Source organism: Tachyglossus aculeatus, chromosome 16 (genome assembly GCF_015852505.1).
Source record: "Tachyglossus aculeatus isolate mTacAcu1 chromosome 16, mTacAcu1.pri, whole genome shotgun sequence".
NCBI lineage: Eukaryota > Metazoa > Chordata > Mammalia > Monotremata > Tachyglossidae > Tachyglossus > Tachyglossus aculeatus.
The window spans coordinates 47,856,130-47,995,082 of NC_052081.1; the positions used below are offsets into that span (position 1 = coordinate 47,856,130).

The 138,953-nt window shown below is 54.0% G+C and overlaps 6 protein-coding genes and 1 long non-coding RNA gene across 8 annotated transcripts; 4 read left to right on the forward strand and 3 right to left on the reverse strand.

Annotated features, from left to right (window-relative positions):
- The first annotated feature begins 1,356 nt into the window (after positions 1-1,356).
- LOC119938006 lies at positions 1,357-3,964 on the forward strand. Its single transcript, XR_005454324.1, has 3 exons — positions 1,357-1,441; positions 3,083-3,109; positions 3,818-3,964. It is a non-coding gene; the product is annotated as an uncharacterized LOC119938006 (long non-coding RNA).
- Positions 3,965-7,666: 3,702 nt separating this feature from the next.
- On the forward strand, positions 7,667-31,719 carry CEP85 (centrosomal protein 85). Of its 2 annotated transcripts, XR_005454343.1 has the most exons (15): positions 7,667-7,739; positions 12,348-12,422; positions 14,291-14,443; positions 17,212-17,903; positions 19,172-19,305; positions 23,825-23,942; positions 24,425-24,610; positions 25,846-25,998; positions 26,101-26,255; positions 26,348-26,495; positions 26,757-26,807; positions 26,998-27,105; positions 28,089-28,314; positions 28,540-30,068; positions 31,549-31,719. XR_005454343.1 is itself a non-coding variant. In XM_038757771.1 (14 exons), the coding sequence occupies exons 2-14, from the start codon at positions 12,365-12,367 to the stop codon at positions 28,698-28,700; spliced, it is 2,343 nt and encodes a 780-aa protein (XP_038613699.1). In that variant the 5' UTR covers positions 7,667-7,739; positions 12,348-12,364; the 3' UTR covers positions 28,701-30,185. The 2 variants fall into 2 exon arrangements, 1 of the variants encoding a protein (XP_038613699.1); XM_038757771.1 differs by lacking the exon at positions 31,549-31,719 and having other exon boundaries at positions 28,540-30,185.
- Positions 31,720-32,059: 340 nt separating this feature from the next.
- On the forward strand, positions 32,060-33,334 carry SH3BGRL3 (SH3 domain binding glutamate rich protein like 3). The gene is made up of 3 exons (XM_038757772.1): positions 32,060-32,196; positions 32,381-32,548; positions 32,803-33,334. The coding sequence occupies exons 1-3, from the start codon at positions 32,149-32,151 to the stop codon at positions 32,866-32,868; spliced, it is 282 nt and encodes a 93-aa protein (XP_038613700.1). The 5' UTR covers positions 32,060-32,148; the 3' UTR covers positions 32,869-33,334.
- Positions 33,335-34,249: 915 nt separating this feature from the next.
- UBXN11 (UBX domain protein 11) lies at positions 34,250-59,410 on the reverse strand. The gene is made up of 16 exons (XM_038758151.1): positions 59,393-59,410; positions 55,766-55,853; positions 52,164-52,201; positions 45,643-45,759; positions 44,566-45,503; positions 43,769-43,933; positions 43,151-43,199; positions 42,415-42,506; positions 41,465-41,558; positions 38,850-39,064; positions 37,997-38,074; positions 37,663-37,777; positions 36,184-36,287; positions 35,029-35,084; positions 34,789-34,935; positions 34,250-34,427 (listed from the first exon to the last, which is right to left on the reverse strand). The coding sequence occupies exons 2-16, from the start codon at positions 55,834-55,836 to the stop codon at positions 34,280-34,282; spliced, it is 2,427 nt and encodes an 808-aa protein (XP_038614079.1). The 5' UTR covers positions 55,837-55,853; positions 59,393-59,410; the 3' UTR covers positions 34,250-34,279.
- A 1,324-nt stretch (positions 59,411-60,734) lies between these two features.
- Positions 60,735-65,624, forward strand: LOC119938621 (acrosin-like). Its single transcript, XM_038758513.1, has 3 exons — positions 60,735-60,766; positions 63,116-63,256; positions 65,230-65,624. Exons 1-3 carry the CDS (start codon positions 60,736-60,738, stop codon positions 65,397-65,399), a joined length of 342 nt encoding a protein of 113 aa, XP_038614441.1. The 5' UTR covers position 60,735; the 3' UTR covers positions 65,400-65,624.
- Positions 65,625-67,769: 2,145 nt separating this feature from the next.
- On the reverse strand, positions 67,770-82,410 carry CRYBG2 (crystallin beta-gamma domain containing 2). Its single transcript, XM_038758314.1, has 19 exons — positions 79,837-82,410; positions 79,448-79,495; positions 79,178-79,296; positions 78,752-78,881; positions 76,353-76,492; positions 76,095-76,221; positions 75,688-75,723; positions 75,327-75,463; positions 74,725-74,851; positions 73,701-73,843; positions 73,025-73,151; positions 72,120-72,152; positions 71,761-71,873; positions 71,279-71,408; positions 70,428-70,567; positions 70,061-70,184; positions 68,957-69,115; positions 68,698-68,857; positions 67,770-68,062 (listed from the first exon to the last, which is right to left on the reverse strand). The coding sequence occupies exons 1-19, from the start codon at positions 82,408-82,410 to the stop codon at positions 67,974-67,976; spliced, it is 4,656 nt and encodes a 1,551-aa protein (XP_038614242.1). The 3' UTR covers positions 67,770-67,973.
- A 22,275-nt stretch (positions 82,411-104,685) lies between these two features.
- Positions 104,686-111,316, reverse strand: ZNF683 (zinc finger protein 683). Its single transcript, XM_038758702.1, has 6 exons — positions 111,152-111,316; positions 108,984-109,221; positions 107,869-108,566; positions 105,975-106,103; positions 104,882-105,078; positions 104,686-104,812 (listed from the first exon to the last, which is right to left on the reverse strand). Exons 1-6 carry the CDS (start codon positions 111,314-111,316, stop codon positions 104,686-104,688), a joined length of 1,554 nt encoding a protein of 517 aa, XP_038614630.1.
- Positions 111,317-138,953: the final 27,637 nt, after the last annotated feature.

A 138,953-nucleotide genomic window follows, 5' to 3' on the forward strand; every position in this document is an offset into this window, starting at 1 on the left:
GTGACCATGGGCAGTTCACTTCACTTCTCCGAGCCTCAGTTACCTCATCTGGAAAAGGGGGGTTAAGACCGGGAGCCCCACGTAGGACAGGGACTGCGTCCAACCCGATTCACTTATATATACCCCAGCAGGATGCAAGGTCGAAGTACAGTGAGGAGGTTGGCGTTAGAGAAGTGACACAATATGACCACAGCCCCCTCCAAGCAGACTTATTAAAGCCACATCTGCTCTGAGAGTCCTCCCCCTGACCAAACCCTCATTTCCTCTTCTCCCACTCCCTTCTGCCCTGCTCTGATGTGCTCCCTTTATTCACCCCTCCCTCTGCCCTCATAGCACTTATGTCCGTATCTGTAATTTATTGATTTCTATTGATGTTTGTCTACCCCTCTAGACAGTGAGCTCGTTGTGGGCAGCGAATGTGTCTACCATCTGTTTAGCATTATACTTTCCCAAGTGCCTAATACAGTTCTCTGCACTAAATGTGTTCAATAAATTGATTGATTGATAGTAGGAAATCAGGATATTCTCCTGTTTGTCCATCTTTCCCACTAAATGATAAATTCTTTACAGGCAGGGATGAAGTCCAAACACTTAGGAGTGCTCTACACACAGTCCTCTTTTTCTTTTCTTTCACTCCCTTTTGTGTCCCCCTGACTTGCTCCCTTTATACATCCTCCCACCCAACCCTACAGCACTTACATCCGTAGCCATAATTCATTTATGTATATTAATGTCTGTCTCCCCCTCTAGACTGTAAGCTCATTGTGGGCAGAAAAAATGAGTTATATTATTGTATTGTCCTCTCCCAATAATAATAATAATAATGATAGCTTTTGTTAAGCGTTTACTATGGGCCAAGCACTGTTCTAAGCGCTGAGATAGATAACAAGGTTAGCAGATTGTCCCACGTGGGGCTCACATTCTTAATCCCCATTTTACAGACGAGGTAACTGAGGCACAGAGAAGTTAAGTGATTTACCCAAGAGCTTAGTACAGTGCTCTGCACACAGTAAGTGCTCAATAAATAGGGTTGACTGACATTGAAATCCCTCTAGACTGTAAGCTCGTTGTGGGCAGGGAACACGTCTACTGTTGTATTGTGGTATTTTACTCTCCCAAGCACTTAACACAGAACTCTGCACACTGTAAGTGCTCAGAAATATGACTGACTGACCGGTACGGTAACATGCTCGAAAAATGATTTTGATTGGTAATGAACAGTTCGGCTGACACTCTGGCTTGGCGAGAGGTTGACAGACTTCTGTCCCAGGGTAGGGACACCCGGTAGGGACTGCCGGTCCCAGGGCCGGCCGGGAGGAGTAGCCCCGCTGACTCCATGTCTGGATGTCTCCCCAGTCCTGCCACAGGTCCAGTGACCCTGTCAGAAGCGGGCTGAAAGGCCCTGGCCCTACTCTGTCGTATGGACCGCTCAGGATCCAAGGTAACTGCGCCCTTTGGCGAGGAGGGGAGGGAGTCCTGCACTTCTTCCCCACATCGTCCCTCCCGGCTCCTCCACCTGTCTGCTGTGTGACCTTGGGCAAGTCACTTCACTGATCTCCCATCCTCATGTCTCTCCTCACTCCAATCCATATTTCATGCTGCTGCCCGGATTGTCTTTGTCCAGAAATGCTCTGGGCATGTTACTACCCTCCTCAAAAATCTCCAGTGGCTACCAATCAATCTGCACATCAGGCAGAAACTCCTCACCCTCGGTTTCAAGGCTGTCCATCACCTCGCCCCCTCCTACCTCACCTCCCTTCTCTCCTTCTCCAGCCCAGCCCACACCCTCCGCTCCTCTGCTGTTAATCTTCTCACCGTGCCTCGTTCTCACCTGTCCCGCCATCGACCCCCAGCCCACGTCATCCCCGGAGCCTGGAATGCCCTCCCTCTGCCCATCTGCCAAGCAAGTTCTCTTCGTCCCTTCAAGGCCCTACTGAGAGCTCACCTCCTCCAGGAGGCCTTCCCAGATTGAGCCCCTTCCTTCCTCTCCCCCTCATCCCCCTCTCCATCCCCCTCATCTTACCTCCTTCCCTTCCCCACAGCACCTGTACATATGTATATATGTTTGTACATATTTATTACTCTATGTATTTATTTATTTTACTTGTACAAATCTATTCTATTTATTTTATTTTGTTAGTATGTTTGGTTTTGTTCTCTGTCTCCACCTTTTAGACTGTGAGCCCACTGTTGGGTAGGGACTGTCTCTATATGTTGCCAACTTGTACTTCCCAAGTGCTTAGTACAGTGCTCTGCACACAGTAAGCGCTCAATAAATACGATTGATTGATTGATTCTCTGGGCCTCAGTTCCCTCATCTGGAAAATGGGAATTAAGACTGGGAGCCCCATGTGGGACAGGGACTGCGTCCATTCTGATTAGCTTGGATCACGCCAGCGCTTAGTACAGTGCCTGGCATATACTAAGCGCTTAACAAATTCCATTTTAAAAAAGAAACACAAAAAACCTTTCAGAAACACTGTTGAAAAGCCTATCAGACCGTGGCTGTTTGGTGTCTGGACCAAAGCCCAGCTGGGGCTGCTGGGGGCGGGGGGGAATCTAATTTCTTACCCCTCCCCTCCCACCTCATTTAAGGTTTTGATGTGAGGACACCTTCTCCAGGAAGCCCTCTCTGATTGCAGGGGTGCTGGGGGGGCTTGGACTGTTCCCCTGAGCCGGCCTCCACTGTTAAAATGACAAATAAAGGTTTGTTCTATTCTTCCCTGGGCAATTAATACATAAGCTCTGCAAGGGTGGGAACCATATTGCCTGGGTGTGCTAGGGAGGGTGTTAACAGTAATAATAATAATGGCATTTGTTAAGCGCTTACTATGTGCCAAGCACTGTTCTAAGCTCTGGGGAGGATACGAGGTGATCAGGTTGTCCCACATGGGGCTCACAGTCTTCATCCCCATTTTACAGAGGAGGTAACTGAGGCCCAGAGAAGTGAAGTGACTTGCCCAAAGTCACGCAGCTGACAAGTGGCGGAGCCGGGGTTAGAACCCATGACCTCTGACTCCCAAGCCATGCTGCCACAGTGCAGTCTCGGTCCCCATTAAATGCTTCATTCTTATCATTTCAGAACCCAGGAATAAAGGCACCCTGGCAGGTCTGTAGAGATTTTCATCTCTGGTTATGACGTTTCAGTGAGGGGACTCTTGGGCCTGAGGGGGTGAAACCAATGGTCTGGGGGCACTGGAGGGGCACGTGGGGAGTCTGGAGAGGAACAGGCGGGGAATGCAGGAGGTCTAGGTTTTAGCTCCAAATCTACCACCCTCTTGCTGTGTGATCTTCCATTTCTGTCCTTCCCCGCGCCTACCGGCTGTCCTCAGAAAAACCCACTCCATGCCAGTCTTTTAGACTGCGAGCCCACTGTTGGATAGGGACTGTCTCTATATGTTGCCAATTTGTACTTCCCAAGCGCTTAGTACAGTGCTCTGCACATAGTAAGCGCTCAATAAATACGATTGATGATGATAAAATGCTGTCTCGGAATGACCTCATGGATGCAAACTGGGAACGACGATCCTTTCTGCTGTTTTGCTACAAAGCACGGTCCTGACTGGTTACAGCCCCCTTTCCCCTACCCCAATTTTAGGATGGGGCGTGGGGAAGGGACTTTGCTCAACCCTACCTCCGTAGCCCCTTCCCCTCCCTTCTCCAGGCATTTCTGTCCTTTCCCATCCCTACCGGCTCCCCTCAGAAAAGCCCACTCCATGCCATAGAATCCTGTCTTGGAATGACCTCACGGATGTTACTTGGTCCATCCTGCTGCCTCCAAATCGGTTACTCTTCTTTTATTGTTTTCCCATTCCAGGTTCCTTGCCACTGTGGGCATTCATCCTCATGGGAACATTCATGGTGAACTGGAGATAAATGTCTTTCCCCCAAGAGGGTAAACAACACCCATCCTTTTCTCGCCTTTAGAAGCCGGAGTGATCCTGGGTAACACAGAAGAGTTGGTGAGGGGTGAGCTCCAGGGTGGAGGCAGGTGTCTGTGAGTCCCGGGGGTTCAAAGCAGAAAACACTGGCCTTGGGGCTATCAGTTTGCTCAGTCAATTCCCCACGGCCTCCTGGTCACCCCCAAATCCACCTGGCACCTGCAACCTGGCAGTTCGTCCAATAAAGTCCTCGAGCCTGACGACTGCTGTTTGGGACTGGTATTTTAATGCCAACGGTAGGATTGCCATCACCTGCCCACATGTTTTGTTTTGTTCTCTGTCTCCCCCTTCTAGACTGTGAGCCTGTTGTTGGGTAGGGACCGTCTCTATATGTTGCCAACGTGTACTTCCCAAGCGCTTAGTACAGTGCTCTGCACACAGTAAGCGCTCAATAAATAGGATTGAATGAGTGAATGAATGAATCCGCCACACACACACCCCGCCGCTCTGGACTCCAGCCCCGAGGGTCTATCCTGGGGTTGCTACCACATCTTGCCACAGATCCAGAACCTGAGCAGAGGAATTGAGTCCACTGGTTTGTGGAGTGACTCCAGTGCAATCTCAATCCTCCCCGTCTTCTCCAGCAGGCTCAACTAGAACCCAGGTCCTGTGAATCCCAGGCCGGTGCCCTTTTCCTTTAGGCCATGCCACTCGTCACGGCTTAGTGGCTAGAGAAGCTGTGTGGCTCAGTGGAAAGAGCACAGGCTTGGGAGCCAGAGGTCATGGGTTCTAATCCCGGCTCCGCCACTTGTCAGCTGCGTGACTTTGGGCCAGTCACTTCACTTCTCTGGGCCTCAGTTACCTCATCTGGAAAATGGGGATGAAGACTGTGAGCCCCAAGTGGGACAACCTGATTACCTTGTATCCTCCCCAGTGCTTAGAACAGTGCTCTGCACGTAGTAAGCACTTAACAAATGCCATTATTATTATTATTATTATTATTATTATTATTATTATTACACCCTCCCTAGCATACCCAGGCAATATGGTTCCCGCCCTTGTGGAGCTTCCGTATTAACTGCCCAGGGAAGAATAGAACGAACTTTTATTTGTCATTTTAACAGTGGAGGCCGGCTCAGGGGAATAGTGCAAGACCCCACAACACCCCTGCAATCATAGAGAGCTTCCTGGAGAAGGTGTCCTCACATCAAAACCTTATTAAATGAGGTGGGAGGGGAGGGGTAAGAAATTAGATTACCCCCCCCCCCCCCCAGCAGCCCCAACTGGGCTCTGAACCGGACACCAAACAGCCTCCGTCTGATCAACTTGTACCCGCCCCCAGTGCTTAGAACAGTGCTTCGCACATAGTAAGCGCTTAACAAATGCCATCATCATTATTATTATTATTTTTAGAGCATGGGCCTGGGAATCAGAAGGACCTGGGTTTTACTCCTGCTCTGCCACGTGTCTGCTCTGTGACCTTGGTCGAGTCACTCCACTTCCCTGGATCTCAGTTCCCTCATCTGTAAAATGGCGAGTAAGCTCGTGAGCCCCATGTGGGACAGGAACCGTGTCCAACTTGATTAGCTTGTATCCACCCCATCGCTTAGAACAGTGCTTGGCACGTAGTAAGCCCTTAACAGATACCATCATTATTATTAGCTTTTCCCCGACCAGAGGCTGGGAGCTGGAACAGATGAGAAGCAGCGTGGCTCAGTGGAAAGAGCCCAGGCTTGGGAGTCAGAAGTCATGGGTTCGAATTCCGCTCCCCCACGTCAGCTGGGTGACCTTGGGCAAGTCACTTCTCTGAGCCTCAGTTCCCTCATTTGTAAAATGGGGATTAAGACTGTGAGCCCCACGTGGGACAACCTGATCACCTCGTATCCCCGCAGCGTTTAGGACAGTGCTTGGCACATAGTAAGCGCTTAACAAATACTATCATTATTATTATGAGGGGGACTTCCTTCCCTCCTCCCTCCTCCTCTTTCCTCCTCCTCCCCTACGGACAGCGATTAGAACCAAATTTAATAAAAAGACGTTTGTTTCCAGGAGTGGGAACAAGGGAGGATGAAGCGGGAAAAGAGGAGGCCGCCCCAAGGGGCGGGGCCTGGGGTTGTGGGGGCTGCAGGGGCGGCCTCGGACTTCATTCATTCAGTCGTATTTATTGAGCGTTTACTGTGTGCAGAGCACTGGACTAAGCGCTTGGGAGTACAAGTTGGCAACATCTAGAGACGGTCAAACAATCAATTAATCGTATTTATTGAGCGCTTACTGTGTGCAGAGGACTGTACTAAGCGCTTGGGAAGTCCAAGTTGGCAACATATAGAGACAGTCCCTACCCAACAGTGGGCTCACAGTCTATAAGGGGGAGGCAGACAACAAAACAAAACATATTCACAAAATGAAATGAATAGAATAAATATGTACAAGTAAAATAAATAGAGCAATAAATATGTACAAACATATATTCATATATACAGTGCTGTGGGGAGGGGAAGGAGGTAAGGCGATGGGGATGGGGAGAGATTGGCAAAGCGCGGAGAGGGGCGGGGCCTGGGGCTGGGGGCGGCCTCGGATTGGCTAGGCGCGGAGAGGGGCGGAGCCTGGGGCTGGGAGGGGGGGCGGCCCCGGATTGGTTCCTTCCCATTCCTTCTCCCCCTCCCCATCCCCCCCGCCTTACCTCCTTCCCCTTCCCACAGCACCTGTATATATGTATATATGTTTGTACGTATTTATTACTCTATTTATTTATTTTATTTGTACAGATTTATTCTATTTATTTTATTTGGTTACTATGTTTTGTTTTGTTGTCTGTCACCCCCTTCTAGACTGTGAGCCCGCTGTTGGGTAGGGACCGTCTCTAGATGTCGCCAACTTGGACTTCCCAAGCGCTTAGTACAGTGCTCTGCACACAGTAGGCGCTCAGTAAATACGATTGAATGAATGAATGAATGAATTGGTTAGGCGTGGGAAGGGGCGGGGCCGGTGTGGGGGGGGAGGGGGCTGCAGGAGAGGCTTCGGATTGGCGAGACGAGGAGAGGGGCGGGCCTGAGGTTGCGGGAGCGGCCTTGGATTGGTTAGGCGCGGATAGGGGCGGGGCCTGGAGCTGCGGGGGACGGCCTCGGATTGGTTGGGCGTGTTGAGGGGCGGGGCCTAGGCGGTGCTGAGGAGGCTGTCTGTGATTGGCTAGGTGCTGGGAGGGGCGTGGCTTGAGGCTGCTGGGACGGCCTCGGATTGGTTAGGTGCGGAGAGGGGCGGGGCCTGTAGCTGCGGAGAGGCCTCGGATTGGTTGGGCGTGGTGATGGGCGGGGCCTGGAAGGGGCTGAGGGAGCGGCCTCGGATTGGCTAGGCGCGGGGGGGCGTGGCCTGAGGCTGCAGGAGCGGCTTCGGATTGGCTAGGCGCGGGGAGAGGCGGGGCCTGGGTGGGGCTGAGGGGGCTGCCTGTGATTGGCTAGGTGCGGGGAGGGGCGTGGCTTGAGGCTGCAGGGACGGCCTCGGATTGGTTAGGCGCGGAGAGGGGCGGGGCCTGTAGCTGCGGGGGAGGCCTCGGATTGTTTGGGTGTGATGATGGGCGGGGCCTGGGAAGGGGCTGAGGGAGCGGCCTCGGATTGGCTAGGCGCGGGGAGGGGCGTGGCCTGAGGCTGCAGGAGCGTTTTCGGATTGGCTAGGCGCGGGGAGGGGCGGGGCCTGGGGTGGCGCGCGCTCTCCGCCGGCGCGGCCTCGCGGGGCTGTAACGGCCGTTGGGGGCGCGAGCGGGGAAGAGGAGGAGGAGGAGGAGGAGGAAGAAGAAGAAGAGCAACCGGCTGAGGAGGCGCCGGCCTCGGCCCCGGGCCCGGCCAGGCCCGGCCCGTCCCGCCCGTGAGTGTCCCCCGGGGGCCCCCACCTCACTTCCTATTTATTGAGCGCTTACTGGCTGCAGAGCACTGGACTAAGCACTCCTTCCCCCCCCCCCCCCCCCCACCGACTTGGGTCCCCGCGGCCTCCTCCGTAATAATCATAATAATGACGGCATTTGTGAAGCGCTTACTACGTGCGAAGCACCGTTTAAGCGCTGAGGAGGTTACAAGGTGATCAGGTTGTCCCCATTTTACAGACGAGGTAACTGAGGCCCAGAGAAGTGAAGCGACTTGCCCAAAGTCACACTGCTGACAATTGGTGGAGCCGGGATTTGAACCCATGACCTCTGACTCCAAATTTTATAAATGAGGGAGCCGAGGCCCAGTGAAGTGACTTCCCCAAAGTCACACAGCTAACACTAATGGCATTTATTAAGCGCTTACTATGTGTATGTTTGTACGTATGTATTACTCTATTTATTTCTAGACTGTGAGCCCACTGTTGGGTAGGGACCGTCTCTAGATGTTGCCAACTTGTGCTTCCCAAGCGCTTAGCACAGTGCTCTGCACATAGTAAGCGCTCAATAAATACGATTGAATGAATGAATTTATTTATTTTATTTGTACATATTTATTCTATTTTATTTTGTTAATATGTTTTGTTCTCTGTCTCCCCCTTCTAGACTGTGAGCCCACTGTTGGGTAGGGACCGTCTCTAGATTCATTCAATCGTATTTATTGAGCGCTTACTGTGTGCAGAGCACTGTACTAAGCGCTTGGGAAGTCCAAGTTGGCAACATCTAGAGACGGTCCCTACCCAGCAGTGGGCTCACAGTCTAGAAGGGGGAGACAGAGAACAAAACATATTAACAAAATAAAATAAATAGAATAAATATGTACAAATAAAATAAATAAATTCATTCATTCAATGTTGCCAACTTGTACTTCCCAAGCGCTTAGTACAGTGCGCTGCACACAGTAAGCGCTCAATAAATACGATTGAATGAATGAATGAATGCAAGGTGATCAGGCTGTCTCATCTGGGGCTCACAGTTTTCATCCCCATTTTACAGATGAGGGAACTGAGGCACAGAGAAGTGAAGTTGCCCAAAGTCACACAGCTGACAAATAGAGTCGGGATTAGAACCCATGACCTGTGGCTCCCCAGCCCGGGCTCTTTCCACTCAGCCACTCACTCCATTCATTCATTCAGTCGTAGTTATTGAGCACTTACTGTGTGCGGAGCACTGTACTAAGCGTGTGGGAGAGGACATTACAGTAAGAATAATGCCGGTATTTGTTCAGTACTTACTATGGGCCAAGCACTGTTCTAAACGCTGGGGAGATACGGGTCATCAGGTTGTCCCCCGTAGGGCTCACAGTCTTCATCCCCATTTTCCAGATGAGGGAACTGAGGCCCAGAGAAGTGAAGTGATTTGCCCAAAGTCACACAGCTGACAAGTGGTGGAGCCGGGATTAGAACCCACGACCTCTGACTCCCGAGCCCGGGCTCTTGCCTCTAAGCCACGCTGCAGTAATAACCGACAGTAGTAACTAATTATAATAATAATAATATCAGTAATAGACCGACAACCCTTGCACTCAATGAGCTCACGGTCTCCGGTGGGGAGGAAGACAGACAGACAGACACCTTACCCCATCCTCCTCCTCCTCCTCTCTTCCCCTCCCACCCCAACCTCCTCCTCATTCACTCATTCAATCATATTTATTGAGCGCTTACTGTATGCTGAGCACTGTACTAAGCGCTTGGGAAGTAAAAGTCCACAACATATAGAGACAGTCCCCACCCAACAACGGGCTCACAGTTTAGAAGGGGGAGACAGACAACAAAACAAGTAGACAGGCGTCCCCCTTTCTTCCCTCCACCCCCCCAATTCATTCAGTCAGTTGGAGAAGCAGCGTGGCTCAGTGGAAAGAGCCCGGGCTTGGGAGTCAGAGGTCATGGGTTCAAATCCCGGCTCCGCCAATTGTCAGCTGTGTGACCTTGGGCAAGTCATTTTGCTTCTCTGGGCCTCAGTTCCCTCGTCTGTAAAATGGGGATGAAGACTGTGAGCCCCCCGTGGGACAACCTGATCACCTTGTATCCTCCCCAGCGCTTAGAACAGTGCTTTGCACAAAGTAAGTGCTTAACAAATGCCATCATTATTATTATCTTTATTATTCTCCTTCCTCCCCCACCCGTCAGCCACCCCATCCTCTTTCCCCTCACCCCCCTGGCATCCCATTGCCCTGGCCCCCGAAAGCTACATATCTCCCCCCACCCCATCACTGGTTGCCCCCCGACTTCCCAGTTCTCCACTCCCTCCCCCATAGCTTTCCCATCCTGTCGTTCACCCTCTCCCCACTTCACCCTTACACCCCGCAATCCCAATGCAGCCCCAGTTAGCAGCCTAACCTCCCTTGCAGCTATTAAATACACCCTCCTCCCCCTTGCCCCTCAACCCTCCCTAAATTGGCAGTGCCCAGTGGAATGCCCTGACACTGCACTCGTGCTGGGTTAATTCCATTTCCGCTGCTTTGGCTTCGAAGGTGCTGCTCCTTTCCTCCCAGGTAGAACTGTGCAGTCGGGCAAATTAGTAATTCATGAGTGTCAGCTGCCTGCGTTCCCTCTTTAAATCCTGCCTTGCCTGTTGTGGGTTGTTGTCTCAACAGCTGCGAGACTGGAGTTCCGCACTATGCATTCTTACAGGGAGAAATAAGGCAGAAAGAGTTAGGGTGCCTTCTGGATATCCAGTCTGCGGTGACTGCCGGGAATAAAGCCAGTTGAAAATAGCGGTGATAGTCGCACAGATTTTCCCCCCTCCTGAGGATTAGAACTCTCTCCCCAGGCCTCGGAGTTTTGCAAGGTGGGATTATCTCTTATCTACCCCAGTGTGTAACTCATAAGCACTTAACAGATATAGCTATCATTATCATTCTAACAAGCAGAAAAGTGAATCCGCTTGTCGACCACCTACTGGACTGTAAATTGTCTACAGACAGCTTACTGTCTCGTGGAGAGTAATAATGATAATAATAGTGGTATTTGTTAAGCGCTTACTATGTTCCAAGCACTGTTCTAAGCACTGGAGTAGATACAAGTTAATCAGATTGGACACAGTCCCTGTCCCACATGGGCTCACAGTCTTAATCCCCATTTTCCAGATGAGGCAACTGAAGCACAGAGAAGTGAAATGACTTGCCCAAGGTCACACAGCAGGCAAGTGGCGGAGTCCGGAATTAGAACCCAGGTCCTTCTGACTCTCAGCCCGCGCTCCATCCACGAGACCATCTTTCTAGACTGTAAGCTCCTTGTGGGCAGGGGACGTGACTACCAACTCTGTCATGTGGTCATCTCCTCAGTGCTTACAGTACGGCTCTCTGCACACAGCAAGCGCTCAATAAATACTATTGATTGACTGGCTATCCTGTACGCACCCAGTCCTTAGTACAGTGTTATGCCTGTAGTCGATGCTCAGTAAATTCCCCAACTAGCCTTCGCCCTTCAAGCCCTTAGCACAGTGCTTTGCACACAAGAAGCGCTCAGTGAATTCGATGGATGCATTGATCGATTTCCCTTCTGGGCTTCACAGATATTTCTCACCCGCCTTTCTGAGTTTTCACATCGTCGTTCAGATCCCTTCAAACCTCTCTTAAAGCCTTCTACTTCCTGGCCCGTCTCCTGACTTCCCCGGGCGGTTTTGAAAGGGGAGCAAGGAGCGACATCTTCTGTTAGCGCAGGCCCCCGGGGGCGTTTATTAATATCATCAGTTCCGACTGTCTCCTTTTCAACTCTAGAATTTGGAGAGGCCCTCGGCTGCTCGCGGAGGGGCCGCTGTTTCAGAACCGTTTTCCTTCAGATGTGAGAGGGAAAAGACGCAAGAACCCTTGAAGTGACAGGAGAGGAAGGCAGTAGTCTGGTTCGCGTCGGCCTTGCACGGAAAACATGCAGAGTTTCTCTAGGCGTGAGGGCTAAAAGAAGTTGGAAATGGCCGACAGTGTATGGGCTGGTGAGGATTTAGGGCTGTACATCCCAAGCGCTTAGTACAGTGCTCTGCACACAGTAAGCGCTCAATAAATACGATTGAATGAATAGGGACCTCAGAGCAAACGGCAGCGGGCAGCAAATTATTGAGAAAAGAGGGGTTGGGTCTGTTTTATACTATTTAAGCGCTTACTATTTGCCAGGCACTGTACTAAGCGCTGGGGTAGATATAAGCTAATCAGGTTGGGCACAGTCCATGTCCCACATGGGGCTCACAGTCTTAATCCCCATTTTGCAAAAGAACTGCAAGGGAACTGAGGCCCAGAGAATTATTATTAATCAGTATTATTACTAATCACTAGAATTATTATTAATTACTAATGGCATTTATTAAGCGCTCACAATGTGTCAAGCACTGTTCTGAGAAGTGAAGCGACTTGCCCAAGATCACACAGCAGACAAGCGTTGGAACTGACTCCCAGGGCCGGGCTCTTTCCACTAGGCCACACTGCTACTCGACCAGGAGAAGCACAAAAAACCCCCTTCCCTGCCCACGGGGGGCTTCCACTGGTAACCGTGGGTTGCCAGGGTTACGTTGAATCGAGCCACCAGGCGGTCTCATTGGCTGTTTGTTTGTCCCCGCAGTTGACGGGATCCCTGAGATGACCACACTGGACAGATACCGAGGCGGGAGGCTCCCCCACACCACTCCTCCAACAGGTAAAACTCCAGCGGTAAAACGCTCGACTCCCCCAAAAAGGAATAAGCCAGGTCTTCCAGAGCGGAAAAACCTGGGTGCCCTCGGGGCTGCAGTGGTGGAGGGGAGGGGGAGAGAGAGGAACCATTAATTCATTCAATCGTATTTAAGCGCTTAGTGTAATAAGCACCTGGGAGAGTACAATGCAACAGTAAACACACGTTCCTTCCCCACAATGAGCTTATAGTCTACAGGTGGGACGACATTAATAGGAATAAATAAATGACAGATATGTACATAAGTGCTGTGGGACTGCAGTGGGGTGAAGAATAAAGGAAGCAAATCAGGCCGACGCAGAAGGGAGCGGGAGAAGAGGAAAGGGGGGGTTTAGAGAAGTCCTCTTGGTGGAGGTGTGCTTTCAAAGTGGGGAGAGTCATTGTCGGATTTGTGGAGGGAGGGCATTCCAGGCCAGAGGCAGGACGTGGGCCAGGAGGCGGTTCATTCTTGTCTTTAATCAACTTGGGCGAGGAGAGACGTTGGATCAGATGGGATGATCCAGCAGGTGTGGCCTTGTCCCATGGTATATTCAGAATTCTCTGGCAGGTATCTGCCTTTGGGCTCCATCCCCCATCCTCCCCACCCCCCGTAGCTGAGTCCCTGGGGTCTGGCCTTGGCAGTGTGGCAGGGGTCTCTCCCTAGGAAGCAGGGTGGCCTAGTGGATAGAGCCCAGGCCTGGAAATCAGAAGGACCTGACTTCTAATCCCGGCTCCACCTCTTGTCTGCTGTGTGCCCTTGGGCAATTCCCTTAACTTCTCTGTTCCTCGCTCGCCTCATCTTTAAAATGAGGATTAAGACTGTGAGGCCCAAGTGACTATGTCCAACCTGATTAGCTTGTATCTACCCCAGCACTTGGTACAGTGCCTGGACCATAGGAAGTACTTAACAAATACCATTAAAATAAATAATAAGGAACGGTCTCCATCTTGGTTGCTGAGTTTTTTCCCCCCATTGGGCGGAAGTGACTTTTGGCCCAAATGCGTGTCAACGACATGATTTAGCCTGTCCCTTCATTTTGGAGTTTGAGTTGGAACGGGGAAGATAATCCGGCAGGGTAAGGAGCATCAGGGGATTTAAAAAGATTGGGAGAAATTGGCGGAGGGGCGGGCAGCAGGAGGAGTTGGATGATGATGATGGTATTTGTTAAGCACTGACTATGTGTCGAGCACTGTTCTAAGCTGACCAGGTTGGAGACTGTCCCTTTGCATGGGGCTCACAGTCTTAATCCTCATTTTATAGATGAGGTCACTGAGGCCCATAGAAATGAAGCCACTTGCCCAAGGTCACGAGCAGGCATGTGGCAGAGCTAGGATTAGAATCCACGTCCTTCGCCCGTGCTATGTCCACTAAGCTTCGCTGCTCCATGCTGCCGGAAACAGGAAGCGGGGAGAGGCTGGGGTTGGCATGGCAGGAAATTGACCCAGGGCTGGGCAGAAACACCCCACTGCTGATCTAGCCAACGCCAAGGCCCTTGCCATCCACCGGCCACTTGTTTCTCCTCTGGAGCCCCCAGGGTGGTGAGGAGGGGCAGGTGTGGGGCAGGAGGACTTTGGCTCCCTCTGAGCTTTCCGTTTGCTTCCTTGTGAAAGCTACATCGCAGACTCCACCCCAGGATTTATTTCTAACTGTGGCTCAGCAGCCCCCTGGAATCCGGGGAGGACATACCGTGCCCTGACGTCCTAGCCAGGCTGGCTCGGAGAGGGAGGGGTCGGGGGGCGGCACTTTTCATGGGGAGGGACGGGGGCTGGCCAGCGGGTCCTCTCCGGGCCCGTCCCCCAGGGATCGGTAGTGGCCAGCCCCACGGGAGAGGGCCACTGTTTACCTCTTGTTCCAGAGTCCAGCGCGGCTCATAAGGGCAGCTCCCCGGACACCAACTGGCAGACTCCAACCGTCTCCGACAAGTTCCGGGGCCGTCTCGCCCGCTGCCCGGGGGCCCCAGATGGCAGGGACGTGGACATTGGTGCCCCGTGCCTGGACATCGTCGAAGGCGAGTTTGGGTTGGCGATGGGGTGACTGGGAAGATTGCACTGTGGCCCCAAAAGTGTAAGAGAGAGTCCCGTAAGCAGGGTGTCTGCAGCAGGGGCCAGCCCAGGCCACAGGTCGTCCGGCTGCCCGACCGCCTGACAGGCCATATCGGGGGCTGGAAAATGCCTGAAGCTGCTGTTGGTCCCCATATCCTGGGGTCACAGTGCAATGGAGAGGTGTTTAGTGGGTCAAGATTGTCCTGTGCTGAGACTTGAGGTGTGGGGGTGGGGGTTAGGGATGGATCCTGGGGCAGGTGGGAGGGGATGCTGGCAGTGTAGGGGAGGGGGCCTAGAGGACAGGTCAGAACCCCAGGAAAAGAGTAATAATTATCAGGCTTGGACGGCACCAGGTCCATCCCCAGAGAGGTTGGTGGGGGCGGGGCAGGGGAGCATGAATCAGTTCCCCGCTTTATAGCCGGAGACCAGATTTACAGCTCTAGACTGTCAGTTCTTTATTGACAGGGAGTGTGCCTATTAACTCTGCTGTATTGTCCTCTCCTGAGCGCTTCAAACAGGGCTCGGCACCCAGTAAGCGCTCAGTAAATACCACTGATTGATTAAAAGTGCCCTTATGGAGGGCTTGGGTCTCTGGGAAAAGAAAGGAGCCCAGCCAGGTAGGACAGGCGAGAGAGGAAAGGGCAGAGGCGTGAGGGCCTCCCGGCTGGGGTTGTTGAGGTTTCATTGAGGTTTGGGGGGACTGGATTGTGAGCAGGCCCCGTTCTGACGCCATCGGGCCGGCTCTAGTCAGCGTGATCCAGGCCTTCCCTTCCTTACTGGGACGGACTGCTTCGGGCTCGCGCTGGCTGGGAGGTCCGGGGTCAACCTTGCCCTGTAGCAGGCCTGGGCCGGTGCCAGGATTCAGGCCCCTGGCAGGAAACGTTTTGAGGTCGCTACTCAGGAGGGATGGTGTCAGCCCACTGAGGGAGCTGGTTGTTTTTCATGGGCTGGTTGGCACCAAACACTCCAGGCTAGGGCAGACTTACTCATCCCTCCAAGAGAGTGGCATCTTTGGCACTACCATCTGGGGCTGGAGCTCTTTGTTGGCCACTTCTCCAGTCCTTGGGCTTCCTGGACGGCTCCAACGTCCCACCCGTTTGAGCAGTGCCCCTTAGAATCGCACCGGGCATGCCCTCAGGCAACCCCCTGTGCCACCTGTCCTGGGAGTTAATAATAATAATAATAATAATAATTGGGGTAGTTGGTAAGCGCTTACTATTGCCAGGCACTCTATTAAGCGCTGGGGTGGATGCAAGCAAATCGGGGTAGACACAGTCCCCGTCCCACAGGGGGCTCACGGTCTTAATCCCCATTTTCCAGATGAGGTAACTGAGGCACAGAGTAGTGAAGGTCACACAGCAGCTCGGTTGCGGAGCCAGGATTAGAACCCAGGTCCTTCTGACTCCCAGGCCCAAGCTCTTTCTATTAGGCCACACTGCTGGTCCCGGAGAGAGTGTGGTGAGCCCAAGGGTTCCCGCCCTGGATAGCTCTGATTACGGCACGTTGGTGGCCATAAGCAAAAAAGTCGTCCCTGGCTCCATCTAACCGGTTTTGGGGCAGAGCCACCTACCTAGGTGCTCTACCTCGTTCCACCTCTTTCCTCAAACAGATCCCTTCAGGATGCCCCTGGGGACCTCAGTGGCCCTGATGGGAATCCGGAGCTCCGGGGAGACCTCGGTGTTGAGCAGCCCCGGGATTTGCATTTGGCTCATCCCTCTCTCTGGGTACCTATGCCCTCCGGGTGGCTGCCGGAGGGGCGGGCATCAGCCATGCCCTTCTTCCCCGTGCGAGACGCCCTGGGCTGCCACCACCGGGCAGATGTCATCCCCTGAAACCCGGGGCAGCCAACTTCCGTCCCCGACTCCAGGCTCCCATTCTTTCCGCTGACCTTCCTCCATCCTCCTCCCTCCGGTTGCGTTAGATCTGGGCCCCGGTCATCCTGTCCCAAGCCCTTGGGGGGCTGCCGGCACGGGAACGTGAGCCTGCCGCTCTGGGGGCCGGTGGGAAAGGCTGCCCAGAGCCAACGAGGAGCCGTTGTCCACCCCTAGGGAAAATGGGAATCCCTGGTTGTGGGCATGCAAGGCAGCGGGTACAAAACAAAGCAAAAGAGCCCACTCTCCCTCGCCCACGAATACCAGCTTGAGTGGTGGCTACTGGCGCTACTCTGAAACCTGAGAGCCGCTATAAATAGTGTCCCTTTTCCCCGTCGCCAGGGCACGGGGGACAGGACAGAGTCAACTCGGGGGCACCTTCTCCTTCCCTTGACGCTCTGGGGGTGGGCAGGACCCTGCCACCTCATTGATTTCGGGGGAAGTCAGAGTCATCCGCCCACATGCCCCCCCAGTGAGCAGTGAGGCTCAGATCCCGGGGGCTCTCGCGTAGCCCTGGCTCGGCTCCCAGCTCCCATCCCGGGCATCCGGGCATTTCCTGTCAGGGCTCCCGTCCAGCTCAGGGGCGGCGGGCAGTGGGAGGAGCAGAGCTGGACAGGGTGAGGGTTGGTGGCTGCGGCCCATTTCAAAGTGTCTGTCCGAGGCCGGCGGGTGGGCCGCAGGGTATCAGATTCGGGCAGGCTCTGCCTGGCGGAGAGGGGCCGGTCTTACCTTGGCGAGCAAAGACCCTGCGTCCGGAACTCTGTGGCAAGGCAAGTGGGCCGCCGCTCCTGGAGGGCTGTGCACCCCAGTACGGCCTGGGGCAAGCTTGGGTCCTAGCTCTCAGCCCGCTCTTCTCTCCCTAGGTTTCTGCCGGATGAGCGGCAGCCCATCATTCCAGCCCATCAAAAGCCAAGTGACCATCCCCACGGCCCATGTGATGCCCTCTACCCTGGGCGCCTCCCCCACCAAGCCGTGCCCACCGGTTGAGGCCGGCTGCCCCCACCCCACGTCGCCCTCCCCCTCGCCGGCTGAGATCAGCGGGCCGCCGAGGGACGGAGACGGCGGTGGCGTGAAGCCGGCCCCGGGGCTGGCCCCCGGATTCCTGTCCTACTGCGGCCCGGCGGGGGCCAACGGCGGCGGCCAGCCCTGGTTCCCCGGCCCCGACCCGGCCGGACCCGACGAGGGGAGAGCGTTCGACACACCGAGCATCGAGCCCACCTTGAACCAGTCGGCGATGATGGAGGCGGCATCCGCCGACCCCCGCTACCGCTTCCTCCTCTGCCCGCCGGCCGCCGAGCCGGAGCCGTATAAGACGCTACCCGAGGCTCGGCCGGCCCCCGGGGGCGGCCCGGTTGGCGGGGAGCGGAGCCGGCCCGGCGGCGGCCCGGGCCCGGTGGGGCTGCAGCCCGCTCCCGGCTTCCCCAGGCCGCTGACGCTGCAGCCTCCGGCGTGGATCGCGGACCCCTACACCCCTCATCCCCCCGAAAGGGTCTATGAACCCGGCGCTTGCCGGCCACAGCTCGAGTCCATCCAGGTGCAAGTGGAACAGATGCAGGTATTGGGGCCCTCTCTCTCTTTTTTTTTTTAAAAAAAAATGGTGTTTATTAAGTACTTTATTATATGTCGAATACTGTTGTAAGCACTGGGTTAGGTCCAAGTTAATGAGGCAGGATACGGTCCCTGTCCCACCTGGGGCTCACCAAGTAGGAGGGAAAGCAGGTATTGAATCCCCATTTTGCAGTTGAGGAAACTGAGGCACAGAGAAGGGAAGGGACTGGCCCCAGGTGTCTCAGCAGGCAAGTTCATTCATTCATTCAATCATATTTATTGAGCGCTTACTGTGTGCAGAGCCCTGTACTAAGCAATTGGGAAGTACAAGTTGGCAGCGTATAGAGACGGTCCCTACCCAACAGTGGGCTCATAGTCTAGAAGTGGCAGATCTGGGATTCGAACCCAGGGCCCCTGGCTGTCAGGCCCAGGCGCCATCCACTAGACCCTGGGGCTTCCCCCTCCTCAGACGGAGGTGGGTGAGGTTCCCGCAGAACCTGGAATCTGTGGGTTGGGCACCAGGGCCTTTTACCCCTGAAGGCAGAGATGGAGGGGCACTGAGGGATGGGTGAGACAGTCTGTGAGGTGCCCAGAGTGGGGTATTTGGCTGAGGAGGAAGGGAACAAAAAGATAAACCCGCTCTGGAACGCAGGGAAGAGTGGTTTCCCCCTGGGATCCTCAGCTCAGCTGAAAGGAGCCAGGGTGGAAGCGCGCTGACTGTCTCTCCGAGGCCCAGTTCTGCCCAGATAAAGTGGGAATGACCTTTTCCTAGAACTGGGAGCTCACTGGGGGTGGGGGTGGGTGGCCGGCTGGCAGCACTGCCGCAGCGGAGGGCTCATGTTTTTCGTAAACACTGGGCCCCATTGGGCCCCAGCTTGGCCACGTGCCCTTCTGGGAAGCGGCTGGCCGCTCTGGATCCTGGCTGAAACATCCCCCCATCACCAGAGCACCGTACTAAGCGCTTCGGAGAGTGCAGTGAAACCGAGTTGGTAGTTATGTTCCCTGCCCACAACAAGCTTACAGTCTAGAGGGGGAGACGGACGTTAATAGAAGTAAATGATGGATAAGGACAGAAGTGCTTTGGGGCCAGGAGCGGGGATGAATAAAGGGAGCAAGTCAGGGCGACGCAGAAGGGAGGGGGAGAAGGGGTTTTAGTCGGGGAAGGCCTCTTGGAGATGTGCCTTCACTGAGGCTTTGGCGAGGGGGAGAGCGGCGGTCTCCGGGGAAGCCAATCCGCCCGGTCAGGCCGCCGACTCGAACACATTGCCCCTCCAGCTCCAGAACGGACCGGCCCGGCCCCACCCGCCGGCCTGCCTCCCTGCCCTGTCCCCGCTGGAGCCGGCGCAGTGGCTCAGCGTCCTCAGCAGCAACGAGATGCTCCTGAAAGAGAAGGAGTTCCTCATAGACAAGTAAGGAGGTGCCGGCCAGCGGGCTGCTCATCCCCACGACCTCCGTCCCCCAGGAGCCCAGGCTCCAAAAGGACTGAGGCCGGGGGTCCGGTGGGAGGGGGCTGGTCGGGGGGACAACCAGCCTATTCCTGGGAGTGACGGATGGGACGTGTGACAGCTCTGTGCAGGCAGGTGGGAGGGAGTTGCCTAAAGTAGACAACCGGCTTACGGCGGCTCAGCTTTCCTTCATTCCTCTCCCTCCTCCATCTCCCCTCCCCGAGCACCCCCAGAACCGGGGCGGCCCAGCGTGCCCTAGTAGACTGTGAACCCACTGTTGGGTAGGGACCGTCTCTATATGTTGCCAACTTGTACTTCCCAAGCGCTTAGTACAGTACTCTGCACACAGTAAGTGCTCAGTGAATACGATTGATTGATAATAGAAAGACCATGGGCCTGGGAACTCATTGTGGGCAGGGAATGTGTCTGTTTATTGTTGTATTGTACTCTCCCAAGCGCTCAGTACAATGCTGTGCACACAGTAAGCGCTCAATAAATACGATTGAATGAATCAGTCAAAGGACCTGGGTTCAAATACTGGGCTCAATCAATCAATCATATTTATTGAGCGCTTACTGTGTGCAGAGCACTGTACTAAGCGCTTGGAAAGTACAAGTTGGCAACATATAGAGATAGTCCCTACCCAACAGTGGGCTCACAGTCTAAAAGGGGGAGACGGAGAACAAAACCAAACATATTAACAAAATAAAATAAATAGAATAGATATGTACAAGTAAGGCTCCTCCACTTGTCTGCTGTGTGACCTTGGGCTAGTCACTTCACTTCTCTGTGCCTCCGTGAAAATGGAGGTTAAGACTGTGAGCTCCGTGTGGTCCAGAGTCTGGATCCAATCTGATTACTTTGCATCTAACCCAGTGCTTAGAACGGTGCTTGGCACATAATAAGTGCTAAACAAGTAGCACTGTACTGAGCGCTTGAGAGAACAATACACCAGAGTTGGTAGACAGTTCCCTGCCCATAAGGAGTCTAGAAAGGGAAGGGGACATTAAAATAAAACGTAGAGAAATGCACAAGTGTTGTGGGGAGAGGGCGGGATGAATAAAGGGTACAGCAGCCTGGCTCAGTGGAAAGAGCACGCGTTTGGGAGTCAGAGGTCATGGGTTCAAATCCCTGCTCCACCGATTGTCAGCTGTGAGGCTTTGGGCAAATCACTTAGCTTCTCTGGGCCTCAATTACCTCATCTGTAAAATGGTGATTAAGACTGAGCCCCACATGGGACAACCTGATCACCCTGTATCCTCCCCAGCGCTTAGAACAGTGCTTTGCACATAGTGCTTAACAAATGCCATCATTATCAGCGCTTAGAACAGTGCTCGGCACATAGTAAGCGCTTAACAGATACCATAATTATTATTACAAATCCTAGTGCAGGACAACGCAGAAGGGAGTAGAAGTAGGGGAAATGAGAGCTTAACTGGGGAAAGCCTCCTGGAGGAGAAGTGATTTTAATAAAGCTTCGAAGGTGGGGAGAGAGAGATGATCTGTTGGATAAATAACAATGGCATTTATTAAGCGCTTACTATGTGCAAAGCACTGTTCTAAGCGCTGGGAAGGTTACAGGGTGATCAGGTTGTCCCACGGGGGGCTCACAGTCTTCATCCCCATTTTACAGATGAGGTCACTGGGACCCAGAGAAGTGACTTGTCCAAAATCACACAGTTGACAGTTGGCGGAGCCGGGATTTGAACCCATGACTTCTGACTCCAAAGCCCGGGCTCTTTCCACTGAACCATGCTGCTTCTCTGTAAAGAGGGAGTTCCAGGCCAGAGGCAGGATGTGGGCAAGTGGTTGGCGGTGAGATAGGTGAGATCGAGATACAGTGAGTAGATTGATGTTAGAGGAACAAAGTGAACATGTGGGGTTATACTAGGAAATAAGCGAGGGAAGTTAGGGGACAAGATGATTGAGTGCTTTAAAGCCAATGGTAAGGTGTTTCTGTTTGATGGAGAGGTGGGTGGACAGCCACTGGAGTTTATTGAGGAGTGAACTGAGCATTTGTTTTTTAGGAAAATGACCAGGCAGCAGAGTGAAGTGTGGACTGGAGCGGGGAGCAATAGAAGGCAGGGGGATCAGCGAGGAGGCGGATTCAGTCATCTAGACGGTGAGCCCATTGTTGGGTAGGGACCGTCTCTATATGTCGCCAACTTGTACTTCCCAAGCGCTTAGTACAGTGCTCTGCACACAGTGCTCAAAACATACGACTGAATGAATGAATGGTTCAGCATAGTAGTAGTTTAGGTGGAGAGGAAAGGGCAGATTTTAGCAGTGTGATCCGATAGATAAAATATGCGAGATGACCGAGAGAGATAAGTTGTGGATAATGCCCTGGTTACGGGCTGTGAGATGGAGAATGGTGGTGATGTCTACAGTGATGGGGAAGTCATGGGGAGGACAGGGTTTGGGTGGGAAGATGAGTTCTATTTTGGACATGTTTAATCTGAGCTGTCGGCAGGGCATCCAAGTAGAGATGTCTCGAAGGCAGGAGGAAATACGAGATTACAGCGGAGACGGATCAGGTGATAATTTGGGAGTCACCCGCATAGAGACGGTAGTTGAAGCCACGGGAGTGATTCATTCAGTCGTATTTACTGAGCGCTTATTGCGTGCAGAGCACTGTACTAAGCGCTTGGGAAGTACAAGTTGGCGACATACAGAGACGGTCCCTATCCAACAACGGGCTCACAGTCTAGAAGGGGGAGACGGACAACAAAACAAAACATGTGGACAGGTGTCAAGTCGTCAGAATAAATGGAATTAAAGCTAAATGCACATCATTAACAAAATAAAAAGAATAGTAAATATGCACAAGTAAAATAAATGGAGTAATAGATCTGTACAAACATACAGGTGCGGTGGGGAGGGGAAGGAGGTAGGGCTGGGGGAGATGGGGAGGGTTAATGTAGATGGAGAATAGAATGGGGACCCAGAAGTGAGCCTAGAGGGACTCGCGCAGTTAGGGGTTGGGAGGTATAGGAAGAACCCACGAAGGTGAGTGAGAATAAGCTTCCAGAGAGATAGGAGGAGAACCTGAAGAGGACTGTGCCATGAATCCGAGGTTAAATACTGTGTCCAGGAGAAAGGGGGTGTCCATGGTGTCGAAGGAAGCTGGGGGGCCACAGAGGATTAGGATGGAGTAGAGGCTGTTGGACTTGGCAAGAAGATCATTGAGAGGGCAGTTTCTGTGGAGTGGAGGGGGCGGAAGTCAAATTGGAAGACAGTTGGAGGAGAGGAAGTAGAGGAAGCAGGTGTAGACCACTTGCTCAAGGATTTTTTTTTTTAAATGGCATTTATTAAGCGCTTACTATGTGCAAAGCACCGTTCTAAGTGCTGGGGAGGTTACAAGGTGATCAGGTTTGTTCCCCGGGGGACTCACTGTCTTCATCCGCATTTTACAGATGAGGTAACTGAGGCAAAGAGAAGCTAAGTGACTTGCCCAAGGTCATACAGCTGACAATTGGTGGAGCCGGGATTTGAACCCATGACCTCTGACTCCACAGCCCGGGCTCTTTCCATTGAATAGCAGTCATCCAGAACAGATAGCCTAACCAGTATGAACTGAACCTCTGGGAATAATAATAATAACAATAATGATGGCATTTATTAAGCGCTTACTATGTGCAAAGCACTCTTCTAAGCGCTGGGGAGGTTACAAGGTGATCAGGTTGTCCCATGGGGGGTTCGCAGTCTTTATCCCCATTTTACAGACGAGGTAACTGAGGCACAGAGAAGTGAAGTGACTTTCCCAAAGTCACACTGCTGACAATTGGTGGAGCTGGGATTTGAACCCATGACCTCTGACTCCAAATCCCGTGCTCTTTCCGCTGAGTCCCACTGCTTCTCTAAGAGAAATAAGGCTTGTGGCTCTTAATAATAAGAATTGTGGTATTGGTTAAGCGCTTACTATGTGCCAAGTGCTGTTCTAAGCACTGGTGTAGATAGAAGGTGATCAGGTTGGACACAGTCCCTGTCCCACGTGGGGCTCCCAGTCTTGATCCCCATTTTACAGATGAGGTAACTGAGGCCCAGAGAAGTGAAGTGAGTTGCCCAAGATCACACAGCAGACGTGGGGCTGAGCTGGGATTAAAGCCCACATCCTCTGACTCCCAGGACCGTGCTGTAATAATAATAATAATAATGGTGTTTGTTAAGCACTTACTATGTGCAGCACACTATTCTGAGCGCTGGGGAGGTTACAAGGTGATCAGGTTACTCACAGTCTTAATTCCCATTTTACAGATGAGGGAACTGAGGCCCAGAGAAGTGAAGTGACTTGCCCAAAGTCACACAGCTGACAGTTGGCGGAGCTGGGATTTGAACTAATGACCTCTGACTCCAAAGCCCGGGCTCTTTCCACTGAGCCACGCTGTATCCACTAGGCCACCCAGCTCCTGTCTGCTTGGGGAGGTGGGTCCCGGCAGGCCGCGCGGACCCCTCACCCGGCGCTCCCTCTGGTTTCTCGCAGGCAGAGGCAGCACATCTGCCAGCTGGAGCAGAAATTGCGGGAGAGCGAGCTGCGGGTGCAAGGGGCTCTGATGGGCCGAGCGGCCCCCTACGGGGACCTCTGGATGCTAAGACTGCAGGCAAGCGGGGGTTCGCAGCTCCCGGCTCGGCCCGGGTGGCCAGCGCTGTCTCCCGGACCCTCTCGGCACCTCACAGAGGTGGTGGGAGGGTCAGGGGCCAAGGTTGGGCAGCTCCTGGCAACCCTTACTCTCCAATACCCGGCGGGTGCCAGCCGGGGCAGAGGGATGGGTGGGAGCCCCGTGCCCTCCGGCTTTGAGTACCGCCTCCTCCTCTCCCCAAGTTCCAGGCCGTCAGAGCGCTTGGTTGTGGGAAGTGGCGACTGCCCCAACCCCGGGTGGCGTGGCCCGGCGATTCGGGGCCGAGAGGCCCGCCGGGCCCTTGAGCCTTGCTCCGGGATGACGGGAATCCGGGGGCGAGGGCAGGTGAAGTCCAGGGGCCAGCCTGCGGAGCCCCCACCGAGTCCCAAGCCACCGGGGAAGCCCAAGAGCACAACGGCAGCCCCGGGCCATTTCCTACCGCTCTGACTGGATGTCTCCGGCAGGAGCTGCAGCGGGACAACACTTTCCTGCGAGCGCAGTTCGCCCAGAAGACTGAATCTCTGAGCAGGGAGAAGGTGGACCTGGAAAGAAAACTGGCCGCTTCCGAGGTGGAAGGGCAGCGGTCCCGAGAGATGCTCAAGGGAGCTCTGCAGAAGCACATGGAGGAGGGGAAGAAACAGGAAGAGAGGGTAGGAGGGGTCTCCCGGGACCATCCTTGGCCCTTGGTCAAGCCCCCACCCCTTTCCCCCTTGTCCGTGTTTGACAATTTCCCCCTACTTCCCACACCAAGAATGTCATTCCTGACTAGTGGTTCGTAGCATTGGTCTAGCCAGGGAAAACTACTTGCTTACGTCCTTCTTCCTTCGTCAAGCTGCCTGTATACTGATGACCTCCTAGTTGGCCCGGGCTGCTGGGTATCGATCCATCAATCAATCGTTGGTATTTATTGAGTGCTTATTATGTGCAGAGCACTGGACTGTGCATTTGGTAGAGTACAGTGCAACAATTTGCAGACACGTTCCCTGCCCTTAACGAGCTTACAGTCTAGAAGGGGAGACAGGCACTAATTTGAAGAAAGTACAAAATCTAATTAGTGGTTGTAAACGAGTCCTGGGCATGTGACCCACAAGCCTTGTTGTTGTTATTATTTTATTGTTCTTATTGTATTTGTTCCTACATGTCAGGAACTGTTCTAAGCGCTGGAGTAGATACAAGTTAATCAGTTCGGACACAGTCTCTGCCCCCCCCCCCCCAGGGGGTTCACAGTCTAAAACTTTACCAAAGTAGTAGAAGAACCGTGTTCAGATTGGCATGACCCTTGGTCCAAATTCCTTTAAGAGCCATCTGATGACAGTCAGGCAACGCAATTGTAGCCCCTCTGGGAGGCTGTTATTTGAGTTGGGGCTCTTTGGATTGCCCCCAAAAGGCGATGGTGAAATTCATGGAAGAAATTGGTTCTGTGTCCTTGAGCGGGTAACTTCACGCCTTTGGCTTGCCTCGCGCCAGCCCTATTTGTTGAGTGCTTGCTGTGTGCTCAACACCAGTAGGCAGCATCTGATTTCCGGACCGAGGCACAACCCGAGGCAGCACTTTTGACTGGTCTTTGCTAGAGCAAAGAGCCCCCGGCCTCTGCTCTTCCCTTCCCTTGCCTCCCCAAACAAGCATTTCTTCTGAAAGCAGCCCAAGGGAGGGTGTTAACTTTACCCTCTGAGGTCATCGCGCCACTGGAAGCTCTGGGGAGCTCCCTCCCTGCCCGGCCAGGGGGGCATTTGGTCCTAGGCTGGCCCAAGCCCCCCCCCACGGTCCTCTGGCTGCCCAGTTCGGGGTGGTTTGTCCTGGATGTCGGGGGTGGGGCTCGCCAAGACCGCCGGCTCTGGCTCCGAAGGCCCACTGATGCCGGTTCTGCTGTCGGGCCTTCCCGCAGGTGAAAGGGAGAGACAAACACATCAACGGCCTGAAGAAGAAGTGCCAGAAGGAGCTGGAGCAGAACCGGGAGAAGCAGCAGCGCATAGAGACCCTGGAACGTTACCTGGCTGGACTACCGACCCTGGAGGAGCATCAGAGGCAGAGCCAGAGGGTAGAGCGGGGGCCGGGGTGGGACGGCAACGCAGCGGGGTGGGCCGCTGCATCACCGCTGGGGATTGACTCCCAGAACCGGGCTCTGCCATCTTTCCCATAGCTGCAGGAATCTGAGCTGGAAAGCGCCGACCTGCGGGAGAGGGTGGCAGAGCTGGAGAGGGAGCTGGAGGAGACCCGGGGAGCCTGCAGGGAGAGGGAGGCCCAGCTGGACAGCCAGAAGCAGAGAGAACTGGAGCTCGTCTCCAACATCCACACGTAAGGCCAGGGCCCAGGAGGAGGCTGGGGCCGGGCGGCGGATCGGACCCCAGGTTGGGCGAGGTGGCAGCCTGGTGGACTGTGGCTTTCAGCTTGCAAGACGAGGCGGGGTCTGCCAAGAAGCAAGACGAGGCGGGATCTGCCAAGAAGCAGGCGACCGGAGACGGTCCGGCCCAGCCTGCGGCCGGCCCCAACGTGGAAACCGAATCGTTGCAGAAAGAACGTGATTCCCTCCGGAAAGTGAGCCAGGGGGCTGGGGATGAGCAGGGATGGGCCGGGAGGGAGATACCCTGGCTTACAAGGGGTCCTGGCCGCTTCCGGGCACAGAGAAGCTTCGGTGTTGGGAGGCCGTGGGGCCCTGGGCTTCCGCCTGAGGCTTGGCGGCTCACTCGGTGGTCCTCCTGGGCCCGAGCGGACAGTCTGGCACAGATCTGGGAAGCAACTCCAGTGGCCAGAAGGAAAGGGTTTGGCTCACTGCTCCCTTTCATGCTGCCTTTCGAGGTTGTGGACAAGCAACAGAAGAAGATGGACCAGCTGTGCTCCCGCATCAAGGTGAGGGGTCCTCTTCCTTCCTCTTACCCCTCTCCCTCATGCATCTTGCCCCCCTCCTCCTCTCCTATTTTTTCCCCTCTCAGGTTGGGCCAGCCCCTGAGGTAGTGTATGTCTGGGGAGGTGGCTGACCTTTGACCTCCAGCCACTCACTGTGCCTTGTCCTCCCTCCTCACCTGCCCCCGGGGTCCAGGACCTGGAGCAGGAGGTGGCCCAGGAGGAGGGGACTAGCCAGGCCCTCAAGGAGGAGGCCCAGAAGAGAGAGGATGCAGTGCAGCAGCTGCGCACAGCCATGAGAGAGGTGAGCCAAGCGGGTGCCCTCATCCTGCCCCGGGGAATCCCAGTGCCCGACCGAGCGACAGTCCTTCTCTCCTCTGCGGCACGGCCCCGTCCCCGTCTCTGCCAGGATCTTCGGCTCCGGCCGTTCCGGTGGCATCAGGGCCGGGCGGAGAACCCGAGCCCCCCTCCTCCCCTAGGCAGATGGGTGCAATGTGGCACTGTCCCGGGCCTGGAGGCGAGCGACAGGTTTCCCTGGCCCGGGACGGTGTCCGAGTGTAGAGGGTCACCCTTCTCTCCTTGGGACATCTCCCAGCAACCAAAAGTGCCCCCCTCTAGGCCCTGCTTGCTTAGGGGATTTTGACACAATGGCTGGCTGACCAGCAGGAGCCCAGGCCAGGCCGCCCAGAGCAAGAGGCGGCAGAGGGAACGTCACGTGGGGCGGGGGGAGAAACAGGCGGGGAATCGAGGAAACAAGAGCTACTGTGGGCGGACTGAGAGGAAGGAAAGGTTGGGTGATGTAAGGAGGGCACCTACCTTCAGAGTGCCCAGATCAGCGGGGTGGGGTGAGAGGGACAATGGGGAGAGAGCAGCTCCGAGGGAGGCCCCCGGGATGGCTCGGGAGTAGAGACGGGGAGTGGCTTTTGGAGAGGACCCGGGAGGCGGGGCAGTGGAAGTCAATGTTTCCAGGGAGATTTGGGCCAATAGTCAGATTTCACTTCCAAGATAAACCGCTGCCCTGGCAGTTTGGGCAACCAATACATGGCCAGGGAGGGAAAAGTCTGCACATGTGTCAGAGGCGGGGCCTCCTTCCCTATGCCGGCCTTGATTCTCCAGCCCAAACCTGCGGCTGGTGACTCAGTGTCAGGTGGGACGCCGGGCTGGGCGAAGGGGGGCACAGGGGTGGTAGGAGCGAGACCCCTGTCACGTCACGCTCGCGGTCTGAGCTCTGCTCTCCAGCAGGGCTTTCCGGCCCGGTCCCAGTTCACCCAGGCCTGTGGCCTTCAGCTTTCAGGGCAGAACCAGGATCTGATCGAGAAGAACCTGACCCTGCAGGAGCGCCTCCGGCAGAACGGGCCCGACCAGCAGCCCGGGGCCGATACGGCCCAGTTGGCCCACGAGCTGTACCGGGAGCTGCTTAGCTGCCTGGGGAAGCTACAGGCTGTGTGCAGCATCATCACCCAGAGGGCCCAGGGCCTAGACCCCAACCTCTCTCTGCTCCTGGGCATCCACTGTAAGTGCCCCCCCAACCGGGGCCGCCCAAGGTGGGTGGCGGGGGTCTCGTCCGGGGCCACGGTCGCGTCACACCTGCCCGTCCCGGCAGTCGGTCCCTCCTCCAGGCGCATCCTCTCGAAGCGCCGGGCCTCTGGACAGCTTGGGCCAGGGCCCTGGCTCTGGCACGAGCCATCATAGCTCCGGCGGTAGCCCCCTATCTGACTGGTCCTTCTCGTCTTCCCAGCCACCCAGCAAGTAGGCATCGAGGCTGAGCTCCAGAAGCCGGACGTGCTCCCGCTGAAGCTGGCGGAAGTCAGGCAGCTGCACCAGGACATAGAGGAGCTGCGGACGACGCTGTCGGACCGCTATGCCCAGGATATGGGCGACAACTGCATCGCGCAGTGAGGCCGGGAGCGGGGCCGGAGGGTGGGGCCTCGGGCTCTGGCGACCCCCTCCCACCTCTCGACTGCCATCAGTGCCCTTGCCCGGGGAGGGGAGAGGAGGTTGGCTCACCCGGCAGTGGCCTCAATCACTCTGAATACATTAGCCAGGGCTGCTGCTGCCCTCGACTCATCCCATGAGGGTGAGTAACCGACTGGTGCTACTGGCCACTGCCCCGGGGCCCCGGCCCATGGAGACATCACCACCTTTGCCCCCAAAATCCTGGTCAAACCATGCTGGAAAACCACCCACCTGCCCGCGGAGCTCACTGGCATCAGTCGGGGAGGACTGGGCTCCAGCCCCCGGGCCGTCTCGTTCCCTGGTTCCCGTTCCGGCGCCCGTAGCGGCGGTGGGACCAGAGGACCGGGATGGCCCGGGGGTTGGGACGTCCAGTCCTTTTCCTCTGCCGCTCCCCACAGGCTGGGTGCCAACCGCTAGGCCGAAGGGGGCATGGGGGAGGAGTGCGTTCATCTCAGTGATTTCCCCCAGGGGAACCTCAGGGAATTGGGTCCCCAGCTTCCTGGGCCTAGCCAGATACACGTCACGAGATGGCAGCCGCAGAGCCCGGCTTTCCACACCGCTTCCCCTTTCCCTTCTGACCTGGTCTGTGTCTGCCCTTTTGGTCGTTTCCCTGCCTCATCCACTGTAGCCTCATTCAGGCTTGTCCCTCCAGCAGCTGTGTGGGCATCTGGGAGGGGACATGCCAAATCTTCTGACCTCCCAGCGGGGGGATCAGCTCCTCGGCCACCCCTCCTCAGCCCATTGTGGGCCTAGAGTAGCGTCTGCTTTCTTGGAAAGTGTCACTGTGGGGGCCCGGGCCTACTGGGTGCGTGGGGCTCTCTCTACCAGCCCCACCCCCAGGCCACCTTCACTTCCAGCCCAGGTTGGACCTTGATTGTTTACAGATCTGATCCGCCACCCTGTTTGAGGCAGGCCCTGTGCTGGCCTCACGCCAGGCCAGGCTTGGCTCCGGCCATCTGGGAAGCCCCGCTTTGCCTCCAGCTGGCCGGCGGGAGCCCTCGGCCAGCAGGGAGGACCAGCCCAGTGCCTTTCAACCCTCCGGCAGGCCTTGCAGGTCAGCTTGCCGGCCCGTGGCCCGGGCCCACCCTCGCAGTCCGTCTGCAAGTGTTCCACGTTGAGTTTCCAGAACCGGTTACGAGTTTCCCCAGGCTGGTCCACCCACTCACCGGTCCCCAGGCCTCCCCCTCGGCCGCTCCTGCTCCAGCCACCCCGGCCCGTGTCCCCAACGCCTTGCGCAGTCTGCTTGCAGAGCCGCCAACGGTCCGTCCGCCCTCCACCTCCGCCGCTGGGATCCCAGGGCGAAGCTCACGGGTATTTTTCCTTGTAAAGTTTATAAGCACAGAAGTATTTATACGGACCTTTGTTATACCAGTTGGTTTGTATTGAGTATTTTGATTACAAAATAAAAGCCTGAACTGGCTCCGTGATGCTGGGGTGCCTGAGAGCTGTGCGGCCCCGCCCCAACCCCCACACCCTGTGAGGGAGACGGTCCTGGAGCTGGCCCAAGGCCTTCCCCTCTGGACCCCGAGGCGATGGGAAGAGTGAGGAGGGGCAGGAGAGCTTGAGCAGTGGTTCCCTTCCAGCTCCTCACTCTCCCCTGAATCACTTCCCGTTTCCCGACGTTGGCCAGGCAGGGGAGGAGGGAAGGCTTGGTCCCTTCCCTCCCCAGTGGGATCCACCTAGCAGCCCATGTGTCTACCGCACTGACCCCTAGGCCCTTGGTAGCAACCCTGGGGGCCCGTCCACCCTGGCCAGGGCTCCTGGGAGGACTGTTTCCCTGTGAGCCCGCCCTGGCATGATTCTTTTTCTGCCCAAAGCCTCTTCAGCCAGATTCTCCCTTTGTCTCTGAAAGGGACGGGGCCCCCAGGGCCCCCAGGTCCTGACTTCCCTACCACGACGAGGCATGGCCCTGGGCTTGTTCGTTATGCCCCACCAAGCCACCCAGGCAACACTCCACTCCCCGAGTTTTTCTACGATTTAGACTCACTTTAAAGGATGTTTGAAAGGGTGTGCTTGTGGGCAGTGCCCAAGTGGACCTATTGGTCCTAACCTTTGCCGGATTAGGTACCGAAGTGAGATGGGAACAGCTTTTTTGCCTCTTCCTACCATACTAAAGCAGGGAGGATTTTGTGGCGCGGCTCATCCAGTGGACAGAAATCCGTTCTGAGTGTTTTTTGGTTCTGGTTCTGACCGGCCTCCATTAGCCAACAATTGATAGGAGGGCAGTAGTGGCACTGCCATACACGAACTGCCCCAGAAGTGTTGCATAATGATGGCATTTATTAAGTGCTTACTATGAGCAAAGCACTGTTCTAAGCGCTGGGAAGGTTACAAGGTGATCAGGTTGTCCCATGGAGGGCTTGCATTCAATCCCCATTTTACAGATGAGGTAACTGAGGCACAGAGAAGTTAAGTGACTTACCCAAAGTCACACAGCTGACAATTGGTGGAGCTGGGATTTAAACCCTGACCTCTGACTCTAAAGTCCAGGCTCTTTCCACTGAGCCACCTTCTCTGCATCTGCCCTCCCAGTGGACCTTCAGGCTCTGTGAGTGTTAGCTGCGTCGCGGGCATAGAGGGAGGAGGTGCCCCCATCCCCGATCAATGAGGGGAGCCCACTCTGACCAGGCAGCTGGGGTGGGCGGAGGAGCCCAGTCTGAGGAGAGTATGGATGATGTTGCTTTGGTTGGGTTGAAGCTGGCTCCCTGGGGCCTGCTGCGGCAGGGAGAGAAGGTGCCCGGTCTGGTGATCAATCAGTCAATTGTATTTATTGACCAATTACTGTGTGCAGAGCACTGTACTAGTTGCTTGGCGATGCCACCCCACCAACTCTGGAGCAAGGGTGAGCTCCCAGGCTGTGCCAGAGAAACAAGGAACTGCGTAGGCCAAGCCGGTGAGTAAGTTGTTTTTGTTTTTTCCAACGAGGCTCAGGGGGAGCCGCCGGAAACGGAGGCTGCCACATTTCCCCTTCCCGCGGAGACCGATGCGTTGTAGGTTTCCTGCTGTTTAGGAGCTGGAGGGGGGGGCGGAGACCCTCCGGGGGCCTTCCTCCCCTCTCAGGGCCTAGAATCAGGGGCCCGGCCGGCCCTGTGGCAGTGCTGGGGCCCAGCCGTTCAGGGCTCCCGCTCCCGGGGGGCACCGAGTGCCAACGCGGGCCGGAGGGGTGCGGGGAGGTGGGCAGGCTGGGGGCGGGGGGCTTCCTGGGCGGTGCGGGGCAGGGGCGGGCCGAGGCGGGCCCGGCTCCTCCCCGCCCCGCTGCCATTGGGCCGGGGGCGGTGTCACGCGGGGGCCGGCCAGGAAGGAAACCGCTCCCCACCGAAGGAGGCTGCAGTCTCCGCCGGCCACTGCAGGCGGACCACCCTCCCCGAGACCCCCGGATCACCCCCCAACCATGGCCGGCCTCAGGGTCTACAGCACCTCGGTCACCGGCTCCCGGGAGGTGAGGGCCCCCGCGCCGCCTGGGCAGGGGGTGGGGGGCGTTCCCTGCACCTCGCCCCCCTGCCCTCCTTTCCCTTCCCTCCGAGCTGGGGCGGGAGGGATCCCAAGAGGGCCCCAGGCCTTGACACCCCCTCTCACCCACCCACCCATCCATCCGTCCGGGTGGGCTCTCCTCCCTTCCCCAGATCAAATCCCAGCAGAGCGAAGTGACCCGCATCCTGGACGGGAAGCGCATCAAGTACGAGCTGGTGGACATCTCGCAGGACAACGCCCTCCGGGAGGAGATGAGAGCCAAGACGGGAAACCCCAAAGCCATCCCCCCGCAGATATTTAACGGAGACCACTACTGTGGGGTGAGGCCCGGCCCCCGGGGCCCAGGAATCAGCCCCGCCTCTTAACCCCCCGGGGGGCGGGAGGGGGCCCACCCCAGGGTGGGTGGGGGGCTTGGGATGGGGTAGGGGTGACCCTACCCCCCCCCCTACACACAATGCTTTTGGGCCTGGAAGGCTGATTGGGTGGGCGCCCGAACCTTCGCTGCAGGCCCCAGGGCGGGCAGTGGGTCGTGGGTGATGGGCACACTTCCCTCCTTTGCCTTCCTCCCCGGCAGGACTACGAGCTGTTCGTGGAGGCGGTGGAGCAGGACACCCTGCAGGAGTTCCTGAAGCTCTCCTGAGCCCCCTCTCACCCCCTGGACTCTGTAACCGCCCCCCTTTGCCGTCTTCGGGCTCAGAGGACCCCCGGGACCAAGCCTGCCCTCGACCCCCCTCGTACCCGGCTCTCAGGAACTGACGTAAAGCCCCCGCCCCCACCCGTCCCTTGCCATTCCCCAATTTCAGCAGCTCTGCAGCATCCAAGGCCTCGGGATGGAGTCGGTGCAGGGGGGCTCCCGCTCCCCTGCCCAGACCCCCTGGCATCGTCCGGGCGGGGGGAGTGCCAGAGGGCACAGCTGGGGGACCCCCCCCCCAGGCATCCAGGAAGTGGGTTTCTTGGGGGGAGGGAACTTAGCCCCCTCAGGTGGTCCCCATCCTGTCTGCCCCCTGAGTCGCCCACCCGCACCCCACTCCTACCCCCACGGGACCAAACGCCCGCTCGCGGGTGGTGGTGTCACTAAGTAGCTATTAAACCGTGCGAGCCTGGCAGCTGAGCTCTGACTGTCCTTGAGGGTCTCCCAGGGCAACGGTCCTCACCCTCTCCCGCCTTCCTCCGCACGAGGCCCGGGGCAGGGGAGCGGGAAGAGAAGGAAGTTGGGAGCGCGCGGGGGCGGCTGGGAGTCCTAGACCTGTCTGGCTGGTGCAGGTTTCTTTTTTTTTTCTTTTTGGTGCTTTTTTTTTTTAATGGTATTTGTTGAGCGCCTACTAGTGCCAGGCTCTGGGGTAGATAGCAAGCTGATCGGGCCGGGCACAGTCCCTGTCCCACATGGGGCTCAAGGTCTTCCTCCCCATTTTCCAGATGAGGGAACTGAGGCTCAGAGAAGTCAAGCGATTTGCCCGAGGGCGCACAGCAGACAAGTGGCGGAGCCGGGATTGGAACCCAGCCCCTTCCGACTCCCAGGCCCGGGCTCTAGCCACTAGGCCACGCACCCGTTGGCCCTGCTGGAGCCTCTTGTCTCCGGGACAGGTCTGCACTGGGGCCGGGAGAGACTCGCACCGCTCTGTCGCTCCCCACTTTCCCCACCCCACCCAGCCCAGGACCCCCCAAAGCAAGGGAGGGTCCTCCCAGCCCTCCCCACTCTATGCTGCCTAGAAGATGAAGAAGGAGGGCAGGGGGAACCCAGGGGAGTGGTCTATATAAAAGACTTCCCCTACTTCCCCTCCCAACATAAGCTTGGGTTCAGATTAGATAGGGTGGCCTTGTGGGCAGGAGGGAGTTGGGGGAGGAAAAAAAAAAGGAACCAAGGCCAAGCCACTCCGTCCTTCGCTCTCAGCCCCTCGCCCCGCCCTCCCACCCCAGCTGGGCTCCAGAATTTCCAGTGTGGGCGAGGTCTACCTTCCCCAGAGAGCCAACTGCCTGGCCGCCCCCGCCCCTAGCACAGAGGAACCACAAGCCGTGCCCTCCACCCGCCCATCCGGGGCCTTTATTAGAGACTATACAGGCGGGCGCTGACCTCGGGGCGGCCATAACAGCAGCTTGGCATTGGGCACCAGCCCACACTCGGCCAGGGTCCGGGTGTCGTCGTCGAAGGCCCGGGCGGGAAAGGCACTGAGAATGTCGAAGGCAGCGGGGTCTCCGTCCCTGTCAGGGAGGGGGGAAGGGCGGCTGGAGGAGGAGGGGAAGGGAAGGGGGAGTCCGTGCCCCCTTGGTGCGACCACCTCTGGGGAGTTCGGCTGCCGGTCCCGCTTCTCTGACCCTGCATGCCCACCCCTCCCCACATATGGAACAATTGACCCTTGTCGAGTGGCCGAACAGAGGCTCTTTCTCCGGGCGTTGGGGAGGGACCCCGCTGGCCCTCTGACGTGGGTGGCACCAGACAGCGGGCCAGGGGGCAGCTGGGGGTGGACAAGGCTGGTAGAAGCAGACTCCTGCCCCGGTCCCAGTCTTCCCCCATCCCCACCCGTCAGGGGGTCAGGGCACACACACACCCCGGCCCCCGCACCTGGCCCGGGCGAGGTATCGGCGTAGGTCTCCGATGGTCTCCGTGGACAGCATGGTCAGCACGTAGGTCCGCTCGCCCGTCTCGGATTTGACTCGCAGGTTGGTTGTGGCCGGAGCCGACGGCTGCTGTACCTGGGGTCCGGAGGTCCTGGGGATCCCGACCCCACCCCCGGGCAGGCTGAGCGAGGCCTGGGAGGGGACGGGTTCCCTCTCCCCCACCCCCATCCCCAACGCTCCTCACCTCTCCTTCCCAGCTGGGGTCTCCACCATAATGTCGACGCCGGGCCCGCCGCCACCCTGCAAGTCAAAGAAGCTGAGCAGAGGGTTGCAGGCTGAGGGGGCAGTGCCCCCAGCCAGAACCTTCTGGCTGGGGGTATTCCCACCCTCCCCAACCTCCACCGGGGAGAGACGAAGATTCACTCCACCCCACCCGACTCCCACGGGGCAGATCCCTGTCCCCGAGGGGTTTCTGGAGTTTCCCCAGCCACCCCACAAGCTCCAAAAATTCCCGAAGCTCCTGTGGCCCCTGACTCCCAGGCCAGAAGTGGCAGGTGATTCTTGGTCTAGGGCTATGATTCTCCCTTAAGGCGGGAGAGGTCCCAGGTTTGAGAAGCAGTGTGGCCTAGTGGCTACAGCACAGGCCTAGGAGTCAGAAGGACCCAGATTCTAATCCCCGCTCTGCTACTTGTCTGTTGTGTGACCTTGGGTAAGTCACTTCACTTCTCTGTGCCTCAGTTCCCTCTGAAAAATGGGGATCACATCAGTGAGCCCCGTGTGGGATGTGGACCGTGTCCAACCTGATTAGCTCGTATCTGCCGCAGTGCTTAGTTCAGTGCCTGGCACGTAGAGAAGCTGCATGGCTCAGTGGAAAGAGCATGGGCTTTGGAGTCAGAGGTCATGGGTTCAAATCCCATCTCCAACTGTCAGCTGTGTGACTTTCGGCAAGTCACTTAACTTCTCTGGGCCTCAGTTCCCTCATCTGTAAAATGGGGTTGAAAACTGTAAGGCCCCTGTGGGACAACCTGATCACCTTGTAACCTCCCTAGCGCTTAGAACAGTGCTTTGCACATAGTAAGCACTTAACAAATACCATTATTATTAGTAGTAGTAGTAAGTGCTTAACAATTACCGTAAGAAAGGCACTTAACTTTCCCGTGCCTCAGTTCCCCCATCTGTAAAATGAGGGTTATGACTTTGAGCCCCATGTGGGATGAGGATTGTGTCCAACCTGATGAGCTTGCATCTACCCCAGCACGTAGCGCAGTGCCCGGCACAAAGTGTTTAACAAATACCGTTTAAAAAAAAAAAGTGGGCGGGCATCATGATAGGGCAGAAGGAGAAGATGTCCGGGGGCAAGGGTGGGGGCGGCTTGGGCTGGGAAGGTCGGCTGGCTCGCCTGTAGAGTCTTCCGAATGGGGTCCCGGACGTCGATCACCTGGCCGCTCCGGATCACGCGGCCCGGCAGCCGCTCCAGAAACTGTTCCAGTGAGAGCTTGGGGCCTGTTGGGGAGGACGCTTAGACTGGGCCCTTTCTCCCTGCCCACCACGGCCCACGCCCCGGCCCCATCCAGTCCCCGAGTGGGGGCCCAAACCACAGCACCGCCCCTCTAGGCCCTGGCTGCCACCAAATTTGCGTCATCTCTCACTGGGACCGGATGGTTTCTCCCCGCGGGGAGATTTCTGGGTCTGACAGTGTGGTGGCCAGCCCTGGCTGGCCCTTAGCCCTGCTCGCTTGCAGGCTGCTGCCTGCGGCTCAACCAGACCCCCTCCCCCCTGCACTGAGTCAGCACTTAACAAATACTGCAATTAGTATTATTAATATTTCCTTGTTCTCCAGTTTTCCTCCCCTCCCTCTTCGCCTCCCCGGGGGGGTGGGTCTGGGGGAAGTGCAGGAACCAACCCCTGTGACCCCCTTTCTACCTACCCCACGGACCGAGAACACAACACTACAGGCTGGGGGCTGTAGAGACGGGAACAGCTTGGCCGGGGAAGGGGGTGGCCCGGTTTGGAGCAGCGTAAGAGTTGCTTCAATTAACAAATCATAATAATACTGGTTATTGGTTAAGCTTTTACTATGTGCCAGGTACTGTACTAAGCGCTGGGGCACTGCACTAAGCGCTAGGCACTGTAATAAGCTCTGGACAAGCTGGAAGGGGCAGCCAGGGCCCAGTATAATAATAATTATGGTATTTGTTAAGCTCTTACTATGTGCCAAGCACTGTTCTAAGTGCTAGGGTAGATACAAGGTAGTCAAGTTGTCCCACATGGGGCTCACAGTCTTAATCCCCATTTTACAGATGAGGGAACTGAGGCACAGAGAAGGCAAGTGCCTGGTCCAAAGTCAGCTGACAAGTGGCGAAGCCAGGATTAGAACCCACGACCTCTGACTCTCAAGCCTGGGCTCTTTCCACTGTCATGCTGCTTCTCAATGGTAATAATAATAATAATAACAGTATTTATTAAGCACTTACTATGTGCAAAGCACTGTTCTAAGCTCTGGGGAGGTTACAAGGTGATCAGGTTGTCCCACGGGGGGCTCACAGTCTCAGTCCCCATTTTCCAGATGAGGTAACTGAGGCACAGAGAAGTTAAGTGATTTGCTCAAAGTCACACAGCTGACAATTGGCTGAGACAGAATTTGAACCCATTACCTCTGACTCCAAAGCCTGTGCTCTTTCCACTGAGCCACGCTGCTTCTCTAATGGTAATAACCAGGAGACAGCCTGTGGCAGCGGGGCTTAGAGGCCATTTTCTGGGGGCCGGGGGGAGGGTCCTAAACAGGATAACACTGCCACTGGGAAAAGCCGGGCCTTTCCCCCTCCCCTCCCACCCCCGACTATCTGTCCAGGGGATCCAGCAGCTCCCTCCCGCTGACCTGGGATCTGGCTCGTCTCCTCCGGCGCATCCTGTGCACCCACCATGCGCCCAGGACCGGAGAAGGCCACCGTTGGATGCTTTTCCAAGAACAGCACTCCGCGCCGGTCTGAGACCTGCAGGCCAGACCCAGGTCGGGGGGTTCTGGGAGCCTAGGGCCCGCTTAGTGCCCACCTCCTTGGAGCAGCCCACACTTCCGCCTCCCCTCCACTCCCCCAGTGCCACTGGGGGGATGCTGTTCCTGCCCAACCTTATTGGAGCTACTCTGCCCACACGGGCCTTCCCGCTCGGGGGCGACGAGAAGCGGGAAATGGAGGGGCTGCTGAAGGGACTACCTGGAAGGGCACGCCGTCCGGGTAGCGGGTCTGGAGCTCCGAGGGGAAGAAACCATCCAGGATATCCTGTAGGCATTTCTGGAAGGGGCGAGTGGGGTCAGGACAGGCGGAGAAGGCGCACCCATGTTCCCTGAATATCATCCCCCCCGATGGACCCACCGATGGGGGAGCGGAGACCTGAGCTGGCTTCTCCGCCTTCTTCCTCACAGCAGGTCCTGCGACCTTAGGCCGCCCTCAAAAGCCAGGGCCAAGGACTTGCTCACCCTCTTACTCCCTTCTTGCCACCCTGGGACTGCAGTACCCCCATACCTCTCACTAATAATAACAGCATTTGTTAAGCGCTTACTACGTGCCAGGCACTGTTCTAAGGACTGGGGTAGAGGCAAGGCTATCAGGTTGGATGCAGTCCCTGTCCCACCTGGGGCTCACAGTCTTCATCTCCATAGAGAAGCAGCGTGGCTCAGTGGAAACAGCCCGGGCTTTGGAGTCAGAGATCATGGGTTCAAATCCCGGCTCCACCACTTGTCAGCTGTGTGACTTTGGGCAAGTCAATTCACTTCTCTGGGCCTCAGTTCCCTCATCTGTAAAATGGGGATGAAGACTGTGAGCCCCATGTGGGACAACCTGATCACCTTGTAACCTCCCCAGTGCTTCGAACAGTGCTTTGCACATAGTAAGCACTTAATAAATGTCGTCATCATTATTATTATTTTACCGATGAGGTAACTGAGGCCCAGAGAAATGAAGTGACAGGGCAGACAACTGGCAAGGCCAGGATTAGAACCTAGTTCTTTCTGTATCCTAGACCAGGGTGCTATCCACTAGGCAACACCCACAGACCCGCCTGCCGCACCTGAGTGGAGGGCTCAGAGTAGGCTCGGAAGGGGCCTTGGCACAGGACGATCCCGTTCCCGTAGAGCGTCAGGGGCAGCGGGTCCGGGAGTTTGAGCCGGGCACCGGAGGCCGTGCGCTCCACCCGCGGCTGTCCCGCCCCAGCCACGATGTTCAGATCCCGCAGGCGGCTCAGCAGCAGGTCAAAGTCCACATCCCGGGGCACCGTGGATTCTCCTGGCAACAGAGCGGGTAAGGGGATTAATCCCGCGGGGATGGGCGGGACTCTCTAATCCAGGAAGCAGGGTGGTATCTACCTTTTTCTGTTGTGGTTTCCAGTGACCCTCCTAGGAACTGTTTAGACTATAAGTGCCTTGTGGTCAGGGAACGTGTCTAGTCAGCCACGGTCACTGAGCACTTATTATGTGCAGTGCACTGTGCTAAGCACTTCAGAAAGGAAAATAGACAAATCCCCTGCCCAGAGGGAGCTTACAGTCCAGAGAGGGAGCCTGTCTACCTACTATGTTATATTGTCCTCTCCCAAGCACTTAGTGCAGTGTTCTGCACCCAGTAAACACTCAAATATAATCGATTGATTGATTGATTGGGAGACTGGGCCCAGCCGGCCGGTCAGCCTGTGGGTCAACTATCTAGACTGTGAGCCCGTTGTTGGGTAGGGACAGTCTCTTTATGTTGCCAACTTGTATTTCCCAAGCGCTTAGTACAGTGCTCTGCACACAGTAAGTGCTCAATAAATACAATTGAATGAAGCAAGAGCAGGGGGCAGCCAGGTGACCTCCCCCCGCAGGGTCAGCGGAAGGGGGCTGATGGGAGAGGGCAGCTCCCCCCACTCCCGGTGTTTTATCTTGACCCCAGAGGGACCACCTTCTCAGGAGCCCTGCTTAGGAGGGACAGAGCAGGACTCTGCCGGCCTCCCACAGGCCGTGTCGCTTGGGGTCATTCAGTCATTCATTTCGTCGTATTTATTGAGTGCTTACTCTGTGCAAAGCACTGTACTAAGTGTTTGGGAGAATACGTTATAGCAGTAAACAGACACGTTCCCTGCCCATAGTGAGCTTGGATCGGTGGCTTGGATCGTGTTTGCCCTCCTTGTCGTACTCTCCCGTCCCCAGCAAAGCTACGGATCGATCGGTTTGAGTGTGGGAAAGTGCTGACATGCTAGGCTACCTCGCTACTGCTTCCTGTGACTGTGGTCAGTCAGACAGAAGAGCCCAGAACGGCCCGTTGACCCCCGCCCTAGTCCCTGCTTCAAGAGACTCGCCTAAGGCCTAAGAGAGATGAGGGATTCCAGGACTTGGTGTTGATTGAGTCAGCGGGGTCTGGTGGCTAGTGCCCGTGGCTTGGATTCTCACCACAGTTCTGCCCCTGGCTCACTGTGTGACCTTGGGTTAGTCCCTTGCCCTCTCTGGGCCTTGGTGCCTTCAGGTAAAACATTCCCCACCCTTGGCTGCTCTTCGGCGAGCAGAGACGGGAGAGAACTTGCTGGGGGACCGTTGCACTGTGGGAGAAGAAACCTGCCGGCCCAGACTCAGGCTCCAATTAGCCAGAGACTCACTCCCGGCTGGTGCCCCTGGCCACTGCAGCAGGAGGGATTGAAGTTAGACCTACTGGGCAGTTCGGGTGGCCCATCAGTGAGGTGAGGGTTGGACGGTTCCTGAGGAGCCACTGCAGATGGGGGTTAAATGGGCAGGCAGCAGCAGGGAGGGTGGGTGCCTGCAGGGTCTCAGAGGGTGCCCAGTGGGATGCCAGCTATGATTCTACTATTTGCCCAATCCATAATCTGTTTGAATGTTTGTCTCCCCCTGTAGATTGTAAGCTCCTTAATAATAATACTTGTGGTATTTGGTAAGCGCTTCCTATGTACCAGGTGCTGTTCTGAGTGCTGGGATAGATACAAGGTAATCGGGTTGGACACGTGGCTCAGTGGAAAGAGCACGGGCTTGGGAATCAGAAGTCATGGGTTCTAATCCCGGCTCTGCCACATGTCTGCTGTGTGACCTTGGGCAAGTCACTTAACTTCTCCGAGCCTCAGTTACCTCATCTGTAAAATGGGGATTAAGACTGTGAGTCCCACGTGGGACAACCTGTTCACCTTGTAACCTTCCCAGCGCTTAGAACAGTGCTTCGCACATAGTAAGCGCTTAATAAATGCTATTATTATTATTATTCTCTGAGCCTCACTTACCTCATCCGTAAAATGAGGATGGAGACTGTGAGCCCCACCTGGGACAACCTGATCACCTTGTATCCCCCCCAGCGCTTAGAACAGTGCCTCGCACATAGTAAGCGCTTAACAAATGCAATCATTATTATTATTATTCTACATAGGGCTCACAGTCCTTAATCTCCATTTTACAAATGAAAGAAGTGAGGCCCTCAGAATGAAGTGACTTGCCCAAGGAAACCCAGCAGACAAGTAGGGGAGCCGGGATTAGAACCCAGGTCCTTCTTCCTCCCGGGCCTGGGCTCTATCCACTAGGCCACGCTGCTTCCCTTGTAGGCAGGGATTGCATCTACCAGCTCGGTTGGATTGTCGTTTCCCAAGCGCTCAGTTCAGTGCTCTGCACACAGTAAGTGCTCAATAAATACCATTGATGGAGTGGCAGCTGACTGTACCTGGTTTCCAGAGGGGCCCGAGGGCCAGGGGCTCCTCTTCCCACTCCTCTAGTGTCTCCCCAACCCACGTCAAGCCGTAATCACCCAGAAACCGCTGGCAGGGAAGAGGAGACGCCGTGAGCAAGGCCACTCTGCCTTCCAGCGACAGAGGCTTTCCAAGACACCCCCCACAACACGCCCCACGACACCAATCTAGCCCCCTGAGACCCAGCCCCGCCACCCAGCAGACGGGAGCCCCAGGCTGGAAGGTGGAGAGCAGCAGGGCTGTGCCCGCCGATGCCTCGACCTGCAGTGGATGAATGGAGGAAAACCACAGGGGCTTGTGGGGATCCAGGCCTCCCTGCCCATCTCTGACCTGGGGAGCAGGCTGCAAGCCATGCAGCTGGGAGTGCTAGTTCTCGGGGCTAGAGAAGCCTGACAGCCACCCCTCCCCGCCCTGGGGACCCACCCCTTCCCGATGAGCCTGAGCTGGCTGGGGCTCCCGGGAAGCAGAGAAAGCTGGAGGAGGTGGGCAGTGGCTTTGTCTGAGCGACTGGTTGAAGTTCATCCCACCGGTGGGCTGAGGTTTGTCCTCTGACACGGCTCTATGTAGGTCACAGTTGAGGAAGTGGCTTTCAAGGGCCTTGGGGAGGGGGCAGGAGTCGCCAGGAAGACCCCAGAGGAAGAGGGTGGGGGGGGGGCAGCCTCCTGCCTGGGGAGATGGGTGGATTGGAGCCTTGGAGCTGGCCTTCCTGATCCTGGAACTTCCCAAGGGCAGCGGCAGGACTGTCAACAGAAGGCGCTGATGGGAAAATCCCATGCATCCTTCCAGCCCCAGTGCTGCTCCACTTCAGGTGGTAGGCTGGGGAAACTACGACTTCATGTTCCAGAAGCCCTTGGGGTCCATAAGCAGCTACCCATCCCTCCTGTCCTGCCGCTGCACCCCCCCCAGCCCTCCCCTCCCCGCTCACCTCCATGGCGGAGATTTGGCTCTGCAACTGGAGGCACAAGCTCTCCAGTTCCTCCTCACGTCTGGAGGCAGGGGCCCCTCCATCTGGATCACCTAGAGACAGAGGACAAGGGGTAGGGATGGGGGAGATGGCACAGCCCCTCTCACCCTCAACTTGGCTCCACCCTCCACCAGTCTCCTCTCCAGAGAGATGTCAAGAGATTCCCTCCCCTGCCTCTTGTCCCTGCCCCCTGTCCCCTTCCCCAAGGAGGTAACACCCGACCTTGGATGGAGGGCAGGTATGGAGTCTCTGACTCCCGCTCCCCTGGGCCTCTTGGGGAGTGAATAAGTAGGAAACCAGAGATCTCTGTCCTCTTAGAGACCCCAAACCCAGCTCTGTGTGTGTCTGTGTGTTTATAAGTGTGTGCACGTATGCACGCAATTGGAAAGTGAGGCCCTGGAGGTCAGGTCAGCTGGGCAGGTCACTCTGCAACGTTTGTAGTGGATGAGGGGCTGGGAATGGTCATGGTACAACCAGTCTGGCTTGAGGGGTTAGGGGGTGGCAGCGGTCGTCTCTGCAGGTCAGAGCTGGGAGCAAGATAGGTAGCAGCTCCCCTCCTCCCACCCTGCAGAGGTGGACTGGAGCTTGACCAGAGGTCTGGGCGGGTAGGGGATGGCAAGTCATGACAGGGGAGGAAATCAAGGACTGGAGGTGGTGAAGGGGTCACTGGGATCTGGGGTGCTGGAATTGGGGTTACCTCTCTGGAAGCTCTTCACTTTCTCTTCCAGGTCGGCAATTTTCTGGTCCTACATAGTCACGACAGCGAGGTCAAAGGGCAGCCTCCTGCTGGCCAGCTCCAACCCCTGAAAATCTCTTAAGGCCATGAATGAAAGCCCCGCCCCCCATCACAAGCCCACGGCCATCGCCCCCGGCTCCCTGAGCCTCCCCCCTGCACTTGCTTAATGGACCCCAACCCCATATCTCTTAGGCCCTGGTTTCCAACCCCAAGACCCCAGACCCTAGCCCTCTCTCCCAGGGCCTTAAGAAACCCAATGGGTCACGGTGGGCCATTTAGAAGATGGAGGTAAGGGGAGATACTCAAATTAGAGGCCAGGACCTAGGCGTCCTGTCTCCTTTCCTCATCCTTCCCCCGGCTGGGGGTCGGCTGGGGTACGGGGAGGCCAGCCCTCCCTCGGTTGAACATGAGCCCAAGAGCAGAAGAGCAGAAGGAGGGCCTAGGGAGGATGGCATCGGAAAGCTTGGCAGCTGGCATGGCCCTGGGGTTCCCACCGGGCAGGGCAGGGCAGTGCAGGTTCGGAACCCAGTATCCACAGGGCATAACCAGGACGGTTGGGGGCCCTGGTCCACCCAGCACCTTGGAATGGATTTCGGCAGTCTGGGTCCTTGCCCTCTGCTCCAGCTGCCTCAGCCTCTTCACCATGGAGGTCACCAGATCCGTGTCCTCAGGCCCAGCCGCTAGAAGACAGCCAAGCTCAGGACTGCCAAGTCGCCCGACCCAAGAGCACAGGGGGCCAGGAGGCTGGCGGGCAGGGGGAACCAGCTCCTCCTTGCTCCTGCCCCTCTAGCGGACTCTCTGCTCCTGGCAAAGGGGGCCAAGCCCCCCAGTTCCAGCCCTGCCCAGGGCCCCTGAAGGGGGAAAGCATTGAGGAAGGAAGGAGGAAGTGTTGGGGTGACTCATCCTGTTCCCGGTGCTGCCTGGGAAAGAAGAGGGAAGGGAGGACTGGGAAGGGAGAAGATGTGGGGAAGGCTGCGGGGGAGGAAGTCAGGGAAGACTTGGAGGCGTGAAAGAGGGTAAGGCTGGGAAGACAAGGTGAATTGGCAGGGACTTGCTCCAAATCCACCCTCCTCCAGGTGGGGGGCAGGATGGAAGGTTGGATCCTTTCCCAAAGTCCCCCTTCTGAGCAGGGGCCCTTGAGAGGAAGAAAGAACTACCAGCAGCATCAAAGACTGGAGTTCTGGCCTCTTTCCATCCTCCCCGCTGTCCCCCACCCCTTTGGGGCGTGCGCCTGTGGCAATGCGAAATGTGCCAGACAGTGGCCTGGCTTTGCCCACAGTCCCTCAGGATCAGGCCTGAACCTCACTGTGGAGGGTCCAGGGCCGGGACCTCTACCCAAAGTCAAGGGCCCGGGAAGCTGTCCGTGAGGAGGGGGCCCAGGGAGGAGGGTCCCCCGGCCAGGAGCTCTCACCGGACCCATGGGCCCTGGCAGCCGTCCGTGAGGGGCAGGGCGGAGCGGGGGTCCGGAGAGGAGGGTCTCCAGGCTGGGACTTCTCACCAGAGCTGCGGGCCTGGGCAGCCGTCCGCGAGGAGCAGGGTGGGGAGGGGATCCGGGGCGGAGGGTCTTTGGGCCGGGAGCCTTCACGGGACCCATGGGCCCGGGCAGCAGTCCGTGAGGAGCAGGGTGGGGAAGGGGTCTGGGATGGAGGGTCTCTGGGCCGGGAGCTCTCACTACAGCCGCGGGCCCGGGCAGGCTTCCGTGAGGAGCACGGTGGAGAGAGGGTCTGGGAAGGAGGGTCTCCAGTTCGGGGGCTCTCACTGCAGCCACGGGCCTGGGCAGCCTTACGCGAGGAACAAGGTGGGGAGGGGGTCTGGGGAGGAGGGTCTCCTGGTCGGGGGCTCTCACTGGACCCTCGGGCCCGGGCAGCCTTCCGCGAGGACCAGGGCAGGGAGGGAGTCTGGGGAGGAGGGTCTTTGGGCCGGGAGCTCTCACTCCGGCGGTGGGCCCGGGCGGCCTTCTGTGAGGGGCAGGGTGGGGAGGGGATCTGGGGAGGAGGGTCTCCAGGTCGGGGGCTCTCACTGGACCCTCGGGCCCGGGCAGCCTTCTGCGAGGAACAGGGTGGGGAAGGGGTCAGAGGTGGAGGGTCTCTGGGCTGGGAGCTCTCACTGGACCCATGGGTCCAGGCAGCCTTTCGCGAGGAACAGGGTCGGGAGGGGGTCTGGGGAGGAGGGTCTCCAGGCCGAGAGCTTCCCAGAGCCGCAGACCCAAGCAGTCTTCCGTGAGGAGCAGGGTTGGGTGGGAGTCCGTGGTGGAGGGTTTCCGGGGCAGGACCTCTCACTGGACACACAGGCCCGGCCAGCCGTCTACGAGGAGCTGAGTGGGGAGGGGGTCCAGGGCAGAGGGTCTCCAGGCCGGGAGCTCTCACCGGACCCAAAGGCCCGGGCTGATGACCGCGAGGAGCAGGGTCGGGAGGGGGGCCGGAGCGGAGGGTCTCCGGGCCGGGAGCTCTCACCGGAACCGTGGGCCCGGGCAGCCTTCTGCGGGGAGAAGGGTGGAGAGGGGGTCCGGGACGGCGGAGGGGCCGGGGTGTCCGGAGAAGGGTCATCACTCCTCAGCAACGCCTTGTCCTCTGGGGACCACGAAGGCAGAGATTAAGTCCTGAAGACAGAGCCTGCAGGTCGGGGGGCCTGAGATGCTGGGACTCCTCTCGCTGCCCTCCCCCCTAGAGGACACGGGGCGGGCAGAGGTGCGAGAATGAGACCTGCCCTTTGGGAAATAACTTGACTTATTCTTTGGTTGTGTCTTCCCAAGTGCTTAGCACAGCCCACTGCACCCAATGGACGCTCAGTAAGTACTATATTTTCTTCATGGCATTTATTAATAATAATAGTAATAATGATGATGGTGGTATTTGTTAAGCACTTGTATGCGCCAAGCACTGTTCTAAGCACTAGGGTAGATACAAGGTAAGCAGGTTATCCCCCATGGGGCTCACAGTCTTCATCCTCATTTTACAGATAAGGTAACTGAGGCCCAGAGAAGTGAAGCCACTTGCCCAAGGCCACACAGCAGACAAGTGGCAGAGCTGGGATTAGAACCCACGTCCTCTGACTCCCAAGCCTGGGCTCTTTCCACTAAGCCACGCTGCTTCTCACAGCATCCACTGTGTGTCAGGCACTATTCTAAGCTCTGGGCTGGATGCAACTCAATCAATTTGAGAAGCAGCGTGGCTCAGTGGAAAGAGCCCGGGATTGGGGGTCAGAGGTCATTTGTTCTAATCCCAGCTCCGCCACATGTCTGCTGTGTGACCTTGGGCAAGTCACTTGACTTCTCTGAGCCTCTTCTGTCAATGGTGATTAAGACTGTGAGCCCGACGAGGGACAACCTGATCACCTTGTATCCCCCCAGTGCTTAGAACAGTGCTTTGCACATCGTAAGCGCTTAACAAATGCCATCATTACTATTATTATTATTAATTTGGACCCAATCCCTGTCCCTCATGGGGCTTGCTGTCTAAGTTGGAGGGGGAACAGCTACTTCCTCCCCATTTTACAGTTGAGAAAACCGAGGGCTGGAGAAGTGAAGTGATTTGCCCAAGGGTCTCACAGCAAGCAATCGGCAGAGTGTAGAACCTAGATCCCCTGACGCCCGGGCCCGGGCTCTTTCCAGCAGGCCGTGCTGCATATTTTCCTGCTGGACGCCTACACAGGAAGATTTTGGCCGTATCCGCTGCCCTCGGCTTCTCGCCTGGATCTGGGTGTGGCGTCAGAGAAAGGGAGAGAGAGAGAGAGGCCCAAGAGAGAAGCAGAGAGAGAGGCTCAGCAGAGACAGAGGCCAAGCAGAGCCGAAGCCAAGGAGCCCGACTGCATGCGTGCACATGGGGGAGGAGACGATGCCACAGCTCCGACCAGCCTCCAACAGCCCCAGATGGGAAGCCGCGGACCGAGTGGGCAGTGGACAGTGTCCCCAGCAGACAGAGCCCCAGCCTGGGAGTCAGAAGGACCTGGGTTCTAATCCCAGCTCCGCCACTTGTCTGCTGTGCGACCTTGGGTAAGTCACTCTAGACTGTGAGCTCACTGTCAGCAGGGAATGTGTCTGTTTATTGTTATATTGCAATAATAATAATAATAATAATGGCATTTATTAACCTTCTAGACTGTGAGCCCACTGTTGGGTAGGGACCGTCTCTATATGTTGCCAACTTGTACTTCCCAAGCGCTTAGTACAGTGCTCTGCACACAGTAAGCGCTCAGTAAATACGACAATGAATGAATGAATGAATGAACTTACTATGTGCAGAGCACTGTTCTAAGCGCTGGGGAGGTTACAAGGTGATCAGGTTGTCCCACGGGGGGCTCACAGTCTTAATCCCCATTTTACAGATGAGGGAACTGAGGCACAGAGAAGTTAAGTGACTTGCCCAAAGTCACACAGCTGACAATTGGTGGAGCCGGGATTTGAACCCATGACCTCTGACTCCAAAGCCCGTGCTCTTTCCATGGAGTCACTCTGCTTCTCTCAGCCACACTGCTTCTCTCTTGTATTCTCCCAAGCACATAGTACAGTGTTTTGCACACAGTAAGTGCTCAATAAATACAGTTGAATGAATTTTTTAATAGTATGTGTTAAGCGCTTACTATGTGCCAGGCACTGTGCTAAGCGCTGGGGTATATACAAGCTAATCAGGATGGACACAGTCCCTCTCAGTCAGTCAGTCAGTCGTATTTATTGAGTGATTACTGTGCGCAGAGCACTGGACTAAGTGCTTGAGAGAGTACACTATAACAATATAACAGACATATTCCCTGCCCACAGTGAGCTTACAGTCTAGAGGGGGAGATAGACATGAATAGAAATAAATAAAATTACAGCTATGTACAGAAGTGCTGTGGGGCTGGGAGGAAGGATGAATAAAGGGAGTGGGAAAAGAGGAAAGGAGGGCTTGTCGGGGACAAGTTCCTTTTAGACTGTGAGCCCACTGTTGGGTAGGGACTGTCTCTATATGTTGCCAACTTGTACTTCCCAAGCGCTTAGTACAGTGCTCTGCACACAGTAAGCACTCAATAAATACGATTGATTGATTGATTGAAGGCCTCTTGGAGGAGATGGGCCTTCAACAAGGCTATGAAGGAGGGGACAGTAATTGTCGGTTACGAGGAGGGAGGGCGTCCCAGGCCAGAGGCAGGATGTGGGACAGAGGATGGCGGCGAGATAGAAGAGATCGAGGTCCAGTGAGAAGATTAGAACTAGAGGAGCAATGTGTGTGAGCTGGATTATAGAAGGAGAGTAGTGAGATGAGGTAAGGGGGGGTGCTCACAGTCCTAATCCCCTTTTTACAGATGAAGTAACAGAGGCCCAGAGAAGTGAAGTGACTTGTCCAAGGTCACACAACAGATACTCTCCCCCATCCCCACACAAAGATGAAAATGGTCTGAAATAGCCCCATGGCACTTATGCACATATCTTTAAATTATCTACCATATATTATTTATTTATATTAATGCCTGTCTCATCCTCTAGACTGTAAACGTGCTGTGGACAGGGAACATTTAGACCATAAGCTTAGGCAAGCTGGAATTCTGTAAGCTAGGACCCACGTTGTCTGACTTCCAAGCCCACGTTCTTATCTTTTTTTTACGGTATTTGTTAAGCGCTTACTGTGTACCATGCACTGTACTAAGAGCTGGGGTAGATATGAGCTAATCAGGTTGGACACAGTCCCTGTCTCACGTGGGGCTCGCAGTCTTAATCCCCATCTTGCAAATGAGGAAACTGAGGCAAGAAAAGTCAAATGACTTTCCACTAGTCACGTGGCTTCTCTTTTCTTCATGTAGTCTAGCCTAAGCCCCTCCCACTGCAGTCCCCCAAAGGTGTCATGGCTCTTCGTTCCAGGGTCTGGCGGTGCCTCCCAACAGAGTTTGGCCATCCAGGAGCCAGACTGAGAAATCTGGGCCAGGGGAGTTGCTGAATCTCAGGTGCCCCCAAGGAATATGGGCAGGGAATATGTCTGTTTATTGTTAGATTGTACTCTCCCAAGCGCTCAGTACAGCTCTCTGCACACAGTAAGCCCTCAATAAATATGATTGAATGAACTCTGTTGTATTGTACTCTCCCATGTGCTTAGTTATAAGAATAATAATAATAATTTTGGTATTTGTTGAGTGCTATGTGCCAAGCACTGTTCTAAGTGCTGGGGGAGATACAAGGTAATCAGGTTGTCCCACATGGGGCTCACAGTCTTAATCCCCATTTTCCAGATGAGGTAACTGAGGCACAGAGAAGTTAAACGACTTGCCCAAAGTCACACAGCTGATAAGTGGCAGAGCCGGGATTAGAACCCATGACCTCTGATTCCCAAGCCCGTGCCCTTTCCTCTGAGCCACGCTGCACTGCACACAGTAAATGCTCAATAAATACCACTGATGATTGTGATGGTGAATGATGATGATGATGATGATGATGATGAAACCTCGGTCCCTCCCAAGGCGAATGGAGGTGATAAAAACAAGTGAGGTCCTGGGGGAGACCAGACTGGGGAGCAGGTGTCCTTTAAGACCCAGGGGGGGACGTGGACCCCTGGGGGACCTGACAGGCCTTTGGGGCCCGGGAGATTCAGCGACTCTCCCGGCCCAGACTTCTCAGTCAGCCCCCTGGATGGCCAGGCTCGGTGGGTAGGCGCCGCCAGACCCGGGAACGAGGAGCCATGGCACCTTTGGGCTAGGGCTACAGCAGGAGGGACTTAGGCTAGACTAAATGAAAGAAAAGAAGAGAAGCCACATGGCGGCTCTGTGACTCAGCTTCCTCATTTGCAAGATGGAGATTAAGACGGTGAGCCGCAAGTGGGACAGGGACTGGGTCCAACCCGATTAGCTCGTATCTACCCCACCGCTTAGTACAGTGCCTGGCACATAGTAAGCGCTTAACAAATACCACCAAAAAGAGATAACAACTTGGGCTCGGAAGTCAGACAACCTGGGTTCTAACCCTGGCTCTGCCACTTGCCTGCCGTGTGAACTTATGCAAGTCACTTTACTTCTCTGTGCCTCAGTTCCCTCATCTGTAAAATGGGGATAAAGACTGTGAACCTTATGGGGGACAGGGACTGTGTCCAACCTGATTATCTTGTATCTTCCCCAGTGCTTAGTACGGTGCTCGGCACATACTAAACACTTAAAAAAATACCGTATTAAAAAAAAATAGACCTAGTGAGGATCTTTCGGGCTCTGTCAGTCGATCATATTTATTATGGGGATTAAGACCGCGAGCCCCATGTGGGACAGGGACTGTGTCCAACCCGATTAGCTCGTATCTACCCCAGTGCTTAGAACAGTGCTTGGCACCTAGTAAGTGCTGAACAAATATTATTATTATTATTGTTATTATTATTTGTTTAGTGCTGTGTGCAGAGCTCTGTACTAAGCACTTGGGAGAGTACAATATAGCAATAAACAGACAAATCCCCTGCTCACAACGACCTCACAGTCTAGAGGCGATTGGCACCTGCTTGCAGAGGACTTAAGAGACACAGTCCTGGGGCCCCCAGAGCTCGTTATGGGGAGGAAACATGTCTGCTAATTCTGTTGCATTATACTCTCCCAAGAGCTTGGCACAGTGCTCTGCACATAGTAAGCACCCAATAAATGCCATCAATCGATTGGGTGATCCAAAAATATCCCCACGTCCTGCTTTTGGTCTCGGGGCCAGACAGGAAATGGTGTCCGGAGACTGAGGCCAAAGGGTCGTAATGGGGAAAAGGGGGGAAGGGTCAGGGGATCTCGAAGGCAGGAAACCAAGAGGAAGTGTCCCAACTCTGTGGAAGAGGAATGGGGAGAACTGTGAAACAACAGCAGATACAGCCCCAGCCTGGGAGTCAGAAAGACCTGGGTTCTAATCCCGGTTCTGCCACTTATCTGCCGTGTGACCTTGGAAAAGTTACTTCACTTCCCTGGGCCTCAGTTTCCTCATATGCAAAATGGGGATGAAGGCTGTGAGCCCCATGTGAGAGAAGGACTGTGTCCAACCCGATTAGCTTGGATCTATCCCCGTGCTTAGTACAGTGTCCGGCACATAATACGTGCTTAGCAAATACCACAAAAAAAAAGTCTGGTGAGAGGGAGCCCACATCGGCCTGACATCACTGGACCATCTTGACCCCAGCATGTGGTTGAGAAACCAGGGAGGGAGTGGTGATTGGCTAAACCCTTGCAGGCCACGAGGCAGACAGACAGACAGACACACACACAGACACACACACAGACACACACACAGACACACACACACACACACACACACACACAACTACTACTACTACTACTACTACTACTACTACTACTAATAATAATAATAATAATAATAATAATAATTCTGGTATTTGTTAAGTGCTTACTATGTGCCAAGGATTGTTCTAAGCACTGAGGTGGACGCAAGGTAATAACAATAATGACAGCATTTATTAAGCGCTTACTATGTGCAAAGCACTGTTCTAAGCACTGGGGGGGGATACAAAGCAATCAGGTTGTCCCACGGGGGGCTCACAATCTTAATCCCCATTTTCCAGATGAGGTAACTGAGGCTCAGAGAAGTTAAGTGACCTGCCCAAGGTCACAAGCAGACATGTGGCGGAGCCGGAATTCGAACCTTTGACCTCCAACTCCCAAGCCCGGGCTCTTTCCACTGAGCCACGCTGCTTCTCATAATAAGGTAATCAGGTTAGACAAAGTCCCTGTCCCACTTGGGGCTCACAGTCTTCATCCCCGTTTTACCCAGAAGGGAACTGAGGCCCAGAGAAGTGAAGTGACTTGGCTAAAGTCACACGGCAGGCACGTGACAGAGCCGGGATTAAAACCCACGTCTTCTGACGCCCAGGCTTTTTCCATTAGGCCACACTGCTTCAAACACACACACCCCCTCCCACGCCCCCGGCCCCAGCTATAGGCCAGGGTGGGATCCAGCAACATCCCGAGGCCTGGCCCTGGGTAGGAGGAGTTGCAGGGACGGGGGGAAGCCCCTCATCTTGGCCCCAGCTACACTCACCGTGGAAGACTTTGGGCGCAAACGGCAACTCCCCTCTCCTGGGAGACAAAAACGATGAAAAGACGATGATGCGGTTAGAAAGAAGCGAGGCCCCAGGGGACCCCAGCTGCTCTGGCCACATGCCCCCCACCCCCCAGTTCTCTGTACCAAAGCCAGCGGAGGAGGAGGTGTTGCTTCCTGCCCCTCCACCAAACGGCCACCTCCCTCGTCCGCCCCCGGGGAGAACCCGGCCTGCCGCTAGTGGGGTTGCCTGACCCCCCAAGACTGGCCCCAGAGAGGTGAGGTGGGGTGGGCTGCTGCCCTACTGCAGGCCTTGGGAGTCCTGGGGACAAAACTTTAAAGCCCTCGATCCCCTTGCCCCCCTCCCACCTCACTTTGCTCCTCTCCTACGACAGCCCAGCCCACACACTTTGCTCCACTCTAACACCAACCTTCTCACTGTACCTCAGTCTCGCCAAAGACCTCTCACCCACATCCTGCCTCGAGCCTGGAACCCCCTCCCTCCTCAAATCTGACAGACAATGACCCTCCCCTCCTTCAAACTCCTCCAAGAGGCCTTCCCTGACTAAACCCTCTTTTCCTCTTCTCCCACTCCCTTCCGCGCCTCTCCGACTTGCTCCATTTCTTCATCCCCCCTCCCAGCCCCACAGCACTTATGTCCATATACATCATTTATTGATTTCTATTAATGTCTGTCTCCCCCTCTAGGCTGTAAGCTCCCTGTGGGCAGGGAATGTGTCTGTTTATTGTAGTATTGTCCTCTCCCAAGTGCTTTGTGCAGTGCTCTGCATACAGTAAGCGCTTAATAAATACCACTGACTGACTGACACTCTGGGACAAGCTCAGCAGCTTGTAACGGTTCCACACAGCTGGGTCACAGGATGTGCTGGGGGTGGGGCTCATCTGCCACACGCCCTGGGTAGAAAAGGGACTCCAAGCTCCGGCAGCACTCAGGGCAACGTACCTGGCAAGCATGGCCAGAGCCCCGGGAAATTTGGTTGGGCCCTGTCAGATCTCAGAAAGCCCCACGCTCCAGGCCTGAAGCCAGAGACGCAGCGTAGCATAGTTCAATACCTATTCTCCCTCCTACTTAGACTAATAATAATAATTGTGGTATTTGTTAAGCGCTTACCACGTGTCAGGCACCGTACTAAGCACTGGGGTGGATACAAGCAAATCAGGTTGGACACAGTCCCTGTCCCACAAAGGAATCACAGTCTTGGTCCCCATTTTACAGATGAGGTAACTGAGGCACAGAGAAGTGCCAAGGCCAGCAGACAAGTGTCAGAGCTGGAACTAGAACCCATGACCTTCTGACTCCCAAGCCTAGCACATAAACTGTAAAAATACTGTAACTAATACTGTAACTGATTAGAGCTAAGAGCCTAAGCCTCTAAAGGTGATGTATAGACTTCGTATTAAGCACCTGGGAGAGTAAAATAAGGTTAGTAGGCTTGATCCCTGCCTCCAGGAGCCTAAAGTCTACCAGGGGAGTCAAGCACTTAGATAAATTATAGACAGGAGGAAGCAGTAAAGATACCTAAGTGTATGTAAGCGAAAATGGAGGTCTAGTGGAGGCCTGAGAGTCAGGGGACCTGTTTTCTAATTCTGACTCTGCCACTTGCCTGCACTTATAATAATAATAATGATGGCATTTGTTAAGTGCTTACTATGTGCAAAGCACTGTTCTAAGCGTTGGGGGGATACAAGGTGATCAGGTTGTCCCACGTGGTGCTCACAATTTTCATCCCCATTTTGCAGATGAGGTAACTGAGGCACAGAGAAGTTAAGTGACTTGCCCAAAGTCACACAGCTGACAGTTATCTTTTCCGTGTCTCAATTTCCTTATCTGTAAAATGGGGATTCAGTGCTTCTTCTCCCTCCTACTTAGACTGTGAGCCCCATTTGGGACAGGAACCGTATCTGTCCCGATTATCTTGTATCTACGCCAGCACTTAGAACAGTTCTCGGGACACAGTAAGCACTAAACAAAAGCACTTACAATTATTATTGTTATTAAGTATATGTACATAAGTACTCTGGTGGTGGAGGAGAAGCAGCGTGGCTCAGTGGAAAGAGCACCGGCTTGGGAGTCAGAGGTTGTGGGTTCTAATCCCTGCTCCGCCACTTGTCAGCTGCGTGATTTTGGGTAAGTCACTTAACTTTTCTGTGCCTCAGTTACCTCATCTGTAAAATGGGGATTGAGACTGTGAGCCCCACGTGGGACAATCTGATTACCTTGTATCCCCGCCACCCCCCTCCCCAGCACTTAGAATGGTGCTTGGCACATAGTAAGTGCTTAAAAAATGCCATCATCATTATTATTATTATTAGAAGGGAATGAGTGCCTATGTGATTGGGCGATGAGGAAGTGCTCTTCGCCTGGGTGTATTAGTAATACTGATAATAATAACTGAGGTATTTTTTATGATATTTGTTTAGAGCTTATTATGTGCCAGACACTGAACTAGATACAAGCTAATCAGACTGGTCACGGTCCCTGTCCCATGCTCATCGGTTCCAATGCACATGTGGAGGGGGTGGAATTTGAGAGGAGGCATGAAATCTCCTCTGGAGATACTGCTGGGAAGGATGGGAAAGTTGAAGAGGGGGCCGAAAGGAGGAGGGACTGAGGAGGGGGAAGGGTGATTTTAGGGAACTCACACCTGATGGTATTAGTTTTAATTTATTTATTCACTTAGGCTTACTAATGTCTGTCTCCCCCTCTAGACTGTGAGCTCATTGTGGGCAGGGAATGTGTCTGTTTATTGTTATATTGTGCCCTTCCAATCGCTTAGCACAGTGCTCTGTGCACACTAAGTGCTCAACAAATACAATTGAATGAATGATTGAATTAATTAATTAATAGACACATCCCTTGCCCACATAAGGACGGAGACTCTGACCACTTTGCTTATCTCTTTGAGAAGCCGCGTGGCCTAACGGGTAGAGCCCCGGCCTGAGAGTCAGAAGGATCTGAGTTGTCACCCAGCCCCGCCACTACCTGCTGTGAGATCTTGGGCACGTTATTTCACTTCTCCTCTGAGCCTCAGTTCCCTTATCTGTAAAATGGGGATTAAGAGGGTGAGCCCCATGTGGGACATGGGACTGTGTCCGAACTGATTAATTTGTATCTACCCCAGCACTTAGTACAGTGCCTGGCACACAGCAAGTCCTGAAAAAATACCAACCAAACCAACCAAACCCTCAAACCTCAGGGCAGGCCCACCTGCTCCAGGAAGCTCTCTCTGATCCATCCCTCCAGCAGACCTTCATTCACTTGCTTATCAATTGTATTTATTGAGCGCTCACTGGGTGAAGAGCACTGTATTAAGTGCTTGGGAGAGGACAATCAATATAACAATAAACAGACACATTCCCTGCCCACAGAGAGCTTACAGTCTGGCTTACTATGTGCCAAGTGCTGAACTAAGCACTAGGATAGATACAAGATAATCAGGTCTGCCAGGGGGCTCTCAGTCTAAGTAGGAAGGGAGGGGTTTGTTGTTCCTGTATTGGCTGCCCCCGCTATGCCCACCTCCATCTAGGAGCTCCTACTTATCCTGCAGGTGTGCAGGGGTGGGGTCGCGAGGCGGTCTCACCTGTAACTCTGGGGGTACCCCTGCAATGGCAGCTTCCGGACCTTCGCCAGGGAAGACAGCGGGGAGCTCATGCTGGGTATTCTAGCCCCTATAAGGGAGACATAAGCCTCCATCATCATCATCATTCTTCATTCAATCATATTTATTGAGCGCTTACTGTGCACAGAGCACTGTCTTAAGCACTTGGGAAAGGACGATACTACAATAAACAGGTACATTCCCTGCCCACGATGAGCTTACAGTCTACAGCGGGGAGACAGACATCAATACAAATAAATAAATGGCAGATACGGACGTAAGTGCTGTGGGGCTGGGAGCGGGGAAGAGCAAAGGGAGCAAGTCAGCGGGATGAAGAAGGGAGTGGGAGAAGAGGAAAGGGAGGCTTAGTCTAGGAAGGCCTCCTGGAGGAGATGGGCTTTCAGTAAGGCTTTGAAGGGGGGGAGAGTCATTATCTGTTGGATTTGAGGGGGGAGGGCGTCCCAGGCCAGACGCAGGATGTGGGAGAGGGATCGGAGGTGAAATAGGCAAGGTCAAGGCACAGAGAGAAAGTTAGGAGTAGAGGAGCCAAGTGTGCAAGCTGGGTTGTAGAAGGAGAGTAGCGTATCACCAGTGATATTTAGAGAGCACTTTCTGCATGCAGAGCACTATTACTAAGCACTTGGGAGAGTACAGTTCAACAGAGGCGGTAGACATGTCCCTTGCCCACGTAAAAACGGAGATTCTGACCTCTTTGCTGAACTCTTTGAGGAGCAGCATGGACTAATGGGTAGAGCCAGGCCTGAGTGTCAGAAGGATCCATGTTCTCAACCCAGCCCCTCAACTTCTCTGCTGTGGGACTTTGGACAAGTCACTTCACTTCTTCTCTGGGCCTCAGTTCCCTCATTTGTAAAATGGAGATTAAGACGGTGAGCCCCAGGACTGTGTCCAACCAAATAATGACGATGGTATTTGTTAAGCACTTACTATGTGCTAAGCACTGTTCTAAGCGCTGGGGTAGATACAAGGTAATCAGGTTGTCCCACCTAGAGCTCACAGATTTAATCCCCATTTTACAGATGAGGGAACTGAGGCACAGAGAAGTGACTTACCCAATCAACTGACTTCTGCAATTGATGACGATAAATACTGTTGATGATGATGATGATGATGATATTTTCAGAGCACTTACTGAGTGCAGAGCACTGTTCTAAGCACTTGGGAGAGGACAATATGAAGTCCTGCTCACAGCTTACAGCTAGCTTACAGTCTAGTGGGAGAGTTAGGTTTTAAAATACACTTCGGATACAGACATAAATCCTGTGGGGCTGAGGGTGACTATCAAGCGCTTAAAGGGTACAGATCAAAATGCATAGGTGTCACGGAAGGGAGAAGTAGTAGAGGAAATAAAGACTTAGTCGGGGAAGGCCTCTTGGAAGACATGTGATTTTTAATAAGGTTCTTTGAAGGTGAGGAGAGTGGTCTGACATATATGAAAAGGGGAAAGAGATTCCAGGCTAGAGGGAGGATGTGGACAAGGGGTGAGTGGTGAGATAGATGAGATCGAAATAAACTGAGTAGGTTGTCATTAGAGGAGTGAAGTGTGTGAGGGGGCGAGCTGATTGATGGCTTTAAAGCGGTTGGTGAGGAGCTTCTATTTGCTACGGAGGTGGATGGGAAACCACTGGAGGTTCTTGAGAAGTGGGGAAACGTGGACTGGATTTTTTTATTGTTTGTTTTTATATATATATATAAATAAACCATCCAGGCATCAGAGTGAAGTAAGAACTGGAATAGGGAGAGACAGGAGGCAGGGAGCTCAGCTCGATGAAGTAATCACTGTGGGATAGGAGAAGTGCTTGGATCAGTGTAGTAGCAGCTTAGATGGAATATGAAGGGCGGATTTTAGCGATGAAAATGTAGAACCATTTGGTGTGGGTGGGATGAGAGATGAGCTGCAACCCCAAGTTAGCAGTCTCAGCCCCGAGAGCTCCCACAGCACGGCGCCATGACCCAACCACAACGGGACATGACCCTGTTGTTCTCAGACACCACATTACTGCTCCTCACAAACCCCATAGGAGAACGCTTCCATCCTAGGAACACCTGTCACTATCAATCCATCAATCAATGGTATCTATTGAGCACTATCAGTCAGTCAATCAGTGGTATTTATTAAGCTCTTACTATCAATCAATGGTATTTATTTAGCATTTTTTCATAGTATTTGTTAAGCTCCTACTATGTTCCAGGCACTTTTCTAAACGAGGTAAGTACAAGGTAATCAGGTTGGACCCAATCCTTGTTTCACATGGGGCTCACAGCCATAATCTTCATTTTTCAAAATCATTTGTTCATTCATTCAATCGTATTTATTAAGTATTACTGTGTGCAGAGCACTGTACTAAGCACTTGGGAAGTACAAGTTGGCAACATACAGAGACGGTCCCTACCCAACAACAGGCTCACAGTCTAGAAGGGGGAGACAGACAACAAAACATGTAGACAGGTGAGACAGATGAGGTAATTGAGGCACAGAGAAGTTAAGTGACTCACCCAAGGTCACACAGCAGACACATAGCGGACCTGGGACTAGAAACCAGGTCTGTCTGACCCCCCAGGCCCGTGCTCTGTCCAGTAGGCTGTGATGCTTCTCATGGGGATAGCTCTTACTATATGCAGCCAATCAATCGGTTGCATTTACTGAGTGCTTACTGTGTGCAGAGCATTGTACTAAGCACTTGAGCAAGTACAATATAACAATAAAAAGACACATTCCATGCTAACAGTGAGCTCACAGTCTAGTAGGGGAGACAGACATTAATATAAATAAATCAAATTACAGATAGGCACAAAAGCACTGAGTGGCTGGGAGGGGGGATAAATAAGGGAGCAAGTCAGGGGGACACAGAAGGGAGTAGAAGAAAAGGGAAAAAGGGGCTAATCACAGAAGGCCTTTTGGAGGCCTCTAAAACCCCTCCAGACTGTAAGCTCCTTGTGGGCAGAGAATGTGCCTGTTCGTTGTTATATTGTACTCTACCAGGCACTTAGTACAGTGCTCTGTGCACAGTAAGTGCTTAATAAATATGATTGACTGACTGAAGGAGATGTGCCTTCAGTAAGGCTTTGAAGAGGGGGGCAGAATAATTGTCTGTCAGATTCATTCATTCAGTCATTTATTGAGCGCTTATTGTGGGCAGAGCACTGTACTAAGCACTTGGGAGAGTATAGTGGTCATTCATTCATTTAATCGTATTTATTGAGCACTTACTGTGTGCAGAGCACTTTACTAAGCCCTTGGAAAGTACAATTCGGCAACAGAGACAATCCCTATCCAACAACTGGCTAACAACAAACAGACGTATTCCCTGCCCACAGCGAGCGTGGGGGAGACCGTCTTTAAGCGAAATAAACTACAAATATAGACGTAAGTGCTGCGCAGAACACTGAACTAAGTGCTCGGGAGAGTACACCGGATTAGGGGACTCAGGACTCAGGGACACTGACTCCTCGCCCCCCTGGCCATCCCCTCTGCCCGGCTGGTCGCCAAGGAGACTGGGCTGGGAAGAGAGGCCCGTGAATCCGGCCCCTTCCCCTGCTCCGGCCAGGGGGATGGGGGGGACCCCGGTGTCCCCAGACCCCCAGACTCACCACGCCGGGGCGATGCGACCGCCTGGAGAAGCTGGCATCTTGTTGTCAGGCGGTTGCCATGGCGACCAGGGCTCCAACGCCTCCCATTGGTCAGGAGCGCTGGTCCTTCGCCAGCTGGGCCCGGGAGGGGAGGATGGGAGAGTCCATCAATCAACCGAATCAATCGATCGGTGCTATTTATTGAGCGCTTCCTGCGTGCAGAGCACTGTGCTAAGCGCTTGGACTAAAACAATATACCTAACGAGTTTCCCGTCTAGAAGGGGAGACAGGCACTAAGATGAATGTCATCATCATCATATCAAAAATAAGAATAATTGTGGTATTTGTTCAGCACTTACTTTGTACCAGGCACTGTACTAAGCGCTGGGGTTGCTTACAAGCGAATCGACTAATGATGGTGTTTGCTCCCCCTCTAGGCCGCGAACTTGTCGTGGGCAGGAATATTTCTGTTTGTTGTTATACCGTACTCTCCCATGCGCTTAGTACAGTGCTTGCACACAGTAAACGCTCGATAAATACGATTGAATTTGTTAAGCCCTTCCTCCGTGCTAAGCGCTGAGATGGACCCAGGCAAATCGAGTCGGATTTACTTATAAATAAGTAATTACAAATAAGATATTTACTTATAAATAAGTAATGTATAATATACAATTTAAAGAGATGGACATAAGAGTTGTGGGATTGGGATGTGGTGAACATCAAATGCCCAAAGAGCTAAATGCTGGGAATTCTTTGATGCTATTGGTCCCGGGGATGGGGCCGGCCTTTCCTGGAAGACTGCAAATTCCAGAGTGCACACCGCTCTTCCCATACCTAGGGGCGGCTAATGCGTCAGTTAATCAGCCAAGTAGTATTTATTGAGTGCTGTGTGCAGAGCACTGTACTAAACTCTTGGGAGAGTACAGCACAGCAGACTTAGCCAGCATGTTCATAACAAGCTTACAGTCAAGAGGGAGAGGCAGATATTAAGATGAATATATAAATAATTTATAGTGTATAATCTAAAGATATGTTCATCAGGGCTACAGGGTAATAATAATAATGATGGTATTTGTTAAGCGCTTACTATTTGCCAAGCACTGTTCTAAGCGCTGGGGTAGATACAAGGGTAATCAGGTTGTCCCACCTGGGGCTCACAGTCTTAATCCCCATTTTGTAGATGCGGCAACTGAGGCACAGAGAAGTTAAGTGGCTTTCCCAAAGTCACACAGCTGACCAGTGGTGGAGCGGCGATTAGAACCCATGACTTCTGACTCCCAAGCCCGGGCTCTTTCCACTAAACCACGCTGCTTCTCTACTGGGGCCTCCACACCAATCCCTTACTGGCCAGACACAGGACAGAGATGGAGGCGGCAGAGCTGCTTGAAAATGTCGGTGAGTTTGGAGACAATCAAGGTTGAGCGGTTCTTAATGGGTGAGGTGAAATTGGGGAGTTAAGGGGAGAGTACAGTGCTCTGCGCACAGCACTTAATAAATGTGATTGAATAAATGAATGAATAAGAATCAGGGGTATATGAGGTTCCATCCCAAATCAATCAATCAATCAGTGGTATTTATTGAGCCCTTACTGTGGTAAGGGCTGGGTAGAGAGCACTGTACTAAGCACTTGGGAGATGCAATCAATCAATCAATCATATTTATTGAGCGCTTACTGTGTGCAGAGCACTGTACTAAGCGCTTGGGAAGTACAAGTTGGCAACATATAGAGACGGTCCCTACCCAACAGTGGGCTCACAGTCTAGAAGGGGGAGACAGAGAACAAAACAAAACATAGTAACAAAATAAAATAAATAGAATAGATATGTACAAGCAAAATAAAGATGCAAGCCAAGAAGGTGGAAGTCAAAAGGATGACAGCACACTGTTTGTTCCTCCAGCCCCCCTGGTTAATGATAATGGCATTTGTTAAGTGTTTAGTGTGTGCCAGGCACTGTACTAAGCACTGGGGTGGATTTAAGCAAAGCAAGTTGGACCCAGTCCCTGTTGCATGTGAGGCTTACAGTCTCAATCTCTGTTTTCCAGATGAGGTAACTGAGGCACAGAGAAGTGATATGCCCAAGGTCACATAGCAGACAAGCGGCAGAGCTGGGATTAGATCCCATGACCTTCTGAATCTCAGGCCCCGGGCTCTTTCCACTAGGCCACGCTGCTTCTCTAAGCACTTGGGAGAGTACAACAGAACAAAAAATAGACCCATTCCCTGCCCACAATGAGCTTACAATCCAAAGCAGCATGGCTCAGTGGAAAGAGCACGGGCTTTGGAGTCAGAAGTCATGGGTTCAAATCTCGGCTCCACCAATTGTCAGCTGTGTGACTTTGGACAAGTCACTTAACTTCTCCAGGCCTCAGTTACCTCAGCTGTAGAATGGGGATTAAGACTGTGAGCCCCTCGTGGGACAACCTCATCACCTTGTAACCTCCCCAGCGCTTAGAACAGTGCTTTGCACATAGTAAGCGCTTAATAAATGTCATCATTATTATAGAGTCCCCCATGGGACAACCTGATCACCTTGTAACCTTCCCAGCACTTAGAACAGTGCTTTGCACATAGTAAGTGCTTAATAAATGCTATCATTATTATTATTATTATTAAAGATAATAACTGTAGTATTTGTACATATTTATTACTCTATTAATTTATTTATTTATTTTACCTGTACATACCTATTCTCTATATTTTATTTTGTTAATATGTTTGGTTTTGTTCTCTGTCTCCCCCTTCTAGACTGTGAGCCCACTGTTGGGTAGGGACTGTCTCTGTATGTTGCCAACTTGTACTTCCCAAGCGCTTAGTACAGTGCTCTGCACACAGTAAGCGCTCAATAAATACTATTGATGATGATGATGATGATAGTATTTAAGCTCTTCCTAAGTGCCAGGCACTGTACTAAGCACCAGGGTGGATACAAGTAAATCGAGTTGGACCCAGTCCCTGTCCCACGTGGAGTTTACAGTCGCAATCCCCATTTTACAGATGAGGTAACTGAGGCACAGAGAAGTGAAATGACTTGTCCAAGGTCACCCATGGGGCAGGGTAATTGAGTCAGTAGACACATTTCCTGCCCTTAAGGGGCTTAAAGTCTTGTGAGGAGTTCATGCTTCGCACTCGTACCCTTTTCAACCCAAGACAGATGGCCCGGGTTTCACTTCTTCTTTATCAAGGTGATAGGGAGGAAGGGCTGACAATAATCATAATAATAATAATGGCATTCATTAAGCGCTTACTATGTGCAAAGCACTGTTCTAAGTGCTGACAATGGAGTCAGACACGGTAGCAATCTCATAATAATAATGATATTTGCAAAGATAATGACATTAGAGAAGCAGCGGGGCTCACTGGAAAGAACATGGGCTTGGAAGTCAGAGGTCATGGGTTCTAATCCCTGCTCCTCCACTGGTCAGCTGTGTGACTCTGGGCAAGTCACTTCACTTCTCTGGGCCTCAGTTACCTCATCTGGAAAATGGGGATGAAGACTGTAAGCCCCATGTGGGACAACCTGATTACCTTGTATCCGCCCCAGCGCTTAGAACAGTGCTTGGTACAAAGTAAGCCCAGATTGCCTCTCTTTATGCCGAACTGTACTTTCCAAGCGCTTAGTACAGTGCTCTGCACACAGTAAATGCTCAATAAATGCAACTGATTGAATGAAACATCCTTCCCTCCCCACCCCATTGCCCCCACTTCCCCCTTTCGTCTCCCCCTCCCACTTCCTGCACAAAAAGGCGAGGTAGGGCCCAACGCGGGACAGTTCCCCTCCCGCCTCCTCCGCGTCTGCAAGAGAGGGAGACTCCACCATGAAGGCCACCCTGCTCCTCACCCTCACCCTCGCCCTCATCCTCCTCCTGGCAGGGATGGAGTCCACGGTAGGTGGGGGCCCAGACCAGGGTGCTCCATTGGGTCCCTCAGATCTCCTGCTGCCCTCTCTACCCTCCGCCTTTGGGCGAGGGGTGGAGGGCAGGTTTAAAGGGGATGCCAGGAGTCGGGGCAGTTGGGTGTGAGACCCCAGATTTGATGTCTGACTCCCCCTTTAGAATGTAAGAGTCTGCTGGGTAGGGGACCTGTCTTGTGCATCTGATGTACTTTCCTAAGTGCTTAGCTCAGTGCACTGCACCCAGTGGATATTGACTAAAAATCACCACCTCCACCTCCTGCTTCTCTGCAAATCACTTCACTTCTCCCAGCTTCAGTTAGCTCATTTGTAAAATAGGGATTAAGGCTGTGAGCCCCAAGTGGGGCAGAGATTGGGTCCAACCTGATTATCGTGTATCTACCCCGGTGCTTAGTACAGAGTCTGGAACATAGTACGCGCTTAACGACAGCAAGGGCTTGTCTTCTAGACTGTGAGCCCACTGTTGGGTAGGGACTGTCCCTATATGTTGCCAACTTGTACTTCCCAAGCACTAAGTACAGTGATCTGCACACAGTGAGTGCTCAATAAATATGATTGATTGATTAAGAATCAACATGATCAGATAGGAAATAGTACCTATCCCAGCCTGGTCTCACAGTCTAAGAAACAGAGAGAACAGGTAATTTATTTTAGTTTACAGATGAGGAAATGGAGTCTCAGAGAGGTTAAGTGGCTTGCCTAAGGTCACACAGCAGGTTGGTGGCAGAATTGGGATTAGAACCCAGGTCTCATGACTCCCAGCCCCATGGACTCTCCACCTGGCTACACTGATTTTGTGTGTGTGTATGTGTGTGTGGGGGGGGGGGGTTGGGGGCGGGGGGTCTCTAAATAAAGCCCTTTCATAATAATAGTAATATATTTGTTAAGCACTTATTATGTGCCAAGCACTGTTCTAAGCACTGGGGTAGATACAAGGTAATTAGGTTGTCCCATGTGGGGCTCACAGTCCTAATCCCCATTTTACAGATGAGGGAGCTGAGGCACAGAGAAGTCACGTGACTTGCCCAAGGTCACACAGCAGAGAAGTGGCAGACCGGGGATTAGAACCCACGACCTCTGACTCCCAAGCCCGTGCTCTTTCCACTGAGCCACGCTGCTTCATGAGAAGTAGTGTGGGCTAATGGATAGAGCTCAGGCCTAATCCCAATTCTGCCACTCATCTGCTGTGTGACCTTGGGCAAGCCAGTTAACTTGTCTGTGCCTCAGTTCTCTCATTTGTCAAATGGGGATTAAGACTGTGAGCCTCACGTGGGACACGGACTGGTCTGACCTGATTAGCTTGTATCTACCCCAGTACTTCGTAGAGTGCCTGGCACACAGTAAACGCTTAACAGAAACCACAAAAACAAAAACTCTTGTCTCTAAGACAGGGGAAAAGGAGAGGAAGTGGGGTGGGGATGGAGTTGGGGGAGGGGGCGAAGGAAGGAGCAGACCCCTCTGGCTGAGGAGCAAGCTCAACGATTCATGACGCGTCTTTAAACCCAGGAAAAGGTCTACGATTGGGAAGAGGTGAAAGTGGGGGTTGGGGAAAAGGGAAGAAGTCCACATTCTCCTCGGGCCTCCAAGATAAGGGTGGGGTGAAGCTCTTGGTTCCGTTATGTCAGCCGGGGGGGCTGGTCCCTGGAGAAATCAGGGTGAGAGATCAGCCCAAACTCCAGATATGGGGGCGAGAAAGGGGTCCCGGGGAGCCAGAGGCCCCTGGAGGAGACTTCACACTGGTCCGGCCTGCTGGAGAGTGGGCCTGCCGGAGAGGGAGCCTAGTGGTCCCACCACCTGCTCCTTTCCTAAGTGACCTGATGTCAAGCCGCCCTCCCACACTCCAAGCTAAAGCGACGACATGTGTGTGCTGATCTGCTCCCTGCCCAGTGCCCGCAGTTGCCCCCTCTGCCTGGAGGGTCACGGCTAAAGGTGTTTCTCTTCCTGCAGCTGGCCCAGAAGAACTCTACCAATGTGGCGACTGCGCTGAGCAGCCCCAGTGGCTGCCTCCTGCTCCTGGCCCCCGGCCTCGCCCACCTCCTGCAGAGTCTCTGAGCCCCCACGCCGCCCACCCCCGCTCCCCCAAGCCCAGCATCATCCGTGACCCCCGCCCGCTCTGAAGCCGCAGCCCACCCCCACGAATCTCCCTGGCTGAGATCCACTCTCCCTTCAGACCCCAGGAAGACGGGCACCTCGACACAGGAGAGCGATGCATATCACAGGGAAATGGGGGTGATCTCTTTTACCATGGCTGACCCACCCTCCCACTGAACCCCTTCCCCCTCTGGAGTGGGTGGGGGTAGGGGGATGGACACGAGGGAAAGAAGTCTGGTGGAATAAAGAGAAAAATCCCCATCCCCTCCTCCAGCTGTATATTTATTGGATGTCAACCAAGGGTGACGCTGTCAGAGCCCCCGCCCTGGGCCCGGCAGCTAAACCGTGGTTTTGTCAGGCGCTTACTATGTGCCGAGCAGTGTACTAAGCACTGGGATAGATACAGGGTTATCAGGTTGGATGCAGTCCCTGTCCCACGTGGGGATCAGAGCCTAAGTTGTAGGGAGGACAGGTCTTTGATCCTCATTTTACAGATGTGGAAACCGAAATGCAGAGAAGTTAGGTGACTTGCCTAAATTCACAGCAGGCAGTTAGGAAGAAGTGTGACTTAGTGGTTAAGAGCCCAAGTTTGGCAATCAGTCGACCCGGATTCTCATCCCCACTCGGCTGCTTGCCTGCTCTGTAACCTGGGGCAAGTTAACTTAACTTCTCTTTTCCTCAGTTTCCTCAGCTGCAAAGTGAGGATTCAATGCCTGTACTCTTTTCTACTTGAACTGTGAATCCAATATAGGAAAGGGACTGTATCTGACCCGATGGATTTGTATCTATCCCAGCACCTAGAACCCTGCTCGACATGTAATAGGCGCTTAAAAAATGCCGTTTAAAAAAAAAAGTGGCAGAGTTGGGATTAGAACCCAGGTCCTCTGACCCCATCTGGCCCCCTCCAGGGTCAGAAGGCATGGTTGTGTCTCCCCTCCAACCCCCTCTCATCTCCGCCACAGATGATGTTTCCTTAGACAGTGAAGAGACCCTTCGATTTCACCAACTGCTTGCAGGCCCAGCCTGCTCGTTTTTGCAAGATAAAATCCGTGCAACAAGTGCAGCCTCAGAACGGGTTGGCAGTTCCTGTGTGAACACGTGGGTGAGGGAGCCTCTTGGTAACGCCCAAGCTCTCCCAATGTCCCCACCCCAGCCCACCTGAGCTCAGCCGCTCCGCTCAAAAGTTCAAAAGCAGTATAGCCCAGTGGATAGAGCCCGGGCCTGGGAATCAGAAGGACCTGGGTCCTAATCCCGGGTCTCCTGTGGAAACTTGCGCAAATCGCTTCACTTCTCTGTGCCTCAGTTCCCTCATCTGTTAAATGAGGATTAGGACTGTGAGCCCTACATGGGACAGGGACTGTGTCCAACCCAATTATCTTGTATCTACCCCAGCGCTTAGTACAGTGCATGGCACATAGTAAGCGCTTAACAAATACCATTATTATTATTATGTCACTTCACTCTCTGTGCCTCAGTTCCCTCATCTGTAAAATAGAGATTAAGACTGTAAATCCCATGTGGGACCGGGACTGTGTCCAACCCAATTATCTTGTATCTACTCCAGCATTTAGTAATAATAATAATAATGATGGTATTTGTTAAGTGCTTACTATGTGCCAAGCACTGTTCTAAGCACTGGGGTGGATACAAGGTAATCAGGTTGTCCCAAGTGGGGCTCACAGTCTTAATCCCCATTTTACAGATGAGGGAACTGAGGCACAGAGAAGCTAAGTGACTTGCCCAAAGTCACACAGCTGATAAGTGGCGGAGATAGGATTAGAGCCCAAGACCTCTGATTCCCAAGCCCAGGCTCTTTCCACTAAGCCACGCTGCTTCTCGTCCTTGGCACATAGTAAGCACTTAACAAATACCACAGTTATGATTATTAATATTCCTGCTCTTCCTGGCAAGGGCTGGACTCCCTCCTGACCAGCTGGTCAAACACAGGCCCAGAGACTGGTCGAGTCACCCTGCGAGACCCTGGCACGTCTACTGGGCACCGGGGTTCTGGGCGGGAGCCGGAGAAAGGTGGAGGATTGGGTCTGCCTGGCTTCTCTTTGGGGACCGAGCTTCCTCCTGCCCTCTGCCTACCTCAAGTCTCATTGGGACAGGGCGCAGAGGATCAGGATGGGGGCACTCCTGACCGGGAAGAGCCCGTGCCCTGATGCCAGGAGCTAGGCCATGGGCGACACCGAGGTCATACGGCACCTTCTGGAGTCTGAGGTGAGGGAGAGAGGAGAAGGAAGGGCGTTACCCAAGTCTTCTACAGCCTGGACACCCATCCCCGACTACAGTGCCAGTCTGGGGGAAATGGGGAATGTCGGGGGGAGAGGGCATCATCCTAGCAGCTAAACAGCAATCATGAAGAGACGCAGGTGCCTTCGAAAATATCCTATATTACAGCAGTGGCAGCGGCATCTGCCCGCACAAACAGCCCCAGGGCCATCCTGGGGCAGCGACAGGGGGCCCATCTTCACCCCATGACTGCTTGGTTCTTCCCTCCCCGCTGCCATCAGGCAGCACTGCAGGCTCTCTGGGGTCCCACACCGGACAGGGTGGGGTGCTGGGGGAGAGGAGAGAGGGGTGGCTTGGTCTGGGCTTCAGAGCACTTGGACACCCCAGATCTGAGATGGCCTCTCGTCGCTGGCGTCCCACAGCACCGCGTGGTCTCGGTCGTAGGTCCGGCCCCCTGGGGGAAAGGTAGGTAATAATAACAATAATAATAATAATAATAATGATATTTGTTAAGTACTTACTATGTGCAAAGCACTGTTCTAAGCGCTGAAGCGCTGTTTTAAGCACTGAATAATAATAATCGTGATGGTATTTGTTAAGCGCTTACTATGTGCCAAGCACTGTTCTAAGCACTGGGGTGGATACAAGCAAATCAGGTTAGACACAGTCCCTGCCCCATATTCGTTTATTCATTCATTCAGTCGTATTTATTGAGCACTTACTGTGTGTAGAGCACTGGACTAAGCGCTTGGGAAGTACAAGTCAGCAACATATAGAGACGGTCCCTACCCAACAACGGACTCACAGTCTAGAAGGGGGAGACAGACTCCATTTTACAGATGAGGTAACTGAGGCACAGAGGAGGGAAGTGATTTGCCCAAGGTCACACAGCAGACAGGTAGAGGAGCCAGGATCTACCCAGTAGGCCACGCTTAGGTGGGGGGTGTGGGGAGGACTCAGAGGAGAGGGTGGGCCAGGAGTCCCCTCTTCACGCCCCGCTCTTCCTTCCACTTGCTACTCTTCCTTTCCCCGAATACCAGCCCCCGAGGTGCCCACCTCCCCAGCCCCGCAGCTCCCCCTCAGACCCACCTTTGACATCCAGGATCTTGTCCTGGAACATCTGGCTGGAGATGTGGCCATCTGCCTCGATGGCCCAGGTCTGGCGGGGCAGGCGGCTCTCCGCCCACAGCACCACCTTGGAGCCCTGGCTGGGCGGCCCGATCACCTGCAAGCTCATCGTGGGGGCCGCCTACCACCCCAGGCCCTGTCAGACCCCCAGCCCTGCAGCCCAGAGGGTCCCCGGCACCCCCTCCTCCCCCAGTCCCCCACGCCCCCTGCCCTCCGGCACCTGGTTTTTGAGGAGTCCCTCCTCGTAGTACCAGATGAAGCTGCTCTTGTCTTGCAGCTTGGAGACCACCACGCGCCCGGCCTTCATGTCCTCCACGTCCTCCGGAACCGACAGAAAGCCACCCATTTCCTCGTTCCGCAGACGGAAATAAACCCGCCGCTGGGCGCCGGGGATGGAAAGGGTTAGAGGTCAGTTGATCATTCCATCAATCAGTGGTATTTATTGAGCGCTTACTGTGTGTGGAACACTGTACTAAGCACTTGGGAGAGCACAATACAACAGAATTAGCAGAATTAGCACGTTCCCTCCCCATAATGAGCTCACAATCAATCAATCAATCGTATTTATTGAGCGCTTACTGTGTGCAGAGCACTGTACTAAGCGCTTGGGAAGTACAAGTTGGCAACAGAACCTCACATTCTAGAGGTGCATCAGGTGGGGGGCTAAAGGGGAGCAATTGGGGGCTTGGGACATCTTTCCCTCTGCCAGGAGCTCTGGGGCACCTTTGGGCCTTCACAGGGTGCTCCCTCCCATCCCCAACCTTAACCGACAAGATGGGTAAGAGGGTGGAAAGGACAAACTCCAGGCCTTGGCACCCCAAGCCCCATTGTCACAGCCTCACTCCCATTCCCCAGAACCCCCCACCCCTCATGCTCCCTGCCCTATCGTCTATCTTGCCACTAAACTCTCGCCCACGTCTTGCCTCTAGCCTGGAACTCCCTCTCTTTTCATAATCTCATATCCGACGGACAATTATTCTCCCCGCTTTCCAAACCTTATCAAAGGCACATCTCCTCCAAGAGGCCTTCCCCGACTAAGCCCTCCCTTTCCTCTTCTCCCACTCCCTTTTGCGCCACTCCTGCCCCCAGCCCCACAGCACTTATGTCCACATCCGTCATGTCTTTATTTCTATTAATGCCTGTCTCCCCCTCTAGACTGTCAGCTCATCGTGGGCAGGAAATGAGCCTGTGATCCTGTTGTGTCGTACTCTCCCAATCGCTTAGTTCAGTGCCCTGCCCACAGTAAGTGCTCAGTAAATACGACTGATTGATGGATCGCCCCCACCCACGCTGGGGGCTAGCCCCATCTTCCCGTGGGACTGACCTGCTTGATGGGGTAGAGGGAGCCGATCTTCTGGGTACCGCTGTAGGTGAGCCAGTTGGTGATCTCAGTGCAGTCCAGGACCCACTGACGTCCACGGAAGTCACTGTGCTCATACAGGACCCAGCTGGGGCCGGGGCCGGTGCCGAAGGAGGCGGAGGAGGAGAGAGGCCCAGAGTCAGAGACACAGATACACCGTTCTGATCTCTGCCCCACCCCATCTCCGCCTTCCAGTCTGAAGGGCTCACCGGCTCCCGGGACCTTTTTCACAGGCCTCGGTTTCCCCTTCTGTTTAATGGGGTAACGTGGGCCACGAGGCTACTGGGAGGACCCTTTGTCCCCCGCCCCCCACCCCGCCCCGCTCACTCACACTCCGCCCTTGACGCGCACTGACAGCACGTGGTTATTGAAGCCCTCGGCCTGCAGGCTCCGCACCTCGTGGTTCAGCTCGATCTCCTTCCCCTCGAAGCACTCGAGGCCGTGCAGGAAGATGGACGGCTCTGAAAAGTGCTGGGGGTGGGGAGGGCGGGGTCATCCACACAATCACCCACGTGGGCAGCCTCCCCCCGGCTCAGGTGACCAGACTTAATCCAAAGGATTAGGAGAGATCGAGAGCTCCATGAGGGCAGGAGGTCGTGTCTAACTAACTCTGTTGGACTCTCCCAAGAGTCAAGTATGATACTCTGCACCCAATCGAACAATGGTATTTATTGAGCAGTTACTGTGTGCAGAGCCCTTTATTAAGCGCTTGGGAGAGAACAGAGTTGGTAGACACATTCCCTGCCCACAGCGAGTTTACAGTCTTTTTAGACCTGCCCCTATATGCTCAGAACATTGCTTCGCTCTCAGGAGGCGCTCAGAAAGTATCACTCAGCAGATTCCATTAATAAGCGATGGAGCGACTGATTGCCTTTTCCAATCAGGCTGGCATCTCTTCTCCCAACCACATCATAAGCATTCCAGGCCCCACCTCCCACCCGTACTTTGAAGGCACCCTCCTAGCCCCAAATTCCCTCCCCATCTAAATCCGAAGTCCTCCTAAAATCCCACCTCCTCCAGGAAGCCTTCGCCGATGAACACCCAGCCGCCTCAGGGGGCGGCCGGCCCACACCCAACCTAAACGTTTGTCTCTACCCGCTCTTGGCCCTTCTGCCCCTCTGAAAATGCAATCCATCTTCTCCCTCCCTCCTGATTCATTGGTGCCAGGGTGGCAGTACTCACCACAGGCACCTTCCTGAGCGAGCGTGGCATGGCGGAGGCGAAGTAACCCATGGCCGTGAGGGTCGGGTATTCTCCCTCTGACAGCACATGCTGATTGCCCTCAAACTCCGTCTCATCAAAGAGGATCCAGCTGGGGACAGACCGGGAGGATGGGATCCATCTGTTTGTGTACCCCGCCGCTCATCCTGACAACCCACCCACTGCTGTCTTCTCCTCCCCGACACCAGCACCAAGCTCTACAGGAGGTGGGATCCTCCTGGAAGCAGGGGAATGGATGACAGGACCCGTGAGACTCCTCCGCCGCCCACCTGTTCCCCGGGGTATGGTATATGGTATTTGTTAAGCGCTTACTAGGTGCCAAGCACTGTTCTAAACACTAGGCACTGGTCTAAGTGCTATGGTGTTCCGCTTCAGTCGCTCCCTTCGGGACACCGCTCCCAACAAACCCGAGGACCCCCTGACCCGGACAGGAGCTCTGTTACCTGCCGCCTTGCACGCGGCAAGACTGGGGCTGGAAGGCGGTGGGGAGAGCCGGCTGATCGTCCTTAAAAGTCACCTGCTCGCCCAGGAAGTCGGGGCCGGAGAAGAGCTGGATCTGTTCATGGGGGCGGGGGGTGATGGGTGAGGGGACAGCCGCTGACCGGTGGGACTGGGGAGAGCCGTCGAGGGAAGGGGCAGGGGGAGCCAGACGTGGGCTGGTTAGGGGAGCAGGAGGCAGGTCAGGCAGGGTCCGGAAAGGGTGGGTGGCTGGGTGGGGAGTAAGGTCATGCTCAGAGTGCAGTGGGCGAAGGGAGGGCAGTGTGGGATTTGGCGTTGGAGGGTCCTGGACCCCAGTCCTCACCTTGGAGAGGAAGTGCCGACTGTGCTCCCCAACCTGGAGAGAAACAGGAGCAGCTGAGACAGCCCCCCTCCAGCAGGGCCAGAACCCCAACTCCGCCTGCCATTAACCTCCAGGCCTGGGCCACTCCTCCAGGAAGCCTTTCCTGCCTTAGCTGTCCCCCAACTCTCCATCCTGCCAGCGCCCTCCATACCTGGAGAAGGGGGTCTTCCCTAGCCCCTCCTCAGCTGCCCCCAAGCCCACTCCTGGAGCAGGGACCTGGGCAAAGCAGGGCTCTCTTCTAACAGAGAACACCGGCACTCAATTCAGGCCTCAGCCTAGTAGCAAAAGAGCAGATAATAATAATAATAATAATGATGGCATTTATTAAGCGCTTACTGTGTGCAAAGCACAGTTCTAAGAGCTGGGGAGATTACAAGGCAATCAGGTTGTCCCACGGGGGGCTCACAGTCTTCATCCCCATTTTACAGATGCGGTAACTGAGGCACAGAGAAGTGAAGTGACTTGTCCAAAGTCACACAGCTGACAATTGGCAGAGCCAGGATTTGAACCCTTGAACTCTGACTCCAAAGCCCCTGCTCTTTCCACTGAGCCACGCTGCTTCTCGCTGTGCAGCCTCTGTGCCCTCAGACCCTTCTTGTGCCCTGCTCATGCTCCTTCACTCATCTTCATCACCCCCATAATTTGCGGTCCACACCTTCTGGCCTCCCCAGCACCCGGCCTTCCCTTCATCTCATCTTCACCCTTCCCCATGTCCCCAAAACTCCTCCAGAGGCTCCATCCCCTCACCCTTGAGAGGCCTTGCCCCCTTCCAGTCTCTGGCCTCCTGTCCTTCCTCGGGTTCCCACTCCACTTCCCCTAGAGGCTCTGCCCCCCACTCTCCTCCCCTCCCCACCTCCCTACCAGACCTGCAGGATGGGCTGCAGAGAGTTGATGGTGCCGCTGCCGGACCCCCAGTCGTCACAGTTACGGTAGACCCCCTTCTCCAACACGAACTGCTCTCCCGAGAAGTCCACGTGCTCATAGGCCACCCACCTGCCGGGGACGACCAAATAATAATAATGACGGCGTCGGTTAAGCACTTACTATGTGCCAGGCACTTTTCTCAGCACCGGGGATAATACAAGGTAATCGGTTTGGACACAATTCCTGTCTCGCACGGGGGCTGGCAGTCTTAACCGCTATTTTACAGATGAGGTAACTGAGGCACAGAGAAGTGAAGGGACTTGCCCGAAGTTACACAGCAGACAAGTGGCAGAGCCGGGATTAGAACCCAGGTCTATCTGACTCCCAGGCCATCGCTCTATCCACTAGGCCATGCTGCTTCATTAATAATAATAATGATGGCATTTATTAAGCACTTACTATGTGCAAAGCACTGTTCTAAGTGCTTCATTAGGTTAGGGTCCCTGGGACACTCATGCTGGGCCCGGCCTGGCCCGGCTTAGCTGCCAGAACCGGGCCCAGGACGGGATTGGGCAGAGTGGGGCATGGCAGGGTGAAGAGGTCTTGTTTTGTTGCAGGGTGGGGGTCCAGCTAGGCCTGGGCAGAGGGAGGGAGGGAGGGAGGGAGGAACACACTCACACGCCGCTAAGCACGTGGATGGACTGGGTGACAGGCCCGTAGTTGGCCAGCTCCACGTCGGACAGGGCTTCGCTCAGCTCCACGCTGGGCCCATCCTCAAAGTCCATGGCCTTGAAGAGGACCACGGCTGGGTCGGCCACGTCCTAAGAGTACAGGAGGGGCCTCAGCCAGTGGGGACCCCGTGGCCTGGCCTCCCACTGCCCCGATTCCCCTACAGGAGCCAAGCCCTGGATGCCGGGATCCAACAACTCTCCCCATCGCACACATCGGCTCTCCTCACCCGCCAACCCTAGCTCACACTCCTCACCCACCCCCAATTCCCACTCCTCACCCACCTCCAGCTCCCACCGTTCATTCCTCTATTCCATCCTACCCACTCCCACCATTACCAGCTGTAACCTTGTTTGCCCTCCTGTTCCCGCTATTTGTAAACCGTAATTAGATTGTAAGTTCCTCAAGGGCTGGGATCAGTCTACTGACTGATCCCTAGTTTGCTCCCTAGTGTTTGAAACAGTGTGCCATAATTAGTAATAATAATAATAATGATGGTATTTGTTAAGAGCTTACTATGTGTAAAGCACTGTTCTAAGCTCTGGGGAGGTTACAAGGTGATCAGGTTGTCCCACAGGGGGCTCACAGTCTTCATCCCCATTTTACAGATGAGGTAACTGAGAGGCCCAGAGAAGTGAAGTGACTTGCCCAAAGTCACCCAGCTGACAATTGGCAGAGCGGGGATTTGAACCCATGACCTCTGACTCCAAAGCCCGCCCTCTTTCCACTGAGCCACGGTGCTTCTCTAATTGTAATTGTAGTTACAATTGTAATTGTAATTGTAATTAGATTGTAAGTTCCTCAAGGGCAGGGATCAGTCTACTGACCGCTCCCTAGTTTGCTCCCTAGTGTTTGATAAAGTGTGCCATAATCGGTAGACTTTCCAGAAACACAACAGATGGATCGATGGTCTGCCCAGGCTGGGTTCGGTGCCTGGAAGCGGGGGGCAGGTCGAGCTGACCCCTCTCCCTACCGTCCGGATGAGCCGCAGGGAGGTCAGCGCCTCGTCAAAGCCACCCCAGCTGGTCCAGTCTGGGTAGTCGCCCTCCTCCAGCAGGTACTGGTGGCCCCGGAAGCCCTCCTTCTCATAGCCAACCCAGCTGTGGGGGCAGCCATAGACAGACAGACAGACACGTAAGGCCGTGCTCCCCCAGTACCAGTCCTGCAGGTGGGCTGGATGGGGTGAGGCCAGGGATGCCCGCTGGGGGTGGCCCAGAAGAGCCATTGCCCATGGGCACCTGCCCTGGGAGCCTTCCTCTGTCAGGGAGCAAGTCCCAAGGGAAGTGGGGAGGACACTGAGCCTGGCCCAGTCAGCTCCAGGCAGCAGAGGTGGGCAGGGCCACTCTCTTCTCCCGCTGCTGGGCGGGGCAGAGCCCTGAAGAGTGGGCAGGGCCCTCAGGCTGCCAGACTGAAAAGGGACAAGCCAGCTCCTACCCTGGGCCAGGATCAGGGAGGTCTTTGGGGCTCATGAGTCACAGTGGGCTTTCCCAAGCCCACTGAGCTCCCTGCCAGCCTCTCCCTGAAGGATGCGCAGGGACCGCCCCTCACGCCCCTTGCCAGCCTCTGCCCACTCACCAGCCCCCGAGGATGCGTAGGGAACCTGCCGTGGCCACCCGGGGGCTCTGCTCATCCTCAGGCTTCTGGAGGTGGTAGATGTCCCGGCTCACGGTCCAGCTCGGACCCTCGAAGTTGGGGCCCTCAAACACCACGGCCTGGGGAGACGGGGCTTAGGCCTCAGAGGCAACACCCTCTGACTCTGAGCCTTCCTTGACTTCATCTCCCACCTCCCCAGTCCCACTCCCCAGCTCCATCCCACCCCCCCACAAGCTCCATCCTCCAGTTCCTCCAACCCCCAAGCTCCACCACATCTTAAAACCCCCTCTCCATCTACCCAGCCTCCCCTTCCACCCCAGCCCCAACTCCCACTCCCACATACCTTGGGCTCCCCAGGCTTCTCCACGGTGGGACAGCCCTGTACAGAGAACTGAGCTGAGGGGATGGGCCCGGCTGGGGTGGGGAAGGGACCGGACCGGAGGTGGGTGGGAAGGGGAAAGGATGGAGAAAGCTGGTTTTCAGGTCCACCGGCCTCCCCCCTCCCTCTGACCACACTGGCGGACGCACCCCCTCTTGACTTATGCTCCCCCCCAGTTCTCTTCAGGTCATCTCAGAGGACAATTCCCAGCATCTGTTGCTTCAGCTCCCAGAAGCTGAAGAGAGGGGCACGGATGGATGCTGAGGCTGGGCTGGGCCATGGAGGCCAGGGGTCAGGGCGGGGAAAGATCCGGGCCCAGACGGCCTCCCTAGCCCCAGCCGCAACCTCCGGTTCCCGGGCTCCATCCTCACCAGTCTCACAGGTTGCAGGGAGCCGACGTGGGGTTCCGAGCCCCCCCAGGCCTCCAGGTTGGGGTAGTTCCCAGGTTCCAGGACGTGGGGGTGACCGGCAAAGGAAGGCTTGGAATAAAGCAGCCACCTGTGACGGTGAATGGAGGGGGACGACCGTGAGACGACCCCCAAGATCTGGATCCTGACTGTGGGATTTGGGGAGGGGCACGTTTCAGGGGGCCTGACCCCTCTGGGGCTTCAGCGGGGGCGCAGACTCACAGTCCGGCTGAGACGATGATGGAAGCCCCCGGGAGAAGTGGGCCCTGGCCCTGGGGATCGTCCGAGGGACCAGTCAGTGTGACCTGGGTCCCCCCGCCGGCCTCCTCCGTGAACAGGCTGATCTCAGGGATGCTGTAGTCCTTTCGGGAGGCAGAAGTGGGGATCACTGACTGGTCTCCCCTGTAGCCTGAGCCCTCCCACACAAGAGCCAGCTTTCAGCCCATGCAGCTGGGTTGGAGTGAGTGGTAAACACCTTTTCCCGTTCATGGTTAATAGCCCTCCCTGGCACAAACCTGATGGGTACCTCTCCCCCAAACCAGGCCCTGCCATGCCCGCCTTGAGTTCATCTAGTTCATTTCCCTGCCTCTGAACGGCGCTCCCAGCAGGGATGGCTGCCGTGGCTTTTCTTTGGCCCAGGAGCCTCCTGCTGTCCTTGAGTGAGGGATCCTAGCTCCTCTCACGGCTCCTGGGCATGCGGTCACTGCTGGAATCTGCCCTGAGTCCCTCCTGCTGCATTTTGAAGAATGAGTCACCACCAGCCCAGCCCTGCCAGTGGCTCCCAGTTGGCCCTCTTCCCAATCTAGGCTTGGCAAAGATTTCCCGTGATTACTGGAGAGGAAAGGTATCTTCTCCCACCTTCCCTGCCATTCCAGCTCACCCGTATCTCCCGTTTCCACCCTTATCCTTCTCCCTCCTCCCTCATGCACACCCAAATTATTACTTGAGTATTGTCCCACTCCAGGAGGACCCTACAGAAATACCCCCAGACACGCTTCTCTCTTGTTGACTCACCTGCTGGAGCTGAGGGAGAGGGAAGAGGTGGCAGAGAAGCAGAGACCTGGCCCTGAGCATCCCCACACCCCAAGCCGTGACTCAGGCTGGGGGATTTTCCTGGCCGGAGAAGCCTGACAATTTGCTTTCTGTCCCTGTCCCTTCCCCAGGCTAACTTCCCCTTGGAGATTTCCCCTCATTCCTCCAAACATAGTCCTCTTCCAGCCCAGACCCTACTACCAGCTTCCTCGGGGGGTTCCAACACACCCCACTTCTGGAATCTGCTGTCTATCCTTCTTCCTGGCTCCCAGGAACATTCCATGTCCACTCTTCTCCCTGCCTCAGATCACTCCATGTCCACTCTCCCCTTCCACATAGAACGTTCCACGTCCACCCTCCTTCCCGCCTCAACACTTTCCATGTCCTCTCCTCTTATGAATAATAATAATAATAATAATAATAATAATGCTTGTTATGTGCTTTTTATGTGCCAAGCACTATACTAAGCACTGAGGTACATACAAGATCACCAGGTCCCACTTGGGGCTCACAGTTTAAGTCGGAGGGAGAACAGGTATTGAATCCCCATTGTATTGAATCCCCATTACACAGATGAGGGAACTGAGGCACAGAGAAATGAAGTGACTTGCCCAGGGACATACAGCAGGCAAGTGATGGGGCTGGGATTAGAACCCAGGTCCTCTGATTCCCGGGCCCTGAATCTTTCCACTAGACCATGCTGCTCCCCCCTGGAACATTCCAGGTCCACTCTTCTCCCTGCCGCAGAACATTCCATGTCCATTCTCTCACCCCACCAGGAACACTACATGTTCTTCCCCTCTCCGCTGCACTCCTGGGGAATATTCTGTATCTGCTCACCCCTCTCCATGGAATGTTTCATGTCCACTTCCCCCTTCCCCATGGAAAATTCCACCTCCACTCTTCTCCCTGCCTCAGTGATCCATGTCTACTTTCCCTCACCCCCAGGAACATTCCATGTTCTTCCCCTCTCCTGAGAACATTCTGTGTCCACTCACCCCTCTTCATGAAATGTTCCATGTCCACTTTCCCACCCCCCAGGAACATTCTAGGACCACTCTCCTGTCCCCCAGGAACATTCCATGTCCAACCCCTGCCCACGTGGAACACTCCATGACCATTTTCCCACTTTCCTCCCCCCACCACCCCCCTCAGAAAAGTTCCATTCTGTGGGAAGGCTGGGACCTTTCCGTGTCCATTCTGCCCCTCCCCAAGGAAAGTTCTATGTACACTTTCCCATTTTCCTCCCCTTACCCCTCCCTCTGTGATTTTCCATTCCACTCTCCCGCTCTCCACAGAACATTCCATGGCCAGTCTCCTGCCCCCCAAGAATATTCTATGTCCATTCTCCCCAACACACACCGTTCCATGTCCACCCTCTCCCTCCCCATGGCATGTTCCATGTCCACTCCCTTCCCTGGGAAGCTGACTCTTCCTCATCATCATCTCCCAGGACCTTCTGTGTCCACGGCCCTGCCTCAGACTTGTCATACCGACACCCCAGGATACCCTGGGGCCGATTTCTCACTCACCCCAACCCAGGTCCTCAACTCTCAATGCCAGAGGATTCCCGTCAACCCCGGACTCACCGTGACCACCCGGCGTAGGGAGCCGATGCTGGCGGGGCTCTGGGGTCCCCACGGCTCTGTCAGCTCCACGTCTCCCTCAGCCAGGGCCAGCTTCCGTCCCCGAAACTGGGGCTCCTCATACAACACCCACCTGTGGGGGCCTCCAGTGTCTGAGACACACGGAGCCCCCAGGGGGAGGGGGAGGGAGGTGGGCGAGGGGGTCGGGGAGAGTCTTGGAGCATGAGTGCATGGAGGCCTGGGGCATCGGAGTGAGAGGATGTACCCTCTCCTGCCTGGCACGACCCCAGGGGGTCCTGCCTGGGGCTTTTGTGGGGGGACGAGGGTGATCTCTTCTCACCAGGTGCCCTCCCGGGGGCACCAGATTGGGTCAAGATGATGCCACTCCATTCCTCTGCTTCCTCCCCACCATCCAGGTGGGCAACTCACCCTCCTCGCACCACCCGTATGGATATGGCCTGGCACAGGGGCCAGGCGGTGGCATCGGCCACATCCCCCCAGATCTCACGCCGCGTCCCTTGGAACCCTGGCTCTGAGAACAGGACGATCTAGAGACGGGAGACAGGATGTTGGAGTCCCGTGGGCGCCCCCCCCCCCCCCATACACACATCCCGGGCCCCGATACTGACCCCAGCCCCTGAGAACCGGCCCCCGCCCCGGTGAATCTCGGCCCCAGGCCCTGGCCCCAGCCCCTACTACCTTCCCGGGCCTTGTGTTCAGCTTCCCACGCTCCTTCTTCTTGTAGCTCTGGAAAGTTGAGGGACGAGAAGGCATGAGGGGTTTCCCCCTCTGTCCCCTTCCTTCCCCCCCACTCTCTAACGGGGGCTACCTCTCCCTCCTTTCTTCGGGCCCTTCTCTCCTCCAGGGTCCTCTTCCAGATCCCCATCCCAGGCTCCTAGTCCAGGGTATCTGCCTGACCCCTCCACAGTCTCTGAGTGGGAAACCTGACCTGTCCCCAGCTCTGACCCAGGAGCCTGGCCCCTCCCCACCCCAGGAAAGGCCCAGCATCCTTGCCCTCCGAGGGTGTGGGCTCCGAGACCTGCGGGGACCCAGCTCAGGCAGGCGGCCCCACCACCAACCTCACTCACACAGGCCTTGGCCGGCGGTGGCACTGACTTCCTGGATTCCTTGCCATCAGAGAGTAAGGGCATCTGCCCCGGGGACTTCTTCAAGGCGGGAACCTTGTGGGGCTGCAGGGCAGAGAGCTTGGTACCCAGGGTCTCCGGGGTGGTGGATGCGGGGGACGTCTCAGAGCCTGGCCCGCCCTCCCTGAGGGCCTGGACGCTCCCAAAGAGGATACTGCTGCCCAGCCGGGAGGGAATGCTGATTCGCTTCTCCAGCCTCTCGGCCAGCAACTCCGAAGCCTTCAGGGCCCCGGGCCGGGCCGGACCCCCGGGCTCCCCAGTCCTGTCGGCCGCTGCCGCCGCTGCCGCATGCCTCTTCATCATCTCCAGTGGGGAGGGGTTCTCCTGGGCCGGCCGTCGGGGGAGGTTCTCCCAGACGAAGGACTGCTGGGCCTCCTGGGCCTTCTGTCGTCGCTGTAGCTTCTCGTCGTCGCTCAGGTAAGGGTTCTCCAGCTCCTCCAGCTCCTCTGGCTCCTCCACAGGGGCCACAGAGGCGCGGGGGCTGAAGGCCTGCGGGCCGGCCTGGTCCTCTTCGATGGCGGGCAGCGTGGCGTACACAGCCAGGTAGGAGGAGCGGGGCGCACGGGGCAGCTTGTGGGTGCGGAGGATGTCGGGGGTCTCCATGCTGCGCAGAGTGTCCACAAACAGCTCCAGGTCAGCCGTCAGCGCCGCCTCGTCATCCGCAGTCACCGCCTCCCCCTGGGATCCAGTCACTGGGGGTCCAGCTGGGATCACGGCCGCGGATTCCGTCGGGGCCATGGCCAAGGGGTCGCTCGGCCCGGGGAGCCTTTCTGCAGTGGACCCGGAGCCTGGGTCTGGAACCTCATTTTCCCCGGGATGGTGGGCAGTGGGAGATGGGGGGCTCCTCTCCTGGGGGCCAGCAGCGGGGGGCAGGGGGCTCATCTCTCGGGGGTGGACAGTGCCGGGTGGAGGGCTCCCCTCCTGGGGAGCGGCTGTCGGAGCCGGGGGGCTGACCTCTTGGGTTTGGGCAGTGGGAGACGGGGGGCTCACTCCCTGAGGATGGTCAGTGTGGGGAGGGGGGCTTGACTCTGGGGATCCAGCTGAGGAAGGAGGAGAAGAGTTTGCCGCTGTGGAGCAGGTATCTGGAATCGGGGGGCTCGCCTTAGGGGGGTGGTCAGTAGGGGTTGGGGACCTGGGGCTTGTTTCAGGGGAGCAAGGGGGTTCTAGGTCCTCGGGGTCTGTGGGACACGGGCCCCCTTCCCCACCAGGTGAGGTTTGAGCCTCAGTCTCCCTAGGGCCATCCTCCCTGGGAGTCTGGCCCCGCCTCCGGGTGGCTGAGCCGAGGGGAGGGGACCCCAATTTAGCTGCACTTTGGCAGGCCTCCCGTGGCTGGTCTCTGTCAGACACCCCAATGGGCATCGCATTCGCCTCTTTTGGGGAGCAGGCCTCGAGTTCGGCACCCACGTCTGTTCGTCCGGCCCCCGGCTCCCCTGCAGCCTCTACTTGACTGCCGCCTTCCTCTCTCCCTATGACCCCCAGGGCCTCAGGCGGGGTGAGGACCACAATGACCGGCACTACCCCGTCTGTGCCCTCTGGGTGTCCAGCTGCACCTCGAGAGCTGAGCAGGCGCGACCCACCCTCTGTGGGGCAGGCCACAGCGCGGGGCAGCCGGCTCGGCCTCGTCCCACGGGGCCGAGTGGGGTCTCCAGACTTGGCAGGCCCGGGGTCCGCTGGTGCCCCCGGGACCAAAGTGCTGATGATCTCCAGCGCCTGGCTCCGGCTCGGGGAGCCGGGGAGGCGGCTGGGGCTGGAGGGGCGGGCGGCAGGAGCGCCGGGCTGGGGGTTCACCATGGTCAACGTGCGGATCGTGCGGGACACGTGGCGACCCCGCGGCAGTCCTCCAGGGAGCACTGGGCTCGACGTCACCGTGGTGGACACATGGCTCTCCATCTGGCCCCCGGCGATGGTGGTGGTTCGGACAGTGCGTGTCACCCTCCGCTCGGCCTGGCAGCCGATGGCTGAGTTGAGGGCCCGGGGGATGCCGTGGCCAGCCCCCCAAGTACCGGGACCCGGGGGCTCCTCCTGAGAGCCTATCTCGGGGCCCGGGAGATCGTGTCCGGGGGTGCTCTCGGCCGGGACCCTGCTGTCGCCCCCCTTCTCTGGGCGCCCTGTGGGCTTCTTGCCCTTGGGTGGGGGCGTGAACATCTTGGAGAAGATGGGCCCGTGGCTGAGAAATCTCCTCCGGGGGTCAGGGGAGGAGTCCTGGGCCAGGGCCCCTTGTGGCTCCTCACCCCGAGGACCCCGGTAGCTCTCGCTCTCCTCATCCTTGGTGGTCACGCCGTTCACCACCTCCCGGTGCCGGGAGTACTCGTAGACTGAGGATGACCGGACATCGGCCTCAGTCCCAGGCCCGGGCCTGCCGTCCGCCCCACTGCTCACCAGTGAGACCTTATGGAGCCGGTGCCTCACCTCCTCCCGGCCTGGACCCGGCGGCTTCTGCCGCCAGGTCAGCGTGGCACTCGCCACCCTCCGGTCCACCGGCGCCGTGGGCCCCGCAGCCTCTGCCACCTCCTCCATGGCTCGCCCTGGCACGTCCTCACCTTCCAACCCGCTCCAGTCGCTGCCAAGGAGAGAAGGGGGGACCGAGGGGAGAGTCAGGAGGTGATAATAATCATTATAATACTTGTGAAGCGCTCACTATGTGCCGAGCACTGTTCTAAGTGCTGGGGTGATACAAGTTAATCAGGTTGGACACACTCCCGGTCCCACATGGGGCTCACATTCTTAATAATAATAATAATGGTACTTATTAAGTACTTACTATGTGCAAAGCACTGTTCTAAGCTCTGGGGGGTTACAAGGTGATCAGGTTGTCCCACAGGGGGCTCACAGTCTTCATCCCCATTTTACAGATGAGGTAACTGAGGCCCAGAGAAATGAAGTGACTTGCCCAAAGTCACACAGCTGACAAGTGGCGGAGTCGGGCTTTGAACCCATGACCTCTGACTCCAAAGCCTGGGCTAGAGGTAAATGAGACCCAGAGAAATGAAGTGTCTTGCCCAAGGTCATTCAGCAGACAAGCAGCAGAGACAGGATTAGAACCCAGGTTCTCTAATTCCCAGGCCCGGGCTCTAGCCAATAAGTCACACTGCTTCTTGGCCATTTCGGCCATCCCCCTGCCAATATGCTGGCACTCCTCCCCATGTCCTCCCACATTTTGGGGTCTTTCTGGTGTAACCCCCGCCACTAATGGCTCAGCATTTATACCCTCTCAAGAAAGCAGTGTGGCTCAGTGGGAAGAGCCCGGGCTTTGGAGTCAGAGGTCATGGGTTCGAATCCTGACTCCACCACATGCCTGCTGTGTGACCTTAGGCAAGTCACTTCACTTCTCTGAGCCTCAGTTCCCTCATCTGTAAAATGGGGATTGAGACTGTGAGCCCCACGTGGGACAACTTGATCACCTTGTGTGTCCCCCAGCGCTTAGAACAGTGCTCTGCACATAGTAAGCGCTTAACAAATGTCATCATCATCATCAAGAGCAGATGCCTGGGAGTCAGATGACCTGGGTTCTAATCCCAGCTCCTCTACCAGTCTGCTGTGTGACCTGGGGCAAATCACTTAACTTCTCTGTGCCTCAGTTACCTCATCTGTAAAATGGGGATTGAGACTGCAAGCCCCTCATGGTACATTGATTTTGTCCAATTTATCTTGTATTTACCCCAGGCCACATCCCCATAGCTATGGGCTCAGCGCTTTTGCTCTCTCAGGAAAGCACATATTAAGCGCTTACATCTACCACTAAAAAAACAACAACTTGCTATTGAAGAGGAAGAGGAGGAGGAGCACAAAGAGGAATAATAATAATAATTATATTATTATTATTATTATGGTACTTCTTACTATGTGTCAAACACTGTTCTACGTGCTGAGGTAGATGCAAGTTAATCAAGTTGGACACATGGGGCTTAGACTCTTAATCCCCCTTTTACATATGAGGTAACTGAGGCGCAGGGAAGTTAAGTGACTTGTCCAAGGTCATACAGCAGACATGTGGCAGAGCTGGCAGTAGTAGTAGTCATAGTAAGGGTGAACAGTGTACTGTATTAAGCGCTCGGGAGATTCAACAGAAGCACAAAACTTGTTCCCTGCCCACCAGGGACTTAACTCCAAAGGGCCAAGGGAGAGACAGATGTAGAAACATTCTCTGCCACTGAAGGAAGCACTGCTTTCTCCAATTTTGCTGCATCTGTCTTCCCTATTACAGTGTGAGCTTTTGGACAGCCGAGGTCATGTGTTCTACCTCAGCCCTACTTTCTCAAGAACTTAGTACGAGTCTCTGCTCAGAGTAGGCGCTCAATCAGTGCTAGCGATTCCTTGACTCCCTATCAGGAGGTTCTTTCTTGAGTCGACCCTCAATCCCACCTGCTGCAGAAGAGGTCCGTTTTCACCTCCTCCTCCGTCCTCTGTCACCCCTTCTAGAGTCCAACTACCCAGAGAACCCCGGTTCTGCTGCTGCCACCGGAGCCCTCCCCTACCTCCCCTCTGCCCGTCCCCAGCCCCAAACCAGGTATTAAAGAAGAAATAGTACCAGACCTTTCCCTCACCGGGCAGCAGGGTGGCACCGGGACTGACCCTTCCGCCTCAGGCCCCGCTGGGCACCGCTCAGAGATCCCGGGATGCCATCGCCGCCCACCTCCCCAGTCCAGCTCTGCTCCGGGGACCCGGCCAGCCGACGGTCTGGCTGATCCAGGACTTTGTCCTGTTCCGTCATCCAGGGCCTGTGACTCAGTGTTTTATTAGGGGCCGTAATGAAAGGGGCTGGGAGGGAGGGAAGCTGAGGCAGCTCAGCCTCGCCGAGTTACCAGTCCGACGAGACCGCCGGCCCCGGACGGGGCGGGGCAGGGGGCACTGGCGGGCCCAGCTTCGGGCCCCCCCAAGGTTTTCAAGCTGCAGCCGGGGGGAGCCCCGAGGTTTCCAGCCCAAGTCTGGGGGTGAGAGGGGACGAGAAGGCCTCCACAGAGACTGGGAAGGAATGACAACCATCGGAAAAAGGAGAAGCCAGCCAGAGAAGGATGAGGGGCAGTTTTCCAGGGTGGGCGACTCAGCCTTACCCTGCCTGTGCCTCCTACTCAATCCACCGCCCCAGACAGAGACCCCTGAAATAGGGCAATTCTGGCTGATAGGGGCAGGGTGGAGCCCCAGAAGCCATAGCCAACGAGGGCACCCCCAGACGCGGAGAGCAGCCGGCTATAAAACCATCAGAGAGCAGACAGTCTGGCTGTGGGCACACTTGCAAGTGGCATGCAGATGGCATGCAGATGTGCTCTGATTCTCCCCGCTGGGGGAAGCTCAATCCATCATTGGCATTTATTGAGGGCTTACTGTGTGAAGAACACTGAACTAAACACTTAGGAGAGGGCAGTACAACAAAATTGGTAGATATGTTCCCTGCCCACATGGAGGAAACTCTTGTTGTTTGGGTTGGGAAGGGGCGGCCGGGGGGGTGGGGTGGTCAATGATCTCAGCTAGACTGGGCAGGAGTGGCAAGGGAGGAGGAGGAGGGAAGCAACGTGGCTTAGAGGATAGAGCACAGGCCTTGGAGTCAGAAGGTCATGGGTTCTAATCCTGCCTCTGCCACTTATCTGCAGGATGCCCTTGAGCGAGTCACTTCACTTCTCTGTGCCTCGGTTCCCTCATCTGTAAAATGGGGATTAAGACCAGGAGCCCCATGTGGGATAGGGAATGTATCCCACCCATTACCAATTTATAGCACCTGGCACATAGTAAGCACTTAGCAAATGCCAAACAAAAAACAAATAAAAGGGAGGAGGCAGGGGAGCTGCGAGGGCCTGGCCAGAGGCTCACTGCACAAAACGAGAGGCCCAGAGTTCCTCAGAGCTAGGGAGAACTAGATCTTTGACTGGGACCCGGGCTGGACCTTCAGCTGCAGCAGGAGAGATTCAGGTCAGACAGCAGTAAAAACTTGTGGACTCTTCTGCTCTAGCGGTCCAGAGGGGCCATTCTGTCCAGAGGCAGGGGACTGGACAAAGTGACCTCTCCCAAGCTACAGAGCTTGGGAGAACAGTCTCGACCTCCAGCCTGGGGTGGCAGGGTGGGGGGTGAAGGGGAGGGCAGTGTGGAGGCCGCCCCGGGTGAGAGAGAGAATCAAGTCCAGCAATTGCACCAGTTACTGGTGAGTCACCCCAACAACAGGCAAGGCCAAAGCTGACATCCCGCGGCACAGACACACACTCACACCCACACCCACACACACACGCCCTGCTCCACGCTGCCAGTCCCGGGAGAGAAACCCGCTTGCCTTCCCACCCAGCCCTTCTGCGGGCACTACAGCCATTCCTGACCCTGCTGGGGGAGGGGGAAGGAGCCTTCCAGGGGTCAGACCCCAGGCCTGGGTCTCCCAACCACTTCCAAGCCAGTCCACCCTTTATTCATTCATTCATTCAATCGTATTTATTGAGCACTTACTGTGTGCAGAGCACTGTACTAAGCACTTGGGAAGTACAAGTTGGCAACATATAGAGACGGTCCCTACCCAACAGCGGGCTCACAGTCTAGAAGGGGGAGACAGACAACAAAACAAAACATGTGGACAGGTGTCAAGTCATCAGAATAAATAGAAGTAAAGCTAGATGCACATTATTAACAAAATTAATAGAATAGTAAATATGTACAAGTAAAATAAATAGAGTAATAAATCTGTACGAACATATATACAGGTGATGTGGGGAGGGGAAGGAGGTAGGATGGGGGGATGGGGAGGGAGAGAGGAAAGAGGGGGCTCAGTCTGGGAAGGCCTCCTGGAGGAGGTGAGCTCTCAGTAGGGCTTTGAAGGGAGGAAGAGAGCTAGCTTGGTGGATGTGCGGAGGGAGGGCATTCCAGGCCAGGAGGAGGACTTTATGTTATAAGGTCCCCCTCGCCCCCCAATATTTCCCCTCTGGCACTACCGACTTCACCGGGCCCTCAGTCTGATCCTGTCCCCGCAACCGCCTGACCCGGGGGGGCCCGGCAGCTGGTGAGTTACCATCTCCCCTGCTGAGGATCGGCCCAGGCCCCCTCCCCGGCGGCGGAGGTTTCGGCCCTGGGGTGGGTAAGAAGGCTTCCAGGCGGAGGCGGGGGTGGCGTGGACTGGGCCCAGGCTGGGGAGGGTGTCACCTCAGAACCCCGGCGGGGGCTGGGGGAAGGGGCTCAGAAGGACACCCCCCGAAACAGTCCCAACACTGACTGTTTTATCTGCTCACCCTTTCATTGTGAGTCTCTTCAGGCCTCGAGGTTGCTCCCCTTCTTGGGGACCCCATTCATTCATTTCATTCATTCAATCGTATTTATTGAGCGCTTACTGCATGCAGAGCACTGTACTAAGCACTTGGGAAGTACAAGGCCCCAGTCCCAACACTGACTGTTTTATCTGCTTGCCCTTTCATTGTGGGTCACCTCAGGCCTCATGGTTGCTCCCCTTTTTGGGGACCCCATTCATTCATTTCACTCATTCAATCGTATTTATTGAGCACTTACTGCGTGCAGAGCACTGTACTAAGCACTTGGGAAGTACAAACTAGGCCCCAAGTAGTCCAGGGGACTGTCCTGGACTGTCCAGCAGCGATTGTCTTTGCTGCTGAACTGTACTTTCCAAGCGCTTAGTACAGTGCTCTGCACAAAGTAAGTGCTCAATAAATACAATTGAATGAATGAAGTGAGGGGGTGAGGGGTACTGCTTTGGGTGGACCTTCCCGGCCCCCTGATCTCACCAACCCCCTCCTCCTCTGCCCTCTCCCCCGTGATTTTGAGCCCGGGCAATTTCCCAGGGCATTAAGGTGGCACAGGAGACATTTCAGATTACTTTGAAAACTCACATCTCCCCCCACCCTGGGGGATTCCTGAGCAGGGGCCCAGCGAAGTGGTGTGAGGGGGTGAGAGTGGGCCGGCTCGGAGTGCCAATGCCTGGGAGGTGCCCGGCTACCGGAGGCGGGGAGGAGGGGGATCCAGTCCTCGAATGAATGAAGTGAGGTCCCGGACGGCTGCCGCCCAGAGAAACGTGCCCGGACAGGGGCTGCTGGAGCGGCAGCCTGGCGGCTCTGGCTCTGACCTCTGACCTCCACCCCCTGCCTCCCGGCCCTTTCCTCCTCACCTGTGCTCTGCCGAGGCCTGGGCAGGGCCGGCTGATTCGGGGCCCCCGGTCCGAGGCTGTGACCGCTCCTGGGGCCTGTCCGCTCTCCACGGGCACCGGTTGGGGTACCGGGTGGTGGCAGCGGCGGCAGGGCTCCCCGGGATGGGGCGGGGTGGTCGGGGAGGAGCCCGGCGGGCCGGGATCCGGCCTCGAGTCCCGCCCTGGGCCCGGCCCTGGAATCCCTGCGGGGCAGTCGGGTGAGGACCTAGTTTGGCAGGTTCTTGCCACCGCCTCTGCCATGCCCCCTCTCCACCCCAGGTCATCGTCACCCCCCAGCCGACAGGCCCGGTGGGCAACCTGGCACTGCTCAGTGTGGGGCGGCCTTCCACCCCAGGGGGCACGAGCCAGCCCTCTGGGCCGGACGGGGGGCTCCGGTCCGGGGAAAGGACGGGGGTCCCGAGCAGCAGAGCCTCGCTCGGTGCAGCCAAGCAGGGCGACGGGGACTCCGGGCTCCCTGGGCTGCAGAGCGTGGGCAGTGGCTCTGGGGCTGGACGTTCCTGGGGGGCACAGCGGGCATGCCTGGCGAGGTCCAAGGTGCTGCCCACAGCTGGCCTCTGCAGGCGCCCCAGGGGCTGGGCAGGCTTCGGGGGGCTCCGGGGGGCTCCCAGATGCCACAAACTGGCCAGCCAGCGACTCAGAGACCGTCTCCGCAGGTCCGCCTCCGACCGGCTCCTCTGCCCAGCCTGGGGGATGGGAGGGTGGGGGGAGGAGGAGGGGGATGATATGGAGAACCCGGGGTCGGGGAAGATGGGAAAACCCCCCTCTAGACCCCCTTCTAGACTGTGAGCTCCCACCTCTCGACGGTGAGCTCGTTGTGGGCTGGGATTGTCACTTTGTTGTTCTGTTGAACTTTCCCAAGCGCTTAGTACAGTGCTGTGCACACAGTAAGTGCTTAATAAATACGATTGAATGAATGAATGAACCCTCAGAACCCCCAAGCCTCAGTGCTGGGGAACTGGAAGCCGGGACCAGGGGGAAGAGGGCTCGGGGCACGAAACTCCAAAGAGAATGCTGAACCTCTCAGGGGTGTTACGGGGGCCCTCGCAGGTCTTTGGGGAGAGATGTACCAGAGGGCAGGTAGAGTGGTTAGGGCAGAGAGCAAAGTGCTTCGCGGGAACCCCCTGAGATGCCCGGGTCGGCAGGGCCAGCCCACGAGCAGAGATGGCAGCCTGGTCAGGTCTTCCTATAGAGGTGATGCCAAGGGACAAGCAGCAGTAGGAGTAAAAATAGTAGTGGCGGTAACAGTAGTAGTGGTAGTAGGGTGGCGGAAGTAGGGTTCCGGCTCCTCAAATCTGACAGACATTGATTCTCTCCCCCCAGCCCTTAATAATAATAATGGTATTTGTTAAGCACTTACTATGTGCAAAGCACTGTTCTAAGCACTGGGGGGGATACAAGGTGATCAGATTATCCCACTTGGGGCTCACAGTCTTCATCCCCATTTTACAGGTGGAACTGAGGCACAGAGAAGTTAAGTGACTTGCCCAAAGGCACACAGCTGACAATTGGCAGAGTTGGGATTTGAACCCATGACCTCTGACTCCCAAGCCCGGGCTCTTTCCATTGAGCCACGCTGTCCTTCAAAGCCTTATTGAAGGCCCACCTCCTCCAAGAGGCCTTCCCAAACCAAACCCCACTTTTCATCTCCCATTCTCTTCTGTGTCGCCCTGACTTGCTCCCTTTGCTCTTCCCCCCCTCCCCCCGCCTATACCTATCTGTCATTTTATTTATTTGCATCGATGTCGGTCTCCCTCCCACCAGACTGGAAGCTCGTTGTGGGCAGGGAATGTCACTGTTTATTGTTGCTTTAAAAAACAGGATAGAAAGAACATCGATTCTTTTGAAATGTGGTGTTGGAGAAGGCTTTTGCGAATGCCATGGACTGCCCAAAAAACAAGCAAACGGATTTTGGAAAAAATTAAACTAAAGTGGTCTTTGGAAGGCCAAATGACTCGACTTAGGTTAGCGTATTTTGGACACGTAAATCAGGAGGACTAATTCTCTGGAGAAGATACTAATGTTAGGAAAAGTCCAGGGAAAACGTAGAAGAGGCAGACCCGGCAGCTAGATGGATAGATACCGTAACAACGATAACGGAGAAACCACTAGAAAGGTTGCGGATTATGGCAGAGGACGGGACGTTCTGGAGAAAGTATACCTGTGGAGTTGCTATGAATAGGAAACAACTCAATGGCAATTAATAATAATAATAACATTAAAATGTACTTTCCCAAGCGCTTAGTATGGTGCTCTGCACATAGTAAGCGCTCAATAAATACGATTGAATGAATGAATGAACAGGGCAGCATTTATTGAACAATACCAAGTTCCATGCCCTTATTACTGGCAGCCCTGGGCCATCCAGCCACTCCCTGCGTAGAAGGGCCCAGGTCAGAGAGATCAGGGTGTCAATGTGTCTGTGTTAGGACCCCGGCCCCAGATCTCCGGCTGTCCATCATCCACTCTGATGACCTGGGAGGGAGGTGAGTCATCCACGCGGTTGACGCTGTAGTTGTTGCTGTTTTGTTGCTGCTGTCGTTGTTAGGAGTCGGAGGTGCCTATCATGGCCCCAGCTCAGCATGGCTTCGTTGCTGAGCAGAGATTCCCCGGGGGCGGGGCAGGGGTCAGAGAGCAGGGAATGTGTCTGTTTATTGTCGCATTGGACTCTCCCAAGCGCTTAGTACAGTGCTTTGCACACAGTAAGCCCTCAATAAGTACGATTGAATGAATGAATGAGGAGTGGAAAGGGACCACAGCTGGACTCGGAGTTCCTAGGCTGGGATTGGGAAGAGGGACGGGTACTATTCAATCAGTCAACCAATTGTATTGATTGAGCACTTTCTATGAGCAGTGCACTGTACTAAGCGCTTGGGAGAGTACAATATAAGAATGTAACAGACACGTTCCCTGCCCACAAAGAGTTTACAGTCTGGAGGAAGGGCTTATTGCCATGGTAACGTGGAGGCTCCAGTCAGGGGTCCCGGCCCATCCCCCTGGATAATCCAGAAGAAGGGGTCATGACCGTTTTGGGAGTGGGAGAGGTGGGCCACACTCCTGCTCCCCACCTTCCTGGGGGGGACAGGAGAAACCGTCCCCCCAGATGGCCACTGGAGGATTCCCCGGGCTCCAGACCACCTCCCCCTCCCCCAACTTCTAAGCCACAGCCCAAATGGGAACCGCATCTAGGAGGAGGACCAGAAGAAGTTGTGGTAGTGATGGTCAGAGGTAGAAGAAGTAGTAATAGTAGTAATAGTCATAATAGTAGTATTAGTATTAGTCAATCAGTCAATCGTACTTACTGGGCACTTACTGTGTGCAGAGCATTGTGTGTACTAAGCCCTTGGGAGAGTACAACAATAAACAGACACATTAGTAGTAGTAGTAATAGTAGTAACCTTAGTAATAATAATAGTAGTAGTAATAGAAGTAGATCTGAAAGCTGGACAGTGAAAAAACAGGATAGAAAGAACATCGATTATTTTGAAATGTGGTGTTGGAGTAAGCTTTTGTGAATACTGCGGACTGAGCGAAAGACAAACAAATCTAATTTACAGCAAATTAAACCAAAGTAATTTTTGGAAGGCCAAATGACTCGACTTAGTTTAGCATATTTTAGACACATAATCGGGAGGACTAATTATCTGGAGAAGACACTAATGCTAGGAAAAGTCCAGGGAAAATGTGGAAGAGGCAGACCAGCAGCTAGATGGTTAGAGACCATAACAACGATAACGGAAGAACTGTTAGAAAGGTTGCGCATTATGGCAGAGGACAGGACATTCTGGAGAAAGTACATTCATGGAGTCGCTATGAACTGGAAAAGACTCGACGGCACAATAAAAGTAGAAGTAGTAGAAATAATCATTATAGCAATAGCTATAGTAATAATAGTAGTAGTAGTAGCTATAGTAATAACAATAATAGTTTTAGTAGTAGTAGCTATAGTAATAAAAATAATAGGAATAGTAGCAGTAGGGGTCATAGTAGTAGCTACTTTACTATATAGTATAGTATTATTACTACAATAATAATAGTAATAGTAACAGTAGAACTAGTAGTAGCAGTAGCAGCCTTTATTAAGTCCCATTTAGTGCACTGTACTAAGTGCTTGGGAAATACAGAATAATTAAACCAAGTGACATATCCCCTTCCCTCAAGGAGTCCATTAGGGGAGACAAACAACTAGTAAAATCAAAATAAATTAACTGAACAGGCACATATACTTGAGCACTAAGGAGGGTGAAAATAAGTTAATAAGGGCTAGAGTTTGCCAAAGGAATGCTATGACTCAGGGTGCTGGGGGAGCAATCAGGGAAGGCTTGTTGGAGGAGGTGGAGATCTGAATATGGAGAGAGTTGTGGTATGTCTGATGAGGACAGGGAAGGAGCATCTAGGCTGATGCAAGTTTCCACCCAGAACCCTTGGACGTCAAGCTGGGAGCTGCCCTTCTGCTGCTCTGCCTCATTTTTTCCAACTGTGAAATGGGTATTTGCCCTCTTCCCCAGGGTGGTCAAAAGGTTGGAAAGGGGAGTGGGAACCATCCCGCTACCAGGGACCCAAGCACCAAGGGGAAAAGTGGGAAGACCAAGGGGCGCCTTCGCGGGGCTGCAGAGTCTGCCTCGGGATAATAGGGAGCGAGGGATGGCGGGGAAGGAATTCCTGGACATCTTAGGAGAGACCAGCCACCCTCAGCCGGGGCCCCCTCCTCCTACCTTCCGGCTGCTTCCAGGTAGATCTGGACAACTCTGCCCACGCCCGGGAACCAGATCCCGCTGTTTCGGCCTGCGGGGAGAGGAGCGGTCAGAGCCAGAGCCCTGAACTGGTCCCTCCCTCCCTCCCTCCCAGCCCCACAGCATTTATGTCCATAGCTGTAGTTTCATTTATTCATTCGTTCATTCATTCAATCGTATTTATTGAGTGCCTACTGTGTGCAGAGCACTGTACTAAGCGCTTGGGAAAGTACGAATATAATATTAATGTCTGACTCCTCCTCTAGACTGTAAGCTTATTGCAGGCAGAGAATCATCAATCGTATTTATTGAGCGCTTACTATGTGCAGAGCACTGTACTAAGCACTTAATGTGTCTGTTTATTATACACAGTGTTTATTAGACACAGAGAATGTGTCTGTTTATTATGTTGTACTCTCCCAAGCACTTAATACAGTGCTCTGCACACGGTAAGCACTCAATAAATGTGATTGACTATGATCACTCTCCCCACCTTCAATACCTCAATAAAACCACATCTCCAAGAGACCTTCCCTGACTGAGCCCTCGTTTCCTCTTCTCCTGCTCCCTTCTGCGTTGGTCTTGCACTTGGATTTTCCCCCTTTATTCACCCCTCATCCCCACAGCACTGATGTCCATAATCCATCATTGATTCATTTATATTAATATCTGTCTCCCCACTCTAGACTGTAAGCTCTCTGTGGGCAGGGAATGTCTACCACCTCTTAAAATGTACTCTCCCAAGCACTTAGTACAGTGCTCTGCACACGGTAAGCGCTCAATAAATCTGATCGATTAATTGATTGACCGTCGAAGACAGAGGTCCAGGGGTTCGGCCGTGGTGGGGGGGAGGTAGCAGACAGCCAGGGATGGACCTACCAAGCTCCTCCTCCAGTTCTTCCACAAATTGGAAGCGAGCCATCTCAACAAGCCGCTCCCCACAACCTACACCCACACTTGCTAAGGGTCAGAGGTGGATTGGGTTTAAGGGGAGGGGTGGGGCAAGCTCAAATCCAGGCCAGAGCCTCTTCCCCGATGGGAAGACCTCAGAGGTTTGGACACTGGGCGCTGTCCAGTACAACCAGGAGGGGAATTCAGTTGCGTGGATGATCTACTGGATTGGTCCAGCCTCGAATTGAACGGCTTCGCCCTGAATGACCGATGTTATTAATAATAATAATAATATGTGTTAACTGCTTACTATGTCATTCATTCAATCATATTTATTGAACGCTTAATCAATCAATCAATCAATCAATCGTATTTATTGAGCGCTTACTATGTGCAGAGCACTGTACTAAGTGCTTGGGAAGTATAAATTGGCATCACATAGAGACAGTCCCTACCCAACAGTGGTCTCACAGTCTAAAAGGGGGAGACAGAGAACAGAACCTAACATACCAACAAAATAAAATAAGTAGGATAGAAATGTACAAGTAAAATAAATAAATAAATAAATAAATAGAGTAATAAATAAGTACAACCATATATACATATATACAGGTGCTGTGGGGAAGGGAAGGAGGTAAGACGGGGGGATGGAGAGGGGGACGAGGGGGAGAGGAAAGAAGGGGCTCAGTCTGGGAAGGCCTCCTGGCTTACTATAATAATAATAATAATGGCATTTGTTAAGCGCTTACTATGTGCAAAGCACTGTTCTAAGCGCTGGGGGGATACAAGGTGATCAGGTTGTCCCACGTGGGGCTCACAGTCTCAGTCCCCATATTCCAGATGAGATCACTGAGGTGCAGAGAAGCGAAGTGACTTGCCCAAGGTCACCCAGCGGACAAGTGGCGGAGGCAGAATTCGAACCCACGACCTCCACCTCCCAGGCCCAGGCTCTTGTCCCTGAGCCGCACTGCTTCAAAGCCCTACTGAGAGCTTACTATGTACAAAGCACTGGACTAAGCTCTTGGGAGAGCACAATGAATAATAGACGGACACATTCCCTGCCCACAGCGAGTTTACAGCTTTGGCGTAGGTACCAGCTAATCAGTTTGGACGCAATCCCTCTCCCCCAGTCTTAATCCCCATTTTACAGATGAGGTAAATGAGGCCTAGAGAAGTGAAGTGACTCGCTCAAAGTCACACAGCGGACAAGTGGTGGGGCCGGAATTGGAACCCAGGTCCTTTTGAACCCCAGGCCCATGCTCTATCCACTAGGGCCGCTCAGCTTTTCTGTTGTTCTGTTTGAGTTTTCCAGACCTTCGGAGCAGTGGCAGCTTAGTCCTGGAGGAAGGGGCTGGTCCTGGAGCCCCCTCATTCCTCTCCCCTGACCAGTACCAGGTCAGGAGGCTGGGGTGGGGCCCGTGCCCTCACTTCCCACGGAGGAACCGTGAGAAAGCCGCACCCGCCCGTCTGCAGATTGCAATATTCTCCCAACCCCAGTCCCCCCTTACCCCCCGCCCCTTTCCCCGGTTCCTGGGCTGACTCAGCCCCCAGCCAGGGCCGGAACCACAGCCTCCAAACTTCAGCTGCACCGTAAATTCTCCACCCTGCTGACTGGCCGCCCCGTCCCTCGGAATAAGAATAATAACAATATTATAGATGATTTATATGCATTGTAATATGTTATAAGCATGGCTTCGTGGATGAAACACGGGCCTGGGAATCAGGAGGTCAAGAGTTCTAATCCTGGCTCTGCCACTTGTCTGCTGTGTGACCTGAGGCAAGTCACTTCCCTTTTAGACTGTGAGCCCACTGTTGGGTAGGGACTGTCTCTATATGTTGCCAATTTGTACTTCCCAAGTGCTTAGTAAAGTGCTCTGCACATAGTAAGTGCTCAGTAAATACGATTGATTGATTGATTGATTCTCTGGGCCTCAATTCCTTCGTCTGGAAAATGGGGATTGAGAATGTGAGCTCCACCTGAGACAGGGACTGTGTCCAACCAGATTTGTTTGTATCCACCCCAGCGCTTAGGACAATGCCTGGGATATAATGCTTAATAAATGTCATTATTATTGTTATTGTACATTATACTGATATAATTGTTATTGTTATTATTGTTATTATGGTATTTGTTAAGCACTTATATGGCAGGCACTGTTCTAAGCACTGGGGTAGAGGCAAGGTCATCAGGCTGGACACAGTCCCTGTCCCACACAGGGCTCACAGTCTTCATCCCCATTTTTACAGATGAGGGAACTGAGGCACAGAGAAGTGAAGTGACTTGCCCAAGGTCACACAGCAGACAAGCAGCAGAGCCAGAATTAGAACCCAGGTCATTATGACTCCCAAACTGGGGCTCTATCCTCCCCCCCTCCCCATCATCCCTAATCCCTCCCTCTGCTTTAATCCCTGCTCCCCCTCCCCACAGCACTTGCATATATTTGTACATATTTATTACTCTATTTATTTTATTAATGATGTGTCTATAGCTATAATTCCATTTATCTATTTTGATGGTATTGACGCCTGTCTACTTGTTTTGTTTTGTTGTCTGTCTCCCCCTTCTAGACTGTGAGCCCGTTGTTGGGAAGGGACCGTCTCTATCTGTTGCCGACTTGTAGTTCCCAAGCGCTTAGTGCAGTGCTCTGCACATACTAAACGCTCAGTAAATACGATTGAATGAATGAATAAATCAGCCACGCTACTTCCCACGAAACGACCCCATGCTCCACCACGCCCTCTCCTGGCCGCCCCGGCCCCTGCACCTTCCTGCTCCACCACGCCCTCTCCTGGCCACCACTCCCTCTCCTGGCCGCCCCGACCCCTGCACCTTCCTGCTCCACCACGCCCTCTCCTGGCCGCCCCGGCCCCCTGCACCGTCCTGCTCCACCACGCCCTCTCCTGGCCGCCCCGGACACCTGCACCTTCCTGCTCCACCACGCCCTCTCCTGGCCACCACTCCCTCTCCTGGCCGCCCCGACCGCTGCACCTTCCTGCTCCACCACGCCCTCTCCTGGCCGCCCCGGCCCCCTGCACCGTCCTGCTCCACCACGCCCTCTCCTGGCCGCCCCGGAAACCTGCACCGTCCTGCTCCACCACGCCCTCTCCTGGCCGCCCCGGACACCTGCACCTTCCTGCTCCACCACGCCCTCTCCTGGCCGCCCCGGACACCTGCACCGTACTGTTCCACCACGCCCTCTCCTGGCCGCCCTGGCCCTTACACCTTCCTGCTCCACCACGCCCTCTCCTGGCCGCCCCGGCCCTCTGCACTTCCCTGTTCTTCCACGCCCTCTCCTGGCCACCCCGCCCCCTGCACCTTCCTGCTCCACCACGCCCTCTCCTGGCCACCCCGCCCCCTGCACCTTTCTGCTCCACCACGCCCTCTCCTGGCCGCCCCGGCCCCTGCACCTTCCTGCTCCACCACTCATTCATTCATTCAATCGTATTTATTGAGCGCTTACTGTGTGCACAGCACTGGACTAAGCGCTTGGGAAGTCCAAGTTGGCAACATATAGAGACGGTCCCTACCCAACAGTGGGCTCACAGTCTAGAAGGGGGAGACAGAGAACAAAACAAAACATAGTAACAAAATAAAATAAATAGAATAAATATGTACAAATAAAATAAATAAATAAATAGAGTAAAAATACATACAAACATATATACACATATACAGGTGCTGTGGGCAGGGGAAGGAGGTAAGGCGCGGGGGATGGAGAGGGTGAGGAGGGGGAGAGGAAGGAGAGGGCCTAGTCTGGGAAGGCCTCCTGGAGGAGGTGAGCTCTCAGTAGGGCCTCGAAGGGAGGAAGAGAGATAGCCTTCTCCTGGCCACCACGCCCTCTCCTGGCCTCCCCGGCCCCTGCACCTTCCTGCTCCACCACGCCCTCTCCTGGCCTCCCCGTCCCTCTGCACCTTGCTGCTCCACCACGCCCTCTCCTGGCCGCCCCGGCCCCGTGCACCTCCCTGCTCCACCACGCCCTCTCCTGGCCGCCCCGCCCCCTGCCCCTTCCTGCTCTACCACGCCCTCTCCTGGACGCCCCGCCCCCTGCCCCTTCCTGCTCTACCACGCCCTCTCCTGGCCGCCCCTGCCCCTGCACCTCCCTGCTCCACCACGCCCTCTTCTGGCCGCCCCGGCCCCTGCACCTCCCTGCTCCACCACGCCCTCTGCTGGCCGCCCCGGCCCCTGCACCTCCCTGCTCCACCACGCCCTCTGCTGGCCGCCCCGCCCCCTGCCCCTTCCTGCTCCACCACGCCCTCTGCTGGCCGCCCAGGCCCCTGCACCTCCCTGCTCCACCACGCCCTCTGCTGGCCGCCCCGCCCCCTGCCCCTTCCTGCTCAACCACGCCCTCTCCTGGCCGCCCAGGCCCCTGCACCTCCCTGCTCCACCACGCCCTCTCCTGGCCGCCCCGGCCCCCTGCAGCTTCCTGCTCCACCACGCCCCCTCCCGGCCACGGCCTTCCTCTCATGCCCACGCCCCTACCCTTTTCCCATCCTTCTCTCGAAAAGCAGCGCGGCTCAGTGGGGAAGAACCCGGGCTTTGGCAGTCCGAGGTTGTGGGTTCAAATCCAGACTCCGCTCATTCTCACAGACCTGGGAAAAGCCCTTCTATTCCCAGTTTGAGGAAAAACATTTGCTTCTTTTCTTTTAATAGTATTTGGTAAGGGCTTCATTCATTCATTTATTCATTCAATCGTATTTATTGAGCACTTACTGTTTGCAGAGCACTGTACTAAGCATTTGGGAGAGTACAATACAACAATAAACACATTCTCTTTCCAGAACAGGCCTACTGAGAGCTCACCTCCTCCAGGAGGCCTTCCCAGACTGAGCCCCCTCCTTCCTCTCCACTCCTCCCCCTCCATCCCCCCGCCTTACCTCCTTCCCTTCCCCACAGCACCTGTATATATGTATATATGTTTGTACGTATTTATTACTCTATTTTATTTGTACATATTTATTCCATTTATTTTATTTTGTTAATATGTTTTGTTTTGTTGTCTGTCTCCCCCTTCTAGACTGTGAGCCCACTGTTGGGTAGGGACCGCCTCTATATGTTGCCAACTTGTACTTCCCAAGCGCTTAGTACAGTGCTCTGCACACAGTAAGTGCTCAATAAATATGATTGATTGATTGATTGATTGATAGAGGGGACTGTAAGCTCGTTGTAAAGGCTGTAAAAGCTTACTATGCTCCAGGCACTGTACTAAGCGCTGGGGTAGATACAAGCTAATCTGATTGGACCCGATCCTTATCTCACATGGATCTCACAGTCTACATGAAGCAGCTTGGCTCAGTGGAAAGAGCACATGCCTGGGAGTCAGAGGTCATGGGTTCAAGTCCCAGCTCCGCCGCTTGTCAGCTGGGGGACTCTGGGCAAGTCACTTCTCTGGGCCTCAGTTACCTCAACTGTAAAATGGGGATTAAGACTGAGCCCCACGTGGGACAACCTGATCACCTTGTTACCTCCCCAGTGCTTAGAACAGTGCTTTGCACATAGTAAGCGCTTAATAAATGCCATCATTATTATTATTACCACGCCCCCTTCACCTCATGGCCACGCCCCGTTTCCCCCGCCCCGGCCTGGGCCCGGAGCCCGGGTGATCAAATCTGAACAAATTAGCACCGTGAAAGCTCCCTTCCGCGGACAACTTCCACCGCATATGGACCAGGCCGGGGGCGCAGGCCCACGAAGACACCCTCCATTGCGGGGGAACCCACGCCAATCCCACCCGGAATCACTCAGGTAACGATAATGATGAAAATGGTATTTGTGAGGTGCTTACTATGTGCCCTGCAGGCACTGTTCTAAGCGCTGGGGAGGTAACAAGGTGATCAGGTTGTCCCACGTGGGGCTCACAGTCTCAATCCCCGTTTTACAGATGAGGTGACTGAGGCACAGAGAAGTAAAGTGACTTGCCCAAGGTCACACAGCTGACAAGTGGAAGAGTTAGGATTAGAACCTATGACCTAACTCCCAAGCCCAGGCTCTATCGTCTGGGCCATCCTGCTTCTCCAGAAACTGCCTTGGGTTTGAGCCTCAAATATGGACCCAAACGAATAATGATTTTGGTGTTAAGTGGTTACATTGTGCCAGGCACTGTACTAAGCGCTGGGGTGGATATAAGAAGATAGGGTTGGATGCAGTCCCCGTCCCACAAGGGGCACACAGTCTAATTCCATTTATTCTGACTGTTTTGACACCCGTCTACCTGTTTTATTTTGTTGTCTGTCTCCCCCTTCTAGACTGTGAGCCCACTGTTGGTTAGGGACCGTCTCTATATGCTGCCGACTTGTACTTCCCAAGCGCTTAGTGCGGTGTTCTCCACACAGTAAATGCTCAATAAATACGATTGAATGAATGAATCCCCATTTTACAGTTGAGGGAACTGAGGCCCAGAGAATAATAATAATAATGATAGTATTAGTTAAGCGCTTATTATGTGCCAAGCACTGGGGAACATACACGGTAATCTTGTAAATGGGGCTCACACTCTCAATCCCCATTTTCCAGATGAGGTAACTGAGGCACAGGGAAGTTAAGTGGCTTGCCTAGGGTCATACAGCAGACAAGTGGAGGAGCTGGAACTAGTGACTTCATTTGTAAAATGGGGATTAAGACTGTGAGTCCCCTTGTGGGGCAGGGACTGTGTCCAACTGGATTACCCCAGTGCTTAGAACAGTGCTTGGCACATAGTAAGGGCTTAACAAATACCAACATTATTATTATTAACAAATGCCATTTTTTAAAAAAAAAATAAATAACCCACAACCTTCTGAGTCCCAGGCCCTTGCTCTATCCACTAGGCCGTGTTATTTCTTCTGCTGCAGAGAGAACTCGGTGGCTCAGATGCCCATCATCCACTCCTCCTGACCCCGCGGACCCAGGCGCCCGAGTTCCCCAGAGCCGCACCTGTCCAAAGCTCTGGACTGCTCCTGTTCCTTCCTGCCACGGGTCCTGCCCCTCTTTTGATCCCCCAGGGCCGCCAGGCTGGCCTCGCTCCGGGAGAAGAGGCGAGAGAGACGCCCCCCCAGATTCCCGGGCCACTCGTCCATGGTTGGGGTGGAGGTGTGGAGGCTGGACGTCCGCTCCCTTGCTCAGCTCCCTGCTCCTTGGGCAGCTGGGCGGGGGCCTGGGCCCAGCCGGATCAGCTTCCCCACCCCCGGGAATGTTTGCAGAGCAAACGGGACCAAAGGCCACCCACCCCCCCACCTTTCCCAGGAACCGCCACCTGCTCCCTAGAGAGCAGTGTGGCCTAGTGGATAGAGCCCGGGCCTGGCAATCAGAAGGACCTGGGTTCCGATCCCCGCTCTGCCACTTGTCTGCTGTGCCACCTTAGGGAAGTCACTTCACTTCTCTGGGCCTCGGTGACCTCATCTGGAAAATGGGGATTAAGATGGTGAGGCCCCACTTGGGACAGGGACTGTGTCCAACCCGATTTGCTTGTATCCACCCCAGTGCTTAGAACAGTGCTTGGCACACTGTAAGCATTTGACAAATACCAATTGAGTCTGACAGCCCCAACATGGAAAGCATCCCGGGGACTCCCTCCCCACTTCCCAGTCTCCGACCTCTCCCCTTTTCCCCTCTCCCCCTCCCACCAGGGAGGCCTTGTGAAAAGCAGTGTGGCCTAGTGGGTAGAACACAGGACCTGAAGTAAGAAGGATCTGGGTTCTGATCGCTACCCCTCCACTTGTGTGCTGTGTGACCTTGCTCACTTCACCTCTTTGGGCCTCAGTTCTCTCATCCAGAAAATAGGGATGAAGACTGTGAGTGCCATGTGGGACAGGGACTGTGTCCAACCTGATTATCTGTATCCATCCAGGTGCTTAATACAGTGCCTGGCACCTAGTAAGCGCTTAACAAATATCACTTTTTTTTTTTAAGGCCGGGGCAAAGGGAGCCAACTCCTGTTTTGGCCTTGAGTTCTCCCAGAAGTCTCTTAACTGCCCACCATCCCCTCTGTTGTCTGTCTCCCCCGTCTAGACTGTGAGCCCGTTGTTGGGTAGGGACCGTCTCTATATGTTGCCAACTTGGACTTCCCAAGCGCTTAGTACAGTGCTCTGCACATAGTAAGCGTTCAGTAAATACGATTGAATGAGTGAATGAATGCTCTGCACACAGAAAGAGAAGCAGCGTGGCTCAGTGGGAAAGAGCATGGGCTCTGGAGTCAGAGGTCATGGGTTCAAATCCCGGCTCCGCCAATTAGCTGTGTGACTTTGGGCAAGTCACTTCACTTCTCTGTGCCTCAATTACCTCATCTGTAAAATGGGAATGAAGACTGTGAGCCCCCCGTGGGACAACCTGATCAGCTTGTAACCTCTCCAGCGCTTCGAACAGTGCTTTGCACATAGTAAGCGCTTAATAAATGCCATTATTATTATTATTATTATTATTAAATACGATTGAACGAATGGATGCTCATTATGGCCGTTAGGGGGCAGCAGGGGCCGATGCTCGGGCCAATAGGTGGGATGGAGGGAAGAGGAGAGGCATTCATTCATTCAATCCTATTTATTGAGCGCTTACTGTGAGCAGAGCACTGTACTAAGCGCTTGGGAGATTACAATACAGCAATAAAGAGAGACAATCTCTGGATTGTCTCTCTTTCAGTCTAGGGGGTGGGGGAGACAGACATCCATTCATTCATTCCATCGTATTTATTGAGCGCTTACTGTGTGCAGAGCACTATATTAAGCGCTTGGGAGACTACAGTACAGCAATAGAGACCATCTCTGCCCACAACGAGCTCACAGTCTAGGGGGTGGGGGAGACATTCATTCATTCAATCGTATTTATTGAGCACTTACTGTGTGCTTTGGGAGAGGCCAGTACCACAATAAACATATGTTGCCAACTTGTACTTCCCAAGCGCTTAGTACAGTGCTCTGCACACAGTAAGCGCTCAATAAATACGATTGAATGAATGAATAAACAGAGGTAAAGACCTCTCTCCCACCTCCCCAAACCCCCTGCTTCTCTGCTGGCTTGCACCAATCCCCTCCCCTTGCCGGACGGTAGCCACCCCTCTGGGGTATTGAACCCGGGTCAGAGAAGCCAGGTTTGGGTGCAAGGTGACCCCAAGAACCAAGCCGGATGGCTCAGTTTCGGCCGGGGTCCCTCGTCGCCTCGATCAGGTCAGGCCGGAGCCCCAGGACCCCCTTTAAATTATAATAATAATTGTGGCATTTAAGCACTTACTGTGTGCCAAGCACTGTACTAAGTACTGGGGTGGATACAAGCATTTCGGGTTTGACAAGTTCCCTGTCCCATGTGGGGCTCCCAGTCTCAATCCCCATTTTACAGATGAGATAACTGAGGCACGGAGATGTGAAGCGATTCTCCCAATGTCACACAGCACTCAAGTGGCAGAGCCGGGATTCAAACCCACAACCAAATACCCCCGCACATCCTGCCTATGATAATTGCGGTATTTGTTAAGCGATTAGCATGCACCGAGCGCTGTACTGAGCGCTTCAGCAGATACAAAATAATCGGGTCGGACACAGTCCCTGTTCCACATGGGGCTCACGGTGTAAGTGGGAGGGAAAACAGATGTTGAATCTCCATTTTACGGATGAGGAAACCGAGGCCCAGAGAAGTTAGGTGACTTGGCCAAGGTCACACAGTAGGGATTAGAACTCCCAGTGCAGATGGCAGGAAAGGCTGGGTTGATTCCCGGGTCCCCTCTGCCCTAGAGGCATTATTCATTCGATCGTATTTATTGAGCGCTTACTGTGGGCAGAGCACTGAACTAAGCGCTTGGGAAGTACAAGTCAGCAACATCATCATCATCATCAATCGTATTTATTGAGCGCTTACTGTGTGCAGAGCACTGTACCAAGCGCTTGGGAAGTACAAATTGGCAACATATAGAGACAGTCCCTACCCAACAGTGGGCTCACAGTCTAAAAGGGGGAGACAGAGAACAAAACAAAACATGTAGACAGGTGGGTATTAGTGGGCAGGGACTGCATATACCAACTCATTTGTGTTCTGCTTTCTCCCTCAGTTGATGCCAGGCAGGGGCTTCTTGAGGGGGTGAAGAAGCAGTGGGCAACATCTGGGTGAGAGACAGTCCAGCCCTCTCTGGAGATTTTTATTAAAGGAGAGAAATAGGTGGATCTTGTCCCCACTCCGTTTGGTGAACCCTGGGAGGACATAGACCTTTCTAGAAGAAAGGGGCAACACTTTGGGGCTTAATATTCATCAGAATCCAGGACCCGGTTCCTCTGCCCCGGACTCCTCTTAGACACAGTGTCCCCAGACATAGCTTGGGCTCAGAGCTCTAGGGGGCTAATGGTACCCTTCTAGACTGGAAGCTTGTTGTGGGCAGGGAATGTGTCTGCTTATTGTTATATTGTATTCTCCCAAGCATTTAGTGCAGTGTTCTGCACACAGTGAGCGCTCAATAAATACGATTGAATGAATGAATGAATAAGGCCCAACCCGTGAAGTTTGTCGTCCTGAGGCCGGCCAGGAGTAGAAGGGTTTGGGGTGTCTGGGGGAGGGCTGGAGTGGCGGGGCGGAGGGGCTTACCAGTAGGGGATGGTGGGATGACTGTGAAGATATTGGGAGCTGGGGTGGGGGGGCTGGGATAACTGGGGGGACGGGGGAAGGGGCTTCTTCCAGGCAACCAGTGCCAACAGGGTGGCATCTACCACTGAGAAGATCCAGGGGTGCCAGGCTGAAGGGGCAAGTCAGGAGGGTGCCAGGCTCCTCCCGGGACCCACCAGTCAGTTTCTTGAGTGTTGTGGGGCTGGGGCGGCCCTCAGGACAGGGTCCCTCCTGCTACAGGGCAGGTCTGCATGAGGGAGCGCTAGCTAAGTGGCAGGCCTGGCACTTGGTGAGCAAGCCCAGCCACCTTCAGTTTTGCTTCAGCTGGCACCTCAGGGTGAGCCCATCCCAGAGAGTCCCGACCACTCACCTCTCCCTTCAGCCCCACCCAGGACCGGGGAGCCTTGTGGGACAGGCCCACAGGTCAAGAGGGTGCCAGGTCGTCTTGGTGCCCACTAGTAGGCATTTAATAGCATACATAGCCCTGCCCGTCAACCCTGCTGCCCCCAGGATCCATAGGGCCAGGCCGGGCTGGAAGCCCTGTCCGGAGTGGGCAGCTTAGCCTCCAGCTCCCGTGGCACCTGACAGACCAGTGGGCTCGAGGCCCGGGTGCAGCAGCTGCCGAAGGCGCAGATGGGCACGGGGCAGGCGGGAGGACTGTCCGTGGGGGGTGAGTCTGGGGGACACCGGGAGGGATGCCTGGAGGTGAGGAGGGCACAGCAGTGGGGGAGGCGCTGGGCCTCGTGCAGCTGGCTGTGAAGCTTGAGGTGGACGAGCTGGGCGAAGCGGGCGTGGCACAGGTGGCACCTGAAGAGCCTCTCCCCAGAGTGGAAGCGCAGGTGGTTCTTGAGGTTCCTGGCACTGCCGAAACATGTGTGGCACACCTGGCGGGCGGAACAGGAGGCGGACACCTCAGCCTTGGCACTAACCCTGCAGACGCCGTCCCCATCCCAACCCCCGGCTCCTGCTCCCCAACCACCAAGAGGCCGAGAGGCATCTCAACCATCCCCCTGCGACTGGTTGGGGCTACCCTGATTCGCTTTCTTTCAACTGTATTTATTGAGCGCTTACTGTGTGCAGAGCACTGTACTAAGCACTTGGGAAAGTAGACTACGGCCATGAACATTGCCTTCACGCTGGGCAGTGGGAGACCACTACCGTCCCTCCATGGTCATGGCTAGCTAGCTCTCTTCCTTCCTTCAAGGCCCTACTGAGAGCTCACCTCCTCCAGGAGGCCTTCCCAGACTGAGCCCCTTCCTTCCTCTCCCCCTCGTCCCCCTCTCCACCCCCCATCTTACCTCCTTCCCTTCCCCACAGCACCTGTATATATGTATATATGTTTGTACATATTTATTACTCTATTTATTTATTTTGCTTGTAAATATCTATTCTATTTATTTTATTTTGTTAGTATGTTTGGTTTTGTTCTCTGTCTCCCCCTTTTAGACTGTGAGCCCACTGTTGGGTAGGGACTGTCTCTATATGTTGCCAATTTGTACTTCCCAAGCGCTTAGTACAGTGCTCTGCACATAGTAAGCGCTCAATAAATACGATTGATGATGATGGTGATGGCAGCAGTCCCGGGATCTAAAGACCCCGACGGGCCCTAAATCTTGTCTGATGTCTAACCTACATCCCTCCCGCTGCAGTTAAAAATCCACTGCCTCCCTTCCGGGGCCCTCTGCCCCTTTCCAGTCCTCTCTAAAATGGAGAGGAGGGAGGGAAGGGGGATGGAGGAGGGAGTGAGAAGGGGAGGAGGAAGGGGCCGGAGCCCGCTCACCGGACACTCGTGGGGCCGCTGTCCGGAGTGGACCAGTTGATGTTTCTGGAGGTGGGCCAGCTGCGTGAAACTCTTGGCACACAGTTGGCACTGGAATGGACGTTCCCCACTGTGCACACGCAGGTGGACCTGAGCCGGGGGCGAGAGAAGCGTGCTGGGGACCATCAGCTGTCCCACTCAATCAATCAATCAATCAATCAATTGTATTTATTGAGCGCTTACTATGTGCAGAGCACTGTACTAGCATCACATAGAGACAGTCCCTACCCAACAGTGGGCTCACAGTCTAAAAGGGGGAGACAGAGAACAGAACCAAACATACCAACAAAATAAAATAAGTAGGATAGAAATGTACAAGTAAAATAAATAAATAAATAAATAAATAAATAAATAAATAAATAGAGTAATAAATATGTACAACCATATACACATCCCCAACTTGTACTTCCCAAGCTCTTAGTACAGTGCTCTGCGCACAGTAAGCGCTCAATAAATATGATTGAATGGATGAATACAAGGTGATCAGGTTGTCCCCCGTGGGGCTCACAGTCTTCATCCCCATTTTACAGAAGAGGTCACTGAGGCCCAGAGAATAATAATAATAATGGCATTTATTATAATTGTGTATATACATGCATATATGTTTATACATATTTATTACTTTATTTTACTTGTACGTATTTATTCTATTTATTTTATTTTGTTAATATGTTTTGTTTTGTTGTCTGTCTCACCCTTCTAGACTGTGAGCCCACTGTTGAGTAGGGACTGTCTCTATATGTTGCCAACTTGTACTTCCCAAGCGCTTAGTACAGTGCTGTGCACACAGTAATCACTCAATAAATACAATTGAATGAATGAATGAATGTCCCAACCCTCCAAGGGCCGCCTGTGCCCAGTGACAGCGTCAGAAACGTCTTATTGAGCACCTAAAATGTGCTGGACCCTGCACATTACCAAGCACTTGGGAGAGTATAAAACAACAGACACGGTTCCTACCCACGACCCTTAGGGATTGTCACTCTTTATTGTTGTATTGTACTTTCCCAAGCACTTAGTACAGTGCTCTGCACACTTTTAGTGCTTAAAAAATATGGTTGAATGAATGAACAAGCCTGCTTACAATCTGAAAACCCAATTTTCCCCAGGGTCGAGTGAGGGGAGGGCTCTGCTTCGGCTGGCGGGGTCAGGCCAGTCTGGAAAGGTAGGTGTTTGGATTCTGTGTGGAGCTTAGAGAGCAGGGTAATAATAATAATAATAATAATGGTATTTGTTAAGCGCTTACTATGTGCCAGGCACTGTACTAAGTGCTGTGGTGGTTACAAGCAGATCGGGTCAGACACAGCCCCTGTTGCACATGGGGCTCACATTAATCCCCATTTTACAAACCAGGTAACCGAGGCCCAGAGAAGTGAAGTGACTTGCCCAAGGTCATACAGCAGATACCCAGCAGAGCCACAATTAGAACCCAGGTCCTTCGGACTCACAGACCAGACTCTTTCCAGCAGGTCACGCTGCTTCTCTATCCCAGCGCTTAGTACAGTGCTTGCCATATAGTGAGTGCTTAACAGATCTCATTATTATTGTGATGATGATGATGATTAGGGTTTGGTGTGAGGGCATGGGGGGCAGGGCTGGGAGTTCTGAGGGGGCGAGGGTGGGCTGGACGCGTGGCACTAAATCCTGGCTCCACCAATTGTCAGCTGTGTGACTTTGGGCAAGTCACTTCACTTCTCTGTGCCTCAGTTCCCTCATCCGTAAAATGGGGATGAAGACTGTGAGCCCCACGTGGGACAACCTGATCACCTTGTATCCCCCAGCGCTTAGAACAGTGCTTTGCACATAGTAAGCGCTTAACATATACCATCATCATTATAATCATTATTATTATTACCTTGAGGTTGGACAGTTGGCCGAAGGTCTTGTCACACATGTTACATTCATACAGGATTTTGCCGTTCTGCTTTTTGAGTGGGTAAGGGAGGGGTGAGGTGCCCTGGTGAAGGCCCAGCAGGCTGGTCCGGGGGACGCGGCCCGCTCGGGACCCAGGTGGCCATGGGGGCAGGCCCGAGGGTGGCGAGCGGGACTGGGCCACAGCTGGAGCCGTCATCATCCCACCAGGACCATCATCATCCCACCAGGACCCAGGGGACAACGGGTAGGGGACTGCCAGGAAGACCCCGGGGTCCAGAGCTGGGCACTCTGCCGGGGTCCCCATGGGCCCGTACACGGCCCCACCCCCCGGGGGGAGAGGGGAGGTGGGAGAGGACAGGAAGAGGCAGGGGCAGCGGGCATAGAGGAGTGGCAGGGGGCTCGCGGGCATGTAGAATGGGCACGAGGGGCATAGGGTGTGAAGGTGGAGGTGCAGGGATGGGTGGGAGGCCGGGCTCTGGGCCCTTTGGTTCAGAAAAGGCAGGAGGGTTGAGGTGTCCCCAGAGTGCTGCCCTCCGGGGCCCTCCATCACTGCCCCTTCCCCGGCTCCCCCGGAACTGGCACGGGCACCGCTGTCTCTCTCCGTGCTCCTGGAGCACTGGACCGGAAGGCCGTGGTTGGTGGGGTCGGGGAGGGATTTGGGCTTCCAGGATTCACGCTCTGTGGAGGAGAACACTAAAGCTTAGAATTCACAGACACACACGCGCTTGCACACACACACGCATTCACTTTCTCTCTCTCTCTCCCCCTTCCCCCCACCTCAGGCCAGGGAGGAGGGTCCCGCTGAAGGATTCATTCCTTCATTCAGTTGTATTGAGCGCTTAGTGTGTGCAGAGCACTGTACTAAGCACTTGGGAGAGTCCAGTAGAACAATAAACATTCAGATCTCCATTCAGCTAGATTCTCCTCCCCACCCACCCCTGCACCGCACTTCTCCTTCATCCCTAGAACCCCCTACCAACCCCCCAACCCCTCTAAGCCAAAAGAGCCAGGAGGAGGGCTAAAGGGAAGGCAGATGACCCCTCCACTAGCCCCCACCTCCCACAGAGCCAGTCTCACCCTCCCCCAGCTCCTTACTGAGCATCTCCTCCAGCTTCCCGGGGACCAGGGCCCCACAGGCAAGGGCACGGGCACCGTGGTGGTGGTCCCCGTGGCACTGGGGCCAGGTGACACCCAGGGAGCAAGGCCTCGGGGAGTAGAAGATGACGCCCAGGTCCCGGGGGCAAGTCAACAGTCCGGAGGCCTTGGGCACCAGCTCCACGGCCTGGCACAGGGTACAGGTGTTCACTGGGGCCTCTCGGCAGGGCGAGGAGACCTAAGGTGGACAGGAGAGAGGCGGGCTGGGAGGGGGGGGCGCCCCCTCCATCCCCACAGGGCCAGAAAGGGCTGTGGGATGGGGGTGTTGTTGTTTGGGGAGGAAAAGGCGTGTGGGGATGCTGTGGAGGTGGTCTCTGCCCCTGGCCAAGCCCCACACCCACCACTTCCTCTCCCTCAGGCCCCGGCAGGGAGGGCGAGGTAGGAGACCGGTCGGTGGTGGAGATCAATCTCAAGTGTACTAAGCGCTTAGTACAGTGCTCTGCACACAGTAAGTGCTCAATAAATACAATTGAATGAATCAATGTGTGGTGTTTGCTATGTGCAGAGGTCCGTACTGAGCCTTTGGGAGAGGATAATAGGAACAGAATTAGCAGACACGTCCCATGCCCATAATGAGCTGCCAGCCTAGAGGGTGGTGATTGCCCCATTTCTAGGGGCACAACCCTGCCTTTCCCCAGTGGACTCCGGCCCTCACCTTTGCCCAGTAATAATAATAAGGATAATGATGGCATTTGGGATGTGCCAGGCTCTGTACTAAGCGCTGAGGTGGATATGAGAAGCATGGTGAGAAGCAGCGTGGCTCAGTGGAAAGAGCCCAGGCTTTGGAGTCAGAGGTCATGGGTTCAAATCCCGGCTCTACCACTTGTCAGCTGTGTGACTTTGGGCAAGTCACTTCACTTCTCTGTGCCTCAGTTACCTCATCTGTAAAATGGGGATGAAGACTGTGAGCCCCCTCCCGTAGGACAATCTGATTACCTTTTAGTCTCCCCGCGCTTAGAACTGTGCTTTGCGCATAGTAAGTGCTTAGTTAATACCATCATCATTACTATTATTATATTATATAAGCAAATCAGGTTGGACACAGTCCCTGTCCCGCATGGGGTTCACAGCCTCGATCCCCATTTTATAGATGAGAGGACTGAGGCTCAGAGACGTTAAGCGACTTGCCCAAGGTCACACAGCAGACAAGTGGCAGAGCAAGGATTAGAACCCATGATCTTCTGACTCCCAAGCCTGGGCTCTATCCACTATGCCATGCTGCGGTGTCCTGAACTCCTAGCATCCACAGCCCTTCACCTTTCCCTTGCTCTTCAGGGGTGCTTCCCGAGACTCCAACCAGTCACCCCGTCCGCAAAATCGGGATTAAGACTGTCAGCCCCATGTGGGACAGGGATTGTGTCCAACCCGATTATCTTGTGCCTACCCCAGGGTTTAGAACAGTGCTTCACACATAGTAAGCGCTTAACAAATACCATAATTATGATTATTAATAATAAACCACACCCCTTTCCTCCCCCAGCCCCCTGCTCTTTGTGTGTGTGTGTGTGTGTGTGTGTGTGTGTGTGTGCACAAACATGCGCCTCTCTGCTCCCTCCCCTCCTTCTCTCCTCTTCCTGGCAGGAAGCTGGAATTGGGAAGTGGGCTGGGGTCACCTGAGGACTGTGAGAAGAGGTGAGAGCCAGGGATTCGCCCAGTCCCTCCCCATCAGAGACTGAGAACTGCAGATATTGTTACACTGTCCTCTCCCAAGAGCACTGTACTGCACTCTGCACACTGTAAGCACTCAGTAAATACAACTGATTGATTGAACTGAACATGACACCCTTAATACCCCCCCAATTCCCCTGCCCCTTCTTTCTCCAGACCCTCTAAGGCCCTGCCCACTAGCCATGATGGGCATGGGGGCCTTAGAAAGCCTAGGACCCAGAGGGTCTTCCTTACCCATTTCACCAGTGTCTCAATCAATCAATCGTATTTATTGAGCACTTACTGTGTGCAGAGCACTGTACTAAGCACTTGGGAAGTACAAGTTGGCAACATATAGAGTCTCAAAGACCTTTCCTGGGGGTTGTCAGCGTGGGCACCCCGGGCACTGAGCCGTCCCCGGCCCCGTGCCCCTCTCCTCGACCTCCCCAGCTGCCCCTAACCTGGACTCCATGGCCAGGCCGGGAGGTCAGCTTCCAGGGCAGGAAGGAAGTGTCGGCCCAGGGGCCCCGGGCATCCGCCCGTCCCTGGCCCAGCTGGTCGAAGGTGCAGCCTTGGTCAGGAGCCCCTTTCTGCCACGGCCTGGGCACCGAGGGCTTACCCTCCATGGTGCCCACCTCCTGCCAGGGGGTAGACACCACCATGCCAGTCTCTGGCCTCTGACACGTGTGAGAAGGGCCCTTCCCCAGTGGCACTCCAGCAGTGGTGCCACCACCAGCTGCTTATGACCCTCTTCCCTCCTGGGGGTGGGCACATGGTAGGGATTAGCAGGGGGACTGGCCAATCGGATGGAAGAGGGTGGGGGGCAGATGGGGCAGGGGGAGAGGATTTGGCTCCCCTCCTGGCAGGGAGAAGGGCATCGCCGTGTCCCATGGGTGGCCTCCAAGACCATCTTACCCTGCTTCATTTGGAATGGGAGGTCTGGGGGCGTAGGGGTCTGGGGACAAGGGGGGGCAAGAACTGTAGTTCTGCAGGGTCCCCTACCCCCTCTGGTTTCCAGCAGCGGGACCCCGGAGTCCGACCTCCCCCAAGCCCGGTGCCAACCCCGGAATCTGCTCCTTGGCTCCAAAAGGTGTGACTGGCATCCCTGGCATATTGAGTGGCTTCTGTTAACTTGGTATTCAACCTCAAAGGGTCAATTGAATGCCAGTCCTGCTCCTTGCCCTGCAGGGACCTTAATTCAGCCTCGCCCCTGGTGCCCATTGCCCTCTCCCCTTTACCCTCCCAGCCCCTGGGCAGAGAGAGGGGAGGGGGCAACAAGGAGAGCTGTTACCTGTGCCCCTCGGGGGTCTCGGCGCTCGGAGGCTGCAGGCCCTCTCCCCACTCCTGAGCCCCTTCCCCGGGCCGGTGGAAAGGAAGGACCCGTTGAGGTTGAGCCTCCGTTGAGAGGAGGCGAGTGAGCGAACAGGAAGGAAAGAACCCGCGCCCAGGACGGTGGCTAAATTTGGAGAGCTGCATTGGTTCATTCGGTTGTATTTATTGAGCGCTTACTCTGTGCGGAGCGCTGGACTGAGCACTTGGGAACTGCAGTTCAGCCACAAAGAGTCCCTGCCCACAACGGGCTCTCAGTCTAGAAGGGAGGAGGCAGGCATCAATAATAATAATAATGGCATTTGTTAAGCGCTTACAATGTGTGAAGCACTGTTCTAAGTGCTGGGGAGGATACAAGGGGATTCGGTTGTCCCACGTAGGGCTCACAGTCTTAATCCCCATTTTCCAGATGAGGTAACTGAGGCCCAGAGAAGTTAAGTGACTTGCCCAAAGTCACACAGCAGACAAGTGGCAGAGTCGGAATTAGAACCTATGACCTCTGACTCCCAAGCCCGGGCTCTTTCCAAAATGTAAGCACTTAGTACAGTGCTCTGCACACAGTCAGAGCTCAATATATAGGATTGAATGAATGAAAACAAGTCAACAGGCATCGGTAGCATCATTATAAATAAATAGAATTAGAGCTATCTACACATCATTAATACAAATAAAGAGAATTCTAATTATAATAATAATAATGATGATGGTATTTGTTAAGTGCTTACTATGTGCAAAGCACTGTTCTAAGCGCTGGGGGGGGATACAAGGTAATCAGGTTGTCCCACGTGGGGCTCACGGTCTCAATTCCCATTTTACAGATGAGGTCACTGAGGCTCAGAGAAGTGAAGTGACTTGCCCGAAGTCACACAGCTGACAAGCGGCAGAGCAGGGATTAGAACCCTTGACTTCTGACTCCCAAGCCCATGCTCTTTCCACTGAGCCACGCTTCTTCTTCTAATTATAAATATGTATATATAGTCACAATGACAAGTCATTCCTTTTCCATGGATACAAAATATAATTTTCTATGGAATTCATGGAGCTCTCAGACCTTTGACCGTAGTCACTGGAAAAGGGAGAGTCCGAATGTGGAATGGCAGAAGAGGAAATTCCTCCTGCCAGAGGCTGGAATGGATAAATCCATGTAAAGTAATTGCATATTACTTCCCCCTCTCCATCCCCCCATTTTACCTCCTTCCCTTCCCCACTGCACCTGTATATATGTATATATGTTTGCACATATTTGTTACTCTATTTATTTATTCATTTATTTTACTTGTACATATCTATTCTATTTATTTTATTTTGTTAGTATGTTTGGTTTTGTTCAATCTAGACTGGGAGCCCGCTGGTGGATGGGGACCGTCTCGCTCCCCCTCTCCATCCCCCCCATTTTACTTCCTTCCCTTCCCCACAGCACCTGTATATATGTATATATTTTTGTACATATTTATTACTCTGTTTATTTTACTTGTACATATCTATTCTATTCATTTTATTTTGTTAGTATGTTTGGTTTTGTTCTGTGTCTCCCCCTTTTAGACTGTGAGCCCACTGTTGGGTAGGGACTGTCTCTATATGTTGCCAATTTGTACTTCCCAAGCGCTTAGTACAGTGCTCTGCACATAGTAAGCGCTCAATAAATACGATTGATGATGATGATGATGATGACAGGGACTGGGTGCATCCTGATTAGCTTGGATCTACCCCAGTGCCTAGTACATTCCCCGGCACATAGTAAGCGCTTTACAAATAATAATAATTCATTCACTCATTCAATCATATTTATTGAGCAGAGCACTGTACTATGCTCAATATGCTCTGCATATTGTGTGCAGAGCACTGTACTAAGCGCTTGGGAAGTCCAAGTTGGCAACATATAGAGACGGTCCCTACCCAACAGCGGGCTCACAGTCTAGAAGGGGGAGACAGACAATAAAACAAAGCATGTGGACAGGTGTCAAGTCGTCAGAAGAAGTAGAATTAAAGCTAAATGCACATCATTAACAAAATAAATAGAATAGCAAATATGTACAAGTAAAATAGAGTAATAATACGATGGAGTGAATGGTTGGGTAGGGACTGTCTCTATATGTTGCCAACTTGTACTCCCCAAGCGCTTAGTACAGTGCTCTGCACACAGTAAGCGCTCAATAAATACGATTGATTGATTGATTGATTGATTGATTGAATCCAGGCCAGGGCTCTGCTCGCAGCAGGCCACCAGAACAGGACTCTGCAGGCCCCTTCCAGCTTCGGTTCCAATTAGTGGAGGGGGAGAAGATGTGAAGAGACCAGCCCCCGAGAAGAGTCTAGAAGGGGGAGACAGACAACAAAACCAAACATGTGGACAGGTGTCAAGTCGTCAGAACAAATAGAATTACAGCTAAATGCACATCATTAACAAAATAAATAGAATAGCAAATATGTACAAGTAAAATAGAGCAATAATACGATTGAGTGAATGAATGAATGAGGAATCCAGGCCAGGGCTCTGCTCGCAGCAGGCCACCAGAACAGGACTCTTCACGCCCCTTCCTGCTTCGGTTCCAGTTAGTGGAGGGGGAGAAGATGTGAAGAGACCAGCCCCTGAGAAGAGGTGAAGAGGCTCGAGGGAGGAAAAGCGAGCTGGGGCCTGGATCCCGGAGGCCTAAACTCTGAAAACAGCTGCCAATTTCACAGCTGAACAGCTTTCTGGGTTAGAGGCAGTGGCCCAGCTCCATTATCCAAAACGCCCATCGTTCCCCCATCTCCAGGCATCTGGGAACACTCCTTCCCCAGCTCCTCAGACCAGAGGAAAAGCAGCATGGCCTACTGAAAGAGCCCGGGCTTCGGAGCCAGAGGACTTTGGTTCCAGTCCTGGCTCTGCTGTGAGACCATGGGCAAGTCACTTCACTTCTCTGTGCCTCAGTCCCTTCATCTGTAAAGTGGACGTTAAGACGGTGAGCCCCATCAGTTGCATTTATTGAGCACTGAACTAAGAGCTTGGGAGAGTACGATTCGACAGAATCGTATATCGTACAGCGGAATATGTGGGGCATGGACTGTGCCCGAGCTGGTTATCTTGAATCTAGCCCAGTGCTTAGTACAGTGCTTGGAACATAGTAAGTTCTTAAAAAATACCATTAAAAAAAAAGCCAGCAAAGGTCTGAACCGAAAAAATCAGCTCATCCATCCCCCTGCCCCTGGGCACTTATCCCAGCTTTGCCCTGGGGGATATGCTCTTTTAGAGCTGTGTACTGTGTGCTCTTCTATCAATCAATCGTATTTATTGAGCGCTTACCGTGTGCAGAGACTCACTTCTAGACTGTGAGTCCACTGTTGGGTAGGGACCGTCTCTATATGTTGCCAGCTTGTACTTCCCAAGCGCTTAGTACAGTGCTCTGCACACAGTAAGCGCTCAATAAATACGATTGAATGAATGAATGAATATGCCACCCAGGTATCTCCTAACCAGGGTCGGGGGAAGCAGCATGGTGTTGGGCTAGAGCCCAGGCCTGGGATTCAGCAGGTCATGGGTTCTAATCCCGCCTCTGCCACTTGTCTGCTGTGTGACCTTGGGCAAGTCACTTCATAATAATAATAATAATTAGGGTGTTTAAGTGCTTACCATATGCCGGGCACTGAGCCTGTTGTTGAGTAGGGACCATCTCTATATGTTGCCAACTTGTACTTCCCAAGCGTTTAGTACAGTGCTCTGCACACAGTAAGTGCTCAATAAATACGATTGATTGATTGAAATCAGGTGGGACACAGTCCCTGTCCCACGTGGGGCTCACAGTCTCAATCCCCATTTGACGGATGAGGGAACTGAGGCACAGAGAAGTGAAGTGACTTGCCCAAGGTCACAGAGCAGACAAGTGGTGGAGTGGGAATTAGAATCCATGACCTTTTGACTCCTAAGGCCCGTGTTCTAGCCACTACGTCTCTGGGCCTCAGTTCCCTCGTCTGTAAAATAGGGATTGAGGCTGTGAGCTTCGTCGGGGGGAGCCAGGGACTGTGTCCAACTTGATTTATTTGTCTCCACCCCAGCGCTTAGTACAGTGCCTGGCACATAGTAAGCGCTTAACAAATACCACCCACTTAACAAGTGCCACAATCCTTCTTCTTAGTGTCTGCAATCCCACCCACTGCAATGCGAGTCCTCTGTCATTCAGTGGTATTTATTGAGCACTTACTGTGTGCAGAGCACTGTACTAAGCGGCCCTTCCGCCCCTCCTCCTTCCCTCCCCATCGCCCCCTCTCCCTCTGCCCTACCCCCTTCCCCTCCCCACGGCACTTGTGTATATTTGGACATATTTATTACTCTTTTATTAATGGTGTGTATATAGCTATAATTCTATTTATTCTGATGACTTGACACCTGACCACATGTTTTTTTTTGTTGTCTGTCTTCCCCTTCTAGACTGTGAGCCCGTTGTTGGGTAGGGACCGTCTCTATATGTTGCCAACTTGTACTTCCCAAGCGTTTAGTACGGTGCTCTGCACACAGTAAGTGCTCAATAAATACATTTGAATTAATGAATGTTTTGTTTTGTTGTCTGTCTCCCCCTTCTAGACTGTGAGCCCGTTGTTGGGTAGGGACCACCTCTATTGCCAACTTGTACTTCCCAAGCGCTTAGTACAGTACTCTGTACACAGTAAGTGCTCAATAAATACGATTGAATGAATGAATGAATGTTTTGTTTTGTTGTCTGTCTCCCCATTCTAGCCTGTGAGCCTGTTGTTGGGTAGGGACCGTCTCGATATGTTGCCAACTTGGACTTCCCAAGCGCTTAGTACAGTACTCTGCACACAGTAAGCGCTCAATAAATACGATTGAATGAATGAATTAATGTTTTGTTGTCTGTCTCCCCATTCTAGCGTGTGAGCCCGTTGTTGGGTAGGGACTGCCTCTATATGTTGCCAACTTGGACTTCCCAAGCGCTTAGTACAGTACTCTGCACACAGTAAGCGCTCAATAAATACGATTGAATGAATGAATGTTTTGTTGCCTGTCTCCCCCTTCTAGCCTGTGAGCCTATGGTTGGGTAGGGACCGCCTCTATATGTTGCCAACTTGTACTTCCCAAGCGCTTAGTACAGTGCTCTGCACACAGTAAGCGCTCAATAAATACGATTGAATGAATGAATGAATGTTTTGTTTTGCTGTCTGTCTCCCCATTCTAGCCTGTGAGCCTATTGTGGGGTAGGGACCCCCTCTATATGTTGCCAACTTGGACTTCCTAAGCGCTTAGTACAGTGCTCTGCACACAGTAAGCGCTCAAATACATCTACTAATTTTATTTGCATATTTATTCTATTTATTTTATTTTGTTAATATGTTTTGTTTTGTTTTGTTGTCTGTCTCCCCCTTCTTGACTGTGAGCCCGCTGTTGGGTAGGGACCATCTCTATATGTTGCCAACTTGGACTTCCCAAGCGCTTAGTCCAGTGCTCTGCACACAGTGAGCGCTCAATAAATACGATTGAATGAATGAATAAATACGACTGAATGAATGAATGAGCTCCGAGGGGGAGGGGAAGATGGGGGCGGGGGGGGGGGGGAGAATGGAAAGAAGCGGGAAACCGCGGCCGGAAGCCGCCGCTTCAGCTCTGAGGAAACTTCAAAATGGCGCGCGGCCCCCGGCCTCCCTCTCGGGGAACGTCCCCTTTCGTGCCCCCTTCCGTACTGCGCAGGCGCAGAAGGGAGGACGCTCCTCCTTCAGGCCTCGCCCGCCCTCGCGCGCAGGCGCAGAAGGGAGGACACGCCCGCTTCAGGCCTCCCCCTACCCTCGCGCGCAGGCGCGGCACGAGGCCCCGCCCCTTCAGGCCCCCAAGCGCGCCAACCCGGAGGCCACGCCCCTTCGGGGTCCGCGCGCCCTTCATTCATTCATTCAGTCGTATTTATTGAGTGCTTACTGTTCATCATCATCTTAATAATGATGGCGGCATTTGTTAAGCGCTTACTATGTGCAAAGCACTGTTCTAAGCGCTGGGGAGGTTACAAGGTGATCAGGTTGGCCCACGGGGGGTCTGATAGTCTTCATCCCCATTTTACAGATGAGGTAACTGAGGCACAGAGAAGTTAAGTGACCTGCCCAAGATCACAGCTGACAAGTGACGGAGGCGGGATTTGAACCCACGACCTCTGATTCCAAATAATAATAATGATGGCATTTATTAAGTGCTTACTATGTGCAAAGCACTGTTATAAGCACTGGGGAGGTTAGCGTGGCTCAGTGGAAAGAGCCCGGGCTTGGGAGTCAGAGGTCATGGGTTCGAATTCCGTCTCCACCACCTGTCTGCTGTGTGACCTTGGGCAAGTCACTTAACTTCTCTGAGCCTCAGTTCCCTCATCTGTAAAATGGGGATTAAGACTGTGAGCCCCACGTGGGACAATCTGATCACCTTGTATCCCCCCAGTGCTTAGAACAGTGCTTTGCACATAGTAAGCACTTAACAAATGACATTATCATTATTATTATTATAAGGTTGTCCCATGGGGGGCTCGCAGTCTTCATCCCCATTTTACAGATGAGGTAACTGAGGCACAGAGAATAGGTATGTACAAGTAAAATAAATAAATAAATAAATAGAGTAACAAATATGTACAAACATATATACATATATACAGGTGCTGTGGGGAAGGGAAGGAGGTAAGATGGGGGGGATGGAGAGGGGGACGAAGGGGAGAGGAAGGAAGGGGCTCAGTGTGGGAAGGCCTCCTGGAGGAGGTGAGCTCTCAGCAGGGCCTTGAAGGGAGGAAGAGAGCTAGCTTGGCGGATGGGCAGAGGGAGGGCATTCCAGGCCCGGGGGATGATGTGGGCCGGGGGTCGATGGCGGGACAGGCGAGAACGAGGTATGGTGAGGAGATTAAATGGAGTGCTTAACAAATACCATTATTATTAGTATCCAGGCCAGCCCCGCCCCTTCAGGCCCCCCATCCAGCTCGGAGACCACGCCTCTTCACATACCCCCCATGCCTCCCATCCCGCCCCCTCTCCTTTGTGTGGGCCTCCTGAGGGTCAGAGGTCAGGGGTTGGCCTGGGGGTGGCAGAGGGCTCTGTGGCACTGCCCTCCCACGCTCCCTCTCCCCCCTTGGCTGCCCAGTCTTGCTCAGATGTCACCCTTGCATCCCCCCACCCCGTTGCCACCCTGACCACGAGCCCCCGTGAGCCTGCGCGAGCCCCCATGAGCCCCCAGGCCACCGCCCTGCTAAGAGCCCGAGCTGAGGTTCGCACCTCCGGGCCCGCCGACACCCTCCGACACCCACCCGGCCCGAGCCCCGCCGCCCCATCCTTCTGTCACTCCAGCAACCGGCAGAAACAAATCTAAACAGGATGGCCGATCCCTCTCCCGCCTTCACACCTCCCTGGGTCAGATCCCCGAGATAACCGCATGCGTGACGGGGACGGGGCGGGCTGGGGGAGAAAAGAAGGCAGGGCAGCTAACCTCGCACCCCCACAGGATCGGTCCTCCCCAAAGGGGAGCATTCCCAAGTAAGGGACCCCCTGCTTCCCATCTTTCACTTCCATCACCAAGTTCTTCCAGCGGCCTATCCTCAATTCCTCTTGCTGCGCTTCGAATCCCACGAGGGGAAACCGAGCAAGGCTCAGTGTCGGAAACCGTCCGGCTCCCCCTGAGCGATGGGCAGAGGGGAGAGGAAGAGTCAGGCGGTGCCCTCACCCCACTGGCAGCTTGGTAAACCCGTTGTGGGCAGGGATGGTCTCTCTTTATTGCTGAGCTGTACTTTCGAAGAGCTCTGCACACAGTAAGTGCTCAATAAATACGATCGAATGACCAGCCTTCCCCTGTTGCCCGCCAGGCCCTTCTTCCCGCCTCCTGCTCTGGAGGGTCCTCGAGTCCTCTGAGAGGACAAGTCTCCCAGGGGTCTCTCAGCAGCTCCAGGGAGCAAGGAGGGGCGGCAGAGGTGGAGAACCAACGGGCAGGGGGGTGGAGGAGGGATGCATCACTTTCAAAAATAACCCACCGAGAGCTGGGGAGGTTAGCGGCGGCTTTGAAGCGGGCCTGTCACATCACCCCCACACCGGGCCCATTTTGCCTGCACCCTACCCCTCCCCGGCCCCCCGGGTTTCCAGGAAACACCGGTCACTGAGAATAAGCAGGGGAGTTTATGAGAAATGGAGGCCATGGGAAAGGCTGGTGGGGGGTGGGCGGATTTGGGGAACTGATACGGGAGGAAGCAGTGCTCATTTGATGATAATCTCAGTCCTCTGTTGTCATCCCCGCTTCAGGGAGAGATCCCACCCCTCCTCTCTGGATTTCACAGTTTGGTCTAGAGGAGAGAGCACTTGGCTGGAAATCAGAAGGACCTGGATTCTAATCCCAGCTCTGCCTCGTTTCAGCTGTGTGACCTTGGGCGAGTCACTTTTCTGTGCCTCAGTTACCTCACCTGCACAATGGGGATTAATGCTTGAGCCCCATGTGGGACATGGACTGTGCCCAACGTGGTTAGCTTATATCCATTCCAATGCTTGGAACAGTGCTTTGTGCATAATAAGCGCTTGGCAAATACTATCATCATCATCATTACTGTTATTATCCTCCAAATCCTGGCCTAATCAGCGCACCCTCCCTTCAGCTGCCAGCAGCCTTCTACTGCCTGAGTGGCTAATGGCTAAATCCACCCCAGAAGCAGCAGGCATTTAGAGACCATGAGAAGGCCAGGTTTTCTAGGCTCCTAAAATTCCTTGTTTGACTCTTGTGTCCTCACATCCAGAGGGAGTTTGAGTAGCATCACCAGATCTGGTTCGATTATTCAGCCGAGGTAAGTTATTCCATAATATCGACAGGGAACACGGGGAGGGGAATGTTGGTTTAAATAACCGGAAAGGGTGAGAGGATTGCAACCCATTTCTACGATGCAGACAGCATAGACAGAACCGAAGTAGTAGTGGTATTCCCACTTTCCCAGTCCATCAAAATGGAGGTGATTTAGGGATCTGGGAGGCAGAACCAATCAATCAATCAATCAATCAATCGTATTTATTGAGCGCTTACTATGTGCAGAGCACTGTACTAAGCGCTTGGGAAGTACAAATTGGCATCACATAGAGACAGTCCCTACCCAACAGTGGGCTCACAGTCTAAAAGGGGGAGACAGAGAACAGAACCAAACATACCAACAAAATAAAATAAGTAGGATAGAAATGTACAAGTAAAATAAATAAATAAATAAATAAATAGAGTAATAAATATGTACAACCATATATACATATATACAGGTGCTGTGGGGAAGGGAAGGAGGTAAGACGGGGGGATGGAGAGGGGGACGAGGGGAGAGGAAAGAAGGGGCTCAGTCTGGGAAGGCCTCCTGGAGGAGGTGAGCTCTCAGCAGGGCCTTGATAATATATGTGCAAAGCACTGTTCTAAGCGCTGGGGAGCTTACAAGGCGATCAGGTTGTCCCACGGGGGGCTCCCAGTCTTAATCCCCATTTTCCAGATGAGGTACCTGAGGCCCAGAGAAGTTAAGCGACTTGCCGAAGGTCATACAGCTGACAATTGGCAGAGGCAGGATTTGAACCCATGACCTCTGACTCCAAAGCCTGGGCTCTTTCCACTGAGCCACGCTGCTTCTCTCACCAGTCCCTCAAACAGTGGTAATTATTTTATTTTAAATGGGATTTGTTAAGTGGTTAAGTGGTTGCTTTGTAAGCAGTATGGCGTAGTGAATAGAGCAAGGGCCTGGGTGTCGGAAGGTCATTGGTTCTAATGCCGGCTCTGCCACCTGTCTGCTGTGTGACCTTGGGCAAATCACTTCTCTGTGCCTCAATTACTCTATTTATTTATTTATTTTACTTGTACATATCCATTCTATTTATTTTATGTTGTTAATATATTTTGTTTTGTTCTCTGTCTCCCCCTTCTAGACTGTGAGCCCACTGTTGGGTAGGAACCGTCTCTATATGTTGCCAACTTGTACTTCCCAAGCGCTTAGTACAGTGCTCTGCACACAGTAAGTGCTCAATAAATATGATTGATCAATTGATTGAGATTGTGAGCCCCTTGTTGGACAGGGACTATGTCCAACCTGATTCACTTGAATCTATCCCAGTGCTTAGAACAGTGTTTGGCACATAGTAAGCTCTTAACAAGTACCATAATTATTATTATCATTATTATTACTACCAGTCACTCTACTAAGCGCTGTGGTAGATACAAGCTAATCAACCCATATCTCCCAGGGGGCTCACAGTCTTAATCCTCGTATTAAAGATTGGGTAACTGAGGCCCAGAGAAGTGCAGTGTGGCTTGCCCAAGATCACACCGAAGACAAGTGGCCGAGCTGTAATTAATCAATCAATCAATCAATCGTATTTATTGAGCGCTTACTGCGTGCGGAGCACTGTACTAAGCGCTTGGGAAGTCCAAGTTGGCAACATATAGAGACGGTCCCTACCCAACAGTGGGCTCACGGTCTAGAAGGGGGAGACAGAGAACAAAACCAAACATATTAACAAAATAAAATAAATAGAATAGATATGTACAAGTAAAATAAATAGAGTAATAAATCCGTACAAACATATATACATATATACAGGTGCTGTGGGGAAGGGAAGGAGGTAAGAAGGGGTGGATGGAGAGGGGGATGCGGGGGAGAGAAAGGAGGGGGCTCAGTCTGGGAAGGCCTCCTGGAGGAGGTGAGCTCTCAGTAGTAATTAGAACCCAGGTCCTCTGATTCCCATGCCCCTTTCATTAAGCCATACTTTTTCTCTATTTCTTGAGTGTGTTTTTGTATTCAGGGCATTGTACTAAGCTCTTAGGAGGATCCAGCACAATAGCATAGGTAGACACTATCTCTGTCCACAAGGAGTTTACAGGTCAGAGGTCACTGGCCCCCTCCAGTCAGCTCTCCAAGCCCACCCAGCCCCGAGCCAAGCCAATTGATTCACGAGGTTGGAGAGGGTGAATTAATTCACTGGGGCTGCCTGAAACTGGTTACATCATACATCACAATAGTGTCAGTATCTTCTTTTTTAAAAATTTCTTAAAAAATGATATTTGTTAAGCACTTAATACATGCCAGGCACTGTACTAAGCGCTGGGGTAGATACAAGCCAATGAGGTTGGACACTGTTTATGTCCCACACGGGGCTCATAGTCTTAATCCCCATATTACAGATGAGAGAACCAAGGCCCAGAGAAGTGAAGTGACTTCCCCAAGGTCACAAAGCAGACGCCCAGGTTTACGCTCCACCCACTAGGCCACGCTGCTTCTCGAGGGTAGGGAGGGGCAGAGGGAGGAGGAAACTCAGCCCTGCAGTCAAAGAACTGAGCATCTGATGGGGACAGGGAGTCAGGACAGACAGACACACATACACACCTCCCCCCAACACACATACTCCCTCCCCACCCACCACCACCCCGAAAAAAGCCCTGAAAGAAACGCACAAGGCTGACAACAGAAACCTAATTTCATCCACCCGCTAAAGGGTTCTGGAGAGGTTAACGGGACCGGGGTCAAAGGGAATAAATATATGTTGCCAACTTGTACTTCCCAAGCGCTTAGTACAGTGCTCTGCACACAGTAAGTGCTCAATAAATGTGATTGATGATGGTGAAATCTCGAGGGCTTCCTGGAGGAGTGAGATGATTGAGAGACTTGGTGAAGGGTTGAGAACTGATTTGGCCCAGCGGACCCAACCCCTGTGTCATCAGTGGAAGGGGCAGGGTGAGACACAACTCATTCATTCAATCACTCAATCGTATTTATTGAGCGCTTACTGTGTGCAGAGCACTGTCCTAAGCGCTTGGGAAGTACAAGTTGGTGACATATAGAGACGGTCCCTACCCAACAATGGGCTCACAGTCTAGAAGGGGGAGACAGACTACAAAACAAAACATGTGGAAAGGTGTCAAGAAAAATAAAATTATTTAAAAGAATATCTTTGTCTACCCCAGCATTTTTCATTCATTCATTTAACCATACTTATCGAGCACTTACTGTGTGCCGAGCACTGTGCTAAGCACTTGGGAAGTGCAAGTCAGCAACATATAGAGACGGTCCCTACCCAACAACGGGCTCACAGTCTAGACGGGGGGAGACAGACAAAAAAAACCCCCGAGAACAAGTAGACAGGTGTCAATACCATCAGAATTAATAGAATTATAGCTATATCTTAATCATTAATAAAATACAGTGCCTGACACACAGTAAGCACTCTGCCACTTGTCAGCTGGGTGACTTTGGGCAAGTCACTTAACTTCTCTGTGCCTCAGTTACCTCATCTGTAAAATGGGGATTAAGATTGTGAGCCCTGAGGGACAACCTGATCACCTTGTATCTCCCCCCAACACTTAGAACAGTGCTTGGCACATAGTAAGCACTGAACAAATACCATCTTCGTACTTATCCTTCTTATTATTATTACTATTATAAGAGAAGCAGCGTGGCGCAGTGGAAGGAGCTTGGGCTTTGGAGTCAGAGGTCATGGGTTCAAATCCCAGCTCCACCAACTGTCAGCTGTGTGACTTTGGGCAAGTCACTTCACTTCTCTGGGCCTCAGTTACTGCATCTGTAAAATGGGGATTAAGACTGTGAGCCCCCCCATGGGACAATCTGATCACCTTGTAACCTCCCCAGCGCTTAATACGGTGCTTTGCACATCGTAAGCACTTAATAAATGCCATTATTATTATTATTATTATTTTTGTTAATATGTTTTGTTTTGTTCTCTGTCTCCCCCTTCTAGACTGTGAGCCCACTGTTGGGTAGGGACCGTCTCTATATATTGCCAACTTGTACTTCCCAAGCGCTTAGGACAGTGCTCTGCACACAGTAAGTGCTCAATAAATACGATTGATTATTAATAAGATGTCATTTAAAAAAGGGGCTGCCAACTTTGTTGTACACTTCCAAGTGTTTAGTACAGGTTTCTGCACACAGTAAGCGCTCAATAAATACGATTGATAGGTTGATTCCACCTCCTTGGGGGCATCAGTTGTTGGGGTGTCAGGTCTCCGGTTTAGAAGTGGTTAAAAACGCCGATTAGGGAAAAGTGGGAATCCAGCGCCCTCTTGTGGCTCAGAGCAACAGCACCACCTAAATCCAGGGCTGCGGAATTGGAGCCCAAAATAATAATAATAATAATAATAATAATAATAATAATAATATTTATTAAGCGCTTACTATGTGCAAAGCACTGTTCTAAGCGCTGGAGAGGTTACAAGGTGATCAGATTGTCCCACGGGGTGCTCAGTCTCAATCCCCATTTTACAGATGAGGGAACTGAGGCACGGAGAAGTGAAGTGACTTGCCCAAAGTCACACAGCTGAAAAGTGGCGGAGCCGGGATTTGAACCCATGACCTCTGACTCCCAAGCCCGGGCTCTTTCCACTGAGCCACGCTGCTCGTTGTCTAGCTGGAGCTGAATAGAGAGGTCTCTTCCCATTGTAATACCTTCCTGAAATATCATGCCATTATTATTATTATTATGCGGAGCTCACCGTCTCAATTTCCACTTGATAGATGAGGTAACTGAGGCCTAGTGAAGTGACTTGCCCAAGGTCATACAGCAGACAAGTGGCAGAGCCGGAATTAGAGCCCATGACCTGACGCCCAGGCCCAGGCTCTATCGCCTCCCAAACCTAACCCAATTCTCCCCAAACCCAAACCCACACCTTCAGACCTCAGGCCCCCCAAACCCAGTCCCATCAGCCCTCCCCCGCACCTTGCTCACATCCCCCTTCTGTCTCTCAGATCGAGAGGCAGATGAGGGATGGGTGGGGAAGGGGGGTGAAAACAAACGTGTTGGGAGGCCCCTGTGAGCCCCCCACGGCATCCCACCCTCCCCCACCCACCCCAGATGGCCGCAGGGGAGCCAGGCTGGGCCCTTCTCTACAATCGATTTCCCCTTTTCCATCGTCCAGTTAGCACCTGGCTTCAATGAGGCCTGAGTCCCCCCCTACATCGACCGCGATTTCTCGACCCCCAGTGATCAATCAGGACTGAGAGGCCTGGAGCGTTATGGAGAGAGGCCCAAGGAACACTCCCTGAGGTGGGGGTGGGGGGTGGACAGAGGAAGGAAGAGGGAAAGCTCCCAGGCAGGTACCCTGAAAGGATCTGAGGGAGGGGATGGGACCGGATGACTCATGGTTAGTGGGGAGATGGGTGATGTTTCCTCACCCAAGTTGGCTCCAGAAGGCAGCCAGTATGTCCCATGAGGCCTCTGTGGGAAGGACGAGGATGGGGTTTGGAGAAGGGATGGGGTTTGGAGAGACCGGGGAGGGAAATAGGCTGGGATGGAGAGGAAGAAGGAAAGAGAGGGAGATGAGATGGAGCTTCCCCATCTATTGGGGGGAAAGGAAGGAGGGGGCTGGGGTGGGAGAGGATGGGTGGGGTGAGGGTAGGGGGACACCTGTGTGGAGACACCACTGGCCTGTGGTGAGGGACTGAGTGACAGCCCTTTAATCACTGCTGAGGTCATTAGAGGTCCAGATCTGCCCAGTGGTCACCCCGAGGGTGTGAGGGGGAAGCGGGGACGTGGCCTGGGCTATTGATTTCCGGTCAGCAAAGGTCAACCCTGGGCAAGCCAAAAGACCAGTGGGAGCCTGGCCGGGCAGCGTTGTCAGGGCAGGGAGCCCTGGGGACCTCAGGTTGGGGGTGGGGGGAAGAGTGAGCCTGCAGTGCCACAGCTGGGGGGAAGAGAGGAGGGGTGGGAATCTGGTCAGTAAGTTTTCCCAACCCGGAACCCCCTCCTCTTTCTCCCTTCCTTATGTCTACAAATTTATTTTAATATCTGTTTCCCCCTCTGGACTGTAAGCACCTTGGAGGCAAGAAACGTACCTACCAACTCTGTGCATTGTAATAAGCCGTTGCAACAATAAGCAGACACATCTCCTGCCCACAACGAGCTTACAATATAGAGGGAGGGACAGACGTTGATAGAAATAAATAAATGACAGATATCATAAATTAGAGCACCCTCACAATGCCCAACCGTGCCGCCCTGCTGGGCAGGGAAGGGGCATGGAAGACCTGAAAAGGCAGCTGCCCCAGAGATCCTGAAGCCTCCTTGGTAGCCCTGCCTGCCCCCTGCCCCAAACCCCCACCTGAGCACGGTGGTACCTGGCAGTGCCGTTGGCTGCAGGTAGCACAAGTGGATGGACACACAGGTGGTACAATCAGACACACAACCACCTCCCCCGACACACACACCACTTCCCCTCACCTTGAGGGGCCTCTTGGGAGGGCTGCGTCAGAAGGGGAAGATTTAAAGGCTGTCAGGGGGAGGGTCAAAGGTCATCCAGGGTCAGAAAGTCCATTTCATGGAGGTCACCCTCCTCCCCTCCCCATCTAATGAAGTCATTATTGGCGAGGCGGCAGTGCCCACACCGCATGCCCTGGGACTTGGGCTGGCGGGGGGCGGGGGGACCAGAGGAAAGGGCAGGAAGAGTCATCCTGCCAGGTCGGCTGGGCATCGTCCAGGGGCCTGGGGGTAAGGGGGACCAGGTTAGACTGGAGGGGAGGGGGCATGGAGGGAGGGGAGAAGCAGCTTGGGGTTTGGGAGGGTCCCAGAGACCCTAGCCATCCCCCCTCTGGAGAAGACACTCTAAACATACACACCCTGACCTTCATACACCTAGGCACACCCACCTGCAGAAGTACACACATGCTGGTCAGTCGTACTTACTGAGCACTTACCGGGTGCCGAGCGCTGTACTAAGCCCCTGGGAGAGTACGATACAACGATAAACAGATACATTCCCTGTCCGCAACAAGCGTAATAATAATAACTGTGGGTTTTATTAACAGCCATATTTGCTGCTCACAACGAGCTTTACAGTCTGGATGGGGAGACAGACATTAATAGAAATAGATAAATGACAGATATGGACATTTGTGCCATAGGGCTGAGAGTGGGGAAGAACAAAAGGAGCAAGTCAGCATGACGCAGAATCATTCAGCAACCGACGAGAAGCAGTGTGACCTAGTAGCTAGAGCCTGGGCCTGGGACTCAGAAGGACCTGGGTTCTAATCCTGGCCGTGCCCCATGTCTGCTGTGTGAGGGCAAGTCACCTCACTTCTCTGTGCCTCAGTTATCTCATCTGTAAAATGGGGAGAAGGCAGTGAGCCCCACGTGGGACAGGGACTGTGTCCAACCTAATGAGCTTGTACCTACCCCAGTGCTTAGTACAATGCCTGGCACATGGAAAGGACTTAACAAATGCCATAAGAAAAAAAAATCAGTCAGGCATTCAGTGGTATTTACTGAGTACTTACTGTGTGCAGAGCAGTCAGTCTGCACTGACTTAATGAGTGCTTACTGTGTGCAGACCACTGTACTAAGCACTTGGGTGAGAACAATATAGCAATACAACAGATATATTCCCTGCCCACGACGAGCTCACTGGAGGACTGAAGAAAGCAGCAAGGCATAGTGGACAGACCACAAGCCTGAGAGTCAGAAGTTCATGAGACAGGACTGAGCAATACAGTGGAGTTGGGAGACATTGTAAGAGGGAGAAAGAGAGCGGGGGGGGGGGGGGGGGGGGGGGGGGTCTGCCATTAGCCACCCAGGCATCATCAATATCATTCCATCCAGATTAATAATCCAAGCTTCACTGTATTATTCTTCCCTCCTGTCTACTGATTTATTTTCTCCCCTACTTTACTTAGAAGGCGTGTGGCTGGCCTGTCCCCTCCCCCATCACCCCTTTTCAGGCCCAGCCAATGAATCAATAATATTTATTGAGGGCCTACTGTGTTCAGAGACTATGCTAGGTTCGTCTGGGAGCAGGAAGAAGAAATAAGAGACTCGTTCCCTGCCTTTGTGGGGCACAGACTATTACGGGAGACTGCAGTCACAAATTGTGGAAAATACAATAGAAAGTGAGTGGGAGAACAGAACTCCTCTCCACTGGCTTTAAGGCAGTCAATCTCCTTGCTCTCTCCTACCTCACCTCACTACTCTTCTACTATGAACTACCCCACACACTTCACTCCTCTAATTCTAACCTTCTCACTGTGCCTCTGTCTCACCTATCTCGCCACTGACCTCTCGCCCACATCCTCCCTCTGGCCTGGAACTCTCTCCCTCTTCACATTTGGTAGACAAGACTCTCCCCCCCTCAAAGCCTTATTGAAGTCCCATCTCCTCCGAGAGGCCTTCCCTGACTCGGCCCTCCTTTCCTCTTCTCCCACTCCTTTCTGTGTCACCCTGACTTTCTCCCTTTGTTCATCCCCCCTGCCCAGCCCCACGGCACTGATGTCCATATCTGCCATTTATTTATTTATATTAATGTCTGTCTCCCCACCTCTAGACTGTAACTCGTTGTGGGCAGGGAATGTGTCTATTTATTGTTGTGATGTACTCTCCCAGGTGCCTAGTACAGTGTTCTGCACACAGTAAGTGCTCAAAAAATGCAATTGAATGAACAAATGAATCAATGAATCGAGGGGCAGGGTGATGGGGTGGGGGGAGGGTTGAGGCGGGGTTGCATGGCTACAGGAGAAGCAGTGTGGCTTAGTGGATAGAAAACGGGCCTAGGAGTCAGAAGGACCTGGATTCTAATCCAGGCTCTGCAACATACCTGCTGTGTGACCTTGGGCAAGTCACCTCACTTGTCTATGCCTCAGTTACTTAATCCATTCATTCATTCAATCGTATTTGAGTGCTTACTATGTGCAGAGCACTGTACTAAGCACTTGGAAAGTACAATTTGGTAACAGATAGAGACAATCCGAACCCAACAATGGGCTCACAGTCTAGAAGATGGGGAGAAGACAGTGAGCCCCATGGGACAGGGACTGTGTCCAACCTGATTAACTTGTACCTACTTTATTTCTTAGAACACTGCTTGGCACATAGTAAGTGCTTGACAAATATAACATTTATCATTATTATCTTGTACCTACTCCAGTGCTTAGAACAGTGCTTGGCACATAGTAAGTGCTTAATAAATACCACAATTATTATTATTATTACTTGTATCTACTCCAGCGCTAAGGACAGTGCATGTCACATAATAAGTGCTTAAAGAATACCACAAATATCATCATTATTATTACTATTATTATCTTGCATCTGGCAGGAGCACAGGCCTGGGTGTCAGAGGATGTGGGTTCTAATGATGATGATAATGATGATGGCATTTTTTAAGTGCTTACTATGTGCCAAGCACTGTTCTAAGCGCTGTGGGGGGGGAATACAGTGTGATCAAGTTGTCCCACGTGGGGGTCAAAGTCTTAATCCTCATTTTACAGATGAGGTAACTGAGTCACAGAGAAGTGAAGTGACTTGCCCAAAGTCACACAGCTGACAATTGGCAGAGCCGGAATTTGAACCCATGACCTCTGACTCCAAAGCCCGGGCTCTTTCCACTGAGCCACGCTGCTACTTCTAATCCCAGCTCTGCCACTTGTCTGCTGAATGACTTTGGATAAGTGACTTCAGTTCTCTGTGTCTGTTACCCCATCTGTAAAATGGGGATGAATACTGTGAGCCCCACGGGGGGCAACCTGATTACCTTGCATCTACCCTAGCGCTTAGAGCAGTGCTTGGCACATAGTAAGTGCTTAACAAATACCATAATAATAATAATACTCCAGCACTTAGAACAGTGCTTGGCATTCATTCAATCATATTTATTGAGCGCTTACTGTGTGCAGAGCACTGTACTAAGCGCTTGGGAAGTACAAGTTGGCCACATATAGAGACGGTCCCTACCCAACAGTGGGCTCACAGTCTAGAAGGGGGAGACAGAGAACAAAACCAAACATATTAACAAAATAAAATAAATAGAATAGATATGTACAAGTAAAATAAATAGAGTAATAAATATGTACATGCATGTGTATGTTTAGAGTAATAAATATGTTTTGTTTAGAGTAATAAATATGTTTTGTTTTGTTGTCTGTCTCCCCCTTCTAGACTGTGAGCCCGCTGTTGGGTAGGGACCATCTCTAGATGTCTCCAACTTGGACTTCCCAAGCGCTTAGTCCAGTGCTGTGCACCCAGTAAGCACTCAGTAAATACGATTGAATGAATGATAAGGGGGTTGGAAGGATGGGGAGAGGAGGAAGTGTAACTTTGGGGAAAAGCGGTCCCCTCTGCCTCTCTCTCTAGCAACGCCTGTCCCCTGCCCTCTCCGCCTTCTGTTCTCTGATTCTCCCCCAGCCTTGCCCCCTTAACTTCTCTGGGCCTCAGTTCCCTCATCTGTAAAATGGGGATGAAGACTGTGAGCCCCCCGCGGGACAACCTGATCACCTTGTCACCTCCCCAGCGCTTGGAACAGTGTTTTGCACATATCTCCGCCTTCTAGACTGTGGCTCCCCCTTCTAGACTGTGAGCCCACTGTTGGGTAGGGACCGTCTCTATATGTTGCCAACTTGGACTTCCCAAGCGCTTAGTCCAGTGCTCTGCACACAGTAAGCGCTCAATAAATACGATTGATTGATTGAATGAATGAATGAATGAATGAATGAATGAATGGCCAGGTTATCCCAGGACCCCGGTCAGCGATTCCAGCCTCTCCGCTCCTCTCCCCGTCAGGACCCCGGACAGCGATGGCCGTCTCCATCAGGACCCCGGACAGCGACCCCCCAATCCCGCCACTTTCAGGACCCTGGATAAGGTCATCGCCCCGCGGACCCCATCTGCGGACGGACGGAATTGCGGGACTGATGATCAATCAATCGATCAATCAATCATATTTATTGAGCGCTTACTGTGTGCAGAACACTGGACTAAGCGCTTGGGAAGTCCAAGTTGGCAACATCGAGAGACGGTCCCTACCCAACAGTGGGCTCACAGCCGGGACTGCTGATGATGATGATCAATCGATCGATCAATCAATCAATCGTATTTATTGAGCGCCTACTGTGTGCAGAGCACTGGACTAAGCGCTTGGGAAGTCCAAGTTGGCAACAACGATAGGCGGCTCTACCCAACAGTGGGCTCACAGTCGGGACTGATGATGATGATGATGAATCGATCGATCAATCAATCAATCAATCGTATTTATTGAGCGCCTACTGTGTGCAGATCACTGGACAAAGCGCTTGGGAAGTCCAAGTTGGCAACAACGATAGGCGGTCTCTACCCAACAGTGGGCTCACAGTCGGGACTGATGATGATGATGATGAATCGATCGATCGATCAATCAATCAATCAATCGTATTGATTGAGCACTTACTGTGTGCGGAGCACTGGACTAAGCGCTTGGGAAGTCCAAGTTGGCAACATCGAGAGACGGTCCCTACCCAACAGTGGGCTCACAATCAATCAATCAATCAATCATATTTATTGAGCACTTACTGTGTGCAGAGCACTGTGCTAAGCGCTTGGGAAGTACAAGTTGGCAACATATAGAGACAGTCCCTACCCAACAGTGGGCTCACAGTCGGGACTGATGATGATGATGATGATGATCAGTCGATCAATCAATCAATCAATCGTATTTATTGAGCGCTTACTGTGTGCAGAGCACTGGACTAAGCGCTTGGGAAGTCCAAGTTGGCAACATCGAGAGGCGGTCCCTACCCAACAGCGGGCTCACCGTCTAGAAGGGGGAGACAGAGAACAAAACATATTCACAAAATAAAATAAATAGAACGTACAAGTAAAATAAATAAATACATGGAGTAATAAATACGTACAAACATATATACAGGTGCTATGGGGAAGGGAAGGAAGTAAGGCGGGAGGAGGAGGAGAAACTGAGGCACAGAGAAGTTCATTCATTCATTCACTCATATTTATTGAGTGCTTACTGTGTGCAGAGCACTGGACTAAGCACTTGGAAAGTCCAAGTTGGCAACACATGATGATGATAATAATAATAATAATAATAATAATAATGGCATTTATTAAGTGCTTACTATGTGCAAAACACTGTTCTAAGCGCTGGGGAGGTTACAAGGTGATAAGATATATCTGCTGTGTGACCTTGGGCAAGTCACTTAACTTCTCGGAGCCTCAGTTACCTCATCTGTAAAATGGGGATGATGACTGTAAGCCCCACGCGGGACAACCTGCTCACTTTGTATCCCCCCAGCACTTAGAACAGTGCTTTGCACATAGTAAGCGCTTAACAAATGCCATCATTTTATTATTATAATAAGATTGTCCCACGGGGGGCTCACAGTCTGAATCCCCATTTTACAGATGAGGTAACTGAGGCCCAGAAAAGTTAAGTGACTTGCCTAAAGTCACACAGCTGACAATTGGCAGAGTCGGGATTTGAACCCATGACCTGTGACTCCAAAGCCTGTGCTCTTTCCACTGAGCCACGCTGCTTCTTAATGATGATGATGGTATTTGTTAAGTGGACGGACAGAATTACGGGACTGATGATGATGATGGTATTTGTTAATAATAATAATAATGGCATTTCTTAAGCACTTACTATGTGCAAAGCACTGTTCTAAGCGCTGGGGAGGTTACAAGGTGATCAGGTTGTCCCACAGGGGGGCTCACAGTTTTCATTCCCATTTTCCAGAAGAGGGAAGTGAAGTGACTTGCCCAAAGTCACACAGCTGACAATTGGCGGAGCGGGGATTTGAACCCATGACCTCCGACTCCAAAGCCCAGGCTCTTTCCACTGAGCCACGCTGCTTCTCTAAGCACTTACTATTCATTCATTCATTCAGTTGTATCTATTGAGCACTTACTGTGTGCAGAGCACTGGACTAAGCGCTTGGAAAGTACAATTCAGCAATAGAGACAATCCCGGCCCACACTGAGCTTGCTGTTCAGAAGGGGCTTACAGCCTAGAAGGGCTTACTATGTGTCAAGCGCTGTTCTAAGCACTGGGGTAGATCCAAGCTAATTGGTTTGGATGTAGTCCCTGTCCCACATGGGGTTTCCAGTTTTCATCCCCATTTTACACGTGAGGGAACTGAGGCCCAGAGAAGTGAAGTGACTGGCCCAAGGTCACACAGCACACAAGTGGCAGGGCTGGGATTAGAACCCAGACCCTTGCAACTCCCAGGCCCCGGAATCTAGCCACTAGGGATCGGGCTGAGCGGGTGTTGGGGAGTGAAGAAAGAATCGACCACAAAGGTGGGAGGGGACCCAGGAATCCACCCCTTCGACCCAAGACTGCGCTCAGGGAGCTGGGGTCAAGACCAATCCGAGTGGCTTAGTGGTTAGAGCACTGGCCTGGGAATCAGAAGGACCTGGGTTCTAATCCCGGCTCCGCCACTTGTCTGCTGTGTGACTTTAGGCTGGTCACTTCACATCTCTGGGCCTCAGTTCCCTCACGTGTAAAATGGGGATTATAGGTGTGAGCCCCATGTGGGACTGGACAGTGTCCAACTTGACTAGCTTGGATCTAACCCAGCTCTTAGAACAGTGTCTGGCACACAGTAAGCGCTTAACAAATACCATTTAAAAAAATGGGGGTGGAAGGGCAGCTGAAACCAAGCAGCTCCTACGGGGGTGTGGAGTGGGGGGCAGAACTGAAGCTCTCCTCTATCACACCCACATATTCATTCAATCATATTTATTGAGTGCTTACTGTGTGCAGAGCACTGTACTAAGCGCTTGGGAAGTACAAGTTGGCAACATATAGAGACAGTCCCTACCCAACAAGATGCCTTAGGGGTCAGCAGCAGAAGGGGATTAGCGGGCCTCACCTGAGCTATTATTATTCTTTCATTCATTCATTCAGTCGTATTTATTGAGCACTTACTGTGTGCAGAGCATTGTACTAAGCGCTTGGAAAGTACAATTCGAGTAATTATGGTATTTGTTAAGCGTTTACCATATGCCAGGCACTGTACTAAGTGCTGAGGAGGATACAGGCAAATCAAGTTGGACACAGTCCCTGTCCCATGTGGGGCTCACAGTCTCAATCCTCATTTTCCGGATGACGTTAACTGAGGCCCAGGGAAGCCAAGTGACTTACCCAAAGTCACACAGCAGACATGTGGCAGAGCCGGGATTAGAATTATAGCTGTGTATATAGCTATAATTCTATTTATTCCGATGGTATTGACACCTATCTACGTGTTTTGTTTTGTTGTCTGTCTCCCCCTTCTAGACTGCGGGCCCGCTTTTGGGGAGGGACCGTCTCTATCTGTTGCCGACTTGTACGTCCCAAGCGCACACAGTAAGCGCTCAATCATCATCATCATCAATTGTATTTATCGAGCGCTTACTATTTGCAGAGCACTGTACTAAGAGCTTGGGAAGTACAAATTGGCAACATATAGAGACAGTCCCTACCCAACAGTGGGCTCACAGTCTAAAAAGGGACTCAATAAATACGCTCAATAAATACGATTGAATGAAGGGAGGACCTTCCGACTCCCAGGCATGGGGGCTATCCACTTCACCCTGCTGCTCCTCTAGTAGTGTTAGCATCACTCATTGCTCCGGTGATCGCAGTCCACCCTAGGTTCTTTCCTAGCACTCGGGTGGACTCAGGAAAGGAGGCTCTGTCCCTTTAAACGGGTGGGGGCGGGGGTGGGGGAATTGGCCGGAGCTGGCATTGTCCAGTTTGAACTGAGGACCGGAAGTGGAGGGGCAGGGCCGAGGAATGCGTGTGGGGCTCTGGGCCATTGTCCAGGCCGGTCAGGGCAGCGGCCATCCCCTCCCGGAAAACCGGACTTCTCAGCTCGACTGGCATCCCCCCGGGGGGCCCAGAGGGAAGCCAAGCTGAGCCCCTTCCCCTCTACCACCACGCACCCTTCCTTCCTTCCTTCCTTCCCTCCTGGGGGGGTGGGGTGGGGGAGCCTGGGAGAGGCATCGGAGGGAGGACCCCCTGCCCCCCCCAAAAAGCTGGGGAGAAGGGGACACCCCCGGAATACCTCGAGGGGAGGTGCGAAGCTGGGGGGAGAAAGGGGAGAAAAAGTTGTGCCCTGCCCGGGCCTACCTCGAGAAGAGAGGGTCGGAGACACACAAAGTGGGTTGGAGATCACCAGGGATGGGAGAGACACACGGGGAGGGGCAGCGGCTGAGGAAGCACACCGAGACGCCGAAATAAAAGACAGAGAGAGAGGGGCAGGGATGGAGTCTGAGAGATGCTACAGAGAAGCAGAGAGAAAGTTAGTAGCAGTCCCCAAACTGAGAGATAGCGTGTGGCCTAGGCGAGGGAGTTCATGGAGTCCTGGGTTCTAACCCCGTCATTGCCATTGGCCTGCAGTGTGACCTCGGGCATGTCATTTGACCTCTCTGGGCCTCAGTTTCTTCATCCAAAAGATGCAGTTAAGATATCTTAGAACAGTGCCTGTCACATAGTAAGCGCTTAACAAATACCATAATAATAATTATTATTATACCTGTTCTCCCTCTACTTGAAACTGTGAGCCTCTGGGGCCTGGTGGAAGGGGTGGATCCGGTCTGTGGCTGATCTGATTATTCCCCATCGACCCCCATGGTTCACCACACTACTTTGCACTTAGTAAGTGCAAATATTAATTATTATCATTATTAGGGACCCAGAGGGTTCGAGGGAGGCATTCGGGGGGTGAGCGATAGAGAGAAAAGCACAGATCAATCAGGAGGTAGAGTCCGAGGCCCAGAGAAAGAGGCGGCTAGGGACACAGAGACATGAGCGAGGGGGAGAGACGAAGGGAGAGTGAGCTAAACGTTCTCCCTGGTAGACGTCTCGTCCTCCAGACACATCCCCCGGTCCTGGACTGGACCAGACTTCGCTCTTGGGGGGCGAGAGGGGACTGCTCGGTGGGGGAGGGGACCCCTGGGGACCCCTGGATCAGGGCCGGGGGGCAGGAGGGGGAGGACCCGGGATCATCCATTTCCCCTTTGACAGGTGATTTCTGTCCCTGATTGGTTGGCGCCGGCGGGATTGCCCCCCCCTCCTGCCCCCCAGGAATGCATAATTATCAACTCAGAGGGGTGGGGGGAAGGGCAGGGGTGCGACCCCACCCCCAGTCACCCTCCCCTACCTGTGATCCGGCCTCTGAGGGTCCCCCACCTGGAGGGACCCCTCATCCTAACGACCCCCAGCATGCCGGGGGGCTTTGGGGGTGGGGGGTCTCTGATCTCTCGGGGTGGAGAGACCTCCAGGTGCCCGGAGGGAGACCCCCAGAGGTGTCAGGGGAGGGGGGAAGAGAGGGGGAAGGAGGGGGAGGGAGGGGAGAGGGCTTGCCCGCGGGGGGTGGGCTATTGTCTTTTAGAATTTGGGAGCCTTTGAAAGGCCGTGGGCCCGCCCTCCCGCGGCTATTGTAAGAGTGGAGATGTAGTTGGCTCTTCTCCCCCAGCTCTCTTGGCCTCTGGACGTTGCGGTGGGGGCTTGAGGAGGCCGGATTTTACCCCAAAGGGTCCCGGGGGTCGCCGCGGCTCTGAGCGGCCCAAGCGATGGGCTCCGTCTCCAACCAACAGTTCGCAGGTTCGGCCCTGGGGCGCGGCGGGGAAGCCCGGGGAGGGTCTCCCTGGGGAGGGCTTAGGGGGGTCTCCCAGCCCCCCAGGCCCGCCCCGGCCTCGGTGACAGGGACCAGGCCCCAGGGAGAGTCACCCTGAAGGCCGGGAGGGGTAAGTGGGCCTGGGGCCACCCACCCCCGGGGTGACCAGAGTTGTGGCAGGACAAGGGGAAACTTTCCCGGCTTCTAGGGGCCGGGGGGCGAGGGGATTCGGAGACCCCCACGCCTGGGTGCTATATGGACTCCTCCTCCTCCTCCTGCTCAGTCACCCTGGAGGTGGGCGAGGAGTGGGTCAGGTTATGGTGGTCTCCCAAGCGCTTAGTACAGTGTTCCGCCTATAGTAAGCGCTCAATAAATGCAGCTGAATGAATAAGTGGGGGGTCGCTCCCCTCTCCCCACCCTCTCAACGGACCTCCTGGTTTCCTTTCTCTGACTGCACCCCATCTACGACGCCCGAGGGTCCCTGGCACCGGCCACTGTGGCCGCCTGGGTCCCCAAGGCGCCTCTCCCCCCTCCCCAGGTGGCTGCACTAAGCGGGCGGCGGAGGAGGCCACGGTGGCCACGGTGGCCACTGGCCCGGGGGGCGAGGAGCCCCCGCTGCAGCTGCAGGGCGCCGGCGTCTGCAAGTGGTTCAACGTACGCATGGGTTTCGGGTTCCTCTCCATGACCGCCCGCGCCGGAGTCGTACTAGACACCCCCGTGGACGTCTTTGTGCACCAGGTGAGGGCCTGCCGGAGGGGGGAGATCTCCGGCCCGGGGAGAATGGGGGGGGGGGGTGCTCAGGGGACCCCGCTGCTCTCCGTTCCCGCCCGCAGGACTTTCCAATTCATTCAATCGTATTTATTGAGCGCTTTACTATGTGCAGAGCACTGTAGTAAGCGCTTGGGAAGTACAAATTGGCAACATATAGAGACGGTCCCTACCCAGCAACGGGAGGACCCTCGGTGGAGCAGGGAATTTATCCGTTTATTGTCCTGCTGGACTCTCCCGGGCGCTTAGTACAGTGCTCCGTACACGGCAAGCGCTCACTAAATAATAGATAACAGTTACGGTATTTGTTAAGCGTTTACTATGTGTCAAGCACTGTTCTAAGCGCCGGGGTAGATACAAGGTAATCAGGTTGTCCCACGTGGGCTCACAGCCTTAATCCCCATATTGCAGATGAGGAGAATAATAATAATAATGAAGATGGTATTTGTTACGCGCTTACTACGTGCCAAGCACTGTCCTAAGCGCTAGAGTAGATTCAAGGTAATCAGGTTGTCCTACGTGGGGCTCCCAGCCTTAATCCCCATTTTACTGATGAGGGAACTGAGGCATAGAGAATAGTAATAATGACGTTATTTGTTAAACGCTTACTATGTGCCAAGCGCCGTCCTAAGCGCTGGGGTAGATAGAAGGTAATCAGGTTGTCCCACGTGGGGCTCACACTCTTAATACCCAGATTACAGATGAGGGAACTGAGTCACAGAAAATAACAATGATGTTATTAGTTAAACGTTTACTATGTGCCGAGGGCTGGGTAGATAGATGGTAATCAGGTTGTCCCACGTGGGGCTCACACTCTTAATCCTCGTTTTACAGAAGAGGGAACAGAGGCACAGAG

What these genes read in the sequence shown, in the direction of transcription:
- CEP85 (XM_038757771.1), top strand. Translation starts at nt 12,365, where the DNA reads ATGACCACACTGGACAGATACCGAGGCGGGAGGCTCCCCCACACCACT. An exon ending in CCACACCACTCCTCCAACAG is followed by an intron (nt 12,423 to 14,290) that starts GTAAAACTCCAG and finishes CTCTTGTTCCAG; the next exon opens with AGTCCAGCGCGGCTCATAAG. An exon ending in GTGCCTGGACATCGTCGAAG is followed by an intron (nt 14,444 to 17,211) that starts GCGAGTTTGGGT and finishes TTCTCTCCCTAG; the next exon opens with GTTTCTGCCGGATGAGCGGC.
- SH3BGRL3 (XM_038757772.1), top strand. Translation starts at nt 32,149, where the DNA reads ATGGCCGGCCTCAGGGTCTACAGCACCTCGGTCACCGGCTCCCGGGAG. An exon ending in CGGTCACCGGCTCCCGGGAG is followed by an intron (nt 32,197 to 32,380) that starts GTGAGGGCCCCC and finishes TCCCTTCCCCAG; the next exon opens with ATCAAATCCCAGCAGAGCGA. An exon ending in ACGGAGACCACTACTGTGGG is followed by an intron (nt 32,549 to 32,802) that starts GTGAGGCCCGGC and finishes CCTCCCCGGCAG; the next exon opens with GACTACGAGCTGTTCGTGGA.
- UBXN11 (XM_038758151.1), bottom strand. Translation starts at nt 55,836, where the DNA reads ATGAGCTCCCCGCTGTCTTCCCTGGCGAAGGTCCGGAAGCTGCCATTG. An exon ending in CTGCCGAAATCCATTCCAAG is followed by an intron (nt 43,200 to 43,768) that starts GTGCTGGGTGGA and finishes GTGACTATGTAG; the next exon opens with GACCAGAAAATTGCCGACCT. An exon ending in ACCCCAGCTGGGAAGGAGAG is followed by an intron (nt 34,936 to 35,028) that starts GTGAGGAGCGTT and finishes CGGGATCCCCAG; the next exon opens with GACCTCCGGACCCCAGGTAC.
- LOC119938621 (XM_038758513.1), top strand. Translation starts at nt 60,736, where the DNA reads ATGGAGGCGGCAGAGCTGCTTGAAAATGTCG. An exon ending in AGAGCTGCTTGAAAATGTCG is followed by an intron (nt 60,767 to 63,115) that starts GTGAGTTTGGAG and finishes CTGCACAAAAAG; the next exon opens with GCGAGGTAGGGCCCAACGCG. An exon ending in TGGCAGGGATGGAGTCCACG is followed by an intron (nt 63,257 to 65,229) that starts GTAGGTGGGGGC and finishes CTCTTCCTGCAG; the next exon opens with CTGGCCCAGAAGAACTCTAC.
- CRYBG2 (XM_038758314.1), bottom strand. Translation starts at nt 82,410, where the DNA reads ATGGAGGAGGTGGCAGAGGCTGCGGGGCCCACGGCGCCGGTGGACCGG. An exon ending in CCCTACGCCGGGTGGTCACG is followed by an intron (nt 76,493 to 78,751) that starts GTGAGTCCGGGG and finishes GCCTCCCGAAAG; the next exon opens with GACTACAGCATCCCTGAGAT. An exon ending in ATCATCGTCTCAGCCGGACT is followed by an intron (nt 76,222 to 76,352) that starts GTGAGTCTGCGC and finishes TCACCGTCACAG; the next exon opens with GTGGCTGCTTTATTCCAAGC.
- ZNF683 (XM_038758702.1), bottom strand. Translation starts at nt 111,316, where the DNA reads ATGGAGGGTAAGCCCTCGGTGCCCAGGCCGTGGCAGAAAGGGGCTCCT. An exon ending in GAAGCTGGAGGAGATGCTCA is followed by an intron (nt 108,567 to 108,983) that starts GTAAGGAGCTGG and finishes TCTCCTCCACAG; the next exon opens with AGCGTGAATCCTGGAAGCCC. An exon ending in AGCGGCCCCACGAGTGTCCG is followed by an intron (nt 105,079 to 105,974) that starts GTGAGCGGGCTC and finishes TCCGCCCGCCAG; the next exon opens with GTGTGCCACACATGTTTCGG.